This window comes from Saccostrea cucullata, unplaced genomic scaffold (assembly GCF_032062105.1).
Source record: "Saccostrea cucullata isolate Sc308-1 unplaced genomic scaffold, CSIRO_AGI_Scuc_v1 ctg1877, whole genome shotgun sequence".
Classification (NCBI taxonomy): Eukaryota; Metazoa; Mollusca; class Bivalvia; order Ostreida; family Ostreidae; genus Saccostrea; species Saccostrea cuccullata.
This window is the reverse complement of record NW_026930108.1, coordinates 1-109,526: the sequence shown is the minus strand read 5'-3', so window position 1 is coordinate 109,526 and position 109,526 is coordinate 1. Positions and strand designations below refer to the sequence as shown.

Below are 109,526 nucleotides of genomic sequence, written 5' to 3'. Positions count from 1 at the left end.
AAGTATACAGTAGCTAAGTTTTCTATATTATATTGTTTATTAATCGACTTCATTATCGGGGGGGGGGGGGGGGGGGGCTTATCACCAAGCCCTCAACCCCTCTTCTATATACGACCGTGTGTACAGTCATGTATATCTGTTTATATGTGTGGATTATAAAAAAAGGCTGAAAATATATTATGCATTTATGTAGGGTGGTGCATTTTTCTTAGTAAAGTTCTTTTCTTTGTCTTAAAGTTTTGCTCCACCATGTCATTGTTTGTTAACCATGCATTATTCAAAATATAAAATTAGAAGACACACTTTATACTTTCGACCACACACAGAGTTATTTTGACCGAAGGTCCAATATACATATAAAAACTATAACCGAAATTATAACTTGTTTCATTTGTAAGGAAAAATATATATTCCCCATCCTGTTGTAAAACAAAAAAAAAAAGATTGATTCCAGAATACCAACAATAATATATACGGACTTTTAAAAGTGTGAATAATATGAAACGTAGTTGTCACTTAGTTGTCATGGCATCCTTCAAAAGTATGTGCACACATCTGCTTATCACAAGTGCTTGTAGACCAAACAACTTCCCCGCCCCCGCCCCCACCCCTAATATACATACCGGGTCCCAAGATATTCATATTTGTCTTCTTTCATAAATTAACCGTCTAGTATATATTTATAAATTTGCATTTCATATGAAAAATCCAAAAATACACAGAATTCACTTTTTATTTTTAAAAAATCATGCCCGTAGTATCTTAAATCACCTCTAACTTTTTAACTGCAGGTATCAATTTTGCAAAATATCTTTGGACCCGGATTTATATACAGTATATTCCAGGGGTTTGAGGAGGGGGGGGGCATAGGTCCTATGATGGCATGCTAATATAGAATTTGCTCTCATACATTTTAAATTATGTCAAAAACACAATTCACTAAGCTTCCATTTTTGCGCCTCCACCCCCCCTGAAAGTTGGGGATATTAATTTCGGTCTGCCCGTTTGTCTTAGAATTTTGTCTGTCTGTTAAACTTTTGTTTCGAGCAATATCTCGAGAAGCCTTTGAGCTTTAACAGTGAAATTAAAAAATGGCATTGGGTCTAGGATGTTAAAGGGGGGGGGATCCTGTCCACTAGCATCCGTGAGAATTATATGAAGATTTTTAAGATACATGTTTGTAAGAAGAAGCTTTATCAACCGACAAATTACGAACGGGCATCCCCCTGGATTTATGATATGGCTATAATACCTGTGTATTAAAAGCCATATTAATTATATTTTTCGCAGCATATAGTATTTTGAACAAGAATTTCTTCAAAGTTTTTGGGTTTTTGCAATTTAATTTTAGACCATAACTCCTTATTGTCCCAGGCGTCCTTCGTAAAGTACTCGCTCCCCCATCCTTCGATCCCTACTAGATCCGCACATATTTTAATTTTTTATTTCATGCCACAGAGTGACATTTTTAAAATTTTCCTTTCATTTCCCTTCTCGAACCCCTTTGCTCGTTTAAATGTCCATTGACATGTATTGTAGCTTCACGGTAGCGACTACGACAAGACGTGGCTTTGAGGTATCTTGTGGGGATTTTATCTATCGAAATCCCAATAAAATTGAAGAATTCAATAATCCAACCGTGAATACAATAGACTTCAATGACTGATCCCCGTTTTTGGTTACGTTCGTTCGTAAGATGTCGGTGTTTCTCTAATATACTGTTTTTAGATATTTCAATCTTCTCTTTAATTTGATATCATACTTGTGTTCGAACGCAATGAAGACAATTTTACCTGAGTGTGTACAGTTGAATAAACAATTTTTTATTGAAATTGAGGTAAACAAATAGAATAATTAAATTGAAATCAATTAACTTACTTCCAAATATTATAGAATCTTAGAATGACTGTTGTGTACATTGTTTTTATAGAGAATTAAGTTACCTTTAATCCGATTTGTGTTTTTTTTGTGTGTTTGTGAATAAAAGAATATCTTGCGATTTCGGTTTTCATTGGTTAAAAGGTCTAGAAAGGCAGCATATCCTTTTCATATTTGTGATTTTTTTTAATTGAAATAACCGAACAACCTTATATGATAAAGATAGTCAATGAAAAGAATTATGTTTAACTGTAAAATAAATATGATGCCATGGGTAAAATCATTTTATGACACCCCTACCAGTAGCATCTAGATTATTTGCAGATAAATCCTTAATGGAATAAAAAATTAGACACGCGTGATACTATACAGGGACGTAGCAACGCGGGGGGGGGGCTGGCCTCCCCACTTTTCCCCCCAGCATTACCTTTACTATAGGAAATGTTAATTGAAAGGATGGTTAGCCCCCCACTTTTTCCCATAGTATTGTGATACCAAGCTATTGTAGGAAAATGTACGAAAAAAAATTGGAAGTGAAACCCCCCCCCCCCCCCCCCTTACCACACGAAATAGGATTTTCGAGTTTGAGCAACTTTTATTTTAATTTTCGTTTTGTTTTTTTTTTTGTTTTTGCTTGTCAAGTTTTTCAGGTGAGTAGAAAAAATTTTCTCTGGCTGCCCCCCCCCCCCCACTTTCAAAAACGATGCTACGCGCCTGCTATAGCGACCGAATCGGCAATAAATACAGATTTGTGGTGGTAACATGCAGGTGACGCCTAATTGCAACGAGGAAAGGGGGAATCACAGGGGGGGGGAGGGACCTGCCTAATACAATACCCATTTAGATTTTTTTTTTTTGTTTAAATAAGTTTATTAATAATTATGCACACCCGATTACAATTTCTAATAACTAACCCGGGCCAGGATAGTTAGTATAACAAAAATAACAGAATAACATATATTAATTAAAGCATTTATGTGCTTTATGTAATATGTGTGATGAAATTGAAGATATTAGACATTTAATTTTTGATTGTAAACATGTTCATATTCATATGGAAAAATCTGAGTTCTGTGTTAAATTTTGATGTACAGTGGAAGCATGTCGTCCTAGGTTTTTATTCTGAACGGAATTCCAAAATACAATTTTTAAATACATTTAGATTTGACATAGTATTGAATACTTTAAGTCTTTAATTTTAAACTATATCTTTCTGTGTGCTGTTGTAAATAAATTCATCATAAAGGGGAAAAAAATGAAAGGAATCATTTCCTTCTATTTTTAATCAAAATAGAATGTAAAAAGGTAAAAATATCTTTTTACCTTTAGTGATCGATCAAAAAAATCTGTAATCAAGATTTGTCTTACATGTGAAGAGGGCCCCTAAAAATTCCGCAGGTGGGATCAGATGCCTAGGTGAAGAGTAATAAAAAATTACCGTAGTGAGCAAGTATCAACAACGTAATACACGAGAAAGTGGGTGTCAGTGAAGGCTTGCTTGAGTACTTTCTACTGAAAAAATTCTTTAACAGAGTAAAAATATATTGCCATGTAAATTTCCATTCCAAGACGGACTTCCCCTTTCCTTTTTTTCCTACAATATGTGGTTGAGCTTAAACATTCACTTTGCTGTACGTTTTGTATGCCCCCTTAATCGAGGATTTGGAGGTATACAGTTTTTGTCAGTCTGTCCTTTTGTCCGCCTAGCTGTCTGTTTGTTGGCAAAAACTTTAACTTTACCCAGAACTTTTGACTGGGTGGGGCTATGGCTTTCATTTCATTTTAACAATTGTATTCATTGTGACGAGATCTTTCTTTTGGCACCTCAGAGTTTTACACACATTTACACAAAAATTCCAAATTTTTGATTTGGCCATAACTTTTGAACAGTTGGTGCTATGACTTTTATATTTCAAGTATGTGTTCTGTTTGACAAAACCTTCCATGGGTATGAACAACTCTGACGTATCGACAAACTTCTTAAAAAGTTAACATTGGCCATTATTTTGAACGGTATATTTATTCCTTATGGCAAGACCTTTTACTGGATACCAACAACTTTCATCTTATGACATTGACCCTGGAGTTTTACCTACCTTGGCCATAACTTTTGAACATATGGTGCTAGGGATTTCATATTTTGCAATTGCATATTTATTGTGAGAAGACCTTTGTTTTTGTGCCAACATATTTCAATTGCATTTCAGAAAATTTGACCTTCGCATTATTGCCCTAGGCCTCAGTGTTTCACAATTACATCTTGATTTTTTTTTCCCTGAGACTTGATTCCAAATAAGATTAATTAATATATTGGTTTATGGAGAGAACTACATGCACTGAAGATAGTAATAATTTTTGAATTTTTGTTTGTTAGAATAAAGATCATTCAAATCCTGTTGTGTACAAGAAGATGAAGCTGGATATCAAACGTATTCTGTGTCTGCAGTATACTTATTTCTTATGCAACACGAGTTTTGATTGGTAAACATGCCAGGAGTTTATCTGTTAACCTCTGAGGTTGGGGCAAAGATACATTGAAGCCTGTGGTCAATCTTATCAAAACTTCGATACACCATCTATTGCTCCTGTTTTATGAGTTAGTTTTGTTATAGGAAATATATATTAATATTTGCACAACTGTACAGTTAATTACACCCTTCAGTTTCTAGGTGTATGAAATATATATAAGTGTGGAGTACCTAAATCCATTTATATCCGTTTTGAACATGAATACTGAGTAACTGATATTATCTAAAAAAGAAAACGTTAAGATTTGTAACAGTTGCATTTATTTATATAACATGAGATTGAAGATGAATAACAACAAAATAGCATAAAAATATATATACAAACTAGGACAAGAAGTTAAAAAAATATATTCAATAAAAAATGTCTTTGTATAAAATATGTTCATTAAACTAAATACTGTTCATAAACGGGAGGTCAATGAGATTTAATTGTAATCGTCCAATTAAGTTCCACTGGTACAGGCCCTACATCCACACACCTCGGGAACAGTGTACGATTTGGTTCGGGTAGATTTGTCAGAACACGTAAGAACGGCACTCCTTGTAACGGTTCGTATGGGCTGGCAACAATTACACTTATTTGTGAAGCCCTTCATAACGTTTGTATAAGTGGCCTGGGACTCACAATGCCCCGAGCACTGCATGAGATCGGCTACAGGTTGCTCATTTCTACATGTTACAGTTCCTTCTGTTAGAGTGAAGTAGCCTATTGTCAATACCGGGTTTTTAAACTGTAGAGTTGGTTGACAGGTTGAACAGCTATTGTTGGAACCTACAAGGTTGGAACTCGTAGCTGAAAAAGAGCAACGAAATTCAGTATTATCAAGTTCTCCAAAATCTGTTGGTTTTGTCTGTAAAAAATGTTGTGCAAAAATAATTCTTTATGTTCAATGCATAAATTTGCTGACTGAAAGATATTGTTGTCAAGAAATGCTAAAAATTCCGGAGTTAGAGTGCTTTAAACTTACGTGTTAGTACACATGTAGGACAGCAACCTGATTGGTCATACTCTGTTGTATTCTGAAAGAAAAAAATAATGATCTTACGACTCATGCTTTATTTTGACTTGCTTTTGCACTTACCAACTTGCATATTGATTATAAGATAAAGTAAAAAACAAACTCTGCTTAAAGTTTGAATTGTACAGGAAGTAAACCTACCCCTTGGCATGCTGGGAGATTGTCTGTGTGACATTGTATTTGTGTCTCCTTTATGAGGAAGCCAGATGAACTTGCTGAACAAGTCTTTGTGTAGCATTTCATTGCGTTTGGTATTGCCTCTCCATCCTAGAGCAATAAGGAAATGACATGTACATTTTTATGGTTTATAGCTATTTAAAATCTGGCAAAATCTGCAACCACACAGATTTGATGAGAGAAAATCAGTACTGTTTTTAAATTGTCCTTACAGCTATCAAAGGTAAATTCCATAAGATATTGCCAGAATAATTTGTTTGAAAGACGTTCATCAAGAAAATTTCAGAACTTAAATCATTCACGTACATGTTACTTTTGACAAGTCAAGTGTACTTCTTGATTGAGGTGGGCAAGTATTTTTAAAACATATTTGAAATTTTTACAGTAAAAAGATATATGTTACATTGTGATTAAGATATATATTAGAAATCACTCCTGACTTGTTCCTTTGAGTCAGCAGTACTTACGCTGTAAACATGTCCATCCACCACACACCCTGTCTCTTTACATGTACCACAGCAGCTGTTAGGGTCACTGTGGTCTAACGTTGTGCCCTGTGTACAAATAAATTAACACTGAAAATATCTTAAAGAGCTCGACTGCATGGGGATTTAAACAAACAGTCTTGAAAAACAAAATATGATATAAGCCTACTACTAGTAAAACTTGAAAGTTTTTATTTTACTACAATTTAAGCACTCAATTATCTCCCTTGCACAAGACTCTCAGAAATATTTAAAGGCATTTAAACTCTGACTCTCAGTTACACACTATCGCCACAATTCTTCCAATGAAGTATGATATGCAGTGATCTCCCATGTTTAATACTCACCAGAGGGCAGGCTTTACCTCTTTCCAGTGACAAAGCTTCCCCTCCTAAACACTCACTTTCAATTATCTCCCTTGTGTAGTATTCACCAGATGACAAGCTCCATATCCCCCCCCCAAAAAAAAAACAACAAACTCCCCAACTCTCCCCCCCCCATCCCCCAACACACACACACATAAACACACTAAATTCTCACATTCAGTTGTCTTCCATGCTCATTATTCATCACAAGACAAGCTTTACATCTCTCTTAATGACAAACAATTACATTGAATTATCTCCCTTTTTAAGTACTCACCAGAGGGCAGGCTTTACATCTCTCTCGGTGACATACTGTCTCGACATTTCCTCCAAGTCGTTTCTCACATTCACAGGATTTACATAATCCATCTGTCCAGGTTTCATTCACCTGATGTAGGCACAAAATTAAATCAGTACATGTACACTAAAAATTGGAAATACAGTTTCTTGTACTAATCTATTTGCACTGGTAAATGTATGTTATATATTTAATTAGCATTGTTTGATGAAAATAACATATGATCAATGAAACTTGACAATGTTTTTTTTTAATGTTTGATATTCCATACTAATACATGTAAGTAGTATATATCTACATCTTACAATTTTTTTTTTCTTATGCAAAATTATAGAAGATCTCTGACAAAAGAAGAATTTGCAGGCTCCAAGAAAATACCTTCAATCTGTCTTAAGTTTTACCTTGTAGGAAAGACTTGAACCATTAGAGTGTTTATACCAGCAGACAGCAGGTCCATAGTCTAACGGGACACGGCTCACTGGAAACAAAACAAGTCACTGTCAGAACATAATCGTAGTGAATGAATTATATACATTAAAAGCAGAACTGGTACAATTACTCTTTATCCTGATCACATGTTTAACTGGTACAATTACTCTAAGTACCTCCTCAGGTGTAACTGGTACATTTACTCTTTGTACTTATCACATGTGTAACTGGTACAATTACTCTTAATTACTTTAAGTACTTACCACATGTGTAACTGGTACAATTACTGCTAGTACTTTTCACATATGTTACTTTTACAATTACTGTTAGTACTTACCACATGTGTAACTGGTACAATTACAAGTAGTATCTACAGGTACCGCAACTTTTCCCTAAAAAAAATTATTGAAAGGATTTTTAAAAGCAGATACTGAATTTAATTTTTCTATTTTAAAGGAGTTGTTATTTAAAATGATGTTACATAACAATAATTATAATACTTACAGTTTGACATGTTGGTTTAACTGCGGTTGGACACACAGCTGGGCACTCTATAACGAGAAGTATTCATAAAGTACTAGTATTAAATGTTTCAATCTCAAATGCATGGTGCTGAAAATTTGAATTTCTTTAATTAATATGAGTAAATTACTTTACATTTTCAAATTCTGAGAGTCTATTGAAAACCATTTGCCAAAAAATGTGGAAAGCACTTTTAATTCCTAAAATAACCCTTTGATGTTCATATTCTATGCGTACTAGTTAAATCTTTTCATTTCTAAAAGAATTTTCAAAAACACTTCCTTTAAATTTCATGACCAACTTGCGTATGAAGAAAAAATGTAAGCTGACCAAAATAACTATTCCATTCCCTCCTTAATAGCTCTCAATGACATTCCAAGGTACATACCACACTGGAATGTTGGACAGCATTCCCCTGGGTTGATGTTTTTCATCAGTTGGGGAGGGGTACAAGTCAGAGGGTGGATAGTACAGGTTTCTGGCTTACAGACCAACTCATATTTATCGCAGCACCCGTCAGCAGTCTTCACGACACGGGCCACCTCCCCTGGCATCATGGGAGGTTTGACCAGAGCTTGGCAGTGGACAGAATCACAAGCTATGGACAAAATTATAATAGGCTTAAATCTGGAAACTAGAGACTAAAACCATTTTGCAAGCAATAGAAAACATGGTCTGATAAACAAATTTGCATTTCCTTCACCTTTATATGGACTATAAAAATATATAAGCCATGTTTGTTTTGGTTTCTTCAATTTATAAGTATATAAAAATTATTTTTTCCGATTTAAAAAGACTTTACTTACAGGGTTGAGGGGCTGGTGTTGTGACAGGGGAAACAACTGAGGTATTGTTAGCTGAAAAAGGGGAAATCACTCATTCATAACAGAGGATATTACATTGAGCTCATTTCTATGTGTTTTACAGAGTAATGTTTTAAAGGGCTATTCCAGCAAAAGAATTCATTGGGAATGGAAACTGCAGAGCATTTTTCTGAAAATTAATGCAACAAATCCAATCTAAATTTCACTCCATTATATAATGGAAGCAAAATCAGGTCTACTATGACATACTCATTTATTTACTATTCATGACCCACTCTTGGGCAGACTCAAAAATACGGTAAAGTTTGTATTCAGATCTGCAAAATCTTTTTCTTCAATTTTTCAACAGCAAAATATCTTTTGTTCTTGGTACGATTAAAGAATCAATCTTTATAAAATGTCAAGATTTTAACAAAAAGTCCAGAATTAAACTTTTTTTTCCTTGTGTGAGCATATTTACTTCAAATATTTTCTCTCTGATAAGGGTAAAATATGTTCCCTGAAATGAAGTCATCTGCTCATTTCACAGCATTATTTGCTGGAACTGATTCAATAAATCTGTGAATTTTCTGAAATAAATCTTACTTCTTATGAAAGAAAACAAACAAAACCAGCCTTCATAAATTTATTAATATGCTACAAAAATTAACAACAATTAATTACCCTTTATAACCATTTACAAATCTAAATTGAGCCAGTTGACAGTCACTGATGCATAATAATTTTCCTGCATCACTAACCATACATTAAAAATCAGCTGCCTTCCAAGCCCTATGGTATTTTGCAGGAATAGCCCTTACTAAACATCAGATTACAAATCAAACAAAAAAACATACAGTTTATAACAAGTCCAGCACATTACAGGTGAAAATTAATTTGATCAATAGATTTATGTCTAATAATTTGTTTGTGAAATGTTTTATGTACCACATGCGCAGAAGTATCTGATCTTGTAATCTCCGCAAGGAATGGGGAAATTGTCCGAGTCATCACACACGAGTCCCCTGTCGGGGGTACAGGTCAGGATCTCGCCCGAGGACTCAGCGGGGGCATCCATTGACACTGAGTAGCACTCGACTCTTGTTATGGAACCACTAGTACAGAAGTTGTTGGTTTTGGAAAATTCAGCAGCAGATGGCTCATGATCACCATGACTTCCTGGGTCCCCAGGGTGGTGCGAGTTCATCCAGCCTGACCAGCGAGAGTGACAAGCTGAAATAAATTTTATTTCACAGTAAAGTATACAGGTCTTATTACATACCATTCTCCTGTATCTTTGTTTGTAAAAGCCCCCCCCCCCCCCTTCCCCCTAAATGTGAATAACACACTGGAAAAAAATTTCTCAACTAAACAGTTTTGTATGGATTTTTAGAAAATATTTGGCTCCAAAAATGAACAAATACACAGACATAGACCTACGCAAGATACTAGTGTTTATATAAGTTTTAAATACTGTAGAAGTCCCTTTTTTTGCTTTTCTGTTCATGAATTAAAAAATTGACTTAGCAATAAAAAAGGACTTCTAATGTTTGATTTAACTACTATCATTTTGAAATTGTTTACAATTACATGATTTAAATTAATGTATATGTATCTAATCAACTAGCTTTGCCTAAGTACATATTAGAGATATTAGATTAATATATATTTCTTTTCTTTTGCATAATAGTATTTCTGTTAAAAAGAAAATATAAAATTAAAGAATTAGTCTTTCATGAGAGCTGTTTTGTTCTCACTCATATCCTTATGACTAGAATTTAATTTCCGTCACTTACTTTGAGGTTTGGTGTGAGTTTGATGGCCGTCATGAAATGGTGTTGACTGGTGGACTGGCACCACATGAGAGCCGGGAACTGGTGACAGTGTGGGGATAGAAGGGGGTGTGAAATGAGGTTGTACCACTAAAAGTCAAAATGAAAAAATAAATAAAAAAAATAAATAACAGTTCATGGAAATTTCTATACACCAACTAATTTAAATTGTACAGCACATTATTGATGCTTTCAATAAAGTCATTGTATGAATGACATACAGCATCCAACTTCATCGTTGTCGCAATCGATGACACCATCACACTTGGAGGATGCTGGGATACACTGTCCGTTTCCACATCTGAATTGGTTGGCATCACACGACTTGCAAGAACAGCTACAGCTAGTCATGTTGACTACTTTTGTTTCACCCTGTACATGAAACATATACTTAATTTATACAGAGTGCAGTTTTAATTACATATGTTTCAAAGTAATCAGATACATTTAAAATTTAGGTATAAGGAATTTGGTCTTAAAGAAACTTTTATGAATTGAGTAGAAAAATTTAAACTTCGCTCCTTATATTATATATACAAATATTGATATAAACAAATATTGATCAAGAATCTTTGATATTATAAGTAAGCAAAATTCAGAGTCCCTATGAATTCTCTTTTCTCCAAAATCTATTTGATTGCAAAATAAATAAAGAAAACAAAAAAATCAGTTTACTTATTCATCTTTGAAAACATTTAGAGCATGATCCATATATGTTTTTGTTAATCAATGAACATTGAGGGTGTATTTTTTATATCCTATGTAAATCAATGAAGTTTTCATTTATTTTTCTGCTCTATATATACACTTACAGTGGAACAAGGTGGGCAACTCTTGGGAACACATCTTAGTTCACCACTGTAGCACTGACAGGTTTCACACATGTCTGTTGTGACAATGTCCGATTTCTACAACAACAAAAACATATAAAATCAAAATGGCCTGTGTTTATTTTATTTAAAAAAGATCTTCACATTTTACTTTTAAGCTAAATCAACATCTATGTGGTTTCCCCAATTTCCTCTCAAAAAAATCTACTCCATTTCATTTAGAGGTCCATCTGAATACACATATTAAAGTTGTGTACCTACCATGATAATTTTGTTATTGTATTGACATGTACAGTCAGCTTTCTTCACACATCTCATTCCATCACAGTAGAGACCAGCAGAACAGTTCGGACACTGGGAGGTGTCTAGTCCCTCAAAGCATGGAACCACGTGGGGGTTCAAAACAGGTGCAACTGTTTTGTGTAAGTTGTTGTTTGGCATCGGAACTGTACAGAGAAATAAAATGACAATATATTTTGGCAACATTTCACATTTTTAAAATATATGACAGTAAAATTCTGAAATGACCTCCTAACCAATTATTTTACAATAGATCAAGGTCTATGATGAAGATACAAATGAATTCAATTTGTAGTAAGTCACTGGTCTTTCCATATTTTTTTTCAGGTTATGAAAAACACCCACTTTTTTGCCTGCCTTTCTATAATAGAAACGTACCACACTCTGGAGTCTGCTTCAAACAACCCAGTCGGACCCTGTAGTCCAAACAGCCTGTGGGGTCAAACTGGTCCATGTTGTTGCAGGTCAGACCCTCCCACAGGTTACAGCTGACAATCTGTCCTGTCTGGTCATAGGCCACACCCCCTACGGTCTGACACTGGATCTTGAGTGGATTCTGACAATTGAGTGACAGCTCTTTCACCTTGTCGATTGGTTCTCTGTCACCTGTAGACCCAGGTGTGTTGTGACCCACATTAACCCAGGTATCATACTGGACGCAAGATTCTCCTACAAAAAAATTCGTGAAATTTGCATGAATATCTCCTCACAATTCTTTATAAAACCTGTTCAAAATTATTTTCAGTTAAACATTTTTGCTTGGGATGGATAAAACTATTAACTCTCATTAGTTCAATTTGATGAACAATGCAATAATTAATCAGAAATTATCTCATATTTCCTATTCATATATGTACAGGTATCACAACAACAAAATGATAAAAAATTATTTGGCCAGATAAAACATTATGTCCGAATGATTAAAACAATTAGATGTAAAATAGAAATAAGACTAACTTATGGTAGAAGTCACTCCAGGTTTCAGGGCTGGTGTCAATGCAACAGTCGTAGGCTTTGGAGTGGGTGGTGGGGTGGTTGCTAAAAATTATCAGAAAAATTAATTAGATCTGCTAGTTCAAAAATTATCTTTAAAAAATTGATTTTCATTTTTTTTAAAAATAGACGTACTGGGATAGGTCACAGGACAGCCAATGACTTCGACTCTTAGAGCTATTTTTCCTTGCCATGTCTGTGGAAGGATTCTTAAGAATCGGGCGTGAAGTGGACTAGTGAAGTAATACGTCACTGGGGTGGAGGAATCAAAGTTTCCACTGAAAATCTTCAAAATAAAATACAAAACTTGTAAAATTTGAACCTTGGAAGGACTTTTAAAAGCTCTTTCAATTTAAACAGCATTTAAGATTTTTTTAAATGAAATTACATAAATGCAATTTCTGGATACTGTACAACTCACTGTATAATAACAGGAACAACCAATTATAATTTTTGAGGAAAATGTCATTCAATAAGTCATGAACATCTCTACACTGTAGTAATAAGAATTTCTTTGCTTTTATCATAAATTTACAACATTGGTATTCACTTTAAGTAGTAAGGACATGGTACGGCCTAAAATCAAGATTTATTTACAAATCTCTATACCTTCTCTGCTTCTGCTTCTCTGTATGTATTCCAGTTAATTCCGTCTGTGGAGAACTGAACTTTGTACGAAGTCACATAAGTTGGAGCGTCAGGGCGGCCCTGGGTGGTGACACCTGTTAAGTAAGCCTGCTGTAGGAAGTCAATCTGTAGGTACTCAGACCTTGTGTCAGAAGCCGGCATCCAGAATCCGTTAGTGTTCAGTCTGGCTTTCTCTGGGCTGCTATTGGCATCACGGAAACTGGAGGCGGTGATCATTTCATTACGGATTTGTTTGCTCTCCATTCCCATAGAGGCTTTACAAACTGTAGGGATATTGGTTGGTGTATTCTTGGTGGTCTGGGACTGGTTGGGACTTGGGGTGGTTCTTACATTTTTACCTGGTACAGGTCCAGCAGCTGAAATGAATATGATGACATATTCCATTGGATGACATATAACTGTAAGATCTAGATTAGGAGTTCTTATCAAAGCTTAACAGTAATACAACTTTCTTCCTATAATTTTTATTAAATTTAAACCTTAATGAAAAGTTTTCTTTAAAATTGAAATTATGAAGCATAGAATTGAGTACTGCCTTCCTAATGGTCTTCAAATCTATGTTAATGTGTAGTTACTTTTAAAATAGGAGTTGGAATTTTATACATGCATTTAGTGTGGACAAGACTTTCAAAAAATGGAATTATATAGGACCATAGCAATATAAGTGGATGCCACAGTGAAACTTCTTTTAGTTTCCTTTTAATAAGAAAGTAGGAAAATATCACAAGTACTTACGACATTCACAGTGGTAGCGAATCTTGTAGTCAGAACAGGGTACAGGGAAGTTGTCGGCATTCCTACACACGAGTCCGCTGTCAGGGTAACATGTCAACATCTCTCCTGAGCTGTAGGATGGGATGTCACCATCAGAGGTCACACACTCAATCTTGTCAATGCTTCCACCTTAAAAATATTTATGGAGCTCAAATTAAGAAGGCTGGGTAGTTGTGACCATTTTTTAGACTAAATTGATCTCCTTTAGAAGAAGAGCTCCATAAGATATATTAAAGTGATAAAATTTTAAAACTAAAATATATGAAATTTTTATTTGCCAAGTAATGGCTGACTGCTAAAGATATCATATCTTAAAAATTAAGTTGTATCTGATGGTTTATTTGTAAACATGGAATTCTGTAAAAACTGCAATATCTTTTTTTTAATTTACTTTTATATTCGAAAGAGTTTAAGAATATCTCCCCTTTCACTTAATTATTTAAAATGCATAATTTTCACTGGAAAGCTTCACTGAAATTTTTGAAATATTTAATTCTTCTCTGTGACCAGACATTAATCAACAAATTTTTAAAGAATCATGAAGGAAAAACTGTATCATAAATGGTTGACAATGCCAAAGACTAGGACATAAGTGATTTGGACTTCCAAACCACTTCCAAATATCCATGATATCCAAGATAATGGTATTCCAGATACCAAAGCTTTACTGTATAATAAGATATCAAATCTTAAAACTTTAACACAAAAAAGGAAAAAAGATTAACGCATTGAACAGACCTGGACAGAACTGGAGCTTTTGAACAGCTGTCCAGTGTTCGTATTCCATTCCGTCGGATGTCGGATTATCCGTGTTTATCCATGAGGACCATCTTGTCTGACACTGAGGAGGAGAGGTAGCCGGGACTGGTGTGGTGTTCACACCAGGAGTGCTTCCTCCACTCAAATTGTCTGTAACACAAAATTACTTCATTAATTTTATTTGCAACAAAATCTTTTTCATGATTATGAGATAATGATTATGATTTATATGTACCTTAACATATATTTTGTATTATGTTGAGAGGCATGAACTATTTAAAATCATATGAAATATTTCCATCCTCAATCATAATTGACAAAAAAGGTTTTCTGAACCTTTTTCAAAACTCAATAATAAAATCATATTTTTACAATATTCATATCATATTTCTTCACGATAATCATATTCATCCATACAGAAGTAAAGTCAATGAAGCAGTGCATTACCTGGACACTGGCAGTAGTATCTGATCTTGTAGTCCGTGCAGGTGACCGGGAAGTTATCGGCATTGTTACACGTCAGACCAGTGGCCGCGTCACACGTCAGAACTTCTCCTGAGCTGTACGACGGAATATCCCCAGCCTCGGCGTAACATTCCACTCGGGTCATTCTTCCTCCAGGACAGCGGTCAGCTTTCTCGGCGTCGGTCAGTGCCTCGTGGTCTCCGTTTCCTGTCTCCGGCCGATCCCTGTTGATCCAGTCCGTGAAGCCTGTTCTGCAGACCTTGTGTTGTGGTGGTGCCGTGGTGGTGGTAGACACTAGATGACCGTTAGAGTCGGTCTGGGCTGGCCTGGTGGTGCCACCATGAAGGGCAGCAGTACCAGTTGGTGAAGTGGTTGAAGCTGTACATACAAATATTTAAAGTTAAAAGCAATTTGTTGAAGTTTTGCAAAGCATTTTAATACTGTCTAAAGAAATTGAAATTAATGGACCAACTAAGTGAATCAAGATAGGTTTCACAAATAATTTCATTCAAATCTTCTTTACCTGCACATTGACAGAAGAATCTGGCTTTGTAGTCAGAACAAGGCACAGGGAAGTTGTCAGCATTGTTACAGATCAGACCTCTATCTGGAGAACACTCCAGCACTTCTCCAGAACTGTAGCTTGGGATGTCCCCAGTGAAACATTCCACCTTTGTGATGTTACCACCAGAGCAGAGCTGGAGTTTCTCAGCGTCTGTCAACTTTTCATAGTCTCCATTACCACTAGCTGGGTTGTTGTGGTTGATCCAAGATGACCAGCCGCCCACACAGGGAATGCGGGGTGGGGTTGGAGAGGTGGTCGTCTGAACATTGTGTCCTCCATCTGGTTTGGTGGGGGCAATGTTGGTTGTCTTGCTATTGGCACCAGTGACAGGTGCTATAAAAACAAAAGAAGTGCAATCTCCTATTCAACAGAAAGTGTTCTGCTTTGATATACTTGGTACCATGTTCTACAAGGCTAGCACTGATCTTATTAATTTGAGGTCATCTGCAGAAAGAAGGTATGGTTTTAGCTTTCTTGTGCCCTAAAAATTAAATGTTTTCAAAAAGTTCTGAAACTGGTCTGAATATTAGATAATGTAAGTTTATGACTGAAAGATCAGGAAAGAATATGGTATAAAGGAGTACCATTCTGAAAATATGTTGTCATTAATTTGGTGCATTTGTCTATTGCAAACAGAAAAAGCTTTAAATTGATCCATATCAAGGGGAATTGTCCTTTAGAAAATTGTGTCCACAGCCGTCGCCCACTTTAATTTTTGGCTATGTTGTATAAAATACAATGAAAAATCACATATCTAAAATCTTTGTGGGCTATGTCTGTGGACAATGTTTTCTGAAAGAAAGTTCTATTGAAAATTGGTGTCTTCTGCAACATTTTAAGAAAATCACATGTTTATGACACAATTAGCATTTAGACATGTGAGAAAAATGATTTGTATAATTTTTATGCATGGCATTTCAATAATTCAAAATACATGAGTTTTCATTTTTTACATCAGTTTCATTTTTAAAGAAAATCACAGGGCAAGATTTGTATTGAAACCATACCTTCTTCTTTAAAACTTTTATGAAAGGAGGAAAAATGCATGAATAAATCCAGTGCACATTTCCCATCTTTAAAATCAAAGTTGATTCATAAAAACATCAGATTAAAATAAATAATTCTATAACTAGTCATTAAAGAATGATATGACAGAGAGAAATGAGAGAAAATTTTGCAAATTACCTGCACATTGACAGAAGAATCTGGCTTTGTAGTCAGAACAAGGCACAGGGAAGTTGTCAGCATTGTTACAGATCAGACCTCTATCTGGAGAACACTCCAGCACTTCTCCAGAACTGTAGCTTGGGATGTCCCCAGTGAAACATTCCACCTTTGTGATGTTACCACCGGAGCAGAGCTGGAGTTTCTCGGCGTCTGTCAACTTTTCATAGTCTCCATTACCACTAGCTGGGTTGTTGTGGTTGATCCAAGATGACCAGCCACCCACACAAGGAATGTGGGGTGGGGATGGAGAGGTTGTGGTCTGAACATTGTGTCCTCCATCTGGTTTGGTGGGGGCAATGTTGGTTGTCTTGCTGTTTGTGTCAGTGACAGGTGCTATAGAAAACAAATATATAGAAATTAATATTAACAACAAAGAAAAGCTTTAAGAGCCATTTTCTGTAATGATTTAAAATTTTATATAGGAGCTGTGGCTTGCATAGTCTCAGAATTTCTCCAAACTCTCTATGATAAAAGTCATTGATACCCTAAACTGAAATCAGGCAAAAATTGGTTGATATGTTTTATAGTTACCATGGCAACATGTCTTAAAGTTCGAAAATTGGCATTTTTTAACATGTTTAGAGCCCCATAGTTAACATTTGCGGCAAAGCAAACAATTGGCAATGACTGTCTCCAAAAGTTGAAGGTCAGATGTCTGCATGATAAACATGTTTGGTAAATCAACTATTACATACGTTACTATGGTAACAAAGTATTCAAAAGTAAAAAAATATCCATTGAGTTTTATAAAGTCATACACGTAAAAATAAAAAGCAATTATAGGATGGAATATGACCAAATAATAGAAAAAAGAGCCTTGAATCATATACCAAGAAAAAAATATGATATTTCATTTTGGTTGGCAATGGTTGCCAAGGTTTTTATACCACAGAGAGCCTTCAAAGTAACACTATGTATGTTTAAATCGTATCCTATCTTTTAAAAAAAGCACATTTCCTCATAACTAATGATCAAATTTATAAGATGTTGGTTTGCTCAAAGTTTTCCCATTTGAAAAAAATCAGATTTGATTCTTTAAATAGAGCGTTGCTATGGAAATAAGTAGAAAATATATGCTTAAAAACATGAAAAAATATTTTATTTCCTTGGATACGTACCCTTTAATGTAGATTCCCAAAACTTTTATGATTGATATTTATTAAAAGCTAACTTGACTTTTAATTTTGACTATCATCCAATCTCTAAGTGGATGCAAGAAGTTGGCACACAGGGTTTAATATTGATATAAAGTTCACAAAATCGAACATTTTCCCTTCCTGATAACCATAGCAACAGTGTTGTTTTATTCATCAAATTTTATCAATATACGATATTTAACTTCAGTTCTAACAGATAAGTACTATTCAAGCTGAGTCCTTTAATTTGTTTCTTGATTAAATGGCAATTTAATTCTCAATGCAGCAAAAAATAATTCACTTTTAAGCACTGGTACTTTGTTTCCATGGTAACACTACAAAGTAGCAATTATACCGAATTTTTCTTATGGTTTTGGTGTTGCAAGGTGCTAAGGATGCATATATGCCAGTCTTGAATTTTCATGTTTTTCCTCAAGACACTAGCATTAACCTAATCTTAGTTACTGGTTTTGCATGGTTACACTGTGTTACCCTGGCAACCATAAAAGTTATTTATAGAATAATATTGCTTATACTTATATACTTAAGGTCAAACATTTTCATTGTTTTTCTTAATTTTTATTTGAGCATGTAACACCTACCATTAGTGAAAACTGTTTTTCAGCATATTTCAGCATTTTATATGTATTCCAAATGTACCCTTGGTTACCACTTACTTAGAGATATATTCTAAACAGTTTCTTTACGGTATAAGTGACATGAAGGTGTCATGTTTTTATGAGAATGATTTGTTTGCTTTTTCTAGTTTTTTTTAAGCCAGAGTCAAGATTTAAACTGGCTGAAAATCTCGATTTTTCAAACTTTTCTGACTGTTGCCATAGCAACCGAGACACATAGCAAAGAAATTTTGTTTGATATTTGTTTCTGGTGTCAAGTACTAGACATGGGTGAAGTTTCATCAAAATCGGTGACCATTCGTGGCAACGAAGTTTAAGTGGTTACAGAGAATGGCTATTAATTTTTAAATTGGTTATGTAGGTACAATGTGCAATAAGCACCGAGTATGTTCCCAAATTTTTTTTTAGATTTACTGTAAAGATTTAAATTAAAAATCTATAACTAGTATAACAAAGGTTATGTTTCCAGAATTATATGACACACAAAGAATTTAAATCGAGAAGAAAAGCTTGTTGCAAATTACCTGCACATTGACAGAAGAATCTGGCTTTGTAGTCAGAGCAAGGCACAGGGAAGTTGTCAGCATTGTTACAGATCAACCCTCTATCTGGAGAACACTCAAGCACTTCTCCAGAACTGTAGCTTGGGATGTCCCCAGTGAAACATTCCACCTTTGTGATGTTACCACCAGAGCAGAGCTGGAGTTTCTCGGCGTCTGTTAACTTTTCGTAGTCTCCATTACCACTAGCTGGGTTGTTGTGGTTGATCCAAGATGACCAGCCACCCACACAAGGAATGCGGGGTGGGGATGGAGAGGTGGTTGTCTGGACATTGTGTCCTCCATCTGTTTTGGTTGGGGCAATGTTGGTTGTCTTACTGTTTGTGTCAGTGACAGGTGCTATAGAAAACAATAAATATGTAGGAATTACTATTAACAAAAAAGCTTTTATTTTTAAATTGGTTATGTAGGTACAATGTGCTATAAGCACCGAGTATGTTCCCAAATTTTTTTTTAGATTTACTGTAAAGATTGCAGGACTTAATGTAAGGATTTGAAGTAAGATGTATGGAAACTAAAATATAACATAAAGGTTATGTTTCCAATCTTAATCTACAAATTCTACACACAAATCCCTCCAATTTAAATCGATACTATATATGTATTTTTTGTAGGAAAAGCTACAGAAATGATGAGATGAAACTGTACAAATTACCTGCACACTGACAGAAGAATCTGGCTTTGTAGTCAGAACAAGGCACAGGGAAGTTGTCAGCATTGTTACAGATCAGACCTCTATCTGGTGAACACTCCAGCACTTCTCCAGAACTGTAGCTTGGGATGTCCCCAGTGAAGCATTCCACCTTTGTGATGTTACCACCGGAGCAGAGCTGGAGTTTCTCAGCGTCTGTCAACTTTTCATAGTCTCCATTACCACTAGCTGGGTTGTTGTGGTTGATCCAAGATGACCAGCCTCCCACACATGGTGGTGGGGGTGGCGTTGTGGTAGTGTGGCTGTCATGGCCTCCTGGTTTTGTTGGTAGGGCACTGGTTGATTTTGCATTGGCATCAGTTCCAGATGTAGTGGGGGCAGGTGTAGCTGAAACCAAATCCGACAGTGAAGATTTATTTGTAAGCTATATAAATCAAACTTGTCAATTAAAAAATGCTAACCAGATGAAACTCTGATATTTAGTTAACTGAATGGTCACTGAAAGGTGACTGAATTGACAGAACTCTACCATTCAGTGAGTTTTCAGTAACCTTTGAATTTACTGAATGGCAGACTTTTTATCTTATTCCTTTTTTGAAATAAAAAGAAAATAAGAGTAAAAGTACAGCTTAGTAATACACACCTGGGCATCCACAGAAGAACCGAGCCTTGTAATCGGAGCATGCCAGTGGATAGTTGTCAGCATTGTTACAGATCAGACCCTGGTCTGGGTAACAGGTCAAGATCTCCCCAGAACTGTAGCTTGGAATGTCTCCATCCACAGCGTGGCACTCAACCTTAGTGATGTTACCACCAGGACAGAACTGGGCCTTGTCTGCAGCACTCATTTTCTCGTAGTCTCCTAGAGAGCCCTGTTTTAGTGGGCTGTTATTATTGATCCAGGCTGACCATTTCTCTACACACTGTGGGGCTGGGGCATGGGTTGGGGTGGCAGAGGGGGTTGAGGTTGATCCCTGTCCAGTTACCACTGTCATTGGTGATGCTGTGTTAAAAATGAACAGTTATTCATTTATTGTATATTTCTAAACAAAGTCTTAAGCAGACTACTTAATATTTAAAAATAACTTGCTATATAAACAACATCAGATAACACTGAATCAAAAATGCTGTTTACAGAGAAATTTTCAACCCCATTTTATTTTCACCCTTTTCCATCGCTGCTAGTGGGCAAATTTAAAATGTACCAAATACCAAAGATGACAGCATTGTCAGAGCAAATTAAGAGGAAGGCAAAATTGTTTGAAAGTGTTAAATGGCAAAAATAACCCTGTTAAGTATTTACAATATTTTCAATGATCAGTTAAATAGTTACATAATAATACATGTACAAACATGTACTTCAATATCATCATTCATAGCCACTGTATAACAATCATAGTCCCTGTCTGACTGGACAAGAATCTTACCTTTGCAACCAATCAGCTGCCAGCGAAGGCCAATTCCACCCTGCCAGCGCTCTGGAACAATTCTGACGTATTTAGCCACAAACGGATTCACTGTGTGTGTGGAGATGGTTGCCGAGTCAAAGTTACCCGAGAAGACCTAGAAATACAAGAAATAGTGAGTCAAGATTTTACTCAAGGCCCCACTAGGATTAAATACACTGAGAGAAAAAAAACAGTTTGCTCCATTATCTAAAAAAACTGTTCTTGTAATTTTTACCTGCCTTTGTCCTTCCTCTTGGTAGAAAGTTAAGTCTGATTAATACAAGTTTAATATTTTGCTCTGAAAATCAGTTCTTGTTTTTTTTTAAATCTTACCTTTCTTTGTCCTTCCTCTTGGTAGAAAGTAAAGTTTGTTCCATCCATGGAATACATCAGATAGTATGCTGTCATCCAATTCTGCTGCCCGTCCAGGCCGCGAGTCGACACAGCGTAGACAATCTCGGGGTTTGTGAAACTGATCATCAGCCACTGGTTCTTGTCATTGGTCGCTGGGACCCACCCTCCTGTTTGGGGGGCGGTGCTTGAGCTGTCGATGTGTGATCTCTGGGGCCCGGAGTCTGGGCGGAGACTTGAGGAGGCCGACAGCTGACTGTCATCCATATGTATAGGGAGTTGGGCGGAGTTTCCATCAGCACAAACTATAGAATGGTGTACAGAAAAATATTTTACGTGGTTTTTCACAATGCACCTACTTTCAAGTTATGTCCATTTTTACAATAATTTAGTTACAGACATGAAATATTAAAAAGAATGTCATAGTTGTTATTTATATTGTGACTTTGGGAGAATTGTTTAAGAAAGTTGTAAAGATTCTTCCTACCCAGTGGTGCTGTGGGTTTGGGAGTGCCTGTTCCCACACTGATGGAGGTGGAAGGCACTGGGGTCACATTAGAGCCGGGCGTCACAGCAGCTGAGATAAAGAAAATATAGACACATCATTCCATCTTGTAAAGTTTAAAGATCTCGACCAATATCAGATAATAATTAATACTGATCCATTGTCCATATACTTGTAAGTCAAAATTTCAGAAATTCAAGTAATGAGAGACCTTGATCTCCCTATTCTCTTTGTTTTGAGACAAAAGGTTAAGATGAAACCATTGTAGGTCTGACATGCGGATTTGGAATAAAAATAGTCATGAGGAACATATATGGTTGTGAATGTTATGAATATAAACAGCATGTTTCTTAAATCAATACTTACTGCAGATGTCACAGTAGTATCTGATCTTGTAGTCCGTGCAAGGCATGGGGAAGTTATCTGCATCATTACACTGCAGACCAACAGTGGTATCACAGGTCAAGATCTCCCCACTAGAGTACGATGGAGCATTCATTCCCACGCTGTAACACTCAACCTTTGTGACAGACCCGCCTCGACAGAATCCTGTCCTGTCGGTGTATTCTTTGGGGGTGAGCTCCTTGTCCCCTGGGAATGTGCCACCGGGGTGGTTGACATTGGACCAGTTGGACCAGTACGTGGCACAAGTGGTAACCACTGGTCCTGGTGTGGTGGTTGGGGTGGGTCCGGTTGAGGTGGGTAAGGTCTCCATTTCTGTGACTAGTATGGTGCTACCTTGGCTATCTGTCACTGGCTGTCCATATTTATCTGTTTTAGGGAACAAAAGTGGGTTTCCAAACTTGTCTGTTTTTGGTACTGCGGTTGGTTTGGCCTGGTTTCCTGGTGCGGGAACCATCACTGTTACCATCTGTGTATGTCCATTGACATCTGTCACTGGTTTGCCAAAAGCATCTGTTTTGGGTTCCAAAATTGGATTACCCTGTGCATCTGTCTTGGGAACTAGCATTGGAGTGTTTGTGCCTTGTGGAATTGGCTCCAACACTGTCACCATCACTGTGTGTCCACTGGCATCTGTCACTGGTTTTCCAAAGGCATCGGTTTTTGGTACCAGCAATGGGTTTCCAAATTCATCAGTCTTGGGTCTAGCAGTGGGAGTGCCTTGTGGTTCAGTGACAGGCTCCAGCACTGTAACCATGATGGTGTTCTTGTTTTGGTCAGTAACTGGTTGACCATAGATGTCTGTCTTTGGTACAAGGATTGGGTTTCCATGTTCATCAGTCTTTGGCACAAGCATTGGTGTACTCTGGCCATGTGGAATAGGTTCTAAAACTGTCACCATCACTGTGTTGCCATTGACATCTGTAACTGGTTTTCCAAAGGCATCTGTTTTTGGTACAAGTACTGGGTTACCGAATTTGTCAGTTTTCGGTTCTGCTGTTGGTACACCCTGTGGTTCAGTGACTGGTTCCAACACTGTCACCATAACTGTATTACCGCTGGCATCGGTTACTGGTTTACCAAAAGCATCAGTCTTTGGCTCAAGCACTGGGTTTCCAAACTTGTCTGTTTTTGGTACTGCGGTTGGTTTGGCCTGGTTTCCTGGTGCGGGAACCATCACTGTTACCATCTGTGTGTGACCATTAACATCTGTCACTGGTCTGCCAAAAGCATCTGTTTTGGGTTCCAAAATTGGATTTCCCTGTTCATCTGTCTTAGGAACCAGCATTGGAGTGTTTGTGCCTTGTGGAATTGGCTCCAACACAGTCACCATCACTGTGTGTCCACTGGCATCTGTCACTGGTTTTCCAAAGGCATCAGTTTTTGGTACCAGCAATGGATTTCCAAATTCATCAGTCTTGGGCCTAGCAGTGGGAGTGCCTTGTGGTTCAGTAACTGGCTCCAGCACTGTTACCATCACTGTGTTTCCACTGGCATCTGTTACCGGTTTACCAAAAGCATCAGTCTTGGGTTCAAGCACTGGGTTTCCAAACTTGTCTGTCTTGGGCACTGCTGTTGGTTTGGACTGATTACCGGGTGCTGGTACTAGCACTGTAACCATCTCTGTGTGTCCAAATTTATCTGTCAATGGTTGACCATAGGTGTCAGTTTTGGGTACCAACAATGGGTTTCCAAATTCATCGGTCTTTGGCACAAGCATTGGAGTACTCTGGCCCTCTGGATTTGGAACAAGAACAGTGACCATTTCTGTATGTCCATTGATGTCAGTCACTGGTTTGCCATAAGTATCAGTTTTGGGTACAAGTATAGGGTTTCCAAATCTATCAGTCTTTGGCACAAGCATGGGAGTACTTTGACCATCTGGGTTTGGAACAAGAACAGTGACCATTTCTGTATGTCCATTAATATCAGTCACAGGTTTGCCGTAAGTATCAGTTTTGGGTACAAGAATAGGGTTACCAAATCTATCAGTCTTTGGCACAAGCATTGGAGTACTTTGACCATCTGGGTTTGGAACAAGCACCGTGACCATTTCTGTATGTCCATTGATATCAGTCACTGGTTTGCCATAAGTATCAGTTTTGGGTACAAGAATAGGGTTTCCAAATCTATCAGTCTTTGGCACAAGCATGGGAGTACTTTGACCATCTGGGTTTGGAACAAGAACAGTGACCATTTCTGTATGTCCATTGATATCAGTCACTGGTTTGCCATAAGTATCAGTTTTGGGTACTAGGATAGGGTTTCCAAATCTATCAGTCTTTGGCACAAGCATTGGAGTACTTTGACCATCTGGGTTTGGAACAAGAACAGTGACCATTTCTGTATGTCCATTGATATCAGTCACAGGTTTGCCGTAAGTATCAGTTTTGGGTACCAACAATGGATTTCCAAATTCATCAGTCTTTGGCACCAACATAGGAGTGCTCTGACCATTTGGATTGGGAACAAGCACTGTGACCATCTCAGTATGACCATTGACATCTGTCATTGGTTTGCCATAGGTATCAGTCTTAGGTACCAATACTGGATTGCCAAACTTGTCTGTTTTAGGAACAGCAGTGGGTACTCCCTGTGTTCCTTTGATCGGTTCCAGAACAGTGACCATTACAGTGTTTCCATTCTTGTCGGTTACAGGTTTACCGTATACATCTGTCTTTGGTACCAGGAGTGGGTTTCCAAACTTGTCAGTGATAGGGACAGCTGTTGGGGTGCCCTGAGTCCCGGTGACAGGGACCATAATTGTGTGACCATCCTTGTCCGTTACTGGTTTATGGTAAGAGTCTGTAAGTGGCTCAAACTTTGGTGTAGCAGCAGGTTCTGTCGACGGACCACAGTTCACACCTTTAGGTTCGCACAACACCCTTATTTCATAATCATAGCACTGTCCACCGTGAGCCGTCTGCTTGGTGGCGTCACATTTCAGTCCACCATGATTCACGTCACAAATCACTCCACTCTGCCCCGCCTCCATGACGGACAAGCCAGTGATGCTGTCACGACACTCGATGGCCGTGATCTCATCCGTGTGGCAGAATTGCCATTCCTTCTCCAGCTCTGACAATAATTCTACCTCCCCATTGTTATCTGGAGCATGGCCATTCATCCAGACCGTCCAACCACAAACATCCACGGTCTTGGTGGTGCTGCCTTCAAAGTGGCCACCTGGACGGGTGGGGCCAGGGGTGGTGACATTGCTACAATCACAGTACACCCTTGTCTCGTAGTCCATACACTTCTTATCTGACTGTAGAGAATTCTTACACCTCAGACCACGGATTCTATCACAGGACAGGGTCTCGTTGGTTCTGTCAGAGGGAATGTGTCCCTCAGCAGTGCGACATTCAATCTTGGTCATGATGTCATACCCGCACGTCTTCTCTCGGATGGCTGCCATGGATTCGATGTCCCCTGAAAATGGCTTTTCGGGTTTCATGACAGATGGATTATCCATGTTTATCCAGTCAGACCAGCCACAAATGTTGGCCCTTGCTGAAGGTGGAGTGGTAGTCATTCTGGGGCTTTGAGTACCTGAATCAAAGGATGCACGTTTATGCCTTTAATTCAATTAATGCAGATCTCAAAAGTCCCTGTTCAATGATTAGAAATTACATGAATTATTTTTTTCTAGATTTTCTTTGCCAATGTTATAGTATGTAAAACAGTAAAATGCCAGCTAAGTTACAGTTGTATTAATACCACTGCATTTCCAGTTTTTTTAAACCTCATCGCAATTACTACTTTTGATAAATATTTAAAAGTATTCCTATCACTCTTTCACATGTGTACACTCTCTATTTTAAAAATAGATGTGACACTCAGCAATATTTCATTTTGAAGTCATAATTTGTGAAATTGTGTATAGTTTTTGTCATTTTAACTTTAATGTCAGAGATAAATCAGTTCGTTTTCAGATGAGTTTTCATGGATCTGGACTAAATATTACTAAATCACTTGTTACTTTATACAATAACATTTTCATCTCTTTTCAAATCCTCTACTTATAAATATCCACATGCTTAACATTGAAAAAATTCTTACAAGTCGATAATCCAACTGTATTTTAAAATGTTAGGGCTTTTTTCCCACTTACTTGCACAAGGGCAGTAGAACCTGACTTCGTAATCGCGACATTGACCATTATTCTCCCAGTTCAGACACTTGAATCCTGAGTTGATATCACATGTAGTTCTTTGGCCTGCCTGCATGCTGGCAACTTTTGTCTCGGCATCTCGACACTCAATCTGAACAGGAGAGGCGCAGAACTGGTGAAGGGTGCGAATCTTTGAAATGGTTTCTAGATCCCCATCCCCACTCAAAGGTGTGTCCATATTGATCCAGTAGGTCCATTCACAGTCAGGATGTTTCACTGGGTTGGCTGAAATGATTACAGAAGAATATATATACATTGTATGTCACTGAGGGGTGGATTTTGTTACATTTTTAATATACTGTTTTTTGTGTTAGATTTTGCACATACTGGGTGCATATATGAAGGACATTTGCATTACAGATTTTAAGGTAACTTTTATTAAGTAAGTTTTCTTACCTTGATTTATATCTACCTGGTATGGGGCAAGGGATGTTTAATAATCTGTTTAGGTTAGGCTGAGATTTTACATGGTTTTACTATGCATGTTATGTATTCAGGAAAATGTAAAACAATCTAAATGGTATTCAGGTGAGTCAACATTTTACCTAATAGTGTTAGACTATAGGAGCGGTGAAACAGCTTTAATTATGTGTACAGTTGAGTCAACATATCAAGTTTTTAATTAACCTGGACTTTCTAAGAGAACATGGTTAAGACTGGGATTGGGGCTGCGAATAGTGACACAATCTAAATCATGTGTACACAGGGTATGTGGTATTGCTCCTTTATAGCCGATGTGGGACAGGGAATGGTGACACAGCCTTTATCATGTGTACAGATGTGTTGTTAAAGATTTACCTGGTGGAGCATTCATCATAAGGATTAGTCTCTCCAGCTTTCATCATGTGAACAAGTGACTGTGTTGTTAAAGCAATGACAGGTGGAGCATTCATCATAAGGATTAGTCCAAGTCTCCATAGGCTGCAACAAGTGAAGAAGAAAAACATTACATCAACCTCAAATACTTCTTTACAACCTAAGTTTTTTTTCTTTCAAATTGGTAAAATATAAGCATTTAATACTAAAAGGCTTTCCTACAAAGATGTGAAGAATTATATATATTCAGTCTCAAACATATAATTTTCAACAAGATAAGTTTTCTCAAAACCAATATATTGGAAGCATTCAATACAAAAAGCTTTCCTACTAAGATGTTTGCACAAAAACCATTAGCACCCTTTATTACTTCTTCCTTATTCCTTTATACATTGGAATCAAGGTAAAATATACAAAATAATCAGAGACTTCTGTGAGTAACTTACACTGGCGATGGTTCCATTCTGCATTCTACAAGGACACTGGGTCTCTGGGACACAGGTGTTCTTGTCCTTCAGTTTCTGGCCGGGTCCACAGGTCAGACCAGCGGGTCTACAGTAGGGCACACAGGAGTCAGTCGCTTGACCCCCGCAGGCCACGGACTGCCGGGACAGGACATCACACAGGTCACTGCAGCGGTAGGGACAGGTCTCGTAAACCTCGCCGGGGGCACACAGGGCTAAACAAGGAAAAAGAGGATTGAGCAGTAAATCTTGATATGTACCCGGTATACAGAAAAAAGTATAAAAATTACAGAACTCTGTAAATGTATTTCTGCTCACATACAAAAAATTTTTTTTAGATGTATGAAGCAACATTGTGCTTATATTCGAGTTCTTTAATCAGAGATTTTTAACATTTTTCTTTGGATTAAAAAATATCTGTAATGATTATTCTGAGCTGCCTATTTGTTGCACTTTTACAATAACATTGTGATTTTTCAAACTGGAGAACTTACGAGTAGTTTGATGTACAACTGCAGCTGTTGCGGTAGTCAGAAGGTCAGGATTACCTAGGAAACAAAGGTCAAAGGTTAATCACTAAGGAAACAAAAGTCAAAGGTTAATCACTTAAGAAACAAAAGTCAAAGGTTAAGCAGATTCCTGCTAAGATAATGATTACCAAAAAAATTTAAGAGAACTTGTTTATATTATACTTTGAATTTGCTTTGTGAAATATATTTTTATTAATAATTTTTTTAAAACCAATTAAAATTTTTATTCAAATTGAGAATTTCTAATTTTTAAAATGTTAAGGCAAGAAAGTGCCTGCACTTACAATTGTCAGCCCAGCATAAGACTCGGACTTCGTAGTCGTAACATCGGCCAGAGAGTTGGTCTCGGTTGTAACAACGGAGCCCATTCCTGGCATCACAAGTCACACTTTCCTGCCCTGCAATGGCTACCGGGGTCTTACTGCCAGCCACGCGACACTCTATCTGCCTGATCTCCTTGCAGAGTCCGTATTTGGACTTGAGGTCGTAAATGGATTCAAAGTCTCCCGAGTTCAGAGAGGCCGAGGGACTGTTGGAGTTCAGCCAGGATGACCAGCCGCATTGTTTGAAGGACGGGGTGATGGTGGGGGTGGAATCAGGTGGAACAGAACCTGGGGTAAATTTGGGAAAAAGGTATTAAAAACACGAGACTGATTAAAATGTTCAAAATAGTCACGATTTCTATTTGAAAATATATACTAACTTCATTCTTTCTTAAATTTCAATTTTTAAAAAAAATATAAAACCTTAGAATAATAATTCAGATAATGTAGCTCACCCTCCTCACATTGACAGTAGTATCTGATTTTGTAATCTGAGCATGTTACTGGGAAGTTGTCGGCATTAACACAGGAGAAGCCCTTCTGAAGATTACAGGTCATAACTTCACCAGAGCTATAGCTGGGAATTCCATCCGACGTCATACACTCAATCTTGGTGACATTTCCACCCTTGCAGAAACTGCTGAGCTCTTCTGGGGTCATTTTTTCAAAGTCACCCGTGCCCAGGTCAGGTTTGTCTCGGTTAAGATAGGGTGACCAGTGACTCTGTGAGCATTTCTTCAAAACTGGGTGACCAAAAATGTCTGTCTCTGGTTTCAGTGTAGGGGTAGACTGAGTTGCTGGTAGTGGCACCATCTGGGTATGTCCATGTTCATCTGTGTAAGGTCTTCCATATTCATCAGTCCTGGGAACCATGATGGGTTTTCCAAATTGATCTGTTTGTGGAGCAGGAGTTGGAGTTCCCTGATAGCCTGGCAGAGGCACCATTTCAGTTCTTCCAAATTTATCTGTATATGGTCTTCCATACTCGTCGGTTCTGGGTACTAATATTGGATTACCAAACTGATCAGTCATTGGTGAAGGAGTAGGCCTGTTTTGGGTAGCTGGCAGTGGTACCATGACTGTGTTGCCATGTTCATCTGTGTATGGATGTCCATATTCATCTGTTTTTGGAACAAGAATGGGATTGCCAAACTTATCAGTTTGTGGGGATGGTGTTGGTTTCTCTTGTTGCATTGGCAGAGGTACCATTATGGTATGTCCCTGGGCATCTGTCATTGGCTTGCCATAGGAATCAGTCTTTGGTACCATGATTGGATTACCATGTTCATCAGTTTGTGGAGCCAGGGTTGGAACTCCTGCTGTCTGAGGCACTGGCACCAAAATGGTACTTCCCTGGGCATCAGTCATGGGTTTATTGTAGGAGTCAGTCTTTGGCACTAAGACAACAGGTCCAGCAGTTAAATCTGTGGCTCGTTTTGGAGTTGGAGATTGATGAGTCTCTGGCACTGGGACCATGATGGTATGACCTTGTTCATCTGTCATAGGTTTACCATAAGAATCAGTCTTTGGAACCATCACTGGATTTCCAAATTTATCTGTCATTGGTGCCGGGGTGGGAGATCCATGTACATCAGGAACTGGAACCATGACTGTGTTACCATGCTCGTCTGTAAAAGGATGGCCATATTCATCTGTCTTGGGCACTAAAACTGGATTACCAAATTTGTCTGTTTTAGGTGCAGGGGTGGGAAGACCCTGTGTTGCTGGTTTGGGCACCATGATAGTATGACCATTCTCATCTGTCATGGGATGACCATAGGAGTCTGTCTTTGGAACCAAGATCGGTTGTCCAAATTCATCTGTTTCAGGTGCAGGGGTTGGTTGCGTCTGACTGTATGGTTTTGGGACAAGTATGGTGTGGCCTTGCTCATCTGTCATTGGTTTGCCATAGGAGTCAGTCTTTGGAACAAGGACAGGATTTCCAAATCGGTCTGTCTCTGGCACTGGTACTGGTGTATGCTGTCTCACAGGGGCTGGGACAGTTACCAATATAGTGCTTCCATGTATATCAGTCATTGGTTTGCCATAGGAGTCAGTCTTTGGAACAAGGATTGGTTTTCCCTGAGCATCAGTAAGTGGTTCAGGAGTTGGTTGTCCCTGGTAGTGGGGCTTAGGTATCATCTCTGTCTGACCATTCTTGTCTGTGTATGGTCTGCCATATTCATCTGTTCTTGGCACAAGGATGGGATTTCCAAACTCATCTGTTTCTGGTACTGGTGTTGGCTTTTCATGGTGATAAGGAGCAGGCACCATTACAGTATTTCCATGTTCATCAGTGAATGGCTTGCCATATTCATCTGTCTTTGGTACAAGGACAGGGTTTCCAAACTTGTCTGTCTGTGGCACAGGAGTAGGCACTCCTTCTGTCTCAGGCAGAGGAACCATGATTGTATGACCATTTGCATCAGTCATAGGTTTACCATATGAATCAGTCTTTGGAACTAATATTGGATTTCCATGTTCATCAGTTTGTGGTTTGGGTGTTGGCAGTCCCTGTGTTGCTGGCAGTGGCACCATGATGGTATTACCATTGGCATCTGTCATTGGTTTTCCATAAGAATCTGTCTTAGGCACAAGGATGGGATTTCCAAAGGCATCAGTCTGTGGAGCAGGTGTTGGTGAACCCTGGTGATATGGTTTTGGCACCATCACTGTATTTCCTTGAGCATCTGTGTATGGCTTGCCATATTCATCAGTCTTGGGAACAAGTATTGGGTTTCCAAATGCATCTGTTTCTGGTATAGGAGTTGGTTTGTCTTGTCCGGCTGGCACAGGAACCCATTGTGTATGTCCAAACTTGTCTGTATAAGGTTTGCCGTATTCATCTGTCCTTGGCATAAGAACTGGATTGCCATATTTATCTGTCTTGGGAGCAGGAGTAGGCTGTCCTTGTTTTTCTGGCAGTGGCACCATCTGTGTGTTTCCAAATTCATCAGTGTACGGTCTTCCATATTCATCAGTTCTAGGTACAAGGATTGGGTTTCCAAAGGCATCTGTCTGTGGTTTTGGAGTAGGGATTCCTTGTGTTTCAGGAAGTGGCACCATCTGGGTCTTTCCAAATTTGTCTGTGTATGGTTTTCCATATTCATCTGTACGTGGTACCAGTATAGGGTTACCAAATGCATCTGTCTGTGGTTTGGGTGTGGGTACACTCTGGGTTTCATATAATGGCACCATCTGGGTATGTCCCAATGCATCTGTGTATGGTTTGCCATATTCATCAGTTCTTGGCACCAGAATGGGGTTTCCAAATGCATCAGTCTGAGGCTTTGGAGTTGGATTGCCTTGTTTTTCAGGAAGAGGAACCATTTGAGTGTTTCCAAATTCATCTGTGAATGGTCTTCCATACTCATCTGTTCTTGGAACCAAAATTGGATTTCCAAACTTATCTGTCTGTGGAATAACTATAGGAGTACTATGCTGGCCAGGCAGTGGCACCATGATAGTTTGACCATGTTCATCAGTCATAGGTTTACCATAGGAATCAGTTTTTGGAACTAAGATAGGATTGCCAAATTCATCTGTTTGTGGTGAAGGTGTGGGGTTTCCTTGAGTGGCTGGCTTAGGAACCAATATTGTGTGTCCTTGAGCATCAGTCATTGGTTTTCCATAGGAATCTGTCTTTGGCACAAGCACTGGGTTACCAAATCTATCTGTTTCTGGAATTGGTATGGGGGTGCTCTGATGTACAGGTAATGGAACTAAAATGGTGTTTCCAGATTTATCAGTCATGGGTTTCCCATAAGAGTCTGTCTTGGGCACAATGATGGGATTTCCAAATCTATCTGTTTGAGGACTAGGTGTAGGCAAACCTTGGGTGGCAGGTAATGGCACCATAATGGTATTACCATGCTCATCTGTCATTGGTTTACCATAGGAGTCGGTCTTTGGAACAAAGATTGGATTTCCATGCTCGTCGGTTTGTGGTGCTGGAGTTGGGAGACCTTGAGTGGCTGGGAGAGGCACCATGATGGTATTACCTTTGGCATCTGTCATTGGTTTTCCATAGGAATCAGTCTTTGGCACCATGATGGGATTTCCATGCTCATCTGTTTGTGGGGAAGGTGTTGGCAGACCTTGTGTATATGGCTGGGGAACCATAATTGTATTGCCATGTTCATCTGTCATTGGTTTCCCATAGGAGTCAGTCTTTGGTACCAAGATGGGTCGGCCTTGTTTATCAGTTACTGGGGCAGGGGTGGGCCTACTTTGTCCTTCAGGCAGTGGTACCATCACTGTCTGTCCAAACGCATCGGTAAAGATCTTGCCATATTCATCAGTCTTAGGTATCAAAATTGGTCTTCCAAACTCATCTGTCTGTGGTGATGGTGTTGGTTTGCCTTGTGTGTATGGTACAGGGACCATCACAGTACTGCCGTGTTCATCTGTGTAAGGTCTACCATATTCATCGGTCTTGGGCACCAGAATTGGTTTTCCCTGTTTGTCTGTCTGTGGCACAGGGGCAGGAGTCTGCTGTGTTCCTGGCAGTGGTACCATTATGGTATGTCCCTGGGCATCTGTCATTGGCTTGCCATAGGAATCAGTCTTAGGCACCATAATTGGATTACCAAATTCATCAGTTTGTGGTGCTACAGTGGGGACATACTGATCAGAAGGCAATGGTACCATGATGGTGTGACCCTGCTCATCTGTCATTGGTTTACCATATGAATCTGTCTTGGGAACCAAGATTGGATTACCATGTTCATCTGTGGCAGGTGCTGGCGTTGGAGAACTCTGTGAATAAGGCAAAGGCACCATCACTGTATTTCCATGTTCATCAGTGTATGGTTTTCCATATTCATCTGTCTTAGGCACCAATATGGGTTTTCCAAATTTGTCTGTTTGTGGTGATGGAGTAGGCTGACCATGTGTGGCTGGTACTGGTACCATTACTGTGTTACCATGTTCATCTGTGTATGGTTTACCATATTCATCTGTCTTAGGCACAAGTATTGGGTTACCATGTGCATCTGTCTGAGGGGCTGGTGTTGGGCTCTGTTGTTTTCCTGGTAGAGGTACCATTATGGTATGTCCCTGAGCATCTGTCATTGGTTTGCCATACGAATCAGTCTTAGGCACCATGATTGGATTACCAAATTCATCAGTTTGTGGTGCTACAGTGGGGACATACTGCTCAGAGGGCAATGGCACCATAATGGTGTGACCCTGCTCATCTGTCATTGGTTTACCATATGAATCTGTCTTGGGAACCAAGATTGGATTACCATGTTCATCTGTGGCAGGTGCTGGTGTTGGGGAGCTCTGTGTATATGGTACTGGCACCATCACTGTGTTACCATGCTCATCAGTATATGGTTTTCCATATTCATCGGTTTTTGGTACCAATATAGGTTTTCCAAATTTGTCTGTCTCTGGTGCAGGTGTCGGTGTGCCTTGCACATAAGGAAGTGGCACCATTTGGGTGTTTCCATGCTCATCAGTATATGGTTTACCATATTCATCAGTTCTAGGCACCAGTATTGGGTTTCCTTGAGCATCAGTTTGGGGAGATGGAGTAGGCTGACCATGTGTGGCTGGAACAGGTACCATTTCTGTGTTACCAAGCTTATCTGTGTAGGGTCTACCATATTCATCAGTTCTTGGAACCAGTACTGGATTACCAAACTTGTCAGTTTCTGGTGCTGGAGTTGGCAGACCATGAGTGGCTGGTAGTGGTACCATAATGGTTTTTCCATTTTCATCTGTCATTGGTTTTCCATAGGAGTCTGTCTTTGGAACCAAGATTGGGTTTCCATGTTCATCAGTCTGAGGGGCTGGAGTTGGGGTTCCCTGATACTCAGGCAGTGGAACCATAATGGTGTGGCCTTGCTCATCTGTCATTGGTTTTCCATAACTGTCAGTCTTGGGCACCAATATTGGATTTCCATGTTCATCCGTTTGAGGAGCTGGAGTGGGAGTGTTTTGATTAAATGGTATTGGTACCATTTCAGTTTCACCATATACATTTGTATAAGGTCTACCATATTCATCAGTCCTTGGCACCAGCACAGGTTTCCCAAATTTGTCAGTCACTGGCACTGGTGTTGGTTTTTCCTGGGTTTGTGGTAAAGGTACCATCACTGTGTGTCCTTGGGCATCAGTGTATGGCTTACCATACTCATCAGTCTTTGGCACTAAGATTGGATTTCCATACTTGTCTGTTTGAGGACTGGGTGTAGGCAAACCTTGGGTGGCAGGTAATGGCACCATAATGGTATTACCATGCTCATCTGTCATTGGTTTGCCATAGGAGTCGGTCTTAGGTACCAAAATTGGATTTCCATGCTCGTCTGTTTGTGGGGCTGGTGTTGGCTGTCCTTGAGTGGCTGGAAGTGGCACCATGATGGTATTACCATGTTCATCAGTCATGGGTTTACCATAGGAGTCAGTTTTCGGGACAAGGATGGGGTTTCCTTGTTCATCAGTGATGGGTGCCGGTGTTGGGGTTACGTGAATGTATCCTATGGGGATCATCTGAGTATTTCCATGCTCATCTGTATATGGATGGTGGTACGCATCAGTCCTGGGAACCAGGATTGGATTTCCTAACTGGTCCGTAACTGGTACATACATACCATGGTATGCCGGTTTAGTTGCTGAAATAAAAGGAATTTAATATGTATAAATATTGTGTAATTACATTTTTGAAATGAATTTTCAAATCCTTTTTTATAATACTGTGCGCAGTGAAATTATCAGGGGCAAAATTGTCTGCAAGTGTCAAATGGCAAAAGTAACCCTGTTTGCAGTAAGTTAAAACAAACATAACAATATTTTGTTAATATTATTTTTTTTTTTCAATGCTTTACTTTACTGTGCCGTAAAAATACTAGTGCCACATGATAATCAGACTGAATCCCGTAAACCACACAACCTTTATTTGTAAAGTTTAGAAAAGATGCCTACGTAAGCATGGTTGATGACAGGTGTATCTGATCATGTAGTCCTGACACTGTACGGGGAAGTTATCACTGTTCAGACAGACAGAGCCGAGGTCCTTGTCACATATCATCTTGTCTCCAGTACTGTAGCTAGGAATCATACCATCCACGGCCACACACTCCACCTTCTTAATGTAGCCGCCAGTCTCCGCCGAACAGAACCTAAAATAAACAATAATCATGATAATTACTACTAGATATAATAATGTAACTGCCAGTCTCCACAGGACAGGATCTTAGTTAACAATGAACAACTATCATAATAAACTACAATATAAGGTAGCTACCTACAGAACATAGCCTTAGTTTAAAATGAACAATTGTTATATTTGTTTCTTTAAGCGAATGTTGCACTGTGATTTACTGACAAAAATTTGTAAAAATTTTAAAATTACATGTATATTGATCTGATATAAACACTTATGATCCAGTTAAAAAAAGATTATCAATTTCATACAAGTTCTAAGAAGTGTATTTGAAATATGAAATATACTAAATGTACTGTAGATATCTTTTCTTTTTTACTACTTCACAAATGCCAAAAAATTCCTATTTGGACTTTATATTAATTTATGACCTACTTTTTTCAGCCAAAAGTTATCAAAAATAACAATTCAAAAATGTTAAGATGTTGCTACATATCCCCTTTTACATTAGGCTATCTAAATTTAATTCCCTGGTTCTCAGGCCAATTTTCTCCTTAACAGATGCGGGAGGGCGGCATTTTATTTTTCATTTTACTGGCAACAAAGTAGATGAGGGAGGTATTTTTTTTAATTTTAATTTCCGAAAACAGAAAGATAATTTTTTTAATCACAGATTTACTTTCCAATTCTTTCAAATTTTCTGCTTCATCCATTGCTTAACAGCGTGTAAACATCGAGGTAATGTCCTCGAATGTATTTTCAAACGAAGTAGCCAAAATCTCATTGTAAATGGCTACCAGAAGTGATATTTGAATACTAAACTACGAAACAAATGAGGTCGGAATTTTTTTCCCGGATTGGTCTCCGCAATACCAACTTTTTATTTTATCAAAAATACAATAAAATCGGCAATGCGGTTACCTCAAAACGGATGCGCGCGGGCCTGAGAACCAAGATTTCAATTTTATATGGCCTTATCAGAAATGCATTGCCCTACTTAGCTTTACCCTATTCAAAGCCTTACTTAGCTGGCAATCTGTGCCCCTTTCAATGCATTACTTAGCTGACCAGCTATGCCCCTTTCATTGTCCTACTTAGCTGGCCAGCTGTACATAATTCAATGCCCCATTTAGCTCACCAGCTGTGCCGAATTCAATGTCCTACTTAGCTGACCAGCTGTGCCCTATTCAGTGCTTTACTTAGCTGGCCAACTTAGCCCTATTTATTGACTTACTTAGCTGACCAGCTTTGAGCTAATTATTGCCCTACTTAGCTGACAAGATTTGCCCTATTCATTGGCCTACATACCTAGCCAGCTCTGCTCCAGTCATGGCCTCTTTGTCTCCATCTCCAATATAAGGCTTGTCTCTGTTGATCCAGGGGGACACCTTGTCTTTCTCCACACACTCGGTGGTGGTGGGTACGGTGCTGGTAGACTGGGTGGGGCTGGTGGTGGGGGTACTGGTGGTTGTAGAGGTGGTGCTGGAAGTGGTGCTAGTAGTTGTAGTGGTTTCTGAAGTTCAAACATTTAATATAATTCATTATGTTACTTGATGCACAATTTTTTTTATTTCCAGGATAGGATTTCAAGTAAATTATAAGGGGAAAGAGGGGTGAGGTGGGGGTAGGGGTTATTTATTTCCATTTTTAAATTTACATTTGTAAAAGATTCTTTTGCTAAAATCTTATTTAATACCATTCTGTGGCTTTACTTCAAAAAGTTTATATTTTCTTTTAATAAATACGAGACCTACCATTACAAATCACTTGGCACTGGTAACGGATCCTGTAATCCTTACACATGTCACCGAAGTTAATGCTATTATCACAGTTCAGTCCATCTCTGACGTCACAAGTAAGAATCTGATTGGTGTCGAACCACGGCTGACCGTCCACCGTCTCACAGTCAACTCCATTAATGACGCCATTTGGACAGAAATTCTTCTTTTCAGTGGCGGTCATTTTTTCAATCTCCCCTCCATTGCCCGGGCTCTGCTTGTTGATCCAGGACGACCAGAAAGTCTTGTTCTGACATGGTTCTTTGGTTGTTGGTTTAGGGGTCACGGTTGATTGAGTGGACACGCCGGCACGGGGAGTGGTCACTGGCTGTGACACACCTGAAGTGGCTAAAGAGAATGTTTTTTTCTTTACTTTGGAATAATTTAAAGTAAAAATATGTGAAGAGTCTATCCATGCTGAGTATATTAGATGATTTTTAATTAATAAATATTTTTTGCATTTACCTTTAAAAAGTAGGTCAATTACTCTTTATGCTAGGTCTTTTGAGAAGTTGGTTTTAATATATTTTAACGAAAAAGTTACAAAAGTGAATACAAGTATTAACACTGAACTTCCAATAACAATACAGTCAAACTTTATTATCTCAAACTCAATTGGACTGATAAAAATACTCTAGATCTGAGAGGATTTGAGATATCCATGTAAAATACTAAAATAAGTGGGTGGGACTTCAAAATCACTTTGACATATTCATGATAATCGAAACATTAGTGTTCATGATACAAAGTTCAATTGCAATAAATTTATTAAAACTGTCCATATTTTTACTGTAATTAATTAATTAATTAAAACTTATCCCTTTTCTTACTTGGACATTCATCACAGAAGACCCTGATCTCGTAATCCTGACACTGCGTGTTCCTCTGCACTTTGTTAAAACACAGAAGACCCTGGGTAACGAGATCACACTTAACATCCACGTCACCCGCCTCATCCCACGACTTCTTGGTTCCCACCGCACGGCACTCGATGGCCTTCATGTCCGTCTGGTTACAGGATCGTACCAGCGAGTTCAGGTGCGTGATGGTCTCGTAATCACCGGTGGCGTCGGGGGTGTTGGTGTTGACCCAGGGGGTCCAGTACATACAGGTGAGGGGGCCGGGACCAGCGGTTGTGGGAGAGGACGGAGGGGCGGTGACCAGGGGTGAGGGGGTGAGCTGCTTACAGCCCACCAACTCAAATCTCAGACCAATCGCCTCCCTCCACTTCAGGGGAACAATTCTAAAGGTAAAGACGAAAAAAAAATAAAGCTCTTGTGTTCATTTAAAATGGAAAATTTAATCAAAAAAAAAAAAATCATAGCTTGTTTGAATCCAGTTCAAAAGACTTGATATACATCTATTCAATGTTTATCAATCTTCCTCAAATCTTTACATTCAAATTTATTATTCTTCAGATACAAAAATCATTTATGAATCTAACTGCATTACTTTTGTACATGAATTCAATTGAGGAAACAAAAATTCCTCCCTCTCATTTGTCTACTCTTTTTTTCAGGGCTTGGTTTCAAAACTAACCTGATGAATCGTGCCACAATTTTCTGGTTGAAGACATTGGTTACTGGATTGTGGTTGTCCATATTTCCATTGAAGGTCTGGGGTGTTTTGACCGCTGGGCTCGAGGTTACCGGTTGGAATGACCTTCCGTCTGTGCTGTAGTACACCTGGTACTCCGTTACCCAGTAGGGGAGATCAGAACGACCCTGGGTTATCACACCATAAACCTCTTCTGTGGAAAGTAGGTCAACTTGAATCCATTGGCGATTATTGTTCACACTATAAAAGAAAAGACATCGACTTGGATCAATTCTACATGAACATTTACCTGATAACAGCATCTTAGATAAGATTTTTTTTTTAAAGGCAAAAAAATATAAACATTATACTACTTATCCTACATGAAAGTTGATTATATTTTTATATGGAGAACAGTTAAATCAAAGTCAATGCTAAACACATACTGTAAAATCAAATATTTTCAAATGGTTAAATTTTTGTGCTTTGAGGAAAAAATATGGTTTTGTTGGGATTTAATTTCATGGATGAAGAATTATTGAGTAGTGATATCTGTGAAAATTTACATTTTTCTTGGTAGACATTTTCATGAGGTTCGCAAGAGCCTCGTCATTACGAATATTTCTCACCGTGAATTGGTCCTTTAAGTCTCAGTGTCTTTTAACAACAGATCAACAATATATTAAAGCAACTTTAGAAATAAAATTTGGTTTACAATAATGTGGTAAAATTTGAATACGTTAAGACTCTGTTTAAAATCTGACCTTGGAGTCCAGCCTCCTGTAAAGCTTCCATCCCTGTGTCCAAATAACCTGGCCCGCTCTGGTCCATGGAAACCGTCCAGCACGCTGGAAGCTTTGAACTGGGCATTAGAGACTATGAGGCCATTGGACAATCCCATCTTGACATCACAAGCTAAAACATTAAAATGCAATATTTTACATTTTATTTATAATAATTTTATTATTATATATATACATGTATTTTTTTTAGGTCAATGTCAAAAATAGATTTCTTGTAAATATTCTAGTGTTACAGGATATATGGTAGGGTTAAATTACAACATATTAAATCCAATAACTGTATATTCCAAAATATATGTGTGGAATTAATTATCACGTAATTTTGTGCACTACTCATGAAAGAAAATTACTTGTTTTTATTTTATGGTGTAAAAATCTCTTGATCACGAGAATTGCTATTTATCTTCTCTATTATAGAGATAGTGTAAAAATCCATTTCATTTTTGTGTAATTGCTTGACCAATAGTCCACTTGTGATTTATTGTTCTCTCGATTTGACGTGAAAGAGCCATTTTGCGATAAGAAGTACTTGTGAAAAATAAGGAATCTACAGTGTACTAACAAACAGTAAAATTTATGAATACACACTAGGTGTAGCTGTTCCGGTGGGAGTGGGTTTTATAGGTGCCGTTGGGTTACATCCCAGGATATTCAGCCTCATCGCTGCTCCAGCTGCAGAGGTGGATTGTGGGTAAATTCTGATGTACTGAGCAGTGATATTTCTGTTGAATAAGCTCCTCATGGGGGTATCGCCATCCTTGTTTCCAGAGAACACTTTGGGAATTCCTGCCCCGGGGATGTCAGAGTAGGGGGTAAAGGACTTTCCATCAATGCTGGTGTACACTGTGTAGGTCTTGACAAACTTTCTGTTGATCGTGTCTCCCTGGGTTTCGACCCCAGATATCAAGGACAATTTTCCAAGGTCAACCTGGATCCATGGTGAAGTGTCATTTGATCTGCAATAAAGGATTTCAGTAACTTTACCAAACAGACTTTAAGGATGAGAGCAGGACTATGAATGCAATTCTCCTATGTTAAAATGACATTACATAACAGTTAACCTTTCTAGACTTACCTTGGTTGCCAAGAGAAGTCGCCATAGAGACGACCTTGGTCTGGCGTGTTGGTTCCACTGAAGGAGGAGGAGGTCATCTGGCTGTTCTTAATTACATATCTATCATCCACTCCCATGTAGGAAAGGCACACTGAAAGAAGGCATGATTATAAGCATACAATATATACTAGTTGCAGTAAAATCACATTTTTTTCGATGGGTCAAATTTTCATGGTTTGAGGTAAAAATATGGGTTTGTGAGAATTTTATTTCGTGGAGGATTGTTGGTGGAAATAAATAAGTGGCTCTCTTCAAAGAGAAACCTTTGAAAATTAATCCCCCATAAAAATTATTGATTTCACAGTATTTTGTACTGACTGATTATAAATTTCAAGAATGGAAATCAAACTTCTCTGCATGAATATTAAGCAAAATAAATTTTTAATCTATATTCTGTAAAGCTTACACCAAATTAATCTTAATGAAAAAAGACAAAAAAAATATGTGGATTGATTAAAGATTCTTTACATTTCTCCTAATTTTTGGATTCAGCAAACATCTGTTAATTAGATCCTCTCACCTCTTGGTACCCTTGTCGGCACGCCTTGGGATACAGGTACCAGGGGTATCATTGTCGTAGAGCCAAACTTGTCTGTGTATGGTCTACCATATTCATCTGTCTTAGGAACCAGGATGGGTTGTCCAAACTCATCTGTTATTGGTACCACTGTGGGAGCACCAAAAGTGCCTGGCTTGGGAACCATGACTGTGTTTCCATGCTCATCTGTGTATGGCCTGCCATATTCGTCAGTTTTGGGGACCAAAATGGGTTGTCCAAACTGGTCGGTTTCTGGTGCTGGGGTCGGTGTCCCCTGATAAGCTGGTTTGGGAACCATTTCTGTATTACCATTCTCATCTGTGTATGGTCTTCCATACTCATCTGTTCTTGGGACTAAGATTGGGTTTCCAAATTTGTCGGTTTCTGGTGCTGGGGTGGGTAGACCATGTGTAGCTGGTTTGGGAACCCACTGTGTTCTGCCATACTCATCTGTATAAGGCTTTCCATATTCATCAGTCCTGGGAATTAAAACAGGGTTTCCAAATTTGTCAGTCTCTGGTTCAGGTGTAGGTTTCTGTGGTGTGGCTGGCTTTGGAACCAGAACAGTTTTGCCTTGGCTGTCTGTATATGGTTTGCCATACTCATCAGTTCGTGGAACCAGAATAGGGTTTCCAAATTCGTCTGTCTCTGGAATAACCAATGGGGTGCTACCATTTGCTGGCAGTGGCATCAAAATGGTGCTTCCTTCTGCATCTGTCATTGGTTTGCCGTAGGAATCAGTCCTTGGGACCAAGATAGGATTTCCATGTTCATCAGTAGCTGGCACTGGTGTTGGTGTAGCATGTGTTGCTGGTTTAGGAACCATGATGGTATTACCATGTTCATCTGTCATGGGCTGGCCATAAGAATCGGTCTTTGGCACCAGAATAGGATTACCAAATTTGTCCGTTTCTGATACAGGAGTGGGCTGTCCTTGAGTGGCAGGCAATGGCACCATGATAGTATTTCCATTCTCATCAGTCATAGGTTTACCATAGGAGTCTGTCTTTGGAACCAAGATAGGACGTCCCTGTGCATCAGTCTGGGGAGCTGGTGTAGGGCTTCCTTGATTGGCTGGAACCGGTACCATAATGGTATTACCATGTTCATCAGTCATTGGTTTACCATAGGAATCTGTCTTTGGCATCAAGACTGGATTTCCAAATTTATCAGTCAAGGGTTCAGCTGTGGGCAACCCTTGTGTCGCAGGCAATGGCACCATGATGGTATTACCATGTTCATCTGTCATAGGTTTGCCATAGGAATCAGTCTTGGGCACCAGGATTGGGTTTCCATGTTCATCTGTTTGTGGTGCTGGAGTGGGGGTTCCAGTTGGGGCAGGTTTGGGTACCATGATGGTGTTACCATGTTCATCTGTCATGGGTTTTCCATAGGAGTCAGTCTTTGGAACAAGAATGGGATTTCCCTGCTCATCAGTCAAAGGCACTGGAGTTGGTGTATTCTGGTTTTCTGGCACTGGAACCATTTCAGTATTTCCATGCTCATCTGTGTATGGTTTTCCATATTCATCTGTCCTTGGTACTAAGATGGGATTACCGAAAGCATCAGTTTTAGGCTTGGGAGTAGGCTGACCTTGTGAATAAGGTATAGGTACCATTTCTGTGTGTCCAAACCTATCAGTGTATGGTTTTCCATATTCATCAGTTCTTGGTACTAATACTGGTACTCCGAATCGATCAGTCACTGGATTTGGTATGGGCGTACTCTGAGGATAAGTCAGAGGGATCATCACTGTATGCCCCTGTTTGTCTGTGTATGGTCTTCCATACTCATCGGTTTTGGGAACTAGTATTGGATTTCCGAACTTGTCGGTTCTGGGTGACGGAGTCGGTTTCTCTGTTGCCTCGGGCAGAGGGACCATGATGGTGTTGCCGAAATCATCTGTCATCGGTTTTCCATAGGTGTCAGTCTTTGGCACAAGGATTGGCTGTCCAAATTCATCGGTCTGGGGCCTAGGTGTAGGTAAACCCTGAGTGTAGTAGTCAGGCACCATGATGGTTTCCCCAAAGTCATCGGTCATAGGCTTTCCATAGGTGTCTGTTTTTGGGATCATGATGGGGTTACCAAAATCATCAGTCTTTGGCACGGGAACAGGTGTTTTCTGTGTGACATAGATAGGGACCATTGTGGTATGCCCCTGAGCATCTGTGACAGGCCTTCCATAGGTATCGGTTCTGGGTACCAACACAGGATTTCCCTGCTTATCAGTCACTGGTTCTGGAGTGGGTTTTGCAGTAGAAGCAGGAAGCGGCACCATGATGGTGTTACCATGCTCATCTGTCATCGGCTTTCCATAGGAGTCAGTCTTTGGTACCAGAATTGGATTTCCAAACTCATCTGTTTGTGGTGATGGAGTTGGAGGTCCATGTGTATAAGGTATAGGCACCATGACTGTGCTACCATGCTCGTCTGTCATGGGCTTTCCATAAGAATCAGTCTTGGGGACCAGGATGGGCCGTCCTTGAGTATCGGTTACAGGCACCACAGTGGGTTTCTCTGCAGGTTCAGTCAAAGGAACCATGATAGTATGCCCATTTTCATCAGTCATGGGCACTCCATAGGAATCTGTCTTCGGGACCAAAATGGGATTTCCCTGAGCATCTGTTTTGGGAATGGCTTTGGGAGTGGCTTGGTCATAAGGCAGAGGAATCATTACTGTGTGTCCTTGTTCATCAGTGATTGGTTTACCATAAGAATCCGTCTTGGGCACCATGATGGGGCGGCCTTGTTCATCAGTTGCTGGTGAGGGAGTCGGCTGGCCTTGAGTGTAAGGCTTAGGAACCATAATGGTATTACCGTAAAAGTCTGTCATGGGACGTCCATACTCGTCGGTCCTTGGGATCAGGATGGGATTTCCGAACTCGTCTGTTTCTGGAACGACAGGGGATGGAGTAGTGGGTCCTGGGTTCTGAGCAGGATTACATCCCAGAACACTGAACTGTAAGGAAACCTCTCCATTCACTGACTTGGGATAGATACGCACATACTGGGCAAGCACTTGTCTGTTGAAGAAGTTTGTGACGGCCGTGATTTTGTCGTTGTTGCTAGTGAACATCTTTGGCTCTGGAATTCCTCCATCACTGTATGGTGAGAAGTTGGTTCCATCAATACTTGTTGACACTGTGAAGGTTTTGACCCAGTTATTGGTAATTCCGTCCCCTCTTGTCACTACTCCAGTGATCAGTTTGGGCTCCAGGAAGTCTACCTGTATGTACGGTGTTTGATCTGTGGCCCTACAGGTACAAAACAAAAACAACTTTGAAACATGGTATAATGAAGTAAAGGAATCATCAAATTTCTACGATTATCCTAGATTTTGGATAAACCAAATCAATTTTAACTGCAAATTATTACTCAGGGTCCAGCTTTTGACTATGACTAAGACCACAAATGCAATTTTACATTTTAATACAAATGTAATTTTAAATGATTTTGAAATCTTTTTCATTTTATTAAAGAGAATATTTAGGCAAACAATTTTAAAACAAAACTGTCTTGCAAAATTTTACACGCAACAAAAGTACTGGGATTTCAGTGATATGATTTTTAGCAAATCGAGCTTCAGGTCAATATGGAGGACAGGTTTTAAGACTGAGGACAACATTGGTACTTACGATGGCCTCCAGGAGAGATGGTCCGTGTTGATTCGCCCTCGAGGAGCAGCGTAGGTGGCGTTTTTCTCGGACGATGCCATCAGAAGTCGGTCTGGGATCCTTGAGGCCTCCTCAATGCCCATGGACTGACTACAGACTGTAAAAATATTTGGCAACTTACAAAAACAAACAAGAACTAATTAATCTCTCTGATGTGTGCAACAAAGCAGTAATAAATACAGTCTGTACATAAAACTATCAAATACTTAGGTTTGATTTATAAGGCTATATAAAATTGAAGTCTTGGTTCTCAGGCCCGCGCGCATCCGTTTTGAGGTAGCCGCATTGCCGATTTTATTGTATTTTTTTTAAAAATAAAAAGTGGGTATTGCGGAGACCAATCCGGGAAAAAAAATTCCGCCCTCATTTGTTTCGTAGTTTAGTATTCAAATATCACTTCCGGTAGCCATTTACAATGAGATTTTGGCTACTTCGTTTGAAAATACATTTGAGGACATTACCTACGATGTTTACACGCTGTTAAGCAATGGATAAGGCAGAGAATTTGACCAGAAATGGAAAGTATATCTGTGATTAAAAAATTATCTTTATGTTAAAGAAAATTCGGAAATTAAAATTAAAAAAAAAACCTCCCTCATCTACTTTATTGCCAATAAAATGAAAAATAAAATGCCGCCCTCCCGCATTTGTTTTGGAGAAAATTGGCCTGAGAACCAAGGAATTAAATTTAGATAGCCTAAGGCCAAAAATTTTGAAAAAAAAATTATCAACACATTTTTTATTACTTGATGGCCTAAGTTTTTATATGAATACCTCATAATACATGTATATGCAATTTAATATAGAAAGATAAACATTAAGCAGACATTTCACAAACAAGTGTTAATCATTCCACATGACCACGTACTTGGTTCTATGGTTGACACTGGTTTGGGGGTGACAGTGGAGATCTTTGGTGCCCCTGTGGTTGTCTGAGTAGCCTCAGGGGAGCAGCCCAGTAAATTAAACCTCAGCCCCGCCCCTCCAGCACTGGCCTCTATGACAACGATCCGTATAAACCGAGCGTAGATCTCGGATGAAAACATGTTTTTCACTACGGAGTTCTGGTCCACGTTTCCAGTAAACATGGCCGCCTTGCCATCAGGTCCATTGACCAGGGAGAAGTCCAGGCCATCGGTACTGTAAGACACAGCGAAATTTGTGACCCATCGCTCCTCCCCTGGACTGCCCTGTGTGAGGATTCCCGAGATATTACGGGGGGAGCCAAAATCCACCTGTATCCAGTTCTTCTGACCCCCTTCCCTGCAAATCAGAGCATCAACTTACATGTATTAAAGAGCATGCTGATACAGTGAAACACGATTATAATAGAGCGCACAGGATAAACGATTTAGATTTGTCATAGACATGATCTTATATTTTATTTTGAAAATTACAGTACAGTTTTAAACTTTTGGCAGAGTAAAACAAGCGTAAATTTCATATAATTGTGTTCATTGTAACTAAGAAATTCTTACTGACTGAAATATAGCCAAACATTTAATTTAAATATAAGTGTAGCCAAATCTTTATAATTAAAACACACTTTTCCTGTAATTACAACTTTAAAAATTGACTTACTGAGGGACCCAGGCCCCAAGGTCATTGAAGAGACGACCAGACGAGGCCCCAGAGAGGGAGTCCCTGGAAGACGAAGCAATCAGCTGACTATCCGAGATCTTGGCACTGTTCTCAATTCCCATTGGATCCAAACACTCCCCTGAAAAAAAAATAACAGGTGAAATTTATCACAAAGTGAACTTACAATTTATGATGGCAAACTTCTACATAATCACTGATAATTCTGATTGTTCAAACTCGGATCAAGACTTACGTTTTGGTGTCGTTGAAGGGGACATAGTGGAAACAGCTGGTGTTTCTGTAATGTTACGAAAACGAATTGAAGGTGGCAACATAAACTAGCTTGTACAATTATGCTGAATGTTATTGCACAGAAAATTAATATCTTTTAATCTCAACATCAATAAATTTTGTCCCTTGGACATTTCATCCAAAAAAAATTTGATATCCCGGTACTTAAAATTTTATTGTTTCAGATTTATGATAAATTTTTGTGTACAAGAATGTGCGAGTTTCCTTGAAAACATTTTTTGGGGGGGGGGGGGGGGGGGGGGTAATGAAAATATTATTAAAGAAAAAGTAATAAACATACGCTCTTGAAATTTAAAACACATAAATTTAAGAAGATCTCTAATATTTTTATTATGTTTTCATGTGAATCCATTGTGTACGTCATATTTTGTAATACTCTATAAAAATAGTAAAATTTGCTAATTTTTTGCATGTTTTCCATATTGTTAAATTTTCTGCCCAAAAACCTGCACTTCTTTAAACATATACAGCAGAGGGTACTCACCAGTAGATTTTGGACAATCTAGGACTTCAAATCTCATTGCTATTCGGTTGTGCCACTCTTGCGGAACGATGCGCAAGTAACGAGCCGTGACCTCCCGATCGAAAAATGCAGAAGCGACAGTGTCACTATCCATGCTTCCCTGGAACACCTTAGGTGCCACTGCGAAACTCTGGTAGTAGGGGGTCCATTTCTGGCCATCGTTACTAAATTTAACAATGAACTTTGTGACCCACGACTGGGATTTGGGGTCCCCTTGAACACGGACGCCTGTCATTGCTGTGGGGATGTGGAAGTTGACCTGGATAAACTCATGCTCATCGTTATATCTGAAGTGTTGAAACAAGTGCATGTTATTGGTATGCGACAAACTTAAACAAAGTTAAAAATTATCTAAAATTTAATTACAGGTAATTAAATGCATTATTAATTTTCTTGACATCCTGGATTTAAATATTTAAGTAATTTGTATCAAACTTTTTAGTAAATTTATAATCTTTGATTCAAATCACTTTATCCAGTAAAAACATTAAGTACACTATACCAAAAATTATTGTATGCAATGCTAGAAAATTAGAAAGTCCTTTCATTTTTAGAGAATGCCATGTAGAAGTTAAGAAGATTGTAATTATTTTCTGTATTTTGATTTAGACTTCCAAAACTGGTGCTGAATATACATGATTTTAAAGAAACAAATCTTAAAAATCCCCATCAGTCCATTATTCCAACCTTGCCACCCAGGCAGTGGATTTACGGAGTCGCGCTTTGTCTGCGTCGTGGTCCACATCTAGGGATGAAGAGGCCAAAAACTGGTCCGGGGTGAATTCTGCCACGCCCACCTCATGGTCACAATCTGTGTGTACAAAAAGTCATATTTATGTCAACAGAATGATGTTCAGAAGTTTTTGGGTTTTTTTTAATCAAAAGTGCTTCACAAATTAATATATAAAATAGCTATTTACATGCATGGCATAATTTACTGTATGTATAAATGGTTTTTTTTTTAATTGAAGGACAAAGGCTACATCTTTCTAATTTCACTGGTCAATAACTTACTGTCTTTTCCGTGTTTAAGTGGGGGTGTGGTTGGACCAGGCTGTGTAGGACTTGGGGATACTGTCATGTTTACATCTACAATAGAAAATCAATTTGTGTTCAGACATTTTCATTAAGAATTTCCTTTTAATGTAAAGTTTTCCTCTTCTCACAAATTGTTGTCAATGAATCATTTTGTTTGTAGTAACTTTATTTAAACTTTCATGAAAAATTCCTCATCACTAGTATTAGCATATGAAGGAACTCCAATTACAAATTGTTTGTCTTGTAAATTAATCATAAATCATGAGCTATCTTCATAAAAATAAGGCTCTTCAAAATGCATGTATATGTATTTTTCCCGAAAATCCATAAGCAGATAAAAAGAGGACCAGGTCTGGGTTTTCTTTCTTGTTTTATACCTGGAGTGGGCTTGCAGTTGCAGTAGAACTGTATCAGATAGTCATGACATTTGCCGCTGGGTTGATCAGCATTCAGACAAGTGAGTCCATTCTTATCACAGGTGACCTTCTGTCCTAGATCGGCAGGGGTCAGGCCACTTAATAACTGTGAAAAATAATGATTTACAATGCAATATTTCATTTAAAAAACTATTCTTGATATCTGAATGAGTCAAATTTTACTTAATGATACATACTAACTACTCTAATCTGTTGTGTGTCCTGATTTTGTCTAGGAAATTGAAAGATGTTGAAAAAAATCTTAATCTGGTTTTGCCAACTAATCTTACAATCAAATTCATTAACTTGGAACTTTTCCCTTTCCTAACTCTGTACATATGAAGTAGAAATAATCAATAACTTCAATTACTTGGAACTTTTCCTTTTCCTACCTCTTTACAAGTGACAGCCACAATATCATCCTCGTGACAGAAGGAAAACTTGCTTCGGAGTTTGGCCAAAGTTTCTAGATCCCCATCCCCAGTGCTGGGAGAGTCCACATTCATGGGGTAGGTCCAGCCTGAGTTACACACAATCTTCCCTGGTTCCGGGGAACCGGTTACGGGGGAAGCTGTGCTTGGAATGGCCTGGTTGTCTGGTTTTGGAACCAGAACCAGATTTCCATTCTTGTCAGTGACGGGTTGTCCATACACATCCGTTTTGGGAACCATGATTGGATTATGGAAGGCATCGGTTTCTGGTTTGGGAGTTGGTTGAGTTGTGTTGTCAGGAACTGGAACCATGAAAGTGTGGCCATCTTTGTCGGTGACGGGTTGTCCAAAAGCATCAGTCTTGGGTCTCAAGACTGGGAAGCCGAAGGCATCGGTCTTTGGAATGAGTATTGGGTTTCCGAAAATATCAGTTTGTGGAACAGGAGGCTGGGCACCTATAGATAAGAATACATTGTAAGAGAATTCTTGTGTTTCTAATTTTAAAGGCTATAAAATTTATTTTATTGAGATTCTCATCTTTAAGTTTTTTTCAACTGGTTAAAACAATGTATGGATTTCAAAATACAATTTAAATGACTTTTTATACATGTATACATATCGATGATGAAATCAAGTTTATGTGATCTCGTGATGCAAAAAAATTCACGAATGAGTTAAGCAATTACATATGAAAAAAAATATGAAAATATACGGAAAAATATCAGCAATCATGGCAATTATATGAAAAATTCTGATCTATTTGTTTTTGAGATATATAATAATTAAACACTTACAAGCACAATAGAACTGCACTTGGTAATCCTCGCAAGTGTCCCCTGGCTTGGGAGTGCACTTAAGACCAGCTGTCGTACACATGACGTTCTCTCCTTTACTCTTGTAATCCAATCCTGTGGCAGCGACCGAGCAGCGTACTGCGATGACCTCGTTACAGGTGGCAGGGAACCCTGGAATACTCCTGGGAACTTCCACATCCACGGGGGAGGCTGCTGAGGGATGTACGTTATTTATCCAGTCCGTCCATCCTTCTTCGCAGAGAGACGAGACCGTGGGTTTGATCGTGGTCTGACAAGCGTCCGTACAGTAAACTCGGACCTCATAATCCCGACAACCCTCGGCAGAATTCTGGTAGAGATCCTCACAAACAAGACCCCGGTTAATGTCACACGTCACCCCAAGATCTCCCGTCTTATCAAACATCTGACCTGTCTGGGCGTCGCGGCATTCTATCTTTGATGGGAATTCACAGAAATCGTAGTGGAGACGTAACTGACTCAGAGTCTCGCGCTCGTCAATGTCTCCTGGTGCCCTCTTGTGACTGTTCATCCACTGTGTCCACTCACACGAGGGAACAGGGGGGTGGGGCTCACCTGGTCTGGGCGCGGGGGTGGAGCCTGAGGGTGGGTTGGGGGTTGTTTCTAAAAAACAAACAGTAAGATTGAAAAAAAAAAATTGTCAAATCATGACAACAATAACTCACATCAACTGTCTCAATGTTTGTCAACTAGTAAAACATTTATTTTGCAATTTCAAAAAGACTTGTCTACAGGTTTATGCAACAAATCATTATGACAAATTCTTTTCATTGACTTGAAAACTACAATATTTTTATTTCCCAAATACCGTCAAAAATCATTTATCTATTACTCAATTGATGGGATCAAGAAGAAAAATTATCCAAAGATTCAAGATATCAAGGCAACAAAACATAAGGAAAAAGTAAACAGGACTTCAAATCCCTTAAACATATCCAAGATAAAAGTATTTGAGGTACTGAAGTTCGACTGTATAACTTATATGTGTGTTCAGTTTAAGACCTACCTCCACAGTCGCAGTAGACAGACACCTCATAATCCTCACATAGCCCACTGGTCTGTTTCCTGTTCACACAGAGCAGTCCCTTGGTGACGTCACACACCACATCCACGTCCCCAGCCACAGTGTAGGGGACTTTGTCCAGAACTGATTGACACTTGATGGCGGTAGGGTGAGCGCAGAAGCCAAATTTCTGCCTGAGGGCGGACAGGCTCTCGATATCCCCAGCACCGTAAATCTCACTGGAGGCTCCTTCACCTTTAGGGGTATCTACATTCATCCACTCAGACCAGCCCTGCACACATTTGAATGGTTGGGGAGTCAGGGTGTTGTTTGAAGCAGTGGGCTGACCAAATGCATCAGTGACAGTGGGCTTCTTGAGGGGAATTCCGAATTCGTCAGTTTTGGGTGACAGAATTGGGTTTCCGAATCTATCAGTAGGTGGAGCTGCTGTAGGGATGTCCTGTGTCACGTACTCTGGTATCATGGTGGTGTGGCCAGAAGCGTCTGTAACCGGATTGCCGTAAATATCTGTCTTAGGGACCAAGATTGGATTCTTGAATTCGTCGGTTTTTGGGTACATCACGAAAGGTCTTCCGAATTCATCAGTTGGTGGTGAAGGGGTGGGTCTGGCCTGAGTGATATACGCTGGAACCAGGGAAACCGTCTCTCCAAAATCATCAGTGACCGGTTTGTGGAACTGGTCAGTGAGCGGTCGCAGAACGGGATTACCAAAGTCGTCCGTGAGTGGGATTTTACCGGTGAAGAAAGCGGTGGTGGACTTGGGAGTGGTGGGGGAAGTTGGAGCCGGGGTAGACAGGCCTAAAAATAACAAGAGATGTATAAAAATTCTGACATTTACATGAAATATTCAGCATGTAAAAAAGTACATTTAATAAGACAAATAACTAATAAAAAACCCAATGTTCCAAAAAACTGGTTTCAAGAATTCACCAGCTAATTAAGTCCTGTTTGCAAATAAGGTTAATCTGCCATAAAGCTTGAGGATAAGCATCCTAATAAATGTATGAAAAACAGTTAACAGTAAACCATCCTGATTCACAAACTGCTTTCAATTCTCATGTACAATACATTACATCCCAGCAATATAAAAATCTCATATAAAAAGACTTCAAGGTACTTACTACAGTCGCATTCGAATCGGACTTCATAATCGTAGCAGATTTCATTTCCCTTCTGATCCACGGACCTACACAGTAGACCATTCCCAAGGTCACACAACACGGTTTGACCCGACTGATGGGCGTCGACCCCCGTCCCGACCACGCGACACTGAATGGATCTCTGTTGACTGTCGGCGCAGTACGTGTACTGTATCCGCAGCTTCTTGCTGACCTCTACGTCATTTGGATCGGATTGAGTCGGACTGTGGACGCTCATCCAACTGGTCCATCCATCCTTACAGTGAGGCTTCTTGAGATGGGGTGTAAATCCGTCGTGTCCGGCGTGTTTCGAAAATGTAGGAACGCCTAAGTGAATAATGGATGAAAATTGAAAAAAAAATGTTTACAGGAAAAAAATTGAACAAAATATTTTTTACAGGAAAAAGAGAACAATTCTATCATGAATGAAGTGAGGTCTGAGAAATTGTCTGACTGTTGTTAGCATGAATAAGAACTGCGAGCTAAAAATGGGGGGGGGGGGGGGGGAAATTGATTCATAAAGTAAACTACCTTGACTATATGCATTAGGAGCAACAGTAGAGGTGGTTGGGTAGGTTACGGGTGGGAATCGGGTCACTGGTGCAGTTGTACTCTGGCAAACGCTATTCCTCATAACATTACCATCTGGACCACAGGTACTGTTTAGATACGAGGAATTTAGTCATATAAAAATATTATTAAAGATTTTCATCATTAGTCAAATATATATAAAAAGAAAGTGCCAAATCTACATATGCTCAAAGTTTACCTTTTTTGTGTACATATTTTACCGCTTTTTAAAGATGAAAAATTGTTTTGTGTGGTTTTAGAGTGTCAGATTTTAACATTTGTTTCTAAGAAAGAGATTTAGAATTTAGAACTGCTATGATTGCAATGAGTTAAACCAGCAATAACATATTTTTTTGAATTGTTACTAAAATGTGACATCATGAATTCTTTTCCATCATAAAACAGGGTTTAAGATAGCTTCAGCAAACTAAAGAAACTCCACCTACCAGACTTCACAATCCTGCCTGCACACTGCAGGGTCCTTAATCTGTTCATAGAGTCGGTACTGTCTCCCATTGACCGTACAGGCTGGGGTGTTACAGAATGGCTCGGGGATACACTTCATAGGGGCGGAGTCCCGGTCATACACCATTCCCGGGGCACAGGCCTTGATGTCACACCCCTCAATACAGGTGTCTTCCTTACACCCCAGGTCCTTGGTTACCTGGTCGTAAGTCAGGTGATTCTTACACGTCTTTTTGGGGCAGGATGAAATGCAAGGGTTGTATGTTTCACATTCCTCACACTGGATAGCTACAAAACAAACATGGTACACTGATTACCTAATTCCTATTAAAAACTAATTTTTTTTCAGTCATTTGTATTTTTAATATAATTATTATAATATTATTATATTATTATAATATTTATATTAGGGATGTCAACGAGTACCCGGTTAACCGGGTACTCGATCGAACGTCCGAGTATCGAATACTAAAATCGGTACTCGGTTACTCGGATGTATATTTTTGAATATTTCTAAGCTTATTTATTATGCATTAAACAATCTCTTTTAAAACGTAAAATGCTCATTGCACTTGTACATACAGTAATTAGGGTTTACTACGACTCTAAATGACCGTTATCGCCTGTGGCAGTGTTTATACAGTAATTATTGACCAAGCACTTGGGGTACCTGACTTTTCTCACCTTCGGCTGTCTTCTACCCTTATTTTTTGTTTGGCTTTAATTATTTGTTTTCACTGAACATCGTATTAAATCCATTAGGTTTAAATAAATTAGATATTTTTGTCAATTCTCCGAGAAGCCGTAAATTCTCGGGAAAAGAGCGGATGATATTACATGTGCGATTATCGATATAGTTGTGTTTGATTACAACTGGTTGTAGGCAAAGGCTTTAATTAAACTGATGGCCATTGTTGCACCAAACTACAAAATACCGTTAATATTATAAAATCTAGGATCGAAAAAGTGTACGAAAATCGCAAATCCGCTATTTGCAAGTTATACCGTACGTAGCTCTGACAACTGATTTGTCGTCAAACGCGACAAAGAGTTACATTACAATTACAGAGCAAATTATTTTTTTAAACAAAAACACTGTGAACCATTTATGATTTTATTTCATGTGTTTATCTGATAAATAAATTGAATTTTAAAAAATGTTTAATTTCGTCGGGCACGAAGTGCTCATCATTATTACAAAAGAAATACATTTACGGATAAGCCTCCTATCAGTGCATCTGGTTTTATTTCTACAAGAGTTTACCATGTTTTACAGTCATCAATTCACTTATTCATATTTTTTTTACACTTTTTACCGAGTACCCGGGTACTCGATCGGGAAAACGTCCGAGTAACCGAGTTTTGACATCCCTAATTTATATTATTAAAAATTACAAAATTAAATCAGGTTACGAGGACCTTTTTCTTTAATATTCAAAAATCGTAGGATAAAAAATTACATCTAGACCTATGGGTTTTTTTTTCAGCAATACACACAAGTCATGCATGTGTAAAAAGACAATTTTTTTATTGTGTTATATATTTCATTTTTATTTGTTTTTGCTTTACTAAACTTGTGAAGAAATTTTTTCTATTGGATTTGAGCTTTTAAATTATTACTTTGTTTTCATTCTGACAGTCTATCTAGCACAAAATAAATCCAACTCACGACAGAGGGCTGGGTTCCTCCACTTGATGGGGACACCCTGGACAGCACACTCGTGGGCGAAGGCCGCGATAGCAGTACACAGGCACTCACAATCTCCACCGGAGTCACAGGCACAGGCATCGAAAATACACCTATAACAACGATAGTTATACATTACAACAAGACACACAGGCATCGAAAATACACCAACAACATTAGAACAAGACGCACAGGCATTGAAAATACACCTAAACAGTTAGTTATACATTACAACGAGAGGCACAGGCATCGAAAATACACCTTCAACAGTTAGTTATACTTGTTTGTCTATTTAGGTATCTATAGGGTCCATTTTACAAAAGAACCTACTACTAAGACCGAATTAAATTATGTTGATTACTTAATATACTAGTATGTTACATTGATTTGGAAACAAATTTAATCTTTTTAAAAAAAATAATTTAACAAGAAATTTATGGGCTGTGAATTTCAAGCATTATTATTTACTGTAAGCATGATAACTGTATATATAAATTGGCACATTCAAAACTAAGCGGAGTCAAGGGGTATAGAGTTGTTTGCATAATCATGAATTAGCGCTACACATGTTCATGCCTTGTTTTGTACAGTATAAGTAAATGATTTCTTAGCGGTATTCATGTCTGCGCCAAAACCTCTAAAATTTGAAGCCCGCTTTTTTCGTACATGCACAGTATTTTTGCAAAATTATACCATCATCTTCAGCTTTTGGCTTTAGTTTAAAGTTAAAATTGGCCCATAGCCTGGGGATCATGAAATGTCTTAAGCTTAAGTCAAAATACAGATGTTATATTAAAGCAATATGAGCTGCATTTTTGAGAATTTTATTTTGCTGGTAAAATGTGTTATTATGATTTGTCTGTATGTAATCTAGTAAGCCCTTAAGATCAATAAGACCAAAATAAAGTTTAAAAATGTTTTAGAGGAAACATTTCTGTACAACCGAATATACAGCATTATATAAGAAATCATTATTGTACAGGACGACAATAATTGAATTTTGCTTAAATCAAAGCTTATAAAAAGTTCTTCCATGGCAAATATTAACAACAGAAGTTTATAAATGTTCTATTTTTCTGTCATTAAAATAGTTAATTACAAATTTGCAATTTTTTTTCCTGGTGTCAAACATGCAGCTCATATTGCTTTAAAATGTTGTTTTAATCAAGCAGACTAAAATTAATATATTTTTCAATATCACTTCATAAATGTGTTGTTAGCTGCAATTTAGAGATTGATTCAATGAATAATAAACAGCTCACAGCCGATTGAAAATCAAGAATTAAGTCTGAGTCTGCTTTATGATCCCAGGGCCTGACCTTTTTCACACCTGGACAGATCTATCTTACCTAGACTGATATGCCAGGTAGTCTGGCATCACGCCGTGGCAGGGCTGGAAGATGGAGCTGCTGATGATGCTACATTTACTCTTGGCCCACTGTTCTCTCTCAGGGTTCTGTTTACAGGTATCTGTCACTGTCTTAGAGGGCACACAAAGGTCAGGGTTCACCTGCCAGCTGTCGGCAAAGGTCGTGACCTGTACTTGTGGGGGGCCACCTTGTGGGGTTGTGAAGTCGTTCCCTTGGTCTCCATCGAAATTTCCACAGAGTCCTTCCACCTACGAACAAGGAAGAAACAATTAACTTCTACACTCAAAGTATGAAAAATTAAGAGACTATTTTTATTCTCAGACTTTATATTTTAGCCTTATATCATTACAAATTATTGTATCAAAGCACTCAACAAGGTATTATATATAAATTTAATTATTTCATTTGTTTGTGTATTTGTTTGGCATGCTTATTTTGTTCGGTTTTTTTTTAAAATAAATTCTTAAACCCATGCAACTACAACCCCTCCCCCTTCAAAAGAAAAAGAAAGTTACTTTATTTGATAAAAAGTAATTTTTTCCCCATAGAAGTTCCATGCAGAATTATTTCAACACAATCAGTTTAAGCTGAAGACAATCTCCACCATCTATGTCATTTACCAATTAAAACCTACTCACCTTCCCTCTGTGCTGAGTGGCCAGTTTGAGGTATACCCGGGTCCCCTTGTCCCAGGTGAGGGTGATTCCCGTGGGGGTCTTGATAACAAAGAAGCTCCCTGTGTCCTGGATAGAGAACGGGGTATTGGCGTCCACTTGAGGGGACTTCCCCCGAATCAAGGTCAGTTGGTAGTAAGTAGCAGTCCCTAGTTAAGAAAAAAAAACAAAATTAATGTTTCTTTGAAGAAACATTTCATTCTAGGTTTTAACAGGGCATTTTAAAATTTTTATGTAAAATACATGTACTTCTTGCCATAACACACAAGCCTTATTTTTTTCTTCTTTTTGGGGGGTAATCATTCATTGTGTAGGAAAAGAATAGCCACCATTTTATAAATTGCCAAAGATTTGCTTGAATAAACTAATGAATAAAATAAAATTTTAACATGTAATATTGACACAATTCAAAGTTATCAGAATTTACATTTTAATGTACTATAAACACAGTTTGACATTCCATATTGAGATTTCACTGAAATTCCAAAGAAAAGCTACAGATTGGAAAATTAAAATGCTTAAATCCAGTCAAAATATATTTTCATGCATGTACAGAAAAGTTTCCTTTGAAAAAACATTCACCTCTTAGCAGACTTTGTCTCTTAGGAAGACACCAAATCTGAGATTACAGTATCATGATTTTCACTCTTAGAACCACATTAATTAATTCATATTTCTTATATTCACCAGCATTTTAATGTACAGCACTTAAGAGTAAAATTTTATTATATATTTAGTACTTTATAAAACTACTATTATTATTATTAAAAATTCACGAAATTTACCTGGTTCCCCGATAGTGAAGTGGATGGACTTGGTGCATGCGACCCCTGTACTTCCACAGGGCATGTTTTCTGTGGAGATCACGAATTTACTAGGGTTATCGGTGGTAGACTGGGCCAAGATGTAACTACAGGTTCCCTGGAACTCATAATGTTTGCCGTCAAACGTCGTATAGTGACTGTCACCAAAGGCACTGCAAACTGCGGGGCATTCCTTGTGTGTGCACACCCAATTCTGACCACTGCAAGTGCTGTAATTCATAATTTAAGTATAATTAGCTTTTATTAATTATTGTGCATGTTCAAGAAACATTTTTTTTCAAAAGCATCACTGAATTTTAATGTACAAGGAATACAATGTGTATGAATTTTTTGCATAAGATATTCAAAATTCTTATGGTATAAATGAGTAGTTTCCCTTTGAGTTTCAGTATATCCCCCCCCCACTTACCATTCATTACACTCCTGGTAGTACTTTTCCCCCTCTTTATATGGCTTTCCCCCATGGTAGCAGGGGCACTCTAGTCTGGGTACACAGTCATTACCGTCCCATACATATCCATCCTTACATATACACCCGGGGGTACAGTCATCGGCGGCAGGGGGCAGGCAGGTGGGAGGTGCCCCAATGTTCTCGCACGTGAGGGGGCAGAGAGAGGTACAATTGGTATAAATTTCTGTCTCTTTACAAATATTGGGGACCTCTACTTTGGTTGTGTTGGTAATTGGGGTGCAGTTCCAAAGGGCATTTTCACAGGTGCTGAAATACATGTACATACATTTGTTACTTTCAATATCAAAATTTTAGAAAGAAATTCAATCAGAGCAAAAAGTTTCATTATATTTATCTGCTTCTAGTTTATCATTGCTTTGATTTCCTTCCTTTTCCTTTCTTTTTCCCCCCTAATTTTCAAACATTTTTTCTTGTTAAGATTAGATGATCTCATTATTTTCACACTAAGAAAGATATTATTTTAGAAATATAGACATTTCATTACTTCAAACTTATTACCCAGTTCTACAACATCCATGGCACCTGATCCTTTGAGCTTGAATACTTTTCATTATCTCCACATATTTCATCATATTCATATGTGAAAATTCATGAAACTGTACACATTAAACAAAGAAATTAAATGGAACTGACTTATCTTACACATAGTACAAATTCATGAATTTGATAAAATAACATTCATGTTATTCACCAGATTTAGTTTAATTTAAATGCTATTCACCAGATTTGGTTTAAATTTTATGCTATTCAGCAGATTTGGTTGAAATTAATGCTATTCGCCCAAATTGGTTTAAATTAATGCTATTCGCCCAATTTGGTTTAAATGAATGTTATTCACCACGTTTGGATTAAATTTATGCTATTCAGATTTGGTTTAAAATTAAAGCTACTCACCAGATTTGGTTTAAATTAACGCTGTTCAACAGATCTGGATTTAAATTAATGCCATTCACCAGATCTAGATTTAAATTAATGCTACTCACCAGATTTGGTTTATATGAATGTAATGTTATTCACCAGATTCAGTTCAAATTGATGCTATTCACCAGATCTAGGTTTAAATTTATGCTATTCACCAGATCTGGGTTCAGCATTCACCCGATTTGGTTCAAATTGATGTTATTCACAAGATCTGGGTTAAAATTAATGCTATGGTTAAAATGAATGCTACTCACCAGATTTGGTTTTCCATTTTGGTTTGTACTCCTGGGGCGAACTGTTTGGTGCCGAACTCACAGGGACACTGACTGATGGGGATACACATTCCGTGGTCGTTCAGGGTCTGGTTCTCGGGGCAGGAGCAGCCCTCGGCGCAGCGGGTCAGGTCCTGGTCACAAACCGGGTTATTGGATATGATGTGGCAAGTACGCACGCACTCGTTGGGACAGTTCTTGTACTCCTGTCCACCCGTACAAGGTAAACCTTCAGATAAAATTAAAAACAGAAATATTGAATAGTAGAAATTTGAATGAAGGTCTCCTGTATGTTGATACTAGTATATATACAAATTCAAATTAGAGTATGCAGAGATTTTGTTACAGTAACAGAATTAATTTGCATATTTCATTTTTTAATGTTTTAGACATTCTTAAACTTAAATAACTGATTAATCAAATAATCTCAACTATCATTATGTTAATAACACTTCAGCAAGAAATTGAACAAACATTGTACATATGTACATGTATCACCAAAATGCATTTGGCAGAGAAAATCATCAAAATATTCATACTGAACAATACTGTATACAGGGTTATTTTTTGCCCCATGTTATTTTCGCCCTTTTACACTTGCAAACAATTTTGCCCCATTTTAAATTTGCCCAGTCACAGTTTTGTTTAAGACATTATACTGTATTCTTTGAATTCGCCCCATTTTAAATTCACCCAAATGAGGGCAAAAGGGGCGAAAATAAAATGGGGGTGAAAATTTCAATGTACACAGTATTCTGCTGGATACTTACGGCACTCTGGTATACTGTTCCTCCAATGTAGATTTACGCCAGAGGCAGCACAGTCCGCAGCGTATTGAGCCAGCATCGGACACAGACAGTCTTTTAGATTATCAGTACATGCACACATATCAAACATACAGTTCTCATAGAGAGGAGTATAGTCCACTAAAGCATGGCAGGCTATAAAATAAAATATAAAACAGAATTCTTTATAAAAATTTCATATTGAAACAAAATATAACTGCAGAAGAAAAAATATCTGGTAGGAAACTTGAAGATTCACTTAATTGTGACTTTAAGTTTTTAAAACTTGAACATGTTGAACTTCAAAATAAATGATACTGAAAACATTATCTTTTTTTCTAAAACCCTACCCTTTCCCAGAAAGAGAAAGACAGTATTTTAAAAGTCAAGTAAATCATTCCTTATTATATATCCTCTATGATTATTTTTTAAAAATTTTATTTTAAATTCTCACGTTTGAACACATCTCCTTTGAGGTAGGCGCAGTATTTCACGGCTTGAGCCTTCCCTGCGGCGTTATCAACACAGGGGTCTGTGGTGGCGTTCTCCGGTTCGTTGCGGCAGTTAGCCTGCAGTTTCCAGTGGTTACCGAACAGATTGGTGTTGGGTTCGATGTCTCCGTGAGGCGTCAGGTACTCGTTCTTCTGATTGTGATCCCAGGTTCCACACATGCCCTTGGTATTGTTGAAGAAGGTCGTTGGCATGGTGATGTATGCCCTTGTTCTTCCGTCCCAGAGGATTTCAACTCCGTTTCCAAGGACGGCCTGACATTGACAATTGAAAGGTTCAAAAATCAAGCAAAAGTTTAACATGTCTTACATTTATTTTCAATTTTGAATGGCATTGCTTACTTTCAAAGCATGAGACAAAAATCAAATTCCATAGGGTACGTAGGGGAACAATTTTGCTTCAGTTTCAGTCACCTTAATGAAGCCTCATGTTTATTTTACAATTTTGAATGGTATTGCTTACTTGGAGTTGTTAAGGGAGAGGGGGAGAAATTGTATCAGTTTTTAATTACATGGAATGTCATATCATTTACTCTTGTATTATTTAGGGTTGTTACTTGGAGATATTCAGATAATTTTAGATCTAATCTTAACAATTTCTTCATGTCAATGAATTTTTGGGGGGTAATTATTCATTTCTCTAATTTTTTTAAGGTTATAACATAAATAATTCATTTTGAATCTAATGTACCTTCATGAATAAGGATGACACCATGAAGATTTGTATTCCGTTCTCCTTATAAGGCAGCCGGGTAATATCATGGCCATCAATAGTCAACACATGGTTGTGGTCCATGGTGACAAAGTGATGATTGTAGTTGAAGCTGATGGATTTAGTACAGGAGGCGTGTCCGTGACCGCAAGCAATGTTGTTGGCGATGACGTCAAAATCATTGTCCTGGACCATGTAGTAGCTACAGATCCCCATGAAGTTGTATCTGACCCCATCAAATGTCAGGTAGTGGGGATCCCCCGTGGCCGCACAGGTACCAGCACAGCGTTTAGTGGTGCACTCCCACTTGCCAGATTTACATGTACTGCAATACACAAACACTCATATTACATGTGCCAGAAATTCTATTACAGTTATTGCCTCGACTTTAATCTTTCAAAAAACATTTCTAGATCTCCGAGGTTATTCTGCAACATTTATGAAAATGTGGACTTATTTCTTAATTACCATGAAACTTGTCGTCAACTTCAGCATCAAACATTTATGAATACCTCCTTTTTTTCAATAATGTGCTTACCAGTAATTCATTTAAACCATTTCGGTTTGTATAATTAGAATTGACAAGAAGAAGGATACATTTTTTCCTATCTGTTCTGAATAACATCATCCATGAATAAGAGACGCATGGGTCTTGAAGGTAACTTAAAAGTCACAAGTTTTATAAGGCTTTGCCTGCCCCACCTGGGATTAAACTTTGGGTCCAAGGGACATGAAATCATTTGAACAATATGCTTAGGACTCTATTTTCATTAACCAGTGCATGAAGCTTGTCTCATAGATGTCCAGAAATAAATAGGATTTTTGTTTTTAAAATACAAGCATAATTAATTTTAAAAAATAATCGACTTAGCCCTCCACCCCCTTTAAAGCCTAATATAGGGTGATGTACTGGTACACTAATCTCAATTAACCCTATATTTATCTGACACTAAAATAAATCATCACTGACCATTTGTTGCAGTCTTTGGGTACCACCGAGCCAGCCGGTAGCATCTTGTCCCCGTGTAAACATGGACACTGCTCAGGGTACACACAAACACCCTTATCCAGGACCATCCCCGGGGGACAGAAACAGCCATCAAAACAGGTGGTCTCCTTACAGCCGGCCACGTTAGACCCAGCGCCACACTTCAGCTGGCAGTTACCGCATTCCTTGTGGATTAGATTGTTAGGGCAAGATGGGGCCGCTGTAGAAAAAATGTAACACTTATCATACATGTACACTTAGATTGATGTAGTTCTTCAACTGATATGGTTACAGATGTACATTAAGACACATTATAACTAATTAATGAGAGGAAAAATTTTTTACATGGATGCTCATTTTGTTAAGTTTTTCTTTAAACCTTCCCAATATTCTAATTTCATATATACAGGATCAAAGACAAGTAAAGAAGACTTCCTACTGAATCATTAGTTTTTTACCAACAACAAAATTGTAAACAAATAAGGTACATTTGTACGACTACGTACGACAGAGTTGATTTGTTCTCCAGGTCAGATCTCTAAGTGTGGGTGACGCGTCCATACATGCACGTGCATAAGCCTCGAAATTCTTACAGCCACATGTGGTAGAATCCCCGCCACTGCAGCAGTCCAGCTTACAGGCCTCTATATAGGGGGTAGGATCTACCTTCTGTCAAAGGAAAAAGAGAAAAGTGGGAAAAAATACATGGATGACAAAACTGAAAATAAATGATCCTGTAGTTGGAGAAAATAGTGTTTGGTACAAATAGTACTTGTACGTCTCTGACATGAGACCTGGGGAAAATTAAAATAAGATTTTTTTTTTTTTTTGCTTTTTTCTTACAAAGTTATAACCTTTTGTTATCCTGTGAATTAGTACTTCTAGCCCATTACTTACCGAGTTACAGCCCTTTCCTTATTGAGTTACAGCCTTTTACTCACAGAGTTACAACTTTTTACTTACAGAGTTACAGCCCTTTACTTACAGAGTAACAGCCCTTTACTTACAGAGTTACAGCCCTTTACTTACAGAGTAACAGCCTTTTACTTACAGAGTTACAGGCCTTTACTTACAGAGTTACAAGCCTGGAAGCTCCCACTGGTCAGATGGCTACACACTGTCTGAGCTTGAGTACTGCCAGCTGCTGTGCATGACTTCTGTGTGCTATCAGGGCAAGTGTCCGCTAAAGAAAAACAATTATTTAAGGACAGTACGTGCTACATTAATATCAAGAATAATTCTAGAGACATTTTAGCTTCATAAATAAGAAACATTCAGAAACTTTGGTACAATTTCTATGTATATTTAAGTAATTTCCATATCAATTTATAAACAACAAAGTAAAGGTAAAAAAACTTAAGAGACCTTTCGGGATATTACGAAACAAATCATATATTAATCTCCTTAGTTTAAATTGTTAAAGTCTTAAGGACACCTAATCACCAATATTTTCCCTCAAAAAAACATACTATATCTAGAAGATCCAGAATTATTATTTGAAAAAAAATTAATAGAAAGTCCAAAATTGTTCATTTATTTGTTCAATCTTCAAATTACAATTACAGAAAGTCTAAAAATGTCGTAAAAGGTGAAAAGAACGGCATCTTACCATCCAAACATGATTAATTTTAGGTACATAAAAAGTTCAAAAAAGTGAAATTTTGTTTTTCTGGCATATTTTAAAGAAAAATAATGACTATTCATTTAAAATCATGCATAAATTGCTTGTGTAAAAATATCATGATATTATCGTGATATTTTGGGAAAAAAATCGTGATATATCACGATACAAAATTTTTGGCGATACCCATCCCTATCTAATTCCTCTGCAATTTGAAAAAAACCTTGCTGAGACTACTAATACATTTTAATTTACTCTACTCCTGCCACACTGAACACAACTCACCTCCTGCTGCGGTCTCCTTCCATGAGTTTCCAAAGGTTGCCATGTCTGCCTTGGTGACTGTGGCCCCTGAGGAGGTTTTGAAGTCGTTCGTTCTATCTCCGTCATTCAGACCACAAAGACCACACATCTTACCCTTCAGAGCGGCATTGATGGAAACAAAGACAGATTCTCTCCCATCCCATCGCACCTACATGAATAATATGGATATACTGTAAAGAGTATATATGCATTATTGCAGATAGGTGATGGGGGGTTGGGGTTGGAGACAGGAATCGTCTTTTAAAAAAAAAATTTTTCAATGAGCATATAACTCAATTCAAAATATGAACATGGCATTTATACTCCAAAAAATTGCAGTGATAATTCTTTCCCAGTATTGTGTTCAAAAACTGGGAGGCCTACATTTTTCCCCTAAATTATAAACAAATTTTTCAACAAAACTTTACACATATGTAGTTCAAGGGAATGAACAACTATTTTTTATGATTCATTATCTCTATACTGTAGTGATTTTTCAAAAAAAAAAAAATAGTATGAATGCAAAAAATATCAGCACACCTTGCAGAGCAAAATTTCACAGAAAAGGCCCTTAAACTTGACAATAATTGCATGAAGGAATGAGAGTCATTAATTTTAGTGAGAGTCATCTCTCTCATCAGCCTTTCAATGAACCTTAATCACTGCACATGGTACCTTAAAGCCTAGAACTGAATGTGTCAGAATGGTGTAGTGGCCGACTTTTATTATTTCCACTCGGTCTTTGCTTGTAGGGACGGTGAGTTCTGCTCCATCCCAGAGTACTTTCTCTCCGGAAGCTTCGGCCTTAAATTGCACTTTTGTTGAGCCAAAATGAATATCTACATTCCTGGTAACAAAAATTATTAATTACTTACTGAGTTATAAATGACTGTTATATAAATAGTATAAAAATATTTTTTTTTTAAAAATGTAAATAGATAATAATTATTTTTTAAATTATTTTTAAAATTTAATTCAAATCTTGTGGAACTCTACTAGGGAAGTGTTTTCCCTTTATTTCAAAGTGGTAAAGCGTTTGAGATCAATTGTAACAGCTTGGCTATAGATAGAGGTTTATAACATATATCTGTGAGCCTTACAACAACTAAACAATATTTTAATTATATTTATTTCAAAGCAGCATTAAGGGGACAACTTGGCCATTAGATGATTCTATTAAGGGAAAACACTGTTAGGCTGCCTTTATTCAAAGGCAAGCTGATTACAAAAAAAAATCAAAATTTAATATCATAACATTCTTTCATGTTTTACCTATGACAGGGAGCATTTGGTGTACAGCTGCGATCGTTGATGACGTTCACATGAAATGAGTTTCCGCTGCAGTCCTTGGCAAGCACATACTCGCACTGGCCTTGATACGAGAAAACGTTGCCGTCAAAAGTCCTATAATGGTCCTGTCCCCAGGCCACACACATGGCATCTCGTACAAAAGCCGGGGTCGGCTGTGTGGGTGGACTCACTACAATACAATGGAAAATCTGGCATTTTTTCAAGGTGGGAGGGGGACAAAGAATTTTTTAAAATAAAGCACTTTATATCATCAATTTTCTTTAAAATATATCTTTTCATTTGGATTCTTAAATATCTATAGGTATTTACCTGTGGACTGCCCAGCTACAAAGAAAGTAATGAAACAAATTAATTTTAGAAATCATAAACAATATGATAAAGTATCAAAATACCCATATTATGCTTATAAGTGTCAAATTTTAACATTATAAACTGGCAACATTTAATAATGGGATGCAAATATGTATGCAGGGATTAACACTTACCTGGGATACACTTGGGGAAAGTAGGACTGGGGCTCCATGTGCCGTCCCTACAGACATACTCTGTGGGGGGTGTGTACTCGAATTTGTAACCCCCCTGACAGGAAATTGAACACTGCATTGTGGTGGCCGTGCTCTGACACCGAACCTGTCCATTGCTGGGGTCAGTGGGCTGAATACATTTCCTATCAGCTGCAATGATAGCAAACAATGTATTATGAATTTAGTGACATTTAAATGCTGATAACTCCAAAATTCACCCCAAAAAATATGATTAAAATGCACATAGTTTTAGTATATTTTGAAAGAAATCCACATTCAGCAAATAGTAATTTTATCCAACGAGAATTATCTCTTTTATCAAATAGTCAATGAACCTTAATTAACGACGTTCGATCCTGATATTTAAAGTCTTTTTTCGTCAAGTATATTTCTAGTTTCTACATACATAGCTTAATTAAAATTGAAATCAAAAAATGGGGGTCAATATGCTTCTTTTGGCGCTAAAGTACATTTAATATGACCTTTTACATTTTCGACGTTTTCCCTGCAATATTTTTATACAATTAAAGCACGAAACAAAATTAACTCTAAGTCTGTTTAAAAAAAGACACTTTAAAATTGTGACATAGAAAAAGTTTCAAATTGCTTCGCATAATCAATTATTTGACCTTTTTGCACTAATAAAATGTGATTTTTCAAAAAAACTAAAAATTTTAAAGTCAAACTTTTTCTGAATGATCAAAATTAAATATTTAGAAAAGAACATCAAAAGTGGGGGTATATGATGTAAATTTTCAGATATTATCAAAAAAGTGTCAATTTTACGTTAAAATTGGTCCATTTTCTCCCGGATTTTCAGTATATATATACTATATTTGTCAAACTTTGTTGATAGAATTCATAAAAAATAATTTAATAGATATTTCAGAACCAGCATTACACATTTCACTGCAAAAAATAGCTTTGTGTGCAACCAGCATGGAAAAATAGGAATCTAATCTACTGTTATAGTTCAAATTAATCATTTTCGTCTAAAAAAAACTTCCGCCACAAAATATAGAAATTCTACTTAATTAAGTTTAATATAAAAATTCAGATTTAATGTTAGAACTTAAAAATGATGCAGAATTTTATAAATAAAGGACATGACAAAAATCCACTCAAAAGCTCAGGATCGAACGTCCTTAAGTTATAATATAAAAGAATGAATGATGCCATGGTACCAAAGATAATTTATAATTATCTCAATATTTACCCATTTTTTTTTTAAAGAATAAATACATAGAACCAACAATATGAAAGTACATGTAACATGTGTAAACAATCTCAATGTTTACACATTTTTTTTAAGAGGTTGATTGAATTCCCTGTTGTTTTTTTTAACTGAAGAAAACTTACGACTTTCACAGAAAGTCCCTCTCCACCCAGAGGCACAAGAACAGATGTTGGGCTGAACACAAGTCCCTCCATTCTGGCAAGCTGGGCTACAGGTAGCTAAAATTGAAGGAGAAGACCATCTAAGTTGTAGAACTTGTGTCTTATCCTTTTGGCTTTGTCAATAAAATATGTTCAATTTAATTCAAAATTGTTGAAAACAAAGAAGAATCAGCTCCAGGCACTTATGAATAATGATGTAAAGACTTAATTTAAATTCATAAACAATTGTCAGGGTTTTTTTTTTTAAACTATTATCTTTATTGTATACAACCCGGGGTAATAGGGCTGGGACGATACAACTTTTTCTATATCGATACGTATCATGATATTTGAGCCACAATATGATATGTATCTCAATATGTTTAATTGCTTATAAAATCTTTTTTTGCATTGAAATAAACAAATTATTTCTTTGCAAATAAGAATAATTTATTCAAAATAGTTGTTTGTATGTTTTGTAAAACAAAAATATTTTACTCAAGTGGTGTTGATTATTATTTATTTCATATCTATATTTATATTTAGCTTATTTATTTTATAAATTAAACCCAAAATGTTAAATAAACAAAGAAAAACAGAAGAAAGATTTTTTTGGGCGATATTTCTTCATATGTATCGATATGCATATCGTCCTAACAGATATCACAATATATCCCTATGGGGTAAGTTATATATTAAAACTAACTCTACAAAAGAAAAGTCATTTCGGCATCACAGTAGCATTCATGTTTGGAAACTTGTTTCATTGCTGTCATTCAATCATATCAATGTTGCAATTAAGTATGATTATCATGATTATACTGACAATTTATTCAATCCCATTGTCTTTAAAATCACTACAGACATCAAACCCAATACTTCTGTATTAACTTTGAAATTACGTGATCCTTAAATATGATGAATGACACAATGAAAACATTGACAATTACCTATAGTTAGCAAGAAAGTGGGACTGACCATTAAGTGCCAAAAGCTGTTTCCAAATACTGTGGTGCTGATCTTTTTGTACAGCTAGTTTTGACATATATTTTGATGAAATATGACATGACAGAGATTGTTTAACCATCTGCGACTGACAGCCATCAAAAACTTTGGTAAACATTAGCAATTTGATCTGGCAAAATAGCAGTATCAACTGTACCACAATTTACTGTGAAAGGGTTGATAGTGACGTATCAGCAATATACCAGTACATTATATCTTTATTAAACTTACGTATGCATTTTGGAAATGTCGGGCCATCAAAGAACATCCCTGTCATGGGATCACAGTCCTTCTGTATTGTCGTGTCTCCATTATCAAACTGATAACCAGAGTTACACTGGGCCGTACAACGGCTGAAAAAAATGTACAGAACAAATATAATGTCTACAAACAATTTCTTCTTAGCTCAATGGATGAACTTAACATCAGTGTCAACAAATGGTTTAATTGTGTATCTTCTTTCTACTGCTCAACAGTTTTTATAGCCTTAAGGTCATAACCAATGTAGTTTGAACTTTATTGCGTTCTTCTCTGAAGTTGAAGAGTTCCACTAAATGAAGGACCCGTGAGCAATACTTTTAATGTCTATATATGGATTTCTACACCTCTTCTAAAACAAATTTTGATGAAAAAAAATCTGGAATGTATGTTTTGTAATTTTTGTGCATTTTTCTTTGAATAATGCAAAAATTTTCACAATTTGATATCTTTTCAAAACCCCTGGTAATGCATGCTGATTTTTCGTCTAAGAACATGTAATGGCATCGTAAGTTTAAATTTAGAATATCTTGAAAAATTATCAGTAGGTGAGGTGCGTTGCGTATGTCCTTAAATTGGCAGTGTTTGGAATAACCATGTGTCTGACCGCCCGAGATGCACAAATTTTGCCATGAGCAAACACATTTGCATATAATGACGCCCATCTGGACGATTAAATTTTCCTTTAATTAAAATTCTGCATATATTTGATAAATCTTTCTCAGATCAAGTTATAGTTTTGGTAACAAAGTTTTATAGGTGAAGGGATAGAATTCATAAGCCTTATATAGATTCGGAATTAAAGTTATTGTGATTGGGCCATCCGATCCACATTTTGAAAAAGCTTTATCCCTTTGCTGGGTCAACCAAAAGGTCAAAAGGGAAAGAAATGACATTTCTCCTCTTTATGCTACCGAACATTTGGGTATGTTCCAATAAATCCACTGTGTTTAAAATATTTCTTTCGATATATGGGTAGTCTCAGCTTGGGGCAATCAATATACGTGACGCGCAGAATATCTTCAGCCAGATGACAAAGTTACAAACCAGAAAAATGTAAGGGCTACTCTACGTCTATGTGTTTTTCCCTAAAAATGGCTACCAAGGGACCAACTTTTGAAAAGGGCAGATTCAACTATTCTCTCGACCATATTCTTTCTTTATATTCATTATGTTTAATTTTATCATGGAAGCTACATATCTATTGCAGTATATACTCACTAAAATATTGTAGAATCTCCACAGTTTATTTGCCCATCTGTAGGAGCTGCTAACGGTTTGCAAGCACCGGATGCTACAAAAACAAGTCAATATTATTCATTTATTGTTTGTACATGTACATCACCATGTTGTCATTTTGTTTGTGTTGGAGAGGACAATCTAAGTTCATGTTAGAATAATTTGTGTCCAATCCCATTGATTGTATTTCAATAAATTGTTTAAAACAATTAAACAATATTTTTTTTTTATTAAATGTATAAAAAATGATAAAATATAACAATCAGGTTTTCTACAAATCTGTGGCACGAACAATACAAAACAGCAAAGGAAGCAGACGAAGAATATATCATCACCATTAGTTGCAAAACTTTTGACTAAGTTAACAGGTTAATATCATTTTTCAGGTATAATGATTTATAATGGATGATAAGTGAACAGAAAACGGGTGTTACCATAATATACTTGAATACAAATAGTTAAATTGGAGATTTTAACTTTCCCGCTTTTCAGTAACCCGGATGCTGCATGAAAGATTCAGTGAGTCGTACCATGACATACTCGGATATGGCTAAAAATTTTCTTTTCAATTTCATAACTTAAGTGTTGTTTTATTAGTAAAAAAAAGTATGACTAATCGAATTTGGCTAAAATTTAATCGAATGTTTTTTTTAAATAACTATATTTTCAGTATTGTCAATGTGAGTACAAAACATTGGACAGAGGCTTACAATGCTTATCGCGCACTCTTCTTATAAAATGACAAGATCAGGTTTTTTTTATGAGTAGTGTTTTTTTTCTTTTTGAAATGTAATGACTGATTATTATCGTTTAAAAAATCTTGTGAGGGAACATTAAAAAAGAAAAAGAGAAAAGATTTTGTGCCATATTAAAATATCCCGAGCTCAAGGACAAAATCTATCACGCGACGTTATGTGGAAGGATTCGATTCTTTTACACTTTGATAATTTACACTTTATATAATTTTAAACCATGTCATTTGGAATAGATTATAGGGTATCTTGAGTTCATTCCTCTGTCCTTAATACGTAAAAAAAAAACTCAAGGGTGATCAGCACATCTAGGATATTTTATTAAAGATAACGGTGAAATAATCTTGATGCAAGAGACAGAAAAATTCGCCGATTTTTGTAGATATTAATAACTCAAAGTGTTACATCGTTCGTGCGAAAGGTCGCCGTGATATTGAAGTAAGATTGTGCCCTGTCTTGTAAAACAAATAATGATTCATCTATTTTCCTATTTTATAAGGTAATTTATTTTCAGTTAACAAAAGCCTATATCTGATATCAACCCCTGGGAGATTTGTTTCGCGGAGAGGGTATTGAAAATTACGGTATTTTCGTATATAAACTGTATACAAATATAGAGCTGTCGATATGAAACGCCTTATCGCGCACCTTAGAGATAGAGGTATAAGAAGAACAAATATTGCACGGACTACCTTCTCTAATACACATATTATTTTTCTGATCCAAAACTTCCTATCGCAATATAAGTAAAATGTAAGCTTCTATTATATATAAGGAAAAATACATATTGCTTTAAAAAAAATGAAAAAAGGCTCTTAATCAATTAAATCATTTAAGAGTGCTATTAAACACAAAAGCATAATCCGTTTCCACTCCATCCCCTAGCTCTCTCACATCAATGCTTAATCTGCGCATTTTGTGAGCGTGTGTATATTGCGTTTTGGATTCATTTATGGAATCATTTAAGAAAAAAAATTGAACACTTTTCAATTAACATACATAGTAATTAATATAGAAGAATAAATAAGAGAACAATATCGCCTGACACAACCAGCTTTGAAATTGAGTATGTTCGTAACTCTTTAACTAAAATAATACAATTTTAAATTAATCCCTTTGATGTGAGAAATTTTACTCTATGATTTCGAAACATCACGTACGAGTTTTTAATTTTTTTCTATAAGTATATATAAAAAATACACATAGTACCATACAAATACATTATTCAATTCGAAAATTTCATCTTAATTAATCTAAATGTATAGCGGCGTAAATTTGTTAAAATTTTACATAATACCTATTTTAACGTACATTTAAACAGGCTATCGTGAGACTTAAATTTGAATTTAAAGAAAAATAAGGATACTCACTTCCGGGACCGAAAGGGTTTGAATCTCCACCTCCGAAACCACCAACTACATAAAGCAAAAATAAGACAAGCTTGTAAAAAATGAAAAATGTATTTTAATTTCAAGAACTGGAACCATTCCAGTAGCGGATCCAGAAATTATGAAAAGAGGGGGGGGGGGCAGTTTGAGGTCAGGGTAGGGGCCCAAAGTCACACCAAAACATTGATTTATCGAATATTTTGTTGTTTTTTTTTTTTGGATACAAAAGGGGGCGGGCCAGTGCATTCTTAGTTTATCTGGCTTTTGATTTGATTGTATTTCAAGGAATTTATAATTATTTAAATATCTTTATCATAAGTCATAAGAAAAAGTTAAACCTCGATTAATGAATATTTAAACTTTGCATGTCACGTATCATTAAAAAATACTTGATTAAATCAAATTTCAATCACTTATATAGTATGTCTATTTTTAAATTTTTTATTTCTCAGTTAATTAAACCGTTTGATTTCTTCAATAACACTTCAATGGAAATTCATATTAATGCATTTCATGTACTTCAGTTCAAGCTTCAATTATGAACCTACTTAATTTCTGCTAATCCAGTATAGGTAATGCAATAATCCCAATGGGAAAATTTTTAATTATTAAAAAAAACTTTTCTAAAAAGTCTAGCAATTTTTGTTTCCTTTTTTCTCTCTCACGAAAATGGAAAATAAATAGCTTAGAACCATTGACAGATGGCATACTATTATAAATTAAATTTCGAATCAAATAACCTTTAACAAGTAAATTCAAAATTTACAATTTGCCATATACATGTATCTTTATTGCTTCCAATTTAAAATCAACATATCTAGAAGTAGTTTTACAACTTACATTGCCTTTTTTGTCGGTGTGCCCTGAAATAATAAACACAAACAAATTGTAAATTGAAGACTGTTATTTAGCAAAAAATGTATCACCACTTCGAAATTATATATACTCTAATTTCAGCGAAAATTACCCCCTTAAACAACTTATATTGGTATGCTACTTGCGTAGTAGATATGGTGCTTGTTTCCCCCCCCTTTTTTTTTTAAATGTTATAACATATGTTTATGTACATATTTATTAAGAGTAATATTGTATATGCATATGAATTTTGTCCACCCTTTTAACGCCATAAAATGTAATGAAATTAAGGTTATTGCATTTTCCATTTCTATTCCATATTGCGCCAAGATCAATTTAAATTGTAATCAATATGTAATTGTTTATACATTTTGCATTACGTAATATATTTCGCTTTGATAGGTAATGACGCAAGATGTAATAATACAAAATGTAATGTCTATCTCAGTTTATTACATTTTCCGTCATTATGACATTCTGCATTGTAACAGCGCTGTACATGTAGGTAGGTGGAGACATTGTGTTCTGTATTCTGAAGATATTAAAACCATAGAAACATATTTTGAAGAATTTGAAACTATTTTGATTTATTAAAATTATTGAAACATGTTTGTTCAGTTACATTTTTAATTTCGTTTTATTCATAGAAGTACATCTTAAGATAATGTATTATCGATGTTATGAAAAGTGCGCATTTGGTTTAATTTCATTTACTGAGTATATATTTTATTCCAATTAAACCACTTCCAAAAGGTATATTTTCCCCCCCCTAAGTTTTGAGTTTAGTTTATTTTGATACAGAAAAATCCTTACATGATTTTAAAACAAATACCCGAAAAACTCATTTTGATGTTTTTTTTAAACCATTATCATGCGTTGCCTTTGTCACCTAAAAGGTCTCAAATCAAATACATGTACATACTAGTATATGCCCACTTCTAAGTTTTCGTTTTCTTTAACTTTTGAGATTCAGATAAGATACAAACGTTTCAGGGGGTGGGGGTGGGGGGGGGGGGGGGGGGGCCTGCCCCCCTCCCCCAAACTTTTTTCCCCAACCTTACTTATACTAGAAACTGTAATGCTTTGAACATTAAAATATTCTAAACAACGTACTGCAAATCTAAGAAAGATTTTTTTTTTACTTTGAACCTGTCGCACTAGTGTCCAGTGACATTTTTAATTTCATTATCCACTGAAGTGCAACATAGGAATATGTAATAATCGATATTATGAAACTGCTCGAGCTGCTTTATCAAGTATACTGAAAATCACTTATTATTCGCGAGAACTTTATTTTTGCGTAATTATGCGAGACAATGAGCTGACGAAAATATCATTCTCGCATACAAAAGATTTTATAGAGGAATAACAACAATGCGTGAAAATTATGTCTCGCTAATAAGGAGTCAATGGCTATCTCGCGAAAATTTAGTGATCTACGGTACAACTATATGTATAAATGTATAATAAGATAACAATTTTTATTATTCTAAAAAGTTATAAAATGACATTTTTTTCCTTATCATGTTTTATCATTTCATGATTTTGCGGCCTTTGGAAAAGAACAATGGTTTAAATGATTTTGATATAATAGCTAAAAATTAAGCGCACTTTTCATGAATTGATATTTCTGCATTAAAACTTTAGTTATTAAAGACATCATTTTTGTGATTTATTTTTATTTGAATAAAAGTTCGAGTTGTATTATATATCTACATATTCTCTTCAAGCATGAACTAAAAAACGAATATTTAGTGCTAATGTTTCGTTCTATCCAAATACAATTACTGTGAATTGTTCGAAAAAATGAGGCAAATTTAGGCACAAATTTTAAACCTGATCATCAAATCTTGAACTATTTAGTGTTGAGAAAAATCTTTTTTTTTTTAATTGCTTAATGAACGTTAAAGATTTTCGAAACCCCCCTTTCTCTTTGAACTGAGTATTAAAATACCTAAACATCTTTCCTAAAATTTGCTATTTTTCCATTTGACCAAATAACATGAAATTCAATGAAAAGAGATAATGATATAGGAACAAAGAAAGAAACTATAAGCTTTAAAATTACGTTTTTAAATGCTAGAAAAAAGAAGGTACGGTACAAAGAGAGATATGTATACAAAAGGCAAAGAATTTGAAGATTTTAGGTTGTGATTCTAATCTATATCCTACCTTGCGTCAATCTGAGTGATACAGGCGCCTAATAGAATCGCCCAGGCTAGGGCGCCTAAATTCATGACGTGAAAAATCTCTCCTTTTGATAAAGTGGAAGTGTGGAGACAATTTAAGAAAACAAAATGTTCATATACTGGCTCCAATTTCTCTACACCCCCCAAAAATATCAGAGTTCGTTACGAAATCTGATTTTCTATCAAGTATGCGACTCTTTATAAACCTACCCCAAACCACGTGATCTGTCCCCCCTAAAATCACAACAAAAAGTTTATCATTTTCAGAGACCTGTATGAGTAGTCCAATGTCAGTCTTTTATTTAAAATTTCATTGAACGTTTACTTTTGGAAACACACAGCTTTGAAAAGATTTAGATATGGCCAATCTGAACGCCATGATTAATCACTTCGCTCGAGGATATGGAGCACAGGGACCCCTTTATGTGAATCGGGTACACCTTTCATAATAAGGTTACATGACTAGCACTTTTGTAACATGGTTGCAAAACAATATGTCGGATACGTCATCAGCAACTTAATAATTTATAAATCTCATAGAAAAAAGGTAAAGAAAAATTTGCCTTTAAGGATTATATTATATCTCCCACAGTTTATTTTTTCAGCAATTACGTAGATACCATTCAAGATATTCTTGCTTTTCATATTATATTGTGTATGAAGGATCAAATATTTATTAATTTATGATCTTTATACCTTAGTGATAAGAAGTTGCTTGAGACATATTTTATCTAGATCCTATTCCTAGCATCAACACATTTACGTGCAATTTTGTAAATCATCAATTTAGCATTCTATGAGTTTAAAAAGTTGTATTCTGTCGAAGATATATAAAGTTATACAAGGTATTATACATAGAATGATAGAACTATCAAGTCCGAACACTGCGTTGATGACTTACTTTTTCTTTTACGAAGAAAAGTCTAAGGAATATGATGGAATATAGAAATGATGAACAGCAATCAAGCTGAAAATTCAATTGAAACAATACAAATTTGGAGCAGAGCAAACACGGACCCCCGAAACATCAGAGGTGGGATCAGTTGCCATTGAGTTGTAAGCATCCCCTCCATTATCTTATTGAATGCCTGGACTGTCAAAAAACTGCATTCGTTCAAACACTGGAAGTTATAGACTTGTACTTTCATTTCTATTTGTTTTCTCTGTGATAACTCTGTGAAAGTTAGATGAGTTGATTTCTTGATAATTCAACCGGAATGTAAACTCTGCAAAGCGTAAAGTCTTACGAACTCTATTTTCTATCTAAGTATGGTTGAAATATTGTACACACATGTACTCTGAAGTTAATATTAAAATGATGCCCGAATTTCTGATTGACAATATCATTGAATATGTATGTTGTTTTTGGAGACCAGTTCAATTTACTCCTCCACGGCACCTGATCCCATCTCTGATGTTTCAGAGGTCTGTTCTTGCTTTGCTCCAAAATTGTATTATTTAATAGACCGTTGAGTTTGAATACTATTTGTTATCTCTATATATTTCATATTGCTGAATTTGTGTTCAGCAATACGCAATCAATGCCATAAAAGCGATTGCAATGAAATGGTGTGAATCATATGGAGAAAAAAAAATTGCACCACTTAAGTCTTCTAAAGAATGAAGGATCTCTTCCAAAGTTGGCACTTGTATCAATGCAACACGGAAAATGACGTTTCATTTATATGGAGACGTCACCATAAACCGGTGAATGACTTCAAACTTAGACCTTTGTTCGGCACTCAGGGCCATTGAGCAGTGAGGGTTCTTTATCCTGCCAACACCTACCGAGATACTCGGTTTTTATAAGGTCTCCTCAGATGGACCTGCAACTTTCACTTCAAAGTTGGCGAATCGAATCAGTTGGGAGGCATGGACACCATATGCAGGTGATCTCTGAATACCGGGGTATTTCTATAGAAGAAACATTGTCATGGAATTATCATGTTGTAAATTTTGAATTTACTAGGGGGAGGTAAATGCAAAATTTACTTGCATTTACCTCCCCCTAGTAAATTCAAAATTTACAACATGATAGAATGGTAAATCTGAGGTGATCACGTTTGTATTACAGTTTCGTTGTAAGCTGGACATAGATGTAACCTTCCGTAACGTGCTTTTTGGTGTATTCAGAGGGATAATTGTGTAAAATTGCTTAAAGTAATTTTTTGGCTGCTTTGATGTTTTTAAAGTTTGATTTCCAGAAAATTTTTTTTTTGTAATGTTTTCCCTTCCTTTGACGCTATTTATTTTGTATGCGTTCTTTTGAGTGTGTATACATGTTCCTCCACCGACTATGGAAAGGTTGGTAATACTGAACACAGAGAAATTTTCGCCCCTTTCGCCCTTGTCACAAGTGGGCGAATTTAAAACGGGGCGAATTCAAAGAACACAGTATAATTTCTTAAACAGAACTGTGACTGGGCGAAATTAAAACGGGGCAAAATTGAAAGCAAGTATAAAAGGGCGAAAATAACCCTGTATTTATTATTCTGGCCCGTCTCTGTCTGTCATCATACTATCTTCTTCCTCAAATATAACTCTTTCATTTAAAGCATAAGTCATGTAACTCCTCTTTTGAAATGCAATTTGTTGTGCTTTGAATACGTATAAATAGATTTTGAAGTTTTCTTTCTTAATCTGGGAGCAAATGAGGGTGAAAAACAACTTTTTTCCACATGAATCATTTTTCTTGAAATCTTCTTTCTTGTTTTGTCGTAGCCCATTCATATTTTTAATACCGGTATGCTTGAGATTTTCGATAAATGTGCAGTAAACTTTTGGAATATCAATTTTCATCCTTGGAGTGAATGTTTGCGAGCGCTCCAAAATTCCTTATACCTCCAACAGAATTGTTCGCGAGCGTTCGCTCTGTTGAACAGACCCCAGATCCCCGGAGCTCCTCTTACATTTTTTGAAGTAATGATCTCATCTTATGGAATCTAATTGTTTGTGTCCTCTAGAAATACAAAAAGATTTCGAAATGTGTTAATTTTCATCCTTGGGGACAACTTGGGCGAAAAAAAACCCAATTACGCTTTTCTACTAAAAACTTGACCCCTTAACTCCTCTTATATTTTGGCAGTAGTCCACCCATCTATTGAAATATGGTTGCTGATGTTCTGTAGATGTAACGTTTTAATCGAATATTGTTGTTTTACTGTATACAGGGAAAATTTCGCCCCATTTTATTTTCGCCCCTTTCGTCCTCTTCTTGATTGGGCGAATTTAAAACGGGGAGAATTCAAATGACAAAGCATAATTTCTTAAACAGAACTATGACTGGGCGAATTTAAAAAAGGGGCAAAATTGTTCGCAAGTGCAAAAGGCGAAAATAACCCTGTATACAGTAGATACATGCCAAACAGTAGTCAACAATTTTTTCCCCACAAAAACATTCTTCCTTGAACCCCTCTTACATTTTGTCACAATAGCCTATTCAGATTTCGAAAGAAGAATGAATGCATCTATCATGTAGATAAACAATTTTAAAAATTAGAATTTTTTAACTTTGGGACGATGGCGCTCAACTTTTTTTTGGTTGCAAATAAGGCAACTATATGTATTTGATTTCTTTTATTGTTACCCACATATGGAGGTAAGTACATTTAAAGGTGAACATCAAATTGAGGGTATAATTGTTTAGTTTTTTTAACTCAGTAAAAACAATCAGATTAAAATACAGATCTCTACATATTAGTAGCGCAAAACGCTTTGTAGAGATCTGTATTTTAATCAGACTGCTCAGTAAATTCTTTGATTTTGTGAATTTATACAGTGGTATTATTTTCTTCGTTTTTAATTTGTTTTTATCAGTTTGTCCTTAGGGTTTGTTTTCTTATCTCTTAACGTTTTTTTTTTTTTTTTTTTTTTTTTTTTTTTTTTGGCTTCTTCCGTTAATGTATTAAAGAAAGATCTCCTTTTTGTACCTGTTTTTTAACGAGGATCTTAATTACTTTCGGAAAATTGAATACACGTTCTTAGAATAATACCTTAATCTTTCTAATATTCAATATTGAAATAAATAAGTAAGCATTAAACTTTTCCCCGAGGAACCACTTATAACTGTAAGAATGAATGGTTGCCCCTTCAAAGTTGGTCAATCATATCGATCCAGCGTGGGCGATATTAGGACAGAACATTCTTTGATTTCCAAGACGGCAATTCTATAACAAATTCTACAGAAACACACTGACTATATAGAACAAATTAAGCAAGAAATGAAATCTTTACCTACTACTGTTCTTATTGGTATTTATTATGGCCAGACGACACGTTCCTCAAATATATCTTTCGTATTTCTTGGTATAATTTCAAAAAATATTCATATTTGTCATTCTCTTGTGATTTCTACATTGTTTTCAATATATTTTTAAGTATATAAGTACACCAACAATTGTGATGTAGGCCATTCAGAAGATTAGCCATTAGGGTTTTATAAGAATTATCACCCTGTGGTATCTTGTCCAAATGTTTGGTAAGATACCCTATTTTTTTGTGAGGAAACTTGTTTAAGTACCAGTACTTCAATGACAAATTCTTAAGAAATATTATAAATTTTTGAGGAACGTGTAGTCTGACCTTAAAATAAATGAACATTTCGTAGGATTGTTTCTAATAAAATCAGTGCTGCCTTATATCAAAGATGTGAAATTATCATTTATTTAGTAGAAATTAAAGATTAAATAATGGTATCTTACAAGTTTAAGACAATTATATTATATACCTTATAACCATTTATGATTTTACGCATTACACTACTGATTATATGTTTTCATTCCAGAAAATTCAAAATGTTATGATGTCGAAGTACTCGTGCATACGTTGTCGGAAGTTTTAGAATAGCGTAGAACATTTGCGAGAAAAAAAAACGTAATAACTTAAAACCAAATGCCTGTAATACGCAGTTCGGAAAATTTATGTTGACGATCTGTAGTTTTTATATACACGTGATTATGAAAAACTAAACATTTTTAAATATCTTTTTGATAACAATCTTAATACTAGTATGCGTTTTTTTTTTGTTTGTTTGGTTTTTTTTTTTTTTTTTTTACAAAACAAGTCGAAGGTAACTGCAATAAACAAATAACATCCAAATGAAAATTTTAAACAAGTTTTAGATTTTAACATATAATATTATAAATCCATATAATTTTTTTTTTTGGGGGGGGGGGGTCCTGCCGTAAAAACTTTTGTTAAAATTTAATTCCAGTGTATAAATATTTTTCGTCATTCATTATATTAATCGAGACATACATTTCATTTAGATCTAACAACTGTCTCTGGGGCCTGTAGACTTAGACATTTTTAAATAATCTCAAAAGGCTTCACAAATAGAGCAAAAATTAAGTAGGCCGATATTGGCGTAGAAAAAAAAACGATACAAGTTTACTCCATTCGTTTACCCAGATGGACATAAGACGCAGTGATGACGTTTTATTTTACATGTACTTTTATTGTTCATAGGCACTTGCTTCGGTAAAAAATTTTAACCCATACATGTAGTATACAGTGTGTAATAATAAAACTATACAATTAATGAGGTTTTTTTACCGAAACGAGTGCCCTTTTTTTTTTTTTTTTACCGAAACAAGTGTATTGGTGTCACCTGTTCTTAAAGACCTTTTATAATCAAATTGGAAATAAAGTCTATCTATCAGAGACAGTATCAACATGATCAATTAAGTGTAATGTACATTTCTAGATAATGTTATATTTATAGATGCTGTAATGTCAAATTTGTCTATAGATAAGGTACATTCTGTTGTTTGGAAATTGATCTTTTAGTTTTCTTAGGATGAATTTCAGTGAAATTACATTTAAATTTATATTTAATAGAAAATTATTTTGAAAGAAAACCTTTTAAATATGTAATCAAAATTTGGTTTAGTAAAAGTATAAAAATAACGAAAGGCTTGTACATGTATTTTCTTTATTTAATCATTTTTTAAAAATGTTGCTAAGGGCAGCTCCGCATTTATCTTTATTTAGGCATTTTCTCTACCATAGTTTTTAACTAAATTATTCCTTGATATTTACAATTGAAACATAATTATAAATTAAAAATAATTACAGAACTTTGAATATCAGAAGAATTTATTAATTTGCAGCCGTTTTTAATAAAAAAAAATACTATACAGTACATGTGCTGACATATACTTCTCTTCATTTATGTTTTACGTTCTTTTAAGATATGGTAACCATGATCGTAGCAAAACAATTTGTCGGCAATTCGGTGAATAAATATTAATGTGAAAAACGTTAGTTAGTATTTCACTTCATGATAGATTGTATTTGCTGACGAGGTTATTTTATCCACCACAGAACTTACGAAATGATGAGTAGGCAAGACTTAATATTCTTGTTTCATCAACTTTTTTGCCAATAGATAACCTCAATTTAGAAATTGTTCATATAAAGAGCATGCTCTTGCTTATCGAAACAAGATGTGTTTGTGAAACACTGATGCCCCCGTATGGTAACATAGCGAAGGTTAAGCTTTCTCAAATGCAGATCAAATATGTTGGTACCAATTAAGGCCTTTTTACAAGAAATGCGAAATATAAAACGCTAGCTACATTTGTTCCAGGGTTATGACCAAGGTTAACATTTTATAATACAGGACAAACTAAATTTCAAGGTGAAAGGGTCAAGGTTGTTGGGTTCTAAAGAAAGGCTTTGTCTCAATGATTACGTATGGGAAGTATGAAAGCGCTTGCCCTTACCGTTCAAAAGTTATGACCAAGGTTAAAGTTTGTAAAAGGTAGGTCAAACTCCAAGGTCAAGGTCAAAAGGTCAAAGTTCTTGGTATCCAATGAAAGGTCTTTTTATCAGAATAATATATGTGAAGGATGAAAGCCGTAGTAGTTATTGAACAAAAGTTAAAGCCAAGGTTAAAGTTTTTTTTATAGGTACAAAAATCTCCAAAGTCAAGGTCAAAGGGTCAAGGTCGTTGGTATCAAGTGAAAGGTCATTAAAAAACATTATATATGTGAAGTATAAATGTCCTGGTGTCTACTGTTCAAAAGATATGGCCAAAGTAAAATTTTAAAATTTTCATGTAAAAGTGGGTCAATCTCAAAGGTCAAGGTCAAAAGGTAAAATTTGGTTGTACCCCAAAAAAGGTCTTGTCACAAGGAATAAACATATGAAATATGAAAGTCATAGCTCCACTAAATCAAAAGTTATGGGCAAGGTTAAAGTTTTTGCGGACAAACAGCCAAACAGAGAGACAGAGAGACAGACAGACAGACAGAGAGACAAACAGACAGACAGAGAGACAGACAGACAGACAGACGGACACGACAAAAACTATATGCCCCCGAAACTTCGTTTACGGGGGCATAAAAAAGTTAGTGAACAACTTACTAGTATCCGAGTATTTTTGAATAACCTCTCATATGTAATCTTCATTAAAATTTCAACACCGTGGGGATCCGGGTTAGAATAGGTCCTCAGTACCCCCTTGCTTGTCGTAAAAGGCGACTAAATGGGGCGGTCCTTCGGATGAGACCGTATAAACCGAGGCCCCGTGTCACAGCAGGTGTGGCACGATAAAGATCCCTCCCTGCTCAAAGGCCGTAAGCGCCGAGCATAGGCCTAAATTTGCAGCCCTTCACCGGCAAGGGTGACGTCTCCATATCAGTGAAATATTCTGGAGAGGGACGTTAAACAGTATATAATCAATCAATCAATCAATCATTAAAATTTCATAATATTTTATTAGAATTAGAAAAAAATTATTTATTATATTGTTCCCTTTACATAATCAAGGAGAAGAAAGTTTAGGGACTCCGATCCTCAGCCAGGAAGGAAAACTTTAATTTATAATTTGATTTGAAAAGTCTCAAACTGAAGCTTGAAAATTTAATTTTTTCATGCAACAATTTTTATTATATACCTTTCAATGTGTTTCAATGTTCTTTGATGTTCTCAGAAAGGTCTGATTGAAAGTCGAAATTTTTACCCTGTAAAAGCATTTTAAAATTACATATATCAAGAAATTGATGTTCATTTTAATCGATCCATAGATACCAATGATTATTAACATGATATGAAATTAGAAGTGATTTATGGAGCATTGCAATGACAGGAGAATCTTTATACACTTCGAATTGTAAAATGATAGAAGTAAATAAAAGAAATTAAAGTACATTATATGTATAAATATTGTGGAATTTCTTCAAAAGCGTGGATACCTATGATTTTTATTTTTGAAATGTGTTAATTAATCAAAATTTGAATTGAAAAATGCATAGCAGGTGTTTTTTTTATCCGTAATTCCTGAAAATATGTTTGAGATTTGCTAATTTTCCCTATATAATATTAACTTGAAAGATTAAGTTTGAAGAATTGTTATATGTAAAACACGTTATTTTGAAAATCCAGAAATATTTTTGTGAGCATTTTCAATTAGTCAATGCTTGATTTTCAGAACCTAAGGATCGGAGTACCTTGAATAAACATTTTCACCTTGTATTTTTTGCTCATGAACAGAAAATATATCGATCACCCCCATAGGGGTTCACACCTGAAGAAAAGTACAAGGGGCTGACCTACTTATGAAACTGATAACAAGTGACAGGTGTTTAAACTATTTATGTGGAAGCACCTGATCAGGAGGGCTATACCTGTATATGTTCTAGAAAGGAACCACAACAGGGAAAGATCTATAGAAAACTTGATAACGGATAGCATTAGTAAGCTAGATAAATTGTGTTTTCATGATAAGTATGAATCAATTTTATCATGTTCCACATTCAGGTTTATATAAATATATATCACCATACAATGGTTCTTTTTAAAAACCAATAACAGTGGTGATTTGTAAAGACATTTATCATGTTTATATGTAATATATTAAATGTTCATAAACTGTTACATTTATTTGAGAGTGCCAGATTAACATAACACAGATACAAAAAAATGCATCTAGAACAAACTTCCCACCCCGAAAATATTTGTGAAACAATGCAATGGCAAAGTGATATGAGTTTTTTTTTTCAAAAGTAAGCAAAACATGTATATAAATATTACTGTATTCGAGATAATCACAACTTTGATTAAACGATAAACCTTACAACGTCTTCTTCACAAGAATTCTAAACCTTTCTATTTGACCATAGATTCTTTCGTATTCATTGTCATGATGTATTTCTACTGATAGTGCGAAGATAAATCCTCGATAACTATTATTTACAAAAATGTAAATATTATCTTCATTTTAAGGTAATACACTTAAAAACGCGTCTGAAGGTATATGAATACCTAAAAGGCTACCCAAAGGCTATCAATTTTAGGAACATGAACTTAAAATGCACCCGGATATTATACGGTAACGGTCATATACTACTGAGTCTGTCATAGTGTTTGGAGACACATGGCAGACAGAAAGGTGTCTTAGTCCGAAGCGTCCCAAAATATATTGATTTTAGCACCCTACCAACAAGGTATCTGGTGCAGGTTAACATGGTTAAGACCTAAAAACGGAGAGAAAAAATATCAAAAATAAAGACTGAAAATTGATAAGAAACTAAATTTAGATAAGGCCAAAAGGTACAAGTACTCTTTTTTTTTTAAATCAATAAAGTTCCTGTTGACCCTTTTAAAGTTGGAATCATCTTCTCTTACATACTTTTGTAACCCAAAGCATATAACAACACAAGGAATCCAACGCAGAATTACACGGAGTAACTCCCCCTACCCAGAATCGTACTCATTTACACCTTTGGAGAAGTCTTTATTACCGATACCATTGTCTTCTACGATAATGTAAGAGGAATGTAAGCATGCCCGGTTGAGCATTTATAATCACCGACAGACCGACGTTTCCATCAGGTACACGAAACATTCCATAGTCAGATTCAATTTTATATAAAAACAATGGACTGACATTGATATGAAACAAATCATCCAAGACCCTTTGAGGTTTTATATGCTAACAAGTTCATCAAAAAGACAAAGACCAACAACCTCGGTTAAAGTCAGCATTTCGTAAAAAATTACCTTGTTCAGGCACGTACAGCAGCATCCGGGGGAGGGGAGTGGGGGTTAGCCTAGGGAGGGGGAGGGCTGATCCCCCACTTTTTCCCCAAAATGTCTTTTAACTACTATTGAAATGCTCATTGGAAGGCTGTTCCCCCATGTATTTTTGGTTGCAGTGCATTGAAATAAGTGTAATGTAGTACTGTTATGGACAAAATTTGGTACTGAAAGAATTTTGATCCCCCTCTCATAGGATTATGAGGTTTGGACAAGTTTCCTTTTGGTTTTTTTTTTATTCTTTCTTTTTTTTATAATTTGATTTTTTTTTCTTTTTGGCTCCTCATCCTTTTCTCTTTGAAATAAAAAAAAACATGACTTCGTCCCTGTTGTTATCAAAGAAAGCCTTTGTTTGGATCGTTCTGTGGTACATGTATATCTATAGACTAACATGTGGCATTCCAATTCATAGGACTGACATCTTGGTTTTATTTTATTTAAACTTAATTCGACTACGAAGTGTTCTGTCTTCCCAATCAATACTTAAGGCTCATGGCGGGTGTGACGGCGCAGGTCAATATTGGCGATGCTTATCTGCACCTGATCTACCTCACTGGAATTCCATTTGTTCGTATGTCCTGTGTACAGATTTGTTTTGTGTATGCCTTATTATTTCATGCGCAATAAATAAGAATTTCTCTTAAATGCTTTTACCAAATGAATGTATGTAAGTAAATAATTAAGTTTACGTATACTGTTTTTAAAGGTCTTAGCAAATTATGAGCTGCATTTTTGAGAATTTTATTTTGCTGTTAAAATATGTTATATATTACGATTAATTTGTACGTAATATAAATCATAATGAACAATAAGACCAAAATAAAGTTTAAAAATGCTTCAGAAAAAAATATTTCTGTACTACTGAATATACAGTATTATATAAGAAATCATTTTTGTACAGGACGACAGTAAACTAATGCAATTTTGCTTCAATTCAAAGCTTGTAAAGAGTTCTTCCATCGCAAATGTGAAGAACAGAAGTTCACAAATGTTCTATTTTTCGGTGATTGAAATATTTACAAATTTTCATTAAAGTTTTACAATGTCAAACATGAAGCTCATATTGCTTTAACAACTACATTTAAATATTCCTTCAATTTGCCATGTCTTTATCTAGATAGCTTCCCTGTGGGACGTTGAGATCAGTCCTGTAAACTGAGGTCCCATATCGCAGTAGGTGCTGGCACGTAGAAGATCACTCACTGCTCAATGACAGTAAGTTCCGAGTATAGGACAAAATATGTAGCTCTCCACCTGCAAGTGGCGTCTCCATATGAGTAAAAAATTCTCAGGGAGGGGTTAAGAATTTTCACTAAAATACTCCATCAGTTGCCACCGGCGACTCAAACTCTAGACCTGTACTCGACACTTTTGCCATTGAGCAGTGATGAACATTTTGGTGTCAGCATCTATTGCGACACGGGATCTCGGTTTATAGACTCATCCAATGGGCTGGTCTCATTATTTTTTTAATGATAAATGTGATGAATTCAGTTCTTCTACAGTCAGTCTCCCTTATTTATTGCAGCAATTTATATAGAATACTAGTTGAAACATCAAACAAGATCATAATCTTTCTACGAACATTTTTTATATAAAAACATTTATATAAAACAATTTTATGAAACATGGATATCAGCAGACTCATTTAACAAGCTCTTTGGTGGACAAAACGACACAATCAATGGATTTCCGGCAAATAGAGTCTATCATTAAGTCGAATGCTGACATTTTTCAAACAAATTGTTCAGCCATCATTTAAGCACTGAATTGTCTACATATTTTACCATTTGCCCGGATCTTGACAAGGGGCGCAAGGCGACTGTGACCAATCGGCAGGGTAAGTTTACTTCAGTATGGCACCTGGTCCCATCTGCGATATTTTAGAGGTCCGTGTTTGTTCTCTTCCCAATTTGGATTTTGCTCTTAGCTCAATGACATTTGAATTGTACCATTCCATTCTATTGGACGTTGCGCGTGCTTCAAAACAATTATCTCGAAAGAATAAGTAATTCAGAATGGCAGTATATCTGTCCCGGATTTATTTTATTTATCAAAGGGTCAATACGTACAAAAAACCAAAGGTATCAAAACAATAGACAATGATCAAGTATTATTGCAAGTGTCAATGAGTAAGCGCCGATCCTCAATCTGGCATTAAGCGCATACGGTTTGCAGAAACGAGGAGCCATATGGTACTGACAACCCTGGAGGGTAAACAGAAGTTGTAAGAGATGGCTTGTTGCAAAATTCTACAGTGCGTCGGCATGGATTGCAGCCTGGAAGGGTCTCTAAAGCCATGACGATGGTTGATGTTGCACTGGAATTAGAAAATGAAAACAGCATAAAAACACAGATAAAAACTAGCAAAAGATTTCGTATGCTGAAAAAACTATATTTATATTCTCCTACAATTCGTTCGTCCGAATATAAATATATTCTTCCTCACTTCGTTCGTCCGAATATAATTTAATGAAGTGCTAAATGAATAAAACACAACACATGTTAAGTAGGAACGCTGCTTGCTAGTGCTATATTCATTTATATACTGCTAACACATAACCATCTTTAAATAATACAACTGCATAGCCCAAATTCATTGCACTCCATTGCATCACTATTAGCCATACTACATGAAATCTTTAATCCTAGCGAGAGAGCTTAGAGTGCCGTGCTACTACATGGCCTTACTATTTATAGCCTGTGTAACCACGTGACTTTTAGGGACACTTTTCGAACACGCTAAATAATATCATACCGCACATCATTTTAAGGATATCCACGTACTATATAACTTAACTGACCAAAGTATGTATCAAAGTTTGAGGGATGATCGGTGAAATCCTATCAGTGTTGGTGTAGCCTATTACCACATTTAAGATGGTGGTGGTGGGTGATTAAAATCGATGAAGCAGAAAGGATGCACGTTCAAGCGTATGTTATGACTTGGGGTTATTTGGGAAATCTGGTTAAAGACAAAGGAGTTATCGCGCTTAGACTATTTTTCTTCGATAACTGGCAATATTTTGTATATGCAAGCCACACGTGCCAGTCTGGCGTAACGTTAATTTCACCAGACACGATGTCGTCAAAGTCATGTTCATGGATACATTTTTTTCTTTATTAGGCCACATTGACGCGTGTGTGCAATAATAGTTATGTATAGATTATAACTAATTTAAATTTCAAAATTCAAAACAATAAAAAATATTTACGAGCAATATAAAATTTTCGTATACACAAAATGTACAACCCATGCAATCCGTCGGCGCTAGATTTATAACAACGTCATGAATAGGAATTTCCTATTTTCATCAAATAACAGTGGTTTTCCACTATTTATGTGTATTCGAAATTTTATACACCGTTGAAAAATCGTATACACCAATTGAAAATCATTGGACTACTATATTTTAACATAGACCTATAGCGTTAAGGTCTATGATTTTAATAAATTCAAGTTGTTTAAATAAATTTTTGGTGTTTCATGACGTTTGAACCATATTAAACAATATATATGAGTGTTTGATTGGACGCCGTCCCGTTCAGATGGCCGACGTCGCTTTTTCAGTCAATTTTTAAAACATACTTCTTGCATTTTTTTTCTTTTAGAAAATATACGAGATATGACAAATTGAGTTCAAACAATAAAACCCAAACTTTTCTGACTTACATTTACATAACTAATATTTGGGTATACAATGAGCATATCTTTAACCATTCACTTTGACAAAAACGCCATTGTCCATGAACCTTTTGGACAACCCTCGTAAGTGATGTCCAATCGAGAGATTGTAAGATTTTGTTAATAATTTGTTGTGTATATCAGTAAAATTGTGTACACGAAAGGAATACTAATTCAATAGAATTTGAATGCAGAACAACGGCATGGCATCGGGCTATTGTGATGTCATAAACGTTGATTGTTCCTCCGCACCATCAGACTTTGGCGTATCGGACCACCGATTTTTAGCACAACGCATCTAATAGGAAACGAGCCAGGGGACTTTGGTGTGACCATCGGACTTAGGCGTCCTTAAAGACAGCGACCCATCGGGATTTGACGCATCTTCCTAAGTCAAGAGTTTCTGATCCTCTCCGCACCACATTTAATCCTTATGACAAGAGCTTTCTTAAGAAACCAACAACTTTTCTTGCAGTTTTTTGGACCTTGGAGTTTGTCCTCTCTTTTAAAAGTTTATCCTTGACCATAACTTTTGTACAGGTGGTGCTAGGGATTTCGTATTTCACAATTGTATTTCGTGTGAGAAGACCTTAATTTGGGTGATGATATATTTCATTCGCATTTAAGAAAAGTTTCATCTTCCTTATGTTGCCATACGGGGTCACCAGTGTTTCAAAAACGCATCTTGTTCCTTATATTGAGAAGATATGGACTTTATTATTTGACATGTGTATTTAATGTGACAAGATATTTCCGAGCAGACTGTGATTTCTGGCCACATTGAGCTTCACGAATGACCTTATTTTAAAACAAAAAATCAAATTCAAATTCTATGATAATTTCTAAGGGACTTATGATAGGGCGTTCATATTTGTCACAATATGTCATAAAAATGACATCTCAACAACAAAAACACCGAAAATGGGGGACAACAATTCTTTGAATTTGCTTTTTCACTTCTTGTGGTGTCTAAAAATTTACAAACGTAGAAAAACCGTATACATCAATTACAAATCAACAGACAAAATATATTCTAATGATTTCAAGTTGTTTGAATAAGAATTTTGTGTTTGAAGTCGGTTCAATCATATTAAACCACAATTATATGTTAGTAGGATTCTGTCCCCTTCGGATGGCTGATGTCACTTTTTCTGTCATTTTATTGAAACATACTCCCTGCGTTCATGGCGTAATATTCTCAGTGTCGAATAAAGTAAACGATATTAAAAATATCAGAAAATTATTATAGCCGCTATATTAGTGATATATTTAATCTTTACTTAGCTTTGACTCGTTTAATACGAGGGTTGTTCGAAAAATTCGTGGACGAAGTCAATTTATGCATACATGTTAACCTGAAGTGGTGAAAAAGAGGGAGATTTTTACCCCAAAAGAGGGAGCATTGTGCGCGACATTTTTCGCGGCATTTTTTTGCTAAATATTCACCCCATATACCTATTATAATGAATAAAGAGATGAAAAACAATACTAAATGAGACATAAGTTTTTATTTGTGTTCTTCACAGTAGGTTTTAGTGGCTGTTCTTGCCATTTGGAGAGTTGCCTTTGTTGGAATTGACTGGAAGCACACATTGTCATTGTTAAGTTTACTTGCTAGAATGGAACAGATGGTCTCCTGAGATAACTCTGACCTGAAACTGGTTTGGATTTTCTTAAGACAAGAAAACACTCTTTCACATTCAGAATTTGAATTTGGAATTGCCATCATGGCTTTAACAATAGAGCACAGTTTGGGAAATCTGAGTTGATCATTGGCAAGCTTTTGTTGGGACATTTCAATCCAAAATGTGTTGATTTCTTGTTCAGCTGATGGAAGGTCATCATCAGGGGAAACCACATAATCATGACACTCATCAGTCAAAGAGTCCAGGTCCTCATCTTGAAGAATCTTGAACCTTTTAGCCAAGTTCATTGCTGAATTAGAAGAATAAAAAGATATCAGAATGCATGACTTTAATTTTTTTTAAGTGCACATGTCTTTGAAATAGATAAAAATGTAATAACCTGTCTCAGCTGTAACATCCTTTCTATTCTTGGGGTCAATGATTCTGAGATCCTGTAACAGAGAGTCTTTAAATGGAAATTTCTTCAACATCTTTGAAACTACAGCCTGGTAGAATTTTCTGACAAACCTATAATGATAATAATAAGATGATTTCTATATTTTATTTTTTTTTTCTTTTCTTAATGTTGTTTATCATGTTTCAAAGTGATAAATTTTGATTCTGTATTACTTACATGAAAAATCTTGATGGTGTTGCAATTGGAATGTTTTCCTCCTCTTCTGCCAGGAAGGATCTAGCTGACATTTCAACAGCCAGGAGTTCATCTGAAAGTTGGGCCTCATCAGAGTAGAATGGGACTTTAGTAAGGTCTGTGTTGTGTTCTCTAATGACAGAAGCTTTGATGAACTTTGCTGTGAATTTTCTGAGAAGTCTTTCCATTTCTGACTTCAAGGACCCCAGCAGACAACGATCAGACTGTTGAAATGACATAAAAGCAATAATGATTTATCTCAATGCTAAATATTTTTAAATTTTAAAGCACCACATATTCATTAATTGTACCTGAAAAAGAGTGTTGAACTCATTGAGAGGAACAAGGATGAAATCAAGAAACAAAAAGTAGAGCTTCACTTCAGGATTGGTCAGAAGTTCTGAAATTTTTTTCACTCGTCCTCCAGATCTTTCAACATCTTTGTGGCTTGAGAAATAGGACTGTAGTGCTGGCCATTGATGAAGAGTTCTCCTTACACACTTCTCAAGACTCAGCCATCTAGTGGTGCAGTGCTTCAGTATCTTCAATGGATCTGTTTCTGTGAAGGCAGCAAATTCCTTGTATTCCTCAACTCTCTTTGAACTAACATATGAAAAATATAAATTCACTCAAAAAATTTGTTGGAATGGAATTAATTTATTTCCTGTAGGGCTATAGTAAAATTGTATGACTCAAGTTTCAGCTAATTTTTACCTTTTGTTGAAGTGAAAATAAATATCTATCAGCAAGTCATCAACAGCAAAAGGAAGCTGCTTAACAGCACTGCCACAACACAGATTTGTCAGGTGACATATGCAGCCGACATCAAATATATCAGGCTGAACAGCTTTAATTCTAGATATGACAGAATTGTTGGCTCCCTTCATGACGTTACAATTGTCACTTGTAAAAGCAACAACATTATGCCAAGGAATGTTAAGCTTTCTGCAATGGAAATAAATACATTTTAAGAATTTTCAATATTATTTCATCAATATCTTTTATTAATAAATGACATTATGTTCTGAAAAAATGTACCTGAAAGTTTCATTTATGACTTCAAAAATTGCCTCCCCTGTTCCAATATTGCACACTGGCATATCTAGAAATCTAGTGACAGCACCACGTTGAGAGTCAAAATAGCGAACCAGAATGACAAGACATTTGTCACATCCATAGTCAGTGGACTCGTCTATTAACAGTGAGAACATATTATTTCTGCAGTATTCCACAACAGGATTTCTGTATGTCGGATCCAAACAGTTTTTCACAATCATTGTTGATTTCATTCGTCCACAAGATTGTCTCTTGGCAATGTCACTGTCAGGGTTCATGTTTTTTGCAAGTTTGGTAAAGTGATCTGCAGCTGCAAACGGGAGATTATGCTCCACAAGGTACTCCACAAATAGTAACTCTGCCTGGCGTACTTTTTCATTTAAGTCCGTTGATTCTGCCTTAAATAAAGTTTTCAAACTTGAATGTTGAGATCTTACTTTATATGACTGCTTGTGCTTCTCTGTCTCTCTGTGTTTCTCGATGTCGTATTTTCCGCCATGGCTTACAGAGAAATCTGTATGACAAATAGTACAAAATGCGTACAGATCACCTTTTTTACTTCTGTGAATGAAGTCAAAAGTTTTCAGCCATTCATTGTTGAAGCAAGAATTGTATCTTTTCCTTTTTCTTGGCGGGGATATCGACGACATTTCTCGTCGCTAATGTAATCACTGAGATGTGTTCACCAGTCATTGTCAAAAGCAAGCTTGAGTTCTACGTATTCAAAAAGCGTTTGCGTGTTCCCGATTTAAATCACGCGATATCTTGAAAACATCAACGAGATTTTAGGATTTACATAACAAACAGCTGATTATGGCTTCAAAATGGCCACTTTGGAAAATAAAAATTGCGTTTTGTAAGAAAAGCGGTAGATTTGCGAGTAAAATCGGTAGGCGGGAGATGAGATGAAAAAGCGGTAGACTCCCGCCTAAATCGGGAGAGTTAACATGTATGATTTATGTTATATTTCTCACGAGAATTTAAAATAAGTATAATACGTAAAAAATATTTGTATTGTTGATGTGTGAAGTTCCATTCTATTAGAATACACAGAAATCAATTTACTTCATTTTAAAATCAACATGTTTTTTACCCGAGGAGCACACTTAACGGCAAATTAACGTCAAAATATAGTGTCAAGAATAAAAATACTATTCCTATACATTTAACAAAGTATAATCCAATGCCCACTCGTTAAATCTCTTTTCTAATTTGTGTTTTTATGGGAATAGCCTAAACCTTTGAAAAATCTTTTCCATAATTTGAAATCTGGTGAAGATTGGTTGGTGTAAACACTCGTCTCTTAGATATCACGGTAGCCTAGTGGTAGAGCGTTCGCTTCGTGATCGGGAGGCCGGGTTCGATTCTCGATCGCGGCGCCGCGTCATACCTAAGACGTAAACAAAGGTAGTGACTGTTCCTTCGCCAAGCGCTCAACACTAGAAGTGAAAGTCACGGGTCTTTCGGATATGACCTTAAAAACGTGTGTCCCGTGTCACGGAAGGCGCTGGCACGATAAAGAACCCTCACTGCTCAATGGCCCTGAGTGCCGAGTATAGGTCTAAATTTGAAGCCCTTCACCGGCATCGGTGACGTCTCCATATGAGTGAAAAATTCTCAGGAGGGACGTTAAACAATATACAATCAATCTTTTCTAATTTTGACATTTATTTTTTAAAAGAATTGCTCTCGTTGTATAATTTCCTTTGTCCGATTTTTAATTTCTTTTACTACATAACCCTACTTTCACAATGTAAGCAACTCTAAAGCGCCAATGTCTTTCCTTAAGGTAGGATTCTTCTCTGGTTTTTGACTAGATGAAACATTCAAAGTATATTTGCTTATATGTCTTATAATATATTGAGGTGTAAGGAATTTAAAAGACCATATTTTTCTTTCCTCATCACAATTGTACAACTTTAAATAGAAATTGTAAACTGCGTTTGAAAACTAGCAGGGACTATATTTTTGGCGGAATGTTGGCGTATGAAAATATCTTTTCTGTCTCTCAAAATTATAATAGAACAATGAATTTAGGTATAATTTTTACACAATCGAAGACTTGGGGAAATTTTTAAATTTAATTTAAATTAATAATGAGGGACTAAACTTTCAAAATGTATCAAATAAATATGATTTTTCAAACAAACTAGAACTTTGTTAGCTTTTAAACGCTTCCTATCAAAGTGCAGATTTGAGCCAAAAATCCATAAAAAGTAATTTTTCTCTCTTAGTAAACGATCAAAACTTTTTGTTTTTGTATCATTTTGTACATTTATAAGACTACTTTATAATATGTGAAAATAAGAAAAAGTTAAATATAGGAAGCATATGAAAATAACTAATATATCCTAAAAAATTAAGAAAAACAGAGAAAATTCGGATTAGCCAATATCCAGTTAAGTTAAATCATTTATGTATATTTGGTAATATCATGCTATAGACCCGATATAGTGATATGTTTTCATGCAAAATGAACAATCTTCAAACTTTTGAAATAGAAGTAGGTATTACATGATTGGCAACAGTATTTTTTTATTCTTAATGTCAAAGAAAAAGATAATGACCTTGACCTGACCTTGCCGCTAATATAAAACGGTCAAATTTAATTTCACTGATACTATCACTTACTGATTTTGTCTTCTTGATTCTGTGAAAATTTCATTAATTTTTAAATATTAGAAATATGAGAAGAATCCTACCTTAACATTCCAACTTTTCAAAGTTATTGTTAAGATACTTACAGTTAAACCGTTTTTTCACAGATTGTCCTTATCTGATACAATGTCAATGTAATTCAAATATTGCCTGTACTTTTTGTACACATGTGCACAACTTGCTTGTGACATATTTATTTGACTCCTTCAAGAATTTTTGAGTTTATTCCGGATTTTTCCTGAGTTAAAGACAAGATTGCATCGCTATCCGCTGCTCCATGACGCTCTGAAACGTCATCGTTTTTGTCCTTTTCAATGAGGACTACCTATCTTCTCCAACTGATTTCTTTTCAACAAAGCAAAATATCAAACAAAAATTTTGAATACGAATCAATGTAACAATTCTAAATTTGATTATCTAGTTTGTTTTTCGATTTTGCTCCATTTTACAGAGAATATGACAACAGACATTATTTAGTGTATTGTTTGTAACTTACTAAATTACCAAATACTTCTACCAAATTTGGTTAACATATGACCTCAAATAAAAAAGATATGACAGTAGTCCACGAACTTTTCGAATAACCCTCGTACCGAAAATAATCATTCTAATAACAGCACTTTATTTAATTAAAACTTTATGACATTGTAACCCTGGTCCGTGCGCACTATCGTCGACCATTAATGACCGCGAGTTTTACAAGAATATTAATTTTCTAACAAAAAAATCAAACTATTCTGACTTGGATTTTTATAACTAATATTTTGGTATGCAATCATTATATTTTGAACCATTTAGTTTGACAAGAACCTCATTGCCCAAGTACTTTTTGGACAACCCTCGTATGTACACAATGTTGTGAGAGTAGCGGAAGACAACTCTAATGGAGAATAGAGAATTTTTATGCCCCCGTAAACGAAGTTTCGGGGCATATAGTTTTTGTCATGTCTGTCCTGTCTGTCTCTCTGTCTGTCTGTCTCTCTGTCTCTCTGTTTGTCTGTTTGTCCGCAAAAACTTTAACCTTGCCTATAACTTTTGATTTAGTGGAGCTATGATATATATATATCACATGTGTATTCATTGTGACAAGACCTTTCTTTGGGTTCCACAAAATTTGACCTTTTGATCTTGACCTTGGAGTTTGACCCACTTTAACACAAAAATTTTGAACTTTTACTTTGGCCATATCTTTTGAACAATAGATACCAGGACATTTATATTTCACATATGTATTCTTTGTGGAAAGACCTTTCATTGGATACCAACATCCTTGACCTTTTGACCTTGACCTTGGAGATTTCCGTATCTATGAAAAAACTTTAACCTTGGCTATAACTTTTGAACAGTTAGTACTAGGGCTTTCATACTTCACATATATAATCCTGATGAAAAGATCTTTCATTGGATACCAAGAACCTTGACTCTTTGACCTTGACCTTGGGGTTTGACCTACTTTAAAAATACAACATTGACCATAACTTTTGAAGGGTTCGGCTACGGCATTCATACTTCACAAGTTTATTCCTTGTGGTAAGACCTTTCATTTGATATCAAGAATTTTGACCTTGACCTTGGAGTTTGACCTACTTTTTTTCAAACTTTGATCTTGGTCATAACTTTTGAACGATAAGGACCAGCGCTTTCGTACTTCCCATACATAATCTTTGAGACAAAGCCTTTCTTTAGAACCAAACAACCTTGACCCTTTGACCTTTCTTTAGAACCCAACAACCTTGACCCTTTGACCTTGAAATGGAGTTTGTCCTATATTATAAAATGTTAACCTTGGTCATAACCCTGGAACAGGTGTAGCTAGCATTTTATGTTTCGCATTTCTTGTGAAAAGGCCTTACTTTGCTACCAACATATTTGATCTGCATTTGAGAAAGCTTAACCTTCGCTATGTTGCCATACGGGGGCATCAGTGTTTCACAAACACATCTTGTTTTCACTCGAGAAATCGTCATATACCGTTGAAGGGCTTACTCTTACTCTTGAGATGCAGGTGATTAGGGTATAACGGTATTTCTACGTCAATACTCAGTGAGTGAAGTTGACGATTAAAAAAAGTTGTTATTTTACGATCAATGTCTTTCCATTATAAAGTAGCCAATTATGAAATAGAATGAAGTCAGTATCTGTGATGTCTTAAGTTCAGTATCATATATGTCATATCAACACAGGATTAATTGTTGAAAATATAATGATTACACCTCATGAATCTTTTGGAGATTCCATTTTCTGCTCTGCTTCTTAACGTAGAACCTACGTCGTGTGACACCATAACTAGTTATTGTGATTAGCCTGTGTAAGATCAGTTTTGACGTCATAACCAATTCAATATCACTTTTTCTCGTACAGTTTCAATAAAAATTGTAGAAAAGAAAGCATTTTGAAATTTACAGAATTCCATTTAAAATCATGCCTAAATGATGTTTATTCCAATTATTTATGTTTTGGTTATAAAGCTTAATGAAAATATTTCTTGAATTAGAGAAACCTGTAGGCATCTTTCATTTATTATATCAGTAGATCTTGACACTGATTAAGCTGACAACACTAATACAATCTTCTGTAATGGAAATACAATGTAAATGTAAAGTATCATGATAATGTGTATGATATGTAACTACTTTGAAGGAATGCAAACATCCTTAAGAAATCTCCAGTTGCCAACTAAATAGTATTAAATCTCGATGAAATTTGTGTCTTAGTCAAAGATATACGTTTTGTAGATTGTGTATATATTGTATGATATATATCATTAAATGATGTGCATTCCTTGTCATAATAATTTGTTACTTTTTCAGGTATATTTTTAATGACTGGCATTTGATAACAATTTTTCTATCAAATATGATTTTTTTTAAAGTACAGTATTTGATAAACGTTAAGATTTTAAATCTGAAAGTAACCCCAAAAACGTCACTTAATAATTTGATTAAGGTTATTTTTTATTTAAATTTCATGACTCAGTAGTATTTACAGTAAATGTAATGCTCTAATGAATGCTGCATCCATATTAACAGAGACTCGCAAATTTTTTCAAGGGGGATAGAAATGCTTAGCTTTTTTGATATTGTAAATAAAGCTGAGTTTATAATTTTTGTAGGAGAAGAAAGAAGTAAGAATAGGTTGATATCTGAGAGAAAAAAATGCCTGCTGCATTAAATTTGGAAATTTATGGCCCGAGAAACTAAAGAAGATTTTTCGCCTAATTGTCCTCAACATCTGCATGTTAAACTGTTTGTCAGCAAAAGTTTAACCTTGCCCATAACTTTTGAATATATGCGGCTAAATCCATATCACAGGTGTATTCCTTGTGACAAGACCTTTCTTAAAGCTGAAAACGATCCCTAAAAGGAATTTGTCCGCCATATTCGATAGGACTCTCCCCATTTCTAAGGATATATAAAGGGGCTGTATAGTCACTGTTCAGTGTAATCAGATGTCACCGATGAAGACGGACATACGCTATACAGCACTCGGTAAACTTTTTCTAATGCAGGGATATAAAACACCAAAGAAACTTACAATAGTTGCTGTATACAAAACAAACACAAATACAAGTAACTGCAATAAAAATGTAAACAAAGATAATGGACCCTCTTCCAAGCATCCTTTAGGATGTACAGGATGCGGGTCATTCTTTGTAATGAGCCTGAGGCTCAAGAGGGTATCATGTAGCATTATCTCCGAGTGCAGCGAGGTGTATCTCAATTTAAAGAAGCTAAAAAATAATGACCTGTGTGACGCATACACACCTTTGGTCAGTAGTATATAAAGCACAGCTCCACGTGCCGAAATCATTCTTGGAAGCTTGTTTGTGACAACTAACAAACACCATATGGGTGGATTATTTTCCCTCAAAATAAAATCAAATTGGGTTGGGTACATGATACCCTCTTGAGCCTCAGGCTCATTACATAGAATGACCCTCATCTTGTACATACTAAAGGATGCTTGAAGGAGAGTCCATTCTATTACATATCGCCTTCGGCTCTGCAAAGGTATCATGTAGCATATTTAAAGTGTTGGTCACAAACAAAATATTACAATAAAAACGTATATTTTCAAAGTATTCAATAAGAAGACCACTTCATTACATCAAAATTTTTAATCTGATTAAAATTTGTTATACCAAAATTCATATTGTTGCTTAAATAAGCAATTTAAAATATTCAACTTTTAGTTTAGATTTTTCATATACATGTACATGTTTACCGCATTCTTTATTGTTTAGAATCTTGTGAAATGTTTTTTTCTTCACAAATTTTCTTAAGCTTTTATTTTGTATAAATAAAAAAATAATGGACATGCTTCATTGGCCCCTCAGATTTTTCTTAAAAAACATCTTAAGCACATCCTATCAAGATTAACATTCATCATCTAAATGAAATTTTGCATTTTACAACACATTAAATCTTAAAAGTTCTTATTTAATTTTCCTCTTTTTTCCCTTTTGTGTGATTAATGGAGTCTCTCATTTAAAACTTCGCTTTTGTTCAGGATGTACTGGACACAGGTGATGCAGATTTCGTCACTGGGGGGTTTGTAGCTGTAAAAAAGAATTTTAACAAGAAAGTCCATATGAATTATTGGTCATAATTAAGTACTAGTAAATGCCTCAGTATTTTTTAAACATGATCAGGATGCCTGACATTTTTAAATATGGTTACCGAGATGCCTCGCTATTTTTTGATTTGATTAAGGTAGATACTTTTCTACCTCTTTTGATTAAGTAAATGCTTTAATATTTTTAGGATATGATTAAAATGCCTTACTTTTTAAGATCATTTTAGAGATTCTTACGATTTTTTTAAATGTGATTCAGAAGATGCCTTACCATTTCTTGACAGGATTAAGGAGGTGCCTTACTATTTTTGACAGGATTAAGGAGGTGTCTTAGTATTTATTTTGACAGGATGAATAAGTTATTTTACTATCTTTTGACAAGATTAAGGAGGTGTTTTAATATCTTTACAGGATTAAGGAAATGATTAAAAATATCTTTGACGTGATTTGAGATCAAGATGCCTACAAATTTTTAACCTGACTTAAAAAATACCTTACTATTTGGATATGATTAAAGATCAAAACTATTTTTTGACAAGATTAAGAAGATTCCTTACTTTTTTGGCATGATTAAGGACCAAGATGCATTATTTTATTTAAAGGATTAAGCGGATGCTTTGGTATATTTTTCACATGATTTATGAGATACCCTTCTATATTTTTTTTAACATGATTTAGGATAGAAATGCCAAACTATTTTTTGACATGATTTAGGAGATGCTTTTCTACTTTTTGATTAAGGATCGATGATTCCAAATATATTATTTTTTACAGGATCTCACATTTGTCAAAGGAAATGCCTCAGTATTTCTTCAAATGATTAAGGAAATTTCTTACTTTTTTTGAATAATTAAGGTTTTTATGGTCCTTATTATTTTTTGGACATAATTAAGGATTTGGATTAAGGATCGAGATGCCCTAATATATTTCTTACAGGACCTTATAAGGTAACGCCTTACTATTTTTTGACATGATTAAGTAGATATCCCTCCTTTACGCTACAGTTCACTGTTTATATCTATTTTTGACTTACGTATGCATTTTGGAAATGTTGGGCAACCAAAATACATCCCATACTGGGGATCACAGTCCTTCTGTATTGTGGTATCTCCATTGTCAAACTGATAACCAGAGTTACAATTGGCCGTACAGCGGCTGAAAAAAAATGTACAGAACAAATATCATGTCTATATATAAATTTCTTCTAACTCAGTGGCGTAAACTCAACCATACAGTGTCAATAGATTGTTACATAATGTGTTTTTTCATACTACTGCACAACAATTTTTTATAGCCGCAATCATGGCAGTGTTTGAAATAACCGTGTGCTTGACCGCCCGAGAAACACAAATATGACCATGAACAAACGGATTTGTACCAAATGAAGCCCGTTTGGACGAATAAAATTTTTCCTGTAATTTAATTCATATATTTGAAAAGTCTTTCTTGGATCAATTTATACTTTTGGTAATGAATTTATAGGTAATGCGATAGAATTCCTAAGCCTATACATTCGGAATTAAAGTTTTGGCCCTATTCACATAATCATTAAAAGATATTCATAAAAACAATTTGAATTGTCTTTCTCGAGCTAGAGGATTTTGGTTAGGCTGACAACTTTCACGTAGCAGTCAGCCCTGCATGTCTAGTTAATTCTACGATGAAATTCAAACACTGCTTAATGACTTATTTTATCAGATACAATGGGTTTTTATCCATATATTTCTTTCTTTTATCATTATGTTTATCCTGGAAGTTATATAGCTGGTGCAGTATACTCACTAAAATATAGTTGAATTGCTACAGTTTATTTGCCCATTTGTAGGAGCTGGTAACGGTTTGCAAGCACCGGATGCTACAAAAACAAGTCAATATTAATTGTTGTACATCACCATGTTGTCATTTTGTTTGTGTTGGGGAGAACAATCTAAGTTTTAATAACTTTTGTTCAATCTCATTGATTGTGTTTCAATAAGATATATTTATCATTACTGGCTTTTAAAACCCCTGCCCGTATGAAAACCCCTTTGTAGGTGCTGGTAACGGTTTTTCAAGCACCGGATTTACAAAAACAAGTCAATATTATTGGTTGTACATCACCATGTTGTCATTTTGTTTGTGTTGGGGAGAACAATCTACGTTGGAATAACTTGTGTTTAATCTCATCGATTGTGTTTCAATGAAATACTTCTTTAAATCGAATGTTGTTTGTTTTTTAAACAATATTTTTAGTATTTCAGTCAAACATAGGATCACCATAAGTTGCACGCTTCTTACAAATTAAATTGTTTATGTAACGAATGATTAAATTCGTTGAAAACAATTCAAGGTAAGAAACAATGTAAAAGACAAAAGATCTTGTGCTGTTCTTAAGAATATATCGAGGTCAAGGACAAAATCTATCACGCGTTATGTGGAAGGATTTGATTTCTTTAACACTTTGATAATTTACACTTTGATTTTTTTTTAAATCATGTCATTTGAAATAGATTTTTGGGTATCTTGAGTTCATTCATCTGCCCTTAATACGTTATTAAAAAAATAAAGAGTGTTCAAAATATCAGTGTAGGAGATATGATTAAAGATAAGAGTGAAATAATCTTGATGAAAGAGACAGAAAAATTCGCCAATTTGTCTAGTTATAAATTACTCACAGTGTTACATCGTTTGTGCGTAAAGTCACCGTGATATTGAAGTAAGATTACGTCCTGTCGGGTAAAACAAATAGCAGTTCATCTTTTTCCTATTTTATAAGAACAAATATTGCACTGACTACCTCTCTAATACACTTATTTATATTTCTGATGCAAAGCTTTTCTATTGTAATTTTAGCAAAATTTAAGCTGCTAGAAAATATACAAGGGAAAATATATATTGCTTTAAAATATTGAAAAATAAAGTTTTCAATGATTAAATAATTTAAAAAAAAACTATAATAAACAGACAGACTCTTTTATATATCATAGAAATTCCCAAAATCCGGATCCATCTCTCTCTCTCTCTCTCTCTCTCTCTCTCTCTCTCTCTCTCTCGCATATTCATTATCACATATAATCAATGCTTCAACTGTACATTTTGTTAGCGTGTGTATTGTGTTTTGGATTCATTTAGAAAATACTGTTTTGTACGTGAACACTTTTTTCAATTAAACAGTATTTTCTATACATTTAACGCAACCAGCATTGGAATTGAAAATATACATGTACAAGTTCATGTATTCATGCGTACTTTAGATGTGTTTTATGTCCGTACATCTTTTACTTAAATTATCAATTCTTAAAAATTCCATTTGATGTGATGAGTTTTACTCTATTTGATTATCAAACATCCCCGTGGGGATCCGGGTTAGAATAGGTCCTCAGCCCCCCCTTGCTTGTCGTAAAAGGCGACTAAATGGGGCGGTCCTTCTAATGAGACCGTATAAACCGAGGCCCCGTGTTACAACAGGTGTGGCACGATAAAGATCCTTCTCTACTCGGGGGCCGTAAGTGCCGAGCATAGGCCTAAATTTGCAGCCCTTCACCGCCAATGGTGACGTCTCCATATCAGTGAAATATTCTGAAAAGGGACGTTAAACAGTATACCATCAATCAATCATTATCAAACTTCTAATAAAAGCTGTTTTTCACTTTAAGTATATATATATATATATATATATATATATATATATATATATATATATAATGTCATTTCAATTACTAGTAGTCTAATTAGTTGTATTGCAGCGTAAGTTTGTCAAAACTTTACATAATACTTACATATATCTTAACGTATATTTAAACAGGCTATCGTGAGACTTAAATTTAAAAAAAATCAGGATACTCACGTCCAGGACCGGAAGGGTTTGAATCATTACGTATGCATTTTGGAAATGTCGGGCCAGTAAAGAACATCCCCGTCATAGGATCACAGTCCTTCTGTATTGTGGTGTCTCCATTATCAAACTGAAAACCAGAGATACAATGGGCTGTACAGCGGCTGAAAAAATATACAGAACAAATATAATGACAACAAACAAACTCAATGGAGGAAACTGAACTCTGCAATCTCGACATTCGGTTAGAATATGTTGTTTTTTTTTCATAGTATTTGAAATAAGCGTGTGCCTGACCGCTAGAGACACACATATCTTGCCATGGACGAACAGATTTGTATGTTATGAAGCCCGGTTGGACGAATAAAATTTTTCCTGTAATTCAAATTCATTAATTTGATAATTCTTTCTTGGATCAACTTATACTTTTGGTAATGAATTTATAGGTAATGCGATAGAATTCCTAAGCCTATAAATTCGGAATTTAAGTTATGGCCCTATTCATATAATCATTAAAAGAAATTCATTAAGACAATTTGAATTATTTTTCTCGGGCTAGAGGAATTTGGTTGGGCAAACAACTTTCACCAAGCAGTAAGCCCTGCATATCTAGCTAATTTTACGATGAAATTCAAACACTGCTTAATGGCTTATTTTATCAGATACAAGGGGTGTTATCCATATATTTCTTTCTTTAACATTATGTTTACTAGTATCATGGCGGTTACATAGCTGGTGCAGTATACTCACTAAAATATCGTCGAATCTCCACAGTTTATCTGCCCATCTGTAGGAGCTGGTAACGGTTTGCAAGCATCGGATGCTACAAAAACAAATCAATATTATTGGTTGTACATCACCATGCTGTCATTTTATTTGTGTTGGAGAGAACAATCTACGTTGGAATAACTTGTTTCAATTTCGGGGATTGTGTTTCAATAAGATATATATTCAAATCGAGTCAAACAATATTTTTTCAGTTAAACATATACAAAATAATAAAATATTTATATCAGGATTTCTGCAATTACATGTTAAAAGTTAAAAGAACACGGGTGTTATCATAATTTGTATTCAAACAGATAATTTGAAGGTTTTGACTTTTCCAATTTTCAGTAACCGGATGCTGCGTAAAAAAAGCAGTGAGTCGTAAGATGACATACTCGAATTTAGCCATTTTTTTTTTCATATTCACTAGTGTAGTTTTGTTATGTAAAAAAAATACTGTTACAACTAGGTAAAAATGCATACTAAAGACAAAGACTTATCTACATGTATGTAACACAACAAGCCCCCCAAATCCGAATTCAATTCTCTCTCTCATATCAATTATCATTTTTTAATCAATGCTTCTTCTGTGCATCTTGTGAGCATGTGTATTGCATTTTGGATTCATTTAGAAAATACTTCTTTTAAATACGTGAATACTTTTCATTTAAAAAAAAGTATTTTCTATACATTGAACTCAATCACTTTTGGAACTGAGTGTATACATGTAAATGTATTCACGTGCACTTCAGATGTGTTTTTATGTCCGTACATTGATGTGAGGAATTTAACTCTATTTTGATCATCAAACATATACCGGTAGTAAGAGTTTTTTCTTTGAGTATATATAAAAATAAACACACAATTGCAAATAAATTTTTATTTGCACAGTTAATTCAATCAATCTTATTAATTGTAATGCGGAGTAAATTTGTCAAAGCTTTACACAATATCTACACATATCTTAATGTATAATTAAACAGGATATCATGAGTCTTAAATTAAAAAAAGATCAGGATACTTACGTCCGAGACCGAAAGGGTTTGAATCATTACGTATGCATTTTGGAAATGTTGGGCAACCAAAATACATCCCATACTGGGGATCACAGTCCTTCTGTATTGTGGTATCTCCATTGTCAAACTGATAACCAGAGTTACAATTGGCCGTACAGCGGCTGAAAAAATTTACAGAACAAATATAATGTCTACAAATAATTTCTTCTAACTCATTTGAGGAAACCATGCAATGTCAATGGCTAAATAATGTGTTTTTATGCTACTGCACAATAGTTTTTTTTATAGTCGAAATAATAGAAGTGTTTGAAAGAAGCTTGTGCCTGACGGCCCGGGACACACAACACATATTTTACCATGGACGAACAGATTTGTACGCATTGAAGCCAGATTGGACGAATAATAATTTTCCTTTCATTAAAAAATGCACATATTTGATAAATTTTTCTTGGATCAACTTATACTTTTGATAATAAATTGATAGGTAATGCGATAGTATTTCTAAGCCTATAGATTCGGAATTAAAGTTATGGCATAATAACATCGATAATGACATCATCATTAAAAGAAAATTCATTAAGACAATTTGAATTATTTTTTTTCGAACCAGAGGATTTTGGTTGGACTTAAAACTTTAATTAAGCAGTCAACCCTGCATGTCTACTTAATTTTACGGTGAAATTCAAAACACTACTTAATGTTAAAATGGGTATTTTCTATATATTTTTTATCATTATGTTTATCATGTAAGTTACATAACTGGTGCAATATACTCACTAAAATATCGTCGAATCTCCACAGTTTATCTGCCCATTTGTAGGAGCTGGTAACGGTTTGCAAGCACCGGATGCTACAAAAACAAATCAATATTATTGGTTGTACATAACTATTTTGTCATTTTGTTTGTGTTTGAGAGAACAATCTAAGTTGGAATACTGTAAACGCATTACATTTGGCTTTATGTTATTGGCGTTTTTGGCGGAAATGAAATTCCGTTTAAGTACAACGCTAAATGTATTGCTCATGCATAAATAAGAACATTGAGAAATGGGCTAATTCAAATCTACGCTAACTCATTCAAAAATCAGTTTCCGACAAATATCGTGCGCGCTCAATAAAATACATTTACAGTAAGTTGTGTTCAATCTCATTGATTGTGTTTCAGTACGATATTTATCACTCCTGGCTTTTAAATACCCTATCCGTATGAAAATTTCCTGTCTTTCTCGTATCTTACAGCATTTTTAGAGTTATCTACGATATATCCACAGTATGATACGGTATGAATGCTCTGTACATTCAGTAAATCTCAGTATGCCACGGTATGTATCCCCAGCATGCCACAGTGACCTACAATATACCCAGGTACTCCTATAGTATGCAACTGTATATGACTAGTGTTCCCTATAGACACCTATGGTATATCCCAGTATATTTCCCAGTACGCCCCTGTATATGTTCATCGAAGCAAAAAGAAGAAGTATACACAATCCAAGAGCACTGTACGCTGTAGGATAAAGAGAAAGACAGAGCGAGATTTTCATAAGGACGGGGAGGAGGGGGGGTTAAAAGCTAGTAGTGTATAATTAAATTGAATCAAACAATTTTTCTTTATTTAAATATATACAAAATAATAAAATATATCAATCAGGATTTCTAAAATTCTGTGGTACGATCAATACAAAACAGGAAAAGAAACAAACGTAGGATCGTCACTACTAAGTTAATGCTGTTATGTAAATATAAAGATTTATAATGAATAATGCGTTAATAGAAAACAAGTGTTATCATTATAAGTATACAAGTAGATAATTTGAAGATTTTAACTTTTCCACTTTTTAGTAACTGAATGCTGCGTAAAAGATTCAGTTAGTCATAAGATGACATACTCGTATTTGGCTTTAAAACTTTTTTTTCATTTCCACTAGTGAAGTTTTTTTTAGTAAAAAACGTATGCAGTAATCGAATTTGGCTTTATACTTAATCGAATGTTGTTCACTTTTTAAGTGACTACATTTTTAGTATTGCGAGCACAAAATTTTGGACAAGACCTGGCAAAGGTTATCGCACACGCTTCTTACAATTTAAAATGTTAATGTAATGACTGATTAAATTCGTTTAAAGAAAGGAGCAATGGAAAAGAAAAAAGAAAAGATCTTACACTATACTTAAGAACATCTCAAGCTCAAGGACAATATTAAATCTATTACGCGTTATGTGGAAGGATTTGATTTCTTTTACGCTTTGATTATTTACCCATTAATATTTTTAGACCATGTCATTTGAAAAAGATATTGCTGGATATATTGGATTCATTCTTCTGTCCTTAATATGTACGAAACATCAAAGGTGATCAAAATATCAGTGTAGGATATATGGTTAATGATAGGAGTGAAATAATCTTGATGCAAGAGACAGAAAAAAATGCCGCTTTTTCTAGTTATTAATAACTCACAGTGTCACATCATTCGTGCGAAAGGTAGAAATTGTTCATACGTAGAGCTTACTCTTGCGTATCGGATCAATTGAGATATATAAACTCCGTATGCAGGTGATGAAGGTATATCACTGCTTAAGTAAGGGAAGTTGACGATAGAAAAGTTAAAATCATCACGTTTATCATAGAGTTCGGTTGTTAGATTACCATTAACGTCTTTTTCAAGTAAAATATCCAAATATGAAACAGATATGCAATACTCTGAGGGTTTTTTTTATTTGAAGCTCACCAGGATATTGTATCGACATAAGAATGGAAACTAGTGCTAATTGTAACGGGGACCGTTACAGATGTTCCCCAAACGCTCCCCATCTCACTTTTGGTGCCATATTCCCTGTAGGCTTCATTAAATAAGACAAACTTTATGCATTTGAGACTTTAACAACGTTAACCCAGAAGGGTACCAAGTTCATTCAAATTTAGCACTGCACGCGTGCGCATGTGAATGCATGAGCGTAATGACCATATCATCTTTTCTACACAATCTGTATACTTTAATATACTAAATATTAAAGTATTTAATCCAAAAGTATTAAAGAATACGCTCATTCAAGAGTATTTTTGATTTTATTCATTTCACGTGCACGCACGTGCATACATGAGCATGGTGACATACCTTCTTGTAGAAGTCCATTACATCTATCTATGTTCTAAATCCCACTCCGTTTGGTTGAAAACCAAGGGAGTTATAGCTGATTAAAGTTTCAGCCAATCAGATTGCAGCGTTTGTTCACGCATGTGTATGGATGTGCATGGTGACCATACCTTCTTGTAGAAGTATATTATATCTATCTATGTTACAAATCACATCCTGTTTGGTTGAAAACCAAGGGAGTTATAGCTATTTAAAGTTTCAGCCAATCAGATTGCAGCGCACGTGCATGCACGTGTTTTCATGATAATTTTTATATATCATTTTGTAGGATATCCTAATGCATGGCTATGTTCAAAATTTCAAAGGATTTCATCAAAAAACAAGAAAGATATTGAGACTTTAGTTTCAGCCAATCAGAGCGAAGCGCACGTGCATGCGCGAGAGATCTTGCTATTTAGACCATGTCTTATTGTCTATGCTACTAATATATCCTTTCAGTATCAGTTTCAAAGCATTTCATCAAAAATGTAAAAAGTTACGCCGATATCAATTAAATCGTCATTTTTCGTGTTGCACGAAATGACCTTCGTTCGGCAAATCTACATAACATGTCTACTGACCCTAAAAACATTTAACCTTAGTCGGATGCATAGTTTACAAGATCACTCGAGGACAAAATTTTCCCAGGAATAATAATAATAATAACTAGAGCAAAGCTCGTTGCAA

At 36.1% G+C, this 109,526-nt stretch overlaps 3 protein-coding genes across 3 annotated transcripts; all 3 read right to left on the bottom strand.

Moving 5' to 3' along the window:
• Positions 1-4,650: 4,650 nt before the first annotated feature.
• Positions 4,651-66,424, bottom strand: LOC134282945 (uncharacterized). Its single transcript, XM_062765365.1, has 75 exons — positions 66,193-66,424; positions 65,596-65,767; positions 64,903-65,089; positions 64,070-64,179; positions 63,503-63,665; positions 62,979-63,216; positions 61,988-62,333; positions 61,242-61,551; positions 60,773-60,943; positions 59,985-60,231; positions 58,747-59,055; positions 58,299-58,546; positions 57,478-57,662; positions 56,819-57,087; positions 55,452-55,582; positions 53,764-54,070; positions 53,279-53,406; positions 52,730-53,074; positions 51,591-52,406; positions 50,546-51,187; positions 49,713-50,206; positions 49,282-49,426; positions 48,881-48,955; positions 48,554-48,677; positions 47,828-48,153; positions 47,285-47,329; positions 47,032-47,170; positions 46,319-46,713; positions 45,412-45,547; positions 41,759-45,030; positions 41,200-41,329; positions 40,713-41,080; positions 40,086-40,236; positions 39,325-39,582; positions 38,616-39,028; positions 37,762-38,133; positions 37,316-37,520; positions 35,827-36,023; positions 29,352-35,516; positions 28,858-29,184; positions 28,538-28,591; positions 28,026-28,258; positions 27,600-27,684; positions 26,704-26,988; positions 22,554-26,141; positions 22,170-22,259; positions 21,665-21,987; positions 21,311-21,446; positions 20,527-20,886; positions 19,887-20,270; positions 19,196-19,570; positions 16,856-17,230; positions 15,629-16,003; positions 15,088-15,483; positions 14,620-14,790; positions 13,843-14,010; positions 13,069-13,463; positions 12,595-12,745; positions 12,424-12,504; positions 11,845-12,135; positions 11,428-11,612; positions 11,149-11,244; positions 10,558-10,708; positions 10,301-10,426; positions 9,453-9,737; positions 8,508-8,558; positions 8,090-8,299; positions 7,684-7,730; positions 7,517-7,571; positions 7,152-7,228; positions 6,730-6,840; positions 6,070-6,156; positions 5,567-5,692; positions 5,375-5,426; positions 4,651-5,199 (listed from the first exon to the last, which is right to left on the bottom strand). Exons 1-75 carry the CDS (start codon positions 66,354-66,356, stop codon positions 4,850-4,852), a joined length of 29,550 nt encoding a protein of 9,849 aa, XP_062621349.1. The 5' UTR covers positions 66,357-66,424; the 3' UTR covers positions 4,651-4,849.
• Positions 66,425-66,526: 102 nt separating this feature from the next.
• LOC134282944 (multiple epidermal growth factor-like domains protein 10) lies at positions 66,527-106,558 on the bottom strand (the record flags this gene model as incomplete). The annotated part of the gene is made up of 12 exons (XM_062765364.1): positions 66,527-66,555; positions 66,717-66,905; positions 68,115-68,210; positions 69,369-69,490; positions 70,617-70,689; positions 72,757-72,786; positions 101,144-101,265; positions 101,893-101,965; positions 103,937-104,088; positions 104,675-104,747; positions 105,718-105,869; positions 106,486-106,558. Coding segments are annotated over 12 exons (1,184 nt in total), but the record flags the coding sequence as incomplete, so codon positions are not given.
• LOC134282943 (uncharacterized) lies at positions 90,894-92,407 on the bottom strand. Its single transcript, XM_062765363.1, has 3 exons — positions 92,133-92,407; positions 91,570-92,045; positions 90,894-91,479 (listed from the first exon to the last, which is right to left on the bottom strand). The coding sequence occupies exons 2-3, from the start codon at positions 91,658-91,660 to the stop codon at positions 91,052-91,054; spliced, it is 519 nt and encodes a 172-aa protein (XP_062621347.1). The 5' UTR covers positions 91,661-92,045; positions 92,133-92,407; the 3' UTR covers positions 90,894-91,051.
• Positions 106,559-109,526: the final 2,968 nt, after the last annotated feature.

Excerpts from the sequence above, each read along its gene's own strand:
- LOC134282943 (XM_062765363.1), bottom strand. The coding sequence starts at position 91,660 with ATGTTGAAGAAATTTCCATTTAAAGACTCTCTGTTACAGGATCTCAGA. Across the intron at positions 91,480-91,569 it reads GGATGTTACAGCTGAGACAG|CAATGAACTTGGCTAAAAGG; the intron begins GTTATTACATTT and ends CTTCTAATTCAG.
- LOC134282945 (XM_062765365.1), bottom strand. The coding sequence starts at position 66,356 with ATGTGTGTGGCCTGGGGACAGGACCATTATAGGACTTTTGACGGCAAC. Across the intron at positions 48,678-48,880 it reads ACTTAAACACGGAAAAGACA|ATTGTGACCATGAGGTGGGC; the intron begins GTAAGTTATTGA and ends TTGTACACACAG. Across the intron at positions 20,887-21,310 it reads GCAGCTGATTGGTTGCAAAG|CATCACCAATGACAGTGGTA; the intron begins GTAAGATTCTTG and ends TTTTTAACACAG.